The sequence below is a fragment of the Oncorhynchus gorbuscha genome, linkage group LG04 (genome assembly GCF_021184085.1).
Source record: "Oncorhynchus gorbuscha isolate QuinsamMale2020 ecotype Even-year linkage group LG04, OgorEven_v1.0, whole genome shotgun sequence".
Classification (NCBI taxonomy): Eukaryota; Metazoa; Chordata; class Actinopteri; order Salmoniformes; family Salmonidae; genus Oncorhynchus; species Oncorhynchus gorbuscha.
Window position 1 is genome coordinate 67,588,296 of NC_060176.1, and position 110,790 is coordinate 67,699,085.

At 42.0% G+C, this 110,790-nt stretch overlaps 3 protein-coding genes and 1 long non-coding RNA gene across 6 annotated transcripts; 3 read left to right on the forward strand and 1 right to left on the reverse strand.

The window, feature by feature from the left end:
• The first annotated feature begins 23,331 nt into the window (after positions 1-23,331).
• LOC124033396 (putative claudin-24) lies at positions 23,332-24,444 on the forward strand. Its single transcript, XM_046345420.1, has one exon. It carries the CDS (start codon positions 23,419-23,421, stop codon positions 24,241-24,243), a length of 825 nt encoding a protein of 274 aa, XP_046201376.1. The 5' UTR covers positions 23,332-23,418; the 3' UTR covers positions 24,244-24,444.
• Positions 24,445-28,170: 3,726 nt separating this feature from the next.
• Positions 28,171-63,734, forward strand: LOC124033397 (apoptosis-inducing factor 3-like). The gene is made up of 20 exons (XM_046345421.1): positions 28,171-28,575; positions 40,926-41,149; positions 45,623-45,842; positions 51,583-51,692; positions 53,291-53,400; positions 53,508-53,552; positions 53,651-53,744; positions 54,390-54,502; positions 55,028-55,114; positions 55,386-55,477; positions 55,609-55,739; positions 55,957-56,072; positions 56,929-57,000; positions 57,497-57,560; positions 57,964-58,040; positions 58,333-58,450; positions 58,604-58,702; positions 59,198-59,273; positions 59,483-59,587; positions 61,317-63,734. The coding sequence occupies exons 2-20, from the start codon at positions 41,119-41,121 to the stop codon at positions 61,354-61,356; spliced, it is 1,800 nt and encodes a 599-aa protein (XP_046201377.1). The 5' UTR covers positions 28,171-28,575; positions 40,926-41,118; the 3' UTR covers positions 61,357-63,734.
• A 10,480-nt stretch (positions 63,735-74,214) lies between these two features.
• LOC124033398 lies at positions 74,215-79,472 on the reverse strand. 2 transcript variants are annotated; one of them, XR_006838377.1, is made up of 4 exons: positions 79,304-79,472; positions 78,851-79,010; positions 75,903-76,308; positions 74,215-75,683 (listed from the first exon to the last, which is right to left on the reverse strand). It is a non-coding gene; the product is annotated as an uncharacterized LOC124033398 (long non-coding RNA). The 2 variants fall into 2 exon arrangements; XR_006838376.1 differs by having other exon boundaries at positions 74,215-76,308.
• Positions 79,473-92,466: 12,994 nt separating this feature from the next.
• On the forward strand, positions 92,467-101,208 carry LOC124033399 (solute carrier family 2, facilitated glucose transporter member 11-like). Of its 2 annotated transcripts, none has more exons than XM_046345425.1 (12): positions 92,467-92,606; positions 93,550-93,648; positions 94,392-94,552; positions 94,859-94,983; positions 95,145-95,274; positions 95,387-95,535; positions 96,106-96,293; positions 96,867-96,977; positions 99,650-99,751; positions 100,032-100,107; positions 100,362-100,489; positions 100,726-101,208. In XM_046345425.1, the coding sequence occupies exons 1-12, from the start codon at positions 92,568-92,570 to the stop codon at positions 100,921-100,923; spliced, it is 1,506 nt and encodes a 501-aa protein (XP_046201381.1). In that variant the 5' UTR covers positions 92,467-92,567; the 3' UTR covers positions 100,924-101,208. The 2 variants fall into 2 exon arrangements, with proteins under 2 accessions (XP_046201381.1, XP_046201380.1); XM_046345424.1 differs by having other exon boundaries at positions 92,531-93,061.
• The last annotated feature ends 9,582 nt before the right edge of the window (positions 101,209-110,790 follow it).

Sequence of the window (110,790 nt, forward strand, 5' to 3'; positions counted from 1 at the left end):
AGGAGGAGTGTGGTTGGCAAGGGAAATAAGTGTGGGTAATAAGTAACTAAAAGACATACAACATTATTGTAGATAGAAGAGTATAGAATAAGATGAAAGGTAGAAATATAGGATGTTTTTTCCTTGTTCTTTATTTTCTTCATTTATTTAAAGGTTTTGGGCTACTATCCCATCGCGTGTGATTTGTCTTGCTTCTTGTTTTGTGATTTGTCTTGCTTCTTGTTTTGTGAATTGTCTTGCTTCTTGTTTTGTGAATTGTCTTGCTTCTTGTTTTGTGAATTGTCTTGCTTCTTGTTTTGTGATTTGTCTTGCTTCTTGTTTTGTGATTTGTCTTGCTTCTTGTTTTGTGATTTGTCTTGCTTCTTTTCTTCTTCTTCTGGCTTTCCATGTGTTGAGTTTAAGGCTGAGTGTTTAGATCTGAGCCTGGGTCCGGGAAGGGGTCAGGTGGGGGCTTGGATAGGAACCCTGTTTTGGGTAAGGGGTACCGGGGTTTGGGTACGGACTCGATTTAGGGTAACTAAGGGGTATAGTTGTGTAGTTTTATTTTAGGACAGGTGTCCAGTAGGGTGGAGAGAGGAGTGTCCTTGTAATGAATGCTTCTTCAATTGTTTTCTTTAGTGATAGGTTATATTTTGCTTTGGAAATGTATTGTTTTCCTAACAGGTCCAGGCATTCAGTGATGGTTTTCATGCCAGAGATATCATGGAGGTAGGTAACAGTTAAGTTGCTTTGGAGGTGGTAGACTGCTCTTATTGCGGTGTTCTGCATGACTTGTAGTTTGTTTGTTTTTAAAGTTTGGCTGATGACATTATCCAGGCTGGGGAGGAGTACTCGAAAACAGCCTGATGTAGCTCCGGTACACTTTCAGTAATGTAGTTGGAACTGCTCCGGTACTCCTCCCACACAGGGCTTTTAGATGTTTTATTCATTTTCTTTCTGTTTTGAGGTTTTGAATGTGTATTATCCATTTCATATCTTGCTGGAATATCACCCCCAGGAACTTAGCATTTTCGTCTGTCTTTAGGTTTAGTCTTTAAAGGTGTTTAAACAGTATAATTGATCAATACACCATCATAACAGGTAATTTAATGCTTAAAAAAAAAAGGATGAACAAGATATTTGGCTACAGACGTGCTATTTCTTACCGAAATCTACTGCTTTGGTCCAAAAACCAATTTTGAGAAATTACTTCAACACATACTGGAGGAGTTAGTGGGTAAACTAACAAGTGGCTAGCTATGTTTGAAGCGGCGTGCATGACCAGAATGACACATCAATGAACCACCAAAAGCACACCCCATTTCTGTTAGAAAATTTAGAAAAAGGTGTTGGACAGTTTTTTTGTGCGAATAGTAGACCTAGTCCAGGTAGCAGATATAGTAGTCCAGGTAGCAGATAATGGACACTAAGGGTGGGTTGCACCAACATGGATGAACTCTTAAACTGGGTTAAATCAAGGTTTATCTGTTAATCTTGTTGCACCAAATGTTAAACCTAGTTTAAAATTAATCCTAGTTATATGAAATCCTTCCTCTAATCGAAGATTAGTTTTCACTTTAAACTTAGATTAATTTTCTGCCTGTTGCTCAATGAATTAAAAAATATATGTAAACTAAGCTTGGAGTTTAATTCTAAACTGCCACTTGAGATGGTTTAAAATGGCAGCATATCTACTGTGGAGAGACCAAAACGAGTTCCTCTGTCACGTCGGTAGAAAGGGTCGGGAGACAGGCGCAGGAATGCGTAATAGTTTTTTTTTATTATACCCAAATTGCAGCATGCGGTGTAAAGGCAAGGGGACGAAGACCAAACAAACACTATACAAAACACAGGGTAGAAACCCAAACAAAAGAGCGAGGAGTACCTCCAATAAATAACACAAGCGCACAATGATTAACACACGGGATGAAACCCGTAATCATCTGCGCAATCCACAATGGCACGAAAGCCAAAACACACAGCACAGGTACTCACACAAACCAACGGACATTGTAACAATAACCGACCGGACACTGGTAAACCAAGGACCCACTTATACAATTACTAATAACCGGGAATAGGAGCCAGGTATGCATAATGAATTTTATGATAATTAACATATTATTAGTAGGCTGTTGGGGCGGCAGGGTAGCCTAGTGGTTAGAGCGTTGGACTAGTAACCGGAAGGTTGCAAGTTCAAATCCCCAAGCTGACAAGGTACAAATCTGTCTTTCTGCCCCTGAACAGGCAGTTAACCCACTGTTCCTAGGCCGTCATTGAAAATAAGAATTTGTTCTTAACTGACTTGCCTAGTAAAATAAAGGTAAAATAAAAAATAAAATAAAAAATTAGTAGGCTATTTACGTGCCCATTTTGTACAACAATTGAATTGGGGCTTATGATATGCCCATCCTTGGTAGAAGTATGATGTTATGTAAGTTTTAACATGCATTATAGTCATTGATATTTACCAGTTATTTATGCTAGCTAAATATTTGTGGGTCAAGTTGTCTGTCGTCATCATAGGGGTTATGGAGAGGGGCAAACTATTGGGGAATCATCTCACATATCTTTTGGGTGATAGGATCCCCTTGGACAGAGGCCCCCCTCTGATTTGGGTCCCTCTTCTCTTTAATCCGTGTCGATCCATTACATTTGTTGCATAAAATGGCCCAGGCAGTCGTGTTGTCTGTCTTTGTATCCTCCAGTACGTTACTAAATTCCTCCATCTGCTCCGACAAGAGTTTTTTTTTCCATAAGAGTATGAATGCTATGCTAGCTAGCTTGGTTTATAAACTAGCTAGCTACAGTTGCTAACGTTAGCTAACAAATTTGTTTTCTCTCTAGTACTGGCAAATAACACATTTTAATTTCAAATCATCCAATTTAATTGTTGCATCTTGTTGTGTTGTTGTCCTCCGGTGGCTAGCTAGCTAGTTAAAATGGTCCCTTTCCTAAATTAGCCATTGTTGGAGATAGGGATTTGGATTTGTGGATTTACTTAATTCTCCGTACTATCCAATGATTATAACGGCGATTATGATCCAACCATAAAAGGATGGAAGTTCAATATGTAGCTAGCTGTAGTAGGCTAATGTTAACTACCTGGCCTGGCGCATTGTTGCCCATGAAAGTAAGTTAGGCTAGCGAGCAAGCATTTTAGCCAGGTAGCCTAGGACAACAACAACTAAAAGCATGTACTATATGACAGAGTCTAAGCATAGATGATTTGATGATGTTGAAATGGTGCTGGAATAATGGAGGCAGACCCTGTTTTCTTTGCGACTCGCAGTAACTCTCTGTGGTTCTAAATTAATTAATTTAGTAGTCCAAAAATGTCAGAAACATTAACTTGCTTGACCATGCTGTAGGCCAAGTAACTGTTTGCTACATGCAATATGCTTTGTGGACTTCACTGGACAGAGGTTGCGCTCCTGTTTTGTGATGAAACAAAGGTGTGGTTTACTTTATTCTACCAGTTTGTCTATATATCATGGTGGCAAGGTATATGAACTAACAGGTTATAGAGCAAACAACACAATTATCACAACACATACTGTAGTTTGTAATATTTTTTCTGGCTTGGCTTCCCCAGTGATTTTACCCAATACTGATGAGAATTATAGTTATTGCATTCTACCCATGTTGCCTTTCGGGTACTACCTGAGACATGAAACAGATAGGTGGGAGGGTATACAGGCTGTTGCCAATTTATTAATGCGCAATTTGCCTAAATGGGTAATGGAAACACTTCAACCACAACATTTTTATTCATCATTAGTTTTTGGCGAAAAATAAATAAATATTGGTGTGACGTCGTTACTTCCAGCTGTATACTGTTATTTAGGGTAGCTCTCATTGTTTTGTTTTACTGCAGAGCCCCTAGTCCCACTCAATCAGCCTCGGTTTGCTCCCTTGCCTCCCTTGCAACTGGCCCAAGACCCCCCCCCCCGCTTCTTCTTCACCCAAATCCAGACAGCTGACGTCCTGAAAGAGCTGCAGAATCTGGATCGCTACAGATCAGCTGGGCTAGACAATCTGGACCCTCTCCTAAAATTATCCGCCACCATTGTCGCAACCCGTTACATTCCTAAATATTGGAAAGCCGCCTCGGTCATCCCCCTCTTCAAAGGGGGAGACACTCGACCCAAACTGTGACAGACCTATATCCATTCTGCCCTGCCTTTCTAAAGTATTCGAATGCCAAGTGAACAAACAGATCACTGACCATCTTGAATCCCACTGTACCTTCTCCGCTATGCAACCCGGTTTCTGAGCTGGTTACGGGTGCACCTCATCCACGCTCAAGGTCCTAAACAATACCATAACCACCATCGATAAAAAACAGTACTGTGCAGCTGTATTCATCTACCTGGCCAAGGCTATCGACTCTGTCAATCACCGTATTCTTATCGGCAGACTCAACAGCTTTGGTTTCTCTAATGACTGCCTCGCCTGGTTTACTAACTTCTTCTCAGATAGAGTTAAGTATGTGAAATCGAAGGGCCTGTTGTCCGGACCTCTGGCAGTCTCTATGGGAATGCCACAGGGTTCAATTCTCGAGCTGACTCTTTTCTCTGTATATATCAATGATGTCGCGGCTGGAGATTCTTCGATCCACCTCTATGCAGACGACAACATTCTGTATCCATCTGGCCCTTCTTTGGACACTGTGTTAACAAACTTCCAAACAAGCTTCAATGCCATACAACACTCCTTACGTGGCCTCCAACTACTCCTAAACGCTAGTAAAACTAAATGTATGCTCTTCAACCGATTGCTGCCCGCACCCACCCGCCCGCCTAGCATCACTACTCTGGAGGGTTCTGACTTAGAATATGTGGACAACTACCAATGCCTAGGGGTCTGGCTAGCCTGTAAACTCTCCTCCCAGACTCATATTAAGCATCTCCAATCCAAAATTAAATCTAGAATTGGCTTCCATGCTGCCAAACATACCCTCGTAAAACTGACTATCCTGACGATCTTTGACTTCCGCGATGTCATTTACAAAATAGCCTCCAACGCTCTACTCAGCAAATTGGATGCAGCCTAACACAGTGCCATCCGTTTAGTCACCAAAACCCCATATACTACCCACCATTGCGACCTGTATGCTCTCATTGGCTGGTCCTCACTACATATTCATTGCCGTACCCACTTGCTCCAGGTCATCTATAAGTCTTTGCTAGGTAAAGCTCCGCCTTATCTCAGATCACTGGTCACCATAGCAACACTCACCTGTAGCAAACGCTCCAGCAGGTATATCTCACTGGTCATCCCCAAAGCCAACACCTCTTTGGCCGCCTTTCCTTCCAGTTCTCTGCTGCCAATGACTGGAACAAATTACAAAAATTACTGAAGTTGGAGAGTTCCTCACTTAACTTCAAGCATCGGCTGTCGGAGCAGCTTACCGATCGCTGCAGCTGTACACAGCCCATCTGTAAATAGCCCATCCAACCAACTATCTACCTCATCCACATATTTTTTTTCCTTTTTTTTCTGCTCTTTTGCACACCAGTATTTTTGCTTGCACATCCTCATCTGCACATCTATAAACTCCAGTGTCAATTGCTAAATTGTAATTATTTTTCCACTATGGTCTATTTATTGCCTTACCTCCTTGCTTCATTTGCACACACTGTATATAGATTTTCTATTGTGTTTTTGACTGTACGTTTGTTTATCCCATGTGTAAATCTGCGTTGTTGTTTTTGTCACACTGCTTTGCTTTGTCTTGGCCAGGTCGCAGTTGTAAATGAGAATTTAACCAGGCCTACCTGGTTAAATAAAGGTGAAAAAATAAATGCAGTGTGATACATCTCCTTCGCATAGAGTTGATCAGGCTGTTGATTGTGGCCTATGCAACGTTGTCCCACTTCTCTTCAATGGCTGTGGGAAGTTGCTGTATATTGGTGGGAACTGGAACATGCTGTCGTACACATTGATCCAGAGCATCCCAAACATGCTCAATGGGTGACATATGTCTGGTGAGTATGCAGGCCATGAAAGAACAGGGACATTTTCAGCTTCCAGGAATTGTGACAGATCCTTGTGACAAAGGGCCTTGCATTATCATACTGGAACATGAGCTTGTCATGACTGTCCATGAGAATCCAAATAGGTCAGATCATGTTTGCAATTAATAACTTCAATCAGACCCCATTTCACCCATAGAGGGTGGAGAAAAGAACTAGTGGGGATTGACACTCACGTCCTGTTGTAAATCAAGGGAGAAGATCCAGGCCTGTGCTCTCCAACTTGTCTCAAAATACCTTTTTGCCGCTGAAACTCTTAACACATTCAAAAGTGAATACTGGAACAATATTTCTAACGTAGAACGTGGGGAATCGTCAGAGGCGATTTATAGAACACTGTCATATCATATCATTCAAAATGTTATAAAGGATATACTGTAACTTGGAGAGTATACCCACTACATGGATGAAGTTTCCATACTATGGGTTGTGCATGTAATATAGACAATTATGAGTGTTTTTGTTAAGAAAGGGATGTGATTTGAGAAGTTACAAGATATATTTTTTCCCCATAACTTTGCACAGTGAGTAATCACCGCCCCAGAGTGAGGTCAGGGAGAGTGCCAGCCTTCCGGAACCACTCCATTCTTGCGAAAGGCATAAATGATGGGTTGAACCAGAAAAAACGTAAAGCGCCAGCTACACGTTTAAAATGGTTTGAACTTTGAATCACCGCCCGGTAAAATCACCTCCAGGACAATCACTGTTATGGCTGATTAGCTGTCCTAAGTAAAGTATATGTACGAAAGCAAATTTAAGTAAGACCATCCTGTTACTCTGCTCAAACAATAATATCACACGACTTTCATCACCCCGTTGGGAAACGATCGATACAGCTGGCTAGCCTATCTTCAAATCAAATCAAATATTATTTGTCACATACACATGGTTAGCAGATGTTAATGGGAGTGTAGCGAAATGCTTGTGCTTCTAGTCCCAAAAATGCAGTAATAACCAACGAGTAACCTAACCTAACAATTTCACAACAACTACCTTAGACACACAAGTGTAAAGGAATGAAGAATATGTACAAATGTTCAAAAAAGCATCTACAAGAGCGAATGGAAGGAAAATCAACTCTGTAATTCTGTTCAGGACTACACGACATGTCACCGGATACTGGACAACTACGAAGAAGGACAACAGTAGAAAAGTTGTTGGAAACATTTCGGACAATCAGACTTACAAGCGTGCCATGAAAAGGCCCACCCCCTTTCCAAGGCTGCCTCGTTGACCAAGAGATCCCTGGGGAACCAAACCATTTCACGTAAAAACATCAATGATTTATTGCTCAAACCAGGAGGCGGTTCGAGTGTAAGATGTTGCAAAAGAACATGGCTGACGTTTTACATTCTCCCAACCAATTGTGCTATTTATTTTTGTGTAACTTATTTATGACCGGAAAGAACTTCTGGACATCAGAACAGCGATTACTCACCTCTCCTTTAACGAGTTCGAGGAGAAGGATATACTGCTTTCACTGGAACAGGCCCAGATCCCCGCCTTTTGCGTGAAGAAAAGACGCAGGAAAAGGGGCCGCAGCCTTCTGAGAATCCTCTAAGCGAGTGTGTAAACTCCCACTGACACTCGTTCTTCTCCCTAAAATGCAATCATTGGAAAATAAAATTGATGACCTACGATTCAGAATATCCTACCAACGGGACATTAAAAAATTTAGTAACTTATGTTTCACCGAGACATGGTTGAATGACGATACGGACAATATAGAGCTAGCAGGATTTTCCATGCACTGGCAGAACAGACACTACCTCTGGTAGAACGAGGGGTGGGGGTGTGTGTCTATTTGTCAATAACAGCTGGTGCGCAGTGTCTAATGTTAAAGAAGTTTCGAGGTATTGTTCGCCTGAGGTAGAGTACCTTATGATAAGCTGTAGACCACACTATCTACCAAGAGAGTTAAATATATAATAATAATAATATATGCCATTTAGCAGACGCTTTTATCCAAAGCGACTTACAGTCATGTGTGCATACATTCTACGTATGGGTGGTCCCGGGAATCGAACCCACTACCCTGGCGTTACAAGCGCCATGCTCTACCAACTGAGCTACAGAAGGACCACAGTTGTCATCTATATTATTTGTAGCCGTCTATTTACCACCACTGAACGAAGCTTGCACTAAGACCGCTCTCAACCAACTCTATAAGGCCATACGCAAAGAAGAAAATGCTCACCCAGAAAAGGCGCTCCTAGTGGCCGGGGACTTTAATGCAGGAAAACTTAAATCAGTTTTACCAAATTTTTACCAGCATGTCACATGTGCAACCAGGGGGGAAAAAATCCTAGACCACCTTTACTCCACACACAGAGATGCATACAAAACTCTCCCCCGCCCTCCATTTGGCAAATCTGACCATAATTCTATCCTCCTGATTCCTACTTACAAGCAAAAACTAAAGCAGGAAGTATCAGTGACTTGCTCAATACGGAAGTGGTCAGATAACGGGGATGGTACACTACAGGACTGTTTTGCTAGCACAGACTGGAATATGTTTCGGGATTCATCCAATGGCATTGAGGAGTACAACACCTCAGTCATTTTCTTCATCAATATGTGCATCGACGACGTCGTCCCCACACGTCCTGACAGGCAGCATCCACATCGAGCTAAAGGCCAGAGCTGCCGCTTTCAAGGACCAGGAGACTAATCTGGACGCTTATAAGAAATCCCGCTATGCCCTCAGAAGATCAAACAAGCAAATTTTCAATACAGTATTAAGATTGAATACTACTCCACCAGCTCTGACACACATCGGATGTGGCAGGGCTTGAAAACTATTACGGACTACAAAGGGAAACCCAGACGCGAGCTGCCCAGTGATGTGAGCCTACCAGACAAGCTAAATGCCTTTTATGCTCGCTTCGAGGCAAGCAACACTGAAGTAGGCCCGAGACCACCAGCTGATCTGGATGACTATGTTATAACGCTCTCTGTAGCCATTGTTAACAAAACCATTAAACAGGTCAACTTTCACAAATCTGCTGGGCCTCAAAGAATGCGCAGACCAACTGTCAAGTGTCTTCACTGACATTTTCAACCTCTCCCCGGCCGAGTCTGTAATACCTACATGTTTCAAGCAGACCACCATGGTCCTTGTGCTCAAGGAAGCAAAGGTAAACTGACTAAATGATTACCGCCCCGTAGCACTCGGTAGCCATGAAGTGCTTTGAAAGGCTATTCATGGCTCACATCAACAGCATCCTCCCGGACACCCTAGACCCACTCCAACTCGCATACCTCCCCAAAAGATCGTCAAGGGCTTATATAGTGGAGGGAGAAGGGCGTGTTTCACAGTCTACAGCCCATGTCTCTTCACAGGGCCGGGCCACTGATTGAGCAGAGCCCTAAACTTATGAAAACCCAAATCTCTCATTTGGAAGCTAAAATTACATTTCATCTCTTCACCAATAATTTTATATTCAAACATTTAAATTGAACAACAGTTCCATGTGAATCCGATAACTACAATGTGCAGACTTTCCACTGTAGAGTTTATGTCATCTTATCATTGATGAGAATGTCTCAGATGAGAACCGAACTGACATCATATTCATTAAGTACGACTGCATATGTTCAATTGGTCAGATTACCAGAATATAGTTCATTTCCCCCCACCTTCTGATGTTCCCAGAATATCTATGTTAACCAAGGGGTTTTCAAATTTCACATCAGTCGGGTAGAGAGAGGAAAAAGGGGGGAAGAGGTATTTATGACTGTCATAAACCTACCTAAACCAACGTCATGACACTTGCCTAGTTAAATAACTGAAATAAAAATACGTCTCAAAAAGTCTCATGGACTGTAGACCTACATTGAACACCACACATTGGCTGCTATGGTAGGCTGAATGATATAACAGCTATTTCCATGTTAGAATGTTATTGGATGCATTTTCTCCATTGTTTTTGATGGTAGGCCACTCTGGTAGGCCTACATTATGACCAAATAGCCACAGTAGTCTACTTGGCCACTGTTAAAACTTCAACTTAAAGCGGGTACAGCCTCAGTGCTCACAGTAAACGTATGTTGGAAGTTTTAACAACATTCAAGTTTGCGCTCAGTGCCGAAAAAAAATAGAGGGAACATTGTCGCCACCTATCATTGGCTATTATCAATGCATGTTTACTGTTTTGGGTGAATGACTATTTAGAGCTTAAATACATATTTATCCTTACATCATTACAATCAAATTATATAGGCCTACATGTGATCCAAATTATATTATTTATAACAAAAATAAATGAAATATCCTACTTGTGACAATATAGCTAATGTATTTATCTAGATGTTACTGTAATGTTGTGGCCCATGTTATAGTCTACAATTAGTCTTGTCTGTAATATTGTTGCCACCAAACAAAAACAAATTTGTTGATTGTCTAAGTGTGAAAACAAATGTATACATATTGTAGGCTACACATGAGTTATTGAAAGGAACTTCTACACTGGCAATTTTAGAGGCTTAATCTGTGTCCGAGAAACCGGCCCTTAAACCTCAACAGGATCGGAAGGTCCCCCACAGGACGGTTGAGCTAACGTAGGGTAATGCGATTAGCATGAGGTTTTAAGTAACAAGAACATTTCCCAGGACATGCAGAGGGCTGCTGCTTTTGTGGAGCAATGGGTAACGATGCTTCGAGGGTGATTGTTGTCTATGTGTGCAGAGGGTCCCTGGTTCGATCCCAGTTAGGGGCGAGGAGAGGGACAGAAGCAATACTTAAATTCTAGTTAATCTAACTGCACTGTCCAATTTACAGTATATATTACAGTGAAAGAATATCATGCTATTGTTGGAGGAGAGTGCACAGTTACGAACTTGAGAAGTTATTAATAAACCAATTAGGCACATTTGGGATGTCTTGATTCAAAATTTGGAACAGAAATGCAACGGTTCATTGGATCGGTCTAAAACTTTGCACATACACTGTTGCCATCTAGTGGCCAAAATCTAAATTGCGCCTGGCTGAAATAATTAATTATGTCCTTTCTCTTGTATTTCAAAGATGATGGTACAAAATAAATTAAATAAAATAAGCATTGGTTTGTTCTTTGTATTATCTTTTACCAGATCTAAAGTGTTATATTTTCCTACATTCATTTCACATTTCCACAAACATCAAAATGTTTCCTTTCAAATGGTATCAAGAATATGCATATCCTTGCTTCAGGTCCTGAGCTACAGGCAGTTAGATTTGGGTGTGTCATTTTAGGTGAAAATTGAAAAAAAAACAGGGCGGATCCTTGAGCAAGTACTGTGAGTACATGGGAAAATAGCTACAAATGCACAGGAAAGCAAATGCTGATGTCATTTCTGTTGTTGAGGTGTGTCTTAGATTGAACAGAGCGGTGAGATCCCTCCCTCCTGCTGCAACTCCCCGTAGCCCTGTGCAGGGGCAAGGTGTTTGTGTTCTCCGGCCAGAGTGGTGCCAAGATCACCAACAACCTCTTCCAGTTAAAGTTCAAGGGACACATGTAAGTCAGAGCATACCAAGTAAGCCAGAGAAGACTGAAGGTTTATATAGCTTTGAGAAGACTGAAGGTATATATAGCCTTAAGGAGACTGAAGGTTTACATCGCTATAAGAAGATTAAAGGCTTAAATAGCCTTAAGAAGACAAAGTTTATATAGCCTTAATGTGGATGCTACCATGATTACAGATAATCATGAATGAATCGTGAATAATGATAAGTAAGAAAGTTACAGTGCTAGCAAAACAGTCCTGTAGCTTAGCATTTGCTTCATCTGACCACTTTTTTAATGGCAGTGTCACTGGTGCTTCCTGCTTTAGTTTTTGCTTGTAAGCAGGAATCAGGAATTATGGTCAGACTTGCCAAATGGAGGGCGAGGGAGAGCTTTGTATGAGTAAAGGTGGTCTAGAGTTTTTTCCCCTCTGGTTGCACATTTAACATGCTGGTAGAAATGAGGTAAAATAGATTTAAGTCCCTGGCCCTTAGGAGAGCCACCCCTGGATCAGCATTTTCCTGTTTGCTTATTGCCGTATACAGCTCATTGGGTGCGGTAACTAGTGTGGTCTACAGCTTATCATGAGATACTCTACCCCAGGTGAGCAAAACCTCGAGACTTCCTTAGATTTCGTGCACCATCTGTTGTTTACAACAATACATGGACCGCCATCATTAGTCTTACCAGAGGCTGCTGTTCTATCCTGACGAAAAAGCGTAAAGCCCACCAGCTGTATGTTATTCATGTCATCTTTCAGCCACAACTCTGTGAAACAGTTACAGTTTTTAATGTCCCATTGGTAGCATATACAGTCTCCAGATCTCAACCCCATAGAAAATCTTTGGAGGGAGTTGAAAGTCTGTGTTGCCCAGCAACAGCCCCAAAACATAACTGCTCTAGAGGAGATCTGCATGGAGGAATGGGCCAAAATACCAGCAACAGTGTGTGAAAACCTTGTGAATACTTACAGAAAACGTTTGACCTCTGTCATTGCCAACAAAGGGTATATAACAAAGTATTGAGAAACTTTTGTTATTGACCAAATACTTATTTTCCACCATAATTTGCAAATAAATTCATTAAAAATCCTTCAATGTGATTTTCTGGATTTTCTTTTCTCATTTTGTCTGTCATAGTTGAAGTGTACCTATGATTAAAATTACAGGCCTCTCATCTTTAAGTGGGAGAACTTGCACAATTGGTGGCTGACTAAATCCTTTTTTGCCCCACTGTATATGTGCTCGTAGTTCGTCTGTTTTATTATCCAATGATTGTACATTGGTTAATAGGACCGATGGTATAGGCCCATTACACACTCGCCTTCAGGTGAACATCTCCACCGGTGAGATGGTGCCCAGCATGCAGGCCTTTGAGTCCATGCTCTGATACATGTACTATGGGATGTTAACATGCCTCCGGAAGTATATCTGTATCCTTCCCGCTCAGCCAATACGTGGCTAGTATCTTCCACATCATCCATTTGTGTACAATACAACAGGACACTGTTTTTAACATACATTTCGTGAAAAATATGAATTCCTATCACTTGGCAAAACTGACATTTGTATGCAATGAATTAATTAAGCCCTTGACTCTTGATAACAGCTACCTGTTCGCAGCACCATATTGCTACAGTTTCCTGAACAACAGACTACAGGCCTACTGCAAGCAGAACCTAGAGATGAATGTGATGGTGGAGAACATCCTCCAGGTATTCTACACCTACCGTTAATATCCTGTTAGTGTGTCATTGAACATGTGTGCATCACTCGTCCTCCTTCAGTTCCATGTCCTTCATTTGATCCTTCCTTTCAGATCCTAGAGGCAGTGGACAAAACTCAGACCTGGGACATGAAGAAGCACTGAATGCACATCCTCATCCGCCAGTTAATCAAGGTGGGTGGGCTACTGGTGTCTGGAGCCATGGGGAGGTTTTGCCCCCCACTCCACAGCTAAGCTAAACCCCTGAGGGCAAACTCTATGGGGGAAGCCTCTACACCAGTAGTTCCCAACCGGGGGTACTAGGAGGTACGTGGCCTATCCACAGGGGGAACTTGAGAAGACTCATGAGACCATAGGCTTACTGGTAAAATGTAAATGAGGGGATACTTCTAGGGCACAGCTTGGTGGTACAGTAACCAAAAATGTTTGGGAACCACTGCTCTACACAGCGGTTAGAGAAGAGACAGTTTACAGCCAAGCATGCAGTAATATATGCCATCTAGCAGTAACAGGAACTTATCCTTCACTGTTGTCCACTCTCCTTACAGTGCCATGTGGGAGTATCTTTTGTCTTAACAAACCAAGGAAAATACTACGAGATGGGCTCCTACATCTAGGACCAGGGTGTTGACCTACTCTCTCTACCGAAGCCCTCTGTGTCTGCTCCCTTCCTCATGAGTCATTCCATTACACCAGTGAAGGTTGCTAAAAGGAGAAATGTGGAGGATGGGTTCTCTCCACCAGCCACCACTGGTTAGGGTTAAGTTAGGGTTAAGGCTCTCAAGTGGCACAGCGGTCTAAAACACTGCATCTCAGTGCTAGAGGTGTTACTACAGACCCTGGTAAGAAACTGGGATGTATATCACAACCGGCTGGGATCAGGAGTCCCATAGGGCGGTGCACAATTGGCCCAGCGTCATCTGGGTTAGGGGAGGGTTTGGCCTAGTTAAATAAAGTTTAAATTAAAAATGCAAAAATAATTTACTGTGGACCTTACATAACATTTCCTCAACCTTGTCCCAAATGTCCCTTTTTGCCGATGCTGGGTTACTTTGGATCCGCTCTCTAAATGAATCATGTTTGAATGACCTGCGAGAAGAATACTGAACATTATACAATTATCACCTGAATGTGTACATCTGGGCCAGTTTTGAGAATGCTGATATTGTGCTAGCATGAAGTAACCTCCCCTCATCCTTGTTCAGTTAGCATGGTTTATAAGTATTCTTTTCATTATTTATTCCCTCATATATTAATTTTATAATTTCATAAATGGTATATAAAAAACCCTGGATCATCGTTAAATGTTGATTCTCCTGCATAGTAAAGCTACATACTGCAGGGTTACCCAACTGGCGGCCCATGGTTGTTTTTCTTTGGCCTCCAAGTTTTCTGAGCAAAAACGTTATATACAGTGCATTCGGATAGTATTCAGGCCCCTTGACTTTTTCCACATTTTGTTACAATACAGCCTTATTCTAAAATGTATTAAATAGTTTTTTCCCCCTCATAAATCTTCACACAATACCGCATAATGACAAAGCAAAAACAGGATTTTTGAAATGTTAAAAAAACTGAAATATCACATTTACATAAGTATTCCGATCTTTTACTCAATACTTTGTTGAAGCACCTTTGGTAGCGATTACAGCATCAAGTCTCCTTGGGTATAATGCAACAAGCTTGGCACAACTGTATTTGGGGAGTTTCTCCCATTATTCTCTGCAGATCCTCTCAAGCTCTGTCAGGTTGGATGAGTGTCGCTAACAAATATCCCCACAGCATGATGCTGCCACCACCTTGCTTCAGCGTAGGGATGGTGTCAGGTTTCCTACAGATGGGACGCTTTGAATTCAGGCCATCAGACCAGAGAATCTTGTTTCTCATGGTTAGAAAGTCCTTTACTTGCCTTTTTAGGAATCTCCAAGTGGGCTGTCATGTGCCTTTTACTGAGGAGTGGCTTCTGTCCACTCTACCATAAAGGCCTGATTGGTGGAGTGCTGCTGAGATGGTTGTACTTCTGGAAGGTTCTCCCATCTCCACAGAGAAACTATGGAGGTCTGTCAGAGTGACCATCAGGTTCTTAGTCAAATCAAATTGATTTTATATAGCCCTTCGTACATCAGCTGATATCTCAAAGTGCTGTACAGAAACCCAGCCTAAAACCCCAAACAGCAAGCAATGCAGGTGTAGAAGCACGGTGGCTAGGAAAAACTCCCTATAAAGGCCAAAACCTAGGAAGAAACATAGAGAGGAACCAGGCTATGTGGGGTGGCCAGTCCTCTTCTGGCTGTGCCGGGTGTAGATTATAACAGAACATGGCCAAGATGTTCAAATGTTCATAAATGACCAGCATGGTCGAATAATAATAAGGCAGAACAGTTTAAACTGGAGCAGCAGCACGGTCAGGTGGACTGGGGACAGCAAGGAGTCATCATACCTTTGTCTGTACATTATACCTTGATGCTATTTTATCGACCCCAGAAACCTCCTTTTACTCTCTGTTCCAGACGTTATAGACGACCAATTCTTATTGCTTTTAGCCATACCCTTATTCTTCTCCTCCTATGTTCCTCTGGCGATGTAGAGGTGAATCCAGGCCCTGCAATGCCTAGCTCCACTCCTATTCCCCAGGCGCTCTCTTTTGATGACTTCTGTAACCGTAATAGCCTTGGTTTCATGCATGTTAACATTAGAAGCCTCCTCCCTAAGTTTGTTCTATTCACTGCTTTAGCACACTCTGCCAACCCGGATGTTCTAGCTGTGTCTGAATCCTGGCTTAGGAAGACCACCAAAAATTCTGAAATTTTAATTCCAAATTACAACATTTTCAGACAAGATAGAACTGCCAAAGGGGGCGGTGTTGCAATCTACTGCAAAGATAGCCTGCAGAGTTCTGTCCTACTATCCAGGTCTGTACCCAAACAATTTGAACTTCTACTTCTAAAAATCCACCTCTCTAAAAACAAGTCTCTCACCGTTGCCGCCTGCTATAGACCACCCTCTGCCCCCAGCTGTGCTCTGGACACCATATGTGAACTGATTGCCCCCCATCTATCTTCAGAGCTCGTGCTGCTAGGCGACCTAAACTGGAACATGCTTAACACCCCAGCCATCCTACAATCTAAACTTGATGCCCTCAATCTCACTCAAATTATCAATGAACCTACCAGGTACCCCCCCAAAGCCTTAAACACGGGCACCCTCATAGATATCATTTACATTTACATTTAAGTCATTTAGCAGACGCTCTTATCCAGAGCGATTTACAAATCATCCTAACCAACTTCCCCTCTAAATACACCTCTGCTGTCTTCAACCAAGATCTCAGCGATCACTGCCTCTTTGCCTGCATCCGTAATGGGTCAGCGGTCAAACGACCTCCACTCATCACTGTAAAACGCTCCCTGAAACACTTCAGCGAGCAGGCCTTTCTAATCGACCTGGCCGGGGTATCCTGGAAGGATATTGATCTCATCCCGTCAGTAGAGGATGCCTGGATATTTTTTTTAAATGCCTTCCTAACCATCTTAAATAAACATGCCCCATTCAAGAAATTTAGAACCAGGAACAGATATAGCCCTTGGTTCTGCCCAGACTTGACTGCCCTTAACCAACACAAAAACATCCTATGGCGTTCTGCATTAGCATCGAACAGCCCCCGTGATATGCAGCTGTTCAGGGAAGCTAGAAACCGTTATACACAGGCAGTTAGAAAAGCCAAGGCTAGCTTTTTCAAGCAGAAATTTGCTTCCTGCAACACTAACTCAAAAAAGTTCTGGGACACTAAAGTCCATGGAGAATAAGAACACCTCCTCCCAGCTGCCCACTGCACTGAAGATAGGAAACACTGTCACCACTGATAAATCCACCATAATTGAGAATTTCAATAAGCATTTTTCTACGGCTGGCCATGCTTTCCACCTGGCTACTCCTACCCCGGTCAACAGCACTGCACCCCCAACAGCAACTCGCCCAAGCCTTCCCCATTTCTCCTTCTCCCAAATCAATTCTGGTGATGTTCTGAAAGAGCTGAAAAATCTGGACCCCTACAAATCAGCCGGGCTAGACAATCTGGACCCTTTCTTTCTAAAATTATCTGCCGAAATTGTTGCCACCCCTATTACTAGCCTGTTCAACCTCTCTTTCGTGTCGTCTGAGATTCCCAAAGATTGGAAAGCAGCTGCGGTCATCCCCCTCTTCAAAGGGGGGGACACTCTTGACCCAAACTGCTACAGACCTATATCTATCCTACCATGCCTTTCTAAGGTCTTCGAAAGCCAAGTCAACAAACAGATTACCGACCATTTCGAATCTAACCATACCTTCTCTGCTATGCAATCTGGTTTCAGAGCTGGTCATGGGTGCACCTCAGCCACGCTCAAGGTCCTAAACGATATCTTAACCGCCATCGATAAGAAACATTACTGTGCAGCCGTATTCATTGATCTGGCCAAGGCTGTTGATTCTGTCAACCACCACATCCTCATAGGCAGACTCGACAGCCTTGGTTTCTCAAATGATTGCCTCGCCTGGTTCACCAACTACTTCTCTGATAGAGTTCAGTGTGTCAAATCGGAGGGTCTGCTGTCCGGACCTCTGGCAGTCTCTATGGGGGTGCCACAGGGTTAAATTCTTGGACCGACTCTCTTCTCTGTATACATCAATGAGGTCGCTCTTGCTGCTGGTGAGTCCCTGATCCACCTCTACGCAGACGACACCATTCTGTATACTTCCGGCCCTTCTTTGGACACTGTGTTAACAACCCTCCAGGCAAGCTTCAATGCCATACAACTCTCCTTCCGTGGCCTCCAATTGCTCTTAAATACAAGTAAAACTAAATCCATGCTCTTCAACCGATCGCTACCTGCACCTACCCGCCTGTCCAACATCACTACTCTGGACGGCTCTGACTTAGAATACGTGGACAACTACAAATACTTAGGTGTCTGGTTAGACTGTAAACTCTCCTTCCAGACCCATATCAAACATCTCCAATCCAAAGTTAAATCTAGAATTGGCTTCCTATTTCGCAACAAAGCATCCTTCACTCATGCTGCCAAACATACCCTTGTAAAACTGACCATCCTACCAATCCACGACTTTGGCGATGTCATTTACAAAATAGCCTCCAATACCCTACTCAACAAATTGGATGCAGTCTATCACAGTGCAATCCGTTTTGTCACCAAAGCCCCATATACTACCCACCATTGCGACCTGTACGCTCTCGTTGGCTGGCCCTCGCTTCATACTCGTCGCCAAACCCACTGGCTCCATGTCATCTACAAGACCCTGCTAGGTAAAGTCCCCCCTTATCTCAGCTCGCTGGTCACCATAGCATCTCCCACCTGTAGCACACGCTCCAGCAGGTATATCTCTCTGGTCACCCCCAAAACCAATTCTTTCTTTGGCCGCCTCTCCTTCCAGTTCTCTGCTGCCAGTGACTGGAACGAACTGCAAAAATCTCTGAAACTGGAAACACTCATCTCCCTCACTAGCTTTAAGCACCAACTGTCAGAGCATCTTACAGATTACTGCACCTGTACATAGTCCACCTATAATTTAGCCCAAACAACTACCTCTTTCCCAACTGTATTGAATTTATTTATTTATTTTGCTCCTTTGCACCCCATTATTTTTATGTCTACTTTGCACATTCTTCCATTGCAAAACTACCATTCCAGTGTTTTACTTGCTATATTGTATATACTTTGCCACCATGGCCTTTTTTGCCTTTACCTCCCTTCTCACCTCATTTGCTCACATTGTATATAGACTTGTTTATACTGTATTATTGACTGTATGTTTGTTTTACTCCATGTCTAACTCTGTGTCGTTGTATCTGTCGAACTGCTTTGCTTTATCTTGGCCAGGTCGCAATTGTAAATGAGAACTTGTTCTCAACTTGCCTACCTGGTTAAATAAAGGTGAAATAAATAAAAAAAATCATGTCAGGTAGTCCTGGGGCATGGTCCTAGGGCTCAGGTCCTCCGAGAGAGAGAAAGAAGGAGAGAATTAGAGAACGCACACTTAGATTCACACAGGACACCGAATAGGACAGGAGAAGTACTCCAGATATAACAAACTGACCCTAGCCCCCCGACACAAACTACTGCAGCATAAATACTGGAGGCTGAGACAGGAGGGGTCAGGAGACACTGTGGCCCCATCCGAGGACACTCCCGGACAGGGCCAAACAGGAAGGATATAACCCCACCCACTTTGCCAAAGCACAGCCCCCACACCACTAGAGGGATATCTTCAACCACCAACTTACCATTCTGAGACAAGGCGTATAGCCCACAAAGATCTCCGCCACGGCACAACCCAGACAGGATGACCACATCAGTGAATCAACCCACTCAAGTGACGCACCCCTTCCAGGGACGGCATCTTAGTCACCTCCCTGACCAAGGCCCTTCTCCCCCGATTGCTCAGTTTGGCCGGGCAACCAGCTCTAGGAAATGTCTTGGTGGTTCCAAACATTTTCCATTTTAGAATGATGGAGGCTATTGTGTTCTTGGGGACCTTCAATTCAGCAGACATTTTTTGGAACCCTTCCCCAGGTCTGTGCCTCGACACAACCCCATCTCTGAGCTCTACAGACAATTCCTTCGACTTCATGGTTTGATTTTGGCTCTGACATGCACCGTCAACTGTGCGACCTTATATAGACAGGTGTGTGCCTTTCCAAATCATGTCCAATCAATTGAATTTACGACAGGTGGACTCCAATCAAGTTGTTGAAACAGCTCAAGGATGATCAATGGAAACAGAATGCACCTGAGCTCAATTTCCTGTCTCATAGCAAAGGGTCTGAATACTCATGTAATACTCATTTCTGTTTTATTTTTAATAAATTATTCTAAAATTGAATTTCCTTATCAATCTACACATGATACCCCAAAATGACAAAGTGAAAACAAGTTTTTTTAAAGTTTAGTAAAGGCTGTAATGTAACAAAATGTGGTAAAAGTAAATGGGTCTGAATACTTTCTCAATGCACCTTGTAAATATATATGTATTTTATTTTTATTATTATTATTATTGAACATAAAAGACTGTAAAAACACCAGGAATTAATTGAAGAAATCTGTTTCTCAAGTTTTCCCATGCATAATAGAGAGACATGTATACAAATGTCTACAAATGATTTGTAGTTATGATCCGGCCCCCCGACTATCCTCTCAAGAACAAATTGTCCCATCGCTGAATCTAGTTGATGATCCCTGACATACTGTATGCATTATATATGTGTGACATAGAAGAACTCTTTATAGTTGTACTATATTTAAGCCATAATGCACAACGGGGTGTGGTTTATGGCCAATATACAAAGGCTAATGGCTTTTCTTAAGCACAGCACAATGCGGAGTGTCTGTATACAGCCCTTGGCCTTGGTATATTGGCCATATACCACAAGCCCCCTGAGGTGCCTTATTGCTATTATACATTGGTTACCAATGTAATTACAGCAGTAAAAGAAATGTTTTGTCATACCCATGGTATACGGTCTGATATACCACGGATGTCAGTGAATCAGAATTCAGGGATCAAACAACCCAGTTTATAATACAAAATGTGTTTCAAGAAGAATTGAAGACGTGGTCATTATTCTGAGGGAATAATTCATTCCTTAGCAACTAAATCAATAATTCTTTCCTTAGCAACTAAATCAAACAGGATGGGAAATGTATCACCAAAGTATTTGCTCCTCTCTGCTGATCTATTATAAAATGAAGACATTTGGAAATTTTTAACATCACAGCATATAATCAATATAATTTAATTCTGAATGGTTTCAGATGAGCTATGGAATGTCTAGTACTGGGGAGGTGTTTGTTTAAGCTTGGGAAAACCAGGTTTGGTTTAATATTGGTGTTTGACACAGGATCTATATTGGAAAATTCTCTGATTAGCCAGCTGCCCTACAGTTGGCAGGAATATGAACCTGCTCAAATACTCTGTTTTGTGTTTTGCTATGATGACATGCTACTGAGTCAAATGTTTCTCACATTGACTCCATCAAAGCCTTAATAAATGACATATGGGCTCCCGAGTGGCGTAGCAATTTAAATCACAACCGGCTGTAATTGGGATTCCCATAGGGCAGGTCACAATTGGCCCAGCGTCGTCCGGGTTTGGTCGGTGTGTAGGCTGTCATTGTAAATAAGAATTTGTTCTTAATTGACTTGCCTAGTTAAATAAAGATTAAATAAATAAAAATACAAATGTGAAATTCATCACTTAGTCTATGTACTTACACGCCATCCTGTCACCCAATATAGGTTGGCTGTCACGTTCTGACCTTTATTTCCTGTGTTTTGTATTTAGTTAGTATGGTCAGGGCGTGAGTTGGGTGGGCAGTCTATGTTTGTTTTTCTAGGTTTTGGGAATTTCTATGTTTCGGCCTAGTATGGTTCTCAATCAGAGGCAGGTGTCATTAGTTGTCTCTGATTGAGAATCATACTTAGGTAGCCTGGGTTTCACTGTGTGTTGGTGGGTGAGTGTTCCTATCTCTGTGATTGCACCAGATAGGACTGCTTTGAGTTTTCACATTTATTGTTTTTTTGTAGTCAGTTGTTCATGTGTACCTTAACGTATTAATAAGAACCATGGACAATTACCACGCCGCGTATTGGTCCTCTGATCCGTTTCGCCTCTCCTCTTCGGAAGAAGAGGAGGAAATTCATTACATTGGCTTTGTGTAAATTGTTGTTTTGCTGAAAACTGTCACAGGGATTGTTATCAATGTCATTTTGCAAATTGCAAAGAGGTGATTGCTTATAGAAAAGGCTTCCAAAACCACATTAAGCAACACTCTGAAGGTAACCCACTTTTTAAAGAAGAAAAACATCCTGATACAGTTTGATTGACTACCAGGTCTCTCTTTCTCCTGCTGTGCTTTGTCCACCCGTCCCTTACCTGAAACATAATAGTAGAAAAGAGACTGAGTGACCTGATTACAGCACAATGGATCTCATTCTCTCTGACACACCGTCTTCCAGTAGTGTGCAACCGACACTGCCTTCAGTCGTTGGGCTGCAGCAAGCTGGCATTAGAAACGTGAAAGTATTTTACTTTTTCAAATTCAGCAGATGATGTTGAATCAGTGGACCACTTGAAGGAAATGGAGCACATGTCAGCTGCTGTACCAGCAGGTGGCCAGGGGGAAACAAAGCTGAAGGAGAAGTCCAAGTCTACGCAGGTTAATCCTTGACCTTTGTCTCTACAAATTAGCAGTTTCAGGTTCCACTGATATGTGAGAGATAAGCTTTCAATAGAGGGGGCGAAATCCTTCCATTTAAGCAAGTTTATCAGACCTTATACCTTATAGGTTTTTCCTTTTTAATATTTATTTATTACATACTGAATGATTAATTAAAGATATTTTGATATTTCTGTTTACCGGTAGTCAAGTTTACCATTCATTTTGGATTGTCAGCGTATAGCTGGGTCTACAAAACAGATTACCTGGGATGTGTACAAAATTCAAATGTTCACGTCTGAAAACAATTGATAAACTTTGATTTTGCAGTGGAATGTTGACTCCTTTCATCTGATTCGATTTGATTTTATGTAACATTTAAAAGAAGATGTTTTCCCTGAAGTGAACAAATCAAAGACTGGGCTGAATGGCCAGATAGGATTTAATGTTCCCTGCCAGCTACAAACCCAGACCTCAATGAATACCTCACCAAGTGTTGGGGTCTTTTGTATGTAGTATTGCTTTGAGCACTATTTCTAGTCTTCACACTTGAGACATCAACTGACAAATCAACTGATTTTCTATAGTTTTCTTTAGAAAATAAAATAAAATAAAATACTCACATGAAGAGCTAATCTCATAAACTCTTATCAGTAACATCAGCACATGGTTTCACTTGAAATAATTAGCCGTGGCCAATCAAAGAGTCCATAGAATCGGGCCACTGGACACCCTTGGGAGAGTTTTTGGCCCTTCCTCTTTGTGTTTGTTCCCCCATGACCAACTTGCTCATGTTTCTCTGTTACCACACTCAGTCCCAGGATCCCACTAGACATATCTGGTTTACATATCTGGTTTCATCTCAAAACAGAGCCCATTGTTCCCTACAATGATATTTAACACTACAACAAAACAATATGTCTTTTGTAATGCCTCAGGACCTGGGATTATCTCCCAGTTATGCATTCTATTATAAAGCTGGATGAGGCAGGCTGGCTGGGTCGGTCCAAGTGCTACCACAGGAGAGGGGGACGGGCTTCCCAGTCACTCACTAGCTGTTCTTCAGCCAGGACAGAGAGAGGGACAGAGAAAGAAGCAGAAAGAGTGCGAGGAGTGTAAGCAACGACGACTGACACTGAAGATGGTGCTCCTGACTGCCAAAATCATGGAGAGGACTGCGCTCTTTGTGATATTCGGGGGTCTGGTCACTACTCTGGTCACCACCTTCATTCCCCTGTGGAAGACCTTGAACTCAGAGCTGAACGAAGTGGAGAACTGGTACTCAGGCCTGTGGCACATCTGCATATTTGCCGAGGAGGTTGGGATGCAATGTAAAGCCTTTGAATCCCTCATGGCCCTGCCCATGGACTTGCTGGCTTCCCGGGTGCTCATGCTGGTGTCTGTGGGTACTGGGGCCCTAGCCGTGGTGGTGGCCTTCCCGGGCCTGGAGGGGGTGGAACTGGGCTCTGGGAGGCAGCAAGGATTAAAGAGGGGCCTCCTCATTGTCAGTGGGGTGCTGTCCTGGGTGTCGGGGCTCACAACACTGGCCCCCGTCTCCCTGGTGGCCTACGTGACCCTGGTGGAGTTCTGGGACGAGAACCTGCCTGACGTCGTTCCACGCTGGGAGTATGGCGAGGCCATGTTCTCCGGCTGGTTTGCGGGTCTCTTCCTGGTCATTGGAGGCTCTCTTTTCTTTGTGGCTGTGTGCATGGCGGATCATGACAGGCAGCAGCGAGTGGCCAGCCTCCCAAACACCCCCCAGGAAAAGCCAAGGAGTCAGTACTACTTAAAGACAGAGGTTTTATAATCTCATTTTCACTTAATGAATGGTGGTAGCTTAGAATGCCTAGTTTGAAGGAGAATGATAAAGTTGAAATCAGACTGCGACTGCCTGGGTTTATTTTGAAATATGAAAGGTCACATTTGTAATGTTTGAAAGATATATATTTGTATATTTCAATATTGTTGAACATGGATAAACTGCTGTATTTCCGATATAAAAGTGCAATGAAAACCTTTTTGTCTGTATCTTGTTTGCAGCCTCTCTTTTATTAATTACATGAGACTCTGGTCATTGTAATTTGAGTGCCTACTTTGTTCCTGCACAGTATGTCTTGTCTCTTGATATGCATCAAGGTGGATGGTGGTCTCTGTCGCACTGTGAAGGTATTCCTACTGGTGAAGATAATACAATTCCTTTCAATTATGAATTGTATGTTAAGAGAAAAGAAAAGATCACTGATTTTCCACAATCACTAAAGCTCGTAAAGGGATAGTTTGCCACAATATGCCATGATATAAGTGGAGCTACTTGTTTTGTAATGCCAACTCTGCAGTTGTTTCCCCTAGTGGAGCTCAGGGGGCAATTTTAAAGGATGAGTTCTGTTTTTTACAATTCGATGTTAGATGGTAACTCATCCTGGAAGTAGTCTTTGGGTCAGGGAAAACTGTAAGCCATTGTTTGGTTTTCTTTACAGCCACTGTAAACGTAGCCATTGCTAGTTAAAAACCAATGAGAGTGGTAGGGGCATGCAGTACCTTTGTAATGTGTTTTGTTGCCATATCACCTTGAAATAACATCACGCTAAATCATTTAGTTGATTTGAGTTGATTTGGCCATAAACATTTTAATAGGTACGCATGTCTTTACCACTCTCAGTGATTTTCGCTATCAGTGTCTAAATTTAGCTGAAGTTTGTAAACCAAACCATGGATTACAGTTTGTCTGTGCCCAAAGACTGCTTTCAGGGTAAGGGACAATCTATTGTTATGTGTTGTAAAATCCCCTTTAAAGGTAAAGCTCAAAATATTTCAACTTCATCATCTCCACACCCCAACATCAACATACAGAGCCTTCAGAAAGTATTCACACCTCTTAAATTGAGATTTGTTGGTTGCTGGCCTACAAATACAGATTCAATCACAAAGACAAGGGAGGATATCCAATGCCTCGCAAAGAAGGTAGATGGGTAAAAAAATAGAGACATTGAGCAGAATTAGTGGAATGGTATCAAATAAATCCAACACATGGTTGATGCCATTCCATTTGCTCCGTTCCAGACATTATTATGAGCCGTCCTCCCCTCAGCAGCCTCCACTGGTGAGAGAGAGATGCATTTCAAAGCCCCGCCTCTTCTGAGATCTGAGAACTTAATGCCTGAGATCTTAATGCACATTTTGGCTCAGGGATGCTACTGTATGTTGTACAAGGAGTGAGACCCAAATAGACGTTTGTTTGATGAAAGACTGTAGCCTGCTGTAAATGTAAAAGGGAGACAGCCAAACAATCACATGTATCACCAATAAGAGTAAGATCAAATGAGTCACTCTCTGTGCCAATGTCAGTGAAATCAGATATTTAGTATTTACACAGTGTAGTATTGCCCAGAGAGTAGTAAAGGGGTTAAGCCTACACTTAAAGCATCTGACATTAACATTTGGAGATCATAGCACATAAATGAGGCACCCATGTGGCACACTCTTTTAATCAGGGTTTTTGGAGTGCGTGTGCGTGGCTGGCTGTCCCTGGGGCATGTGGGGATTGGACTACTACTGTAATTAAATTCAACTGAGTGATATATCAGTGATGTCATGTTGTGGTGACCCTCCCCCTGCCCTTGGAGAGAGACGATAAGTATCTTGCCGCCCTTATAGTAACAATAACACAGACACACATGTATACAAACACATTTCACATTTCACACACACACACACACACACACACACACACACACACACACACACACACACACACACACACACACACACACACACACACACACACACACACACACACACACACACACACACACACACACACACACACACAGTGGTGCTGTTCTTTCACTGTGTGACCAGCAGAGGGTCTTGTGAGCAGAGCAGCAAGACAAGCGAGCTCAAATTATGCTTTTTTGCATTGGTTGAGCATTACAGCCAAAGCAAAACATTTCATTTGCAATGCTATGGTTCAGGTTTCTCCTTTGGGTCCGTAGGAATTGTAAGAACTAATGTCAATATGGCAAATTGCATATTATGCCACTTCAGTGGAGGCTGCTGAGGGGAGGACAGCTCATAATAATGGTTGATGTATTTGATACCTTTCCATTTATTCCACTCCAGCCATTACCACGAGCTCGTTCTCCCCAAATAAGATGCCACCAGCCTCCTGTGCTTCACTTATTCCAAATTCTTCAGAAAACATTTTCATGTCATGAAATACACAATCTATTCCCTGAAATAGATACATCTAGGTTGTTCGTGTAATTGCTCTAACATTTGGGCATGGTATTAAGCAATTAAACAAGTACAATTTTCTAGATGTGTATTTAATTGTATTTGGGTATCTTCCCATTCTAAATAATTCTTATAACATAGGTATTTTAATAGACTTCTTTTTTCTATTGATCTATATATGAAAAACTTTCTAGCATTCAAAAGAATAGATAAATATCTCTAAATCCACAAAACATGTCACCACAACTCATCACTACTGGTAGATTTTCTTTCCCCTAGTACTTTAAACAATGCATAAAGATACAGTTTTGCTGTTTAAAGGACTTAGGTTGTATCAGTGATAAACAGTTCAATATAAACAAAACCATGTCTGATGTGGAACTATTTGTCATTTACATGTATGTTTCATGGTTGTGAAGCTGAGGGACCGCAATTCAAGAATGACCCATCTATATCTTGGTGCAGTATTACCATAAAATCAATTCCTTTCCAGTGAATATGATATGATGTACTGTATGGCCATTGTCAGAAGTTACAGAGGGGATTTGACAGTCAATAATAATTTAATCCACACCAGAGCAACCAGCACACTTATGCCCCATCCCCCAAATAAATGAAGTCAAGGACATCTTATCAGTCCTGTTCCCATTCCATCCACCAAACAAAGGGGATATATTGAATTTTTACCAATGTAGATAGACACCCAGCTGTCTAGATTTAGTATTGGAAGTCATAATCCTGTCATCTTCTGGTTGTAAACAGTTTTTCTATTGGTAGAGACATCAGACAACAGATCACAACCAGGTCAAGATATATTTTACCCTAACATCTTAGAAATATGTCATATTTTGGTTATTAACTGGTCAGATAACCAGGTTACAATCTGTTCAACCATTACAACCAGTTCTTCTGGTCACTTCCTTTAACAGCCAATATACAGCTGGACCATAATGTTGCTTAAGAACGTCCTTGCAATTAGTTTTGCCCACTAGGCAGTCAAGCCAGCCAGTAGTCAGTAAAATAGACATTTACAGTAGGCAGACAATCCTCCACACAAACAGGCAAGCAGGCATACAGTAGAGCACACATGCATGCATTAAGCAGGCAAGCAAGCAGGCAGACAATCAAAGAAAGCCGGCAGTCCAGGCAGTACAGGGGGGCTCGCAGCCAATCTTTGATCAGATTGAACTGGCCAGTGGCCTTTGGCATCTGAAGGAAAGGCTGAAAGGATCTGACCAGGAGGGGGACTGTGTGTGTGTGTGTGTGTGTGTGTGTGTGTGTGTGTGTGTGTGTGTGTGTGTGTGTGTGTGTGTGTGTGTGTGTGTGTGTGTGTGTGTGTGTGTGTGTGTGTGTGTGTGTGTGTGTGTGTGTGTGTGTGTGTGTGTGTGTGTGTGTGTGTGTGTGAGAAAGAGTGAGCGAGGGAGTAGCGAGGGGAGGAGAGTGGTGGAGTGGAGTTGAGAGAGAGATGGAGGGAGGAGAGCCGAGCACTGTGAGAATTCCTGCTGTGTTAGCATCCACCCAGCAACTCTGTCAATACTGCATACAGCTAAGAAACAGGCAGAGGCCCCTGGTGCTGCATTTGCCGGCTCCGTCAGTGAGAGAGAGCAGCTTCCACAATCCCCCCAATCCGTGTGCTGCTCAAGAGGTTTTTCCCAGGGATAACACACCCACCAGAACCCCGGCCGCTACTGCTGCGTCGGAGGGAGAGGAAGAGACAAGAGGAGAGCTGAACAGTAGATACAGAGTGGGAATACTCTAGAAGAGAGAGACGATCCTGGGGGAGGGACAGGATTCTTGGAAGACTGGGTGTGATAGTATTCTAACTTGCTCCACAGGAAAGGCTGAACACTGGGGCGTTTGACAGACAAGCACTCAGCGGTGCACCTGCTCCACACTAGCTTGTTGGGTAAGACCCTTTTCCTCTTTTACAGTCAGTAGGCCAAGGGCTGATTTTAAGATTGTGCTTGTTTCTGCTGATATGATATCTTAATGTGATGCTCAGTATATCATTAGACTTTACTACTTTCTGTGGTCTGTATCTGGTACAGCACTACGGCCATTCAGCATTATAGAGCCAAGGAAGTAACTCAGTTCTGGGAGCAATGTGGTGCAGTATTATACTGTCACGATGTTCGTAATAATGAGTGGACCAAAGCGCAGCGTGATCTGGGTTCCACATCTTTTATTTCTATGTGAAACTCAAAGCAAAACAATAAATGAACAAATGAAACGTGAAGAAAATGCAGTGCTCACATGCACCACACAAAAACAATATCCCATAACCCACAGGTGGAAAAAATGCTACCTAAGTAGGATCCCCAATTAGAGACAACGATAACCACCTGCCTCTAATTGGGAATCATACAAATCACCAACATAGAAAATATAAACTAGAACAAAAACCCCTAGTCACGCCCTGACCTACTCTACCATAGAGAATACAGGTTTTCTATGGTCAGGAAGTGACATATGCTCAATACTCTGACAAACAGTACACCAATGGACACAAGGCACTTCTCAAACAAGCAAATTCTTACACAGTGGCAAATGTACAGTAAATTACAGTAATCAAAATAAACAGCCATATTAGGTAGAGGAGGTAATTGAGAGATTTTCTGACCTCAAAACAATGACTGGTCCACTAAGGGAGATTGCTCCTATACATTTGTGTATGAGTTGTGATATAATTTATTTGTTTAGCTTTGTGTGTGTGTGTGTGTGTGTGTGTGTGTGTGTGTGTGTGTGTGTGTGTGTGTGTGTGTGTGTGTGTGTGTGTGTGTGTGTGTGTGTGTGTGTGTGTGTGTGTGTGTGTGTGTGTGTGTGTGTGTGTGTGTGTGTGTGTGTGTGTGTGTGTGTGTGTACGCACGCGTGCGCACTCCTGGGAAATGGGTTGTTTTATTCGTTATTTCTGACCATGGAAACATTGGTCCCCTGCAGGAGTGGACATCCCTCTGTAAAAGGCTATTCTGGTTTTCCATGACCTCACAATTCCCTTTGCCTAATTGGGAGGCAAACGCTGAAAGCAGCACCAAAACGCCCTGACACTACATCTCGATAGCGCCAAAGCCTGCTATTCACGGTAACATTTCTTTAATTCTCCATTATTTGTCATATATCTGTTAACTTCAAATGTCCTAATCAGGCTCTATGTTTCATTTCAGTAAATTCAGATCATGTTTCATGTTTGGAGTGGCATTACATGGTTAACACAACTAATTGTAGGTCGCTAGAACTTGTGTGGTATCACGTGGTATCCCTGCCTTATCCCATCAAGTGTACGAATGGTTAGCCTCTGAATTCCACAACAAGTTCAACGACCAGGGGTCTCTTCACAACCAGGGGTTTGTTCACAGTCCCCAAGTCCAGAACAGACTCCTGGTAACACACAGTACTACACGGAGCCATGACTTCATGGAACTCTATTCCACATCAAGTAACTCATGCAAGCAGTAAAATCAGATTTTAAAACAGATAGAACTACACTATATGGAACAACGCTGACTGTAAAGAGACACACACACAGGCACCCACACACGTGCATAGTCACACACACACACATGCACTCTACAAACACGTACATTTTAATATTGTTGTATGGTGGTATTATACACTGAATCTATAAAACATTAGGAACACCTTCATAATATTGAGTTGCACCCCTTTTTGCCCTCAGAACAGCCCCAATTAGATGGGGGCATGGACTCTGCAAGTTGCCGAAAGTGTTCCACAGGGATGCTGGCCCATGTTGACTCCAATGCCTCCCACAGTTGTGTCAAGTTCTTGATACACACAGGAAACTGTTGTGTTTGAAAAAAAACAGCAGCGTTGCAGTTCTTGACACACTCAAACCAGTGCGCCTGGCACCTACTACCATACCCGATTCAAAGGCACTTCAATTTTTTGACTTGCCCATTCATCCTCTGAATGGCACACAAACACAATCCATATCTCAATTATTTCAAGGCTTAAAAATCCTTCTTTAACCTGTCTCCTCCCCTTCATCTACCTTTACTGAAGTTGATTAAACAGGTGACATCAATAAGGGATCATAGCTTTCACCTGGATCCACCTGGTCAGGTAATGTCATGGAGAGAGCAGTGTTCCTAATGTTTTGAACACTCTGTGTACATTTGTGTTGTAGATATGTAGTGGTGTAATGATGTTTCATGATGTACTGTTTTATTTTTTTAAATTGTGTGTATTTTGTGATGTGCTTTAATGTGTCTGGACCCCAGGAAGAGTAACTGCTGCCAAGGTAACAGTTACTCTTCCTGGGATCCGTAATAAATACAAATACAAAATAACCTACCTGACCATGGTAAAAACACATTTCAGACATCAAACATTACATTCCAGAGTTAATGACTTTCACCACCTATTGCATGGAAAGTTCACTGTCTATTAGCCACAGTAGCTACATGGAACTTTGTTCGTCTTGGTCATATACAGCTCTGGAAGAAATGAAGAGACCACTGCAAAATGATTGGTTTCTCTGGTTTTACTCTTTATAGGTATGTGTTTAAAAATGTTGCTTTATTCTATAAACTACTGACAACATTTCTCCCAAATTCCAAATAAAAATATTGACATTTAGAGCATTTATTTGCAGAAAATGACAACTGGTCAAAATACCAAAAATATGCTTTGTTGTCAGACCTAAAATAATGCAAAGAAAATAAGTTCATATTCATTTTTAAACAACACAATACTGATGTTTTAACTTAGGAAGAGTTCAGAAATCAATATTTGGTGGAATAACCCTGATTTTCAATCACAGCTTTCATGCGTCTTGGCATGCTCTCCACCAGTTTTCTTCCAGGACAACCTTGTACGTGGCTTGATTCATGCGTCCTTCACAAAAATGAATCTGCCCGATTCCAGCCTTGCTGAAGCACCCCCAGATCTTCACCGATCTTCCACCAAATGTCACAGTGGGTGCAAGACACTGTGGCTTGTAGGCCTCCCCAGGTCTTGCACCCACTGTGAGATTTGGTGGAGGATCGGTGATGATCTGGGGTTTCTTCAGCAAGGCTGAAATTTGTCTTTGTGAAGGATGCATGAATACATTTTACAGTGAAGAAACAACATTTAAAAAACAATGTTATATTTTGATCTTACCTTACATGTACCTTATGGACAAACAAACGTAAACAAGCAAGCAAGTACAAGACAAACGGGGGATGCACTTAGTCACAATGTATGATGATTGTTTCACATGTTTCTAGAGCCTAGTATTGGGGAATTTATAATACATTCACAGTGTAAAACTGGTAGCCTCTGGAAATAATCAAAAAAAGTAATATAAAGTAACTGTCCAGTGTTTCCAGATTTCTATGAAATAGGACCTATATTTAACAACAATATGAGTTCAATAGTTTTCCTTCCAAAGAAATTGTAATTAAGTATGTTAAAAAGCATATTTTCTGTCTTGGAATGATGTGAGCATACCCCAACCACAGACTGGTGTGGGTGTATACCGGTCATTAAAAAGATTCAAGTGAGTAGACTGGCTCAGCCAATGAGTCAACATGACATCATGTTCTATTAGGAAATAGCAAGCATGTTTTAAATGTTCTGTTTGAGATGCAAGTTTGAGGTGGGATGTTTTTCCACATTTTCTTTCAAATACAAATATAGGATGAGTTAACAAAACTTCTTTCCACCCCTTAACAATTCAAACAATTGTTATTATTTCATCAGCTTTCCAGGGCTTGTTTTTATAGCAATTAAAGCTGAACAACAAGCTAAGTATTTGATCAGCATTGCAGGTTTTACAAGATAACAATAACATTCAAAATGAGGTTAACTCCACAGGCTTGATTAGGCTCAGGACAAACATGGTAAATGCAGCTGTTAAATGTCTCGGACGAAAAGGTTTTTGTTCAAGCGGTGGTTAACACAATCTTGGGACGATCAAGTTTATCTTGTAATTCACAAATCTGCAGTAATGGGGGATAGTTGTTGTGCTACTTTGTCTGGTGGGGTGTTACTTTGTCCTCGGTCCTTATCAGCCGTGGATGTAATCGAGCGGCCTGATTTACCTGCGGAACAGGTGTTAGGTGCATGAGATGTTAAATAACCAACTGAGATGTTAGTTAAGCAATAAGGCAAGATGGGTGTGATATATGGCCAATATACCATGGCAAAGGGCTGTTCTTAAGCACGACGCACGGCGGAGCCCTTAGCGATACAGCCCTTAGCCGTGGTATATTGGCCATATACCACAAACTCCCGAGGTGCCTTATTGCTATTATAAACTGGTTACCAACGTAATTAGAGCAGGAAAAATAAATGTTTTGTCATACCCATGGTATATGGTCTGCTATACCACGGCTTACAACCAATCAGCATTCAAGTCGCAAACCACCCAGTTTATAAATGTAAATAACCAGTTACCTATGCTCGAGGGACAAATGATCATGTTGATTCATGTACAGCATAGAGAAACCACATGCTTACAGACAGAAAACATACACTCTTGCATAGCATTACTGGTGAAGATCTGACCGCATCTACTTTCAAGGTTTACCAGATTACGGTGAAAATGGAACCCTAATGGTTGCTTGAGCCACATGCTTAAGGAACCACAATCATTTCTGATACATATTTACTGAAACTACTGGCCCATGATATCACTGAATGCCTGAGGCAGTGAGGAGTTTGTTAGCGTGTTGTTGTCTCTGTAGGGATAAGGGTCATCTACTGCCTGGCCTGAAGTTTCTGTTTGTGTATTGTCACACCCTGATCTGTTTCACCTGTCTTTGTGATTGTCTCCACCCCCCTCCAGGTGTCACCCATCTGCCCCATTATCCCCTGTGCACAGTGCCTTGCAAAAGTATTCATCTCCCTTGGCGTTTTTGTTGCATTACAACCTGTAATTTAAATGGATTTTTATTTGGATTTCATGTTATGGACATACACAAAGTAGTCCAAACTGGTGAAGGGAAAAACAGAAAGTGGTGTGTGCATATGTATTCACCCCCTTTGCTATGAAGCCCCTAAATAAGATCTGGTGCAACCAATTACCTTCAGAAGTCACATAATTAGTTAAATAAAGTCCACCTGTGTGCAATCTAAGTGTCACATGAAAGGCCCTAGAGTCTGCAAAACCACTAAGCAATGGGCACCACCAAGCAAGCGGCACCATGAAGACCAAGGAGCGCTTCAAACATGTCAGGGACAAAGTTGTGGAGAAGTACAGATTAGGGTTGGGTTATAAAAAAATATCAGAGACTTTGAACATCCCATGGAGCACCATTAAATCCATTATAAATAAATGGAAAGAATATGGCACCACAACAAACCTGCCAAGAGAGGGCTGCCCACCAAACTCACGGACCAGGCAAGGAGGGCATTAATCAGAGATGCACAAAGAGACCAAAGATACCCCTGAAGGAGCTGCAAAGCTCCACAGTGGAGATTGGAGTATCTATCCATAGGACTACTTTAAGCCATACACTCCCCAGAGCTGGGCTTTATGGAAGAGTGACCAGAAAAAAGCCATTGCTTAAAGAAAAAAATAAGCAAACACGTTTGGTGTTTGCCAAAAGGCATGTGGGAGACTCCCCAAACATATGGAAGAAGGTACTCTGGTCAGATGAGACTCAAATTTAGCTTTTTGGCCAACAAAGAAAACACTATGTCTGGTGCAAACCCAACACCTCTCATCACCCCAAGAACATCATCCCCACAGTGAAGCATGGTGGTGGCAGCATCATGTTGAGGGGATGTTTATCATCGGCAAGATCTGGGAAACTGGTCAGAATTGAAGGAATGATGGATGGTGCTAAATACAGGGAAATTCTTGAGGGAAACCTGCTTCAGTCTTCCAGAGATTTGAGACTGGGTCAGAGGTTCACCTTCCAACAGGACAATGACCCTAAGCATACTGCTAAAGCAACACTCAAGTGGTTTAAGGGGAAACATTTGAATGTCTTGGAATGGCCTAGTCAAAGCCCAGACCTCAATCCAATTGAGAATCTGTGGTATGACTTAAAGATTGCTGTACACCAGCGGAACCCATCCAACTTGAAGGAGCTGGAGCAGTTTGGCCTCGAAGAATGGGCAAAACTCAGAGTGGCTAGATGTGCCAAGCTTAACATACCCCAAGAGACTTGCAGCTGTAATTGCTGCAAAAGGTGTCTCTACAACGTATTGACATTGGGGGAGTGAACAGTTATGCACACTCAAGTTCTTTTCTTTTTTGTCTTATTTCTTGTTTGTTCCACAATAAGACATATTTTGCATCTTCAACGTGGTAGGCATGCTGTGCAAATCAAATGATACAAACCCCCCAAAAATCTATTTTAATTCCAGGTTGTAAGGCAACAAAATAGGAAAAATGCCAAGGGGGTGAATACTTTCGCAAGCCACTGTATTTATACCTGTGTTCTCTGTTTGTCTGTTGCCAGTTTGTCTTGTTTGTCAAGCCAACCAGCGTTTTTGTGTCAGCTCCTGCTTTTCCCCAGTCTCTCTTTTTTTGTCCTCCTGGTTTTGACCATTGCCAGTCCTGACCCTGTACCCACCCGCCTGACCACTCTGCCTACCATCCTGTACCTTTTCCACACCTCTGGGTTACAGACCTCTGCTTGACCTGACCCTGAGCCTGCCTGCCTGCTGTCCTGTACCTTTGCCCCACCTCTGGGTTACCGACCTCTGCCTGACCTGACCCTGAGCCTGCCTGCTGTCCTGTACCTTCGCCTCTGTTGCTGTAATAAACATTGTTACTTCGACACGGTCTGCATCTGGGTCTTACCTTGATACCTGACAGTGTATCAGTAGTCTGTTTAGAAACACAGTGTGTTTACCTGGGCTGTTCAAAGAAAAGTAAAGACCCTTTTCTGAGTGATTGATGTGGCTAACGATAGACAGCTGCCTCTGATTGAGAACCACACCCGGCCAAACACAAAGAAATAGAAAACATAGAAATAAAGAAACTAGAATGCCCAACCTAGTCACACCCTGGCCTAACCAAAATAGAGAATAAAAAGCCTCTCTATGGCCAGGGCGTGACACTATCGGAATTGATTCTGATCCTCAGAATTTAACATTGGTTTCACACAGATCCATTCTTGGGGTGGGTGTGTGGGGGGAAACTACCTAAGGGTTGTGCCACAATGGCTAATTCCCTGCTACATTCCAGTAAAACGTATTACATTTGTGGAGAAAAGTGAGTGAAACTGACAGCTTGTTTGCAGGAAGGATTATTAGCACTGCTTGGGGACAGGCCCAACGGTGAGCGAATGGAATCTGCGTCATATGTTGAGGACCAAATCTGCTTAACCTGACTTTGGGTTAGTACAAAATACAAAACGTTCATTCAATTTTAATTTGTATTGTAAATATTGATATGAGAAGATAGAGTGCACTTCCGTCTTCATGAAGTGTTTAAACCTTCATAGGTTTCTTCATAGGGAAACATCCTTCTCATGACAAAATGGCATTTTGAAATGTGTTTGTTGTTGTCGAGCCATTGAGATTGGTGAAGCTATAAAATGAGTGTAGAAAATAATTAGTGGTTGCCATGACATTTTCACAGTTCGTGTAGAGAAAAAACAGATACCCACATTCTGCCCAAAAGCACTAGGCTATCCCAGTTATTTAGCTTGCTCCGGTTCTATATTACCTTTAAAAAGATGACTAAAGTGACTCTTGATAATTCCATGCTGCAAAACTTTAAACTTCTTGAATGTTTTTGTGATCCTTTTGAATTGATTTTATTGTGAAGTCTATACACTCATATACTTTCAATGTAGCAGTATGACAACGATGACATGACACAGACATTTCTTACTGTGTGAAATGTTTCATGATTCAAAAGAGAGATCTTTCCATGTCTCACTTGGTCTCTGGAACTTTAATCACTTCTCCATTCAAAAGTGCAAGCTTTTTTCTTTTTTTTTACTTCAAGGACATTAAGATGTGCTCTGAATATCAAGTACTTTCTTTAGTGCACCCCGAAGTGTGGCTTGCTATTGCTAACGAATCCCACTGCATTGTGTGATATACCTGTCATCCAGTGAATGCTTGTTTCTCTAGTACTGCTCTCATATTCATATCAACAGCTGTATTGCAACAGTGGGTTGAAATATCACAAGCTCTGGCAGGGGTGTGTGGGCATGTGTGGCAGCAAAACAAAAGTGGTTTTGAAACTCATGGGGCCTCTGCCTACATTCAAAACACAATGACGTGAAAGTTAAAGGTGCAAAGGCTGTTAATGGTTAACAACACTTACAGGGCCTTCAGAAAGTATTCATACCTCTTTACTTATTACACATTTTGTTATTTGCTTTGCCACATTTTTTGCAGTATTACTTTAGTGACTTGTTAGGAAGGATGTCTGTATCTTTGTAGTGACTTGGTGTATTGATACACCATCCAAAGTGTAATTAATAACTTCACCATGATCAAAGGAATATTCAATGTCTGCTTTTTTATTTTTACCCATCTACCATCTACAGTTGAAGACAGAAGTTTACATACACTTAGTTTGGATTCCTTACAACTTGTTTTTCAACCACGCCACAAATTTCTTGTTAACAAACTGTAGTTTTGGCAAGTCGGTTAGGACATCTACTTTGTGCATTACACAAGTCATTTTTCCAACAATTGTTTACAGACAGATTATTTCACTTATAATTCATTGCATCACAATTCCAGTGGGTCAGAAGTTAACATACACTAAGTTGACTGTGCCTTTAAACAGCTTGGAAAATTCCAGAAAATTATGTCATGGCTTTAGAAGCTTCTGACAGGCTAATTGACAAAATTTGAGTCAATTGGAGGTGTACCTGTGGATGTATTTCAAGGCCTACCTTCAAACTCAGTGCCTCTTTGCTTGACACCATGGGAAAATGAAAAGAAATCAGCCAAGACCTCAGAAAAAAATTCCACAAGTCTGGTTCATCCTTGGGAGCAATTTCCAAACGCCTGAAGGTACCACATTCATCTGTACAAACAATAGTACACACGTATAAACACCATGGGACCACGCAGCTGTCATACCGATCAGGAAGGAGACACGTTCTGTCTCCTAGAGATGAACTTACTTCGGTGCGAAAAGTGCAAATCAATCCCAGAACAACAGCAAAGGACTTGCCCAGAACAACAGCAAAGATGCTGGAGGAAACAGGTACAAAAGTATCTATATCCACAGTAAAACGAGTCCTATGTCAACATAACCTGATAGGCCTCTCAGCAAGGAAGAAGCCACTGCTCCAAAACCACCATTAAAAAGCCAGACTATGGTTTGCAACTGCACATGGGGACAAAGATTGTACCTTTTGGAGAATTGTCATCTGGTTGGATTAAACAAAAATTGAGCTGTTTGGCCATAATGACCATCGTTATGTTTGGAGGAAAAAGGGGAGGCTTTCAACCCGAAGAACACCATCCCAACCATGAAGCACGGGGGTGGCAGCATCATGTTGTGGGGGTGCTTTGCTGTAGAAGGGACTGGTGCACTTCACAAAATAGATGGCATCATGAGAAAGGAAAATTATGTGGATATATTGACGCAACATCTCAAGACATCAGTCAGGAAGTTAAAGCTTGGTTGCAAATGGGTCTTACAAATAGACAATGACCCCAAGCATACTTCCAAAGTTGTGGCAAAATGGCTTAAGGACAACAAAGTCAAGGTATTGGAGTGGCCATCACAAAGCCCTGACCTCAATCCTATAGAAAATTTGTTGGCAGAACTGAAAAAGCATGTGCGAGCAATGAGGCCTACAAACCTGACTCAGTTACACCAGCTCTGTCAGGAGGAATGGGCTAAAATTCATCCAATTTATTGTGGGAAGCTTGTGGAAGGCTACCTTAAATGTTTGACCCAAGTTAAACAATTTAAAGGCAATTCTACCAATTACTTATTGAGTGGAGGTAAACTTCTGACCCACTGGGAATGTGATGAAAGACATAAAAGCTGAAATTAATCATTCTCTCTATTATTCTAACATTTCACATTCTTAAAATAAAGTGGTGATCCTAACTGACCTAAGACATGGAATATTTACAAGGATTAAATGTCAGGAATGGTGACAAAATGAGTTTAAATTTAATTGGCTAAGGTGTATGTAAACTTCCGACTTCAACTGTATATCTTTGCGAGGCATTGGAAAACTTCCCTGGTCTTTGTGGTTCTATCCACGTTTGAAATTCACTGCTCGACTGAGGGACCTTACAGATAATTGTATATGTAGGCTACAGAGATGAGGTAGTCATTAAAAACCACTATTATTGCACACAGGATGAGTCAATGCAACTTATTATGTAACTTGTTAAGCCCATGTTTTACTCCTGAACTTATTTAAGCTTGCAATAACAAAGGGTTAAATACTTATTGACTCAAGACATTTCAGCTTTTCATATTTAATTCATTTGTAAAAATGTCTAAAAACATAATTCCACTTTTACATTATGCGGTATCGTGTGTAGGCCAGTGACACAAAATCTTAACTTAATCAATTTTAAATTCAGGCTGTAACAACAAAATGTGGAAGAAGTCAAGGGATGTGAATACTTTCTGAAGGCACAGTATGTATGTAACATTAAGTAACAATGTATGTCGGAAATGTTATCAATTAACATGATTAACACTATTACCTTCTCTTCAAGGGCATTTGGACACACACACACACACACACACACACACACACACACACACACACACACACACACACACACACACACACACACACACACACACACACACACACACACACACACACACACACACACACACACACACACACACACACACACTCATTAGATTCATAGTAGAGAGACAGTAAGTATTGGGGAGGAGTGAACTACATGTAGTTCAACTAGTAATTTAACTGCATTTTGAAGTAGCTTGGTGGTAGTTGAACTCAATTCAAATCTAGGTAGTGTTTTCAGTAGTTAATTACTTTTTTGCCATGTAGTGGTGTAGCTAACTATTAGAAATACACACTACTTTTTTGGCTAAAATAAAATATGAGTGAAGTAGGCAAGAATTTACTTTCTTTTTCAGCATTAGACCTGCATAATTCTCACTTGAAATATAATTTTAGTTTTTAATAGGCTAAATTACACATTATGTTAACATCTGACTACAGAGTGATCTGGTCATGCAATTGTAGTCTATGACATTTCTGATTCAGATATGATAATTGTTTAGTTCAGTAAACAATAATTTCTTAAAGTTAGTAACTGTAGCTTAACTTCTTCCAGTGTGAAGTAATTGGTAGCTTTGTAAACTGTATTTTCAAAGTAGGTTCCCCAACACTGAAGACAAGTGTAGAAAACAAGGGACAACCTTTTCTCAGCCTTACATTGTTACCAAGTGTTGCTGGAGGGCAGAGCACACAGGAATAGTACTAGAAGCTGCTTAGTTCTATACCACCTCAAAGAACCAAGTTAGGGCCTTGACGGACAATTACACACCCTCTCCTTTTCAAATGGCAGTTGAAAATGCCATTGAGAGCACTGTGGATGGTGCTGTGAATGCTAATGGTTGTTAATGAGTGCTAGGCTAGCCCTTTAACTACCACAGTGGCCTTTCCAGGACTTTGTCCATGTTTCTCAGCATCATGACTGGCATCATGAATGCATAGTAGTTCATTGAACCATTTCTAAGCCATGGTTGATATAAGTGGCTAATCTTCACGTGATATTATCTCAATTTCTTCGGAAAATTATGAAAATATAAAGTTTTCCTAATGTTGATATCAACTATTTGGTATCCTTAGGCAAACTCACAAACTGTATGTATTTCAATGACTAAAAGGGATAGTGGTTCACAAATGCAAACACACCACACACACACCACTTTATACAGAGGAACTCTAAAAAACACAAGTAGTCATGTGAGAAACTTTTAGAACTGTGTAGTCAGCCTGGTCTCATAGAATAGACGTAAAATTTAGCTAACTTTAGCCACCTAGCCACCGACAACAATTGGAATTCCTAACATATCATAGGTTTGGCAAATTTGTAACATATTGTACAAATTGGAATGTATTACTTATTGTATGAAGTGCAATTTGTAACATATCATATGAAATGGAAGATGGACATCCACAAATGAATGCATACATTATGAAACGTAACATATCATACTAATTTACATTTACTATGTTGAGTCTACCCCTGAGTCCTGGTTGGTGTAGTAGTGCTGTTTGATGGTTGGGCTTTTGTAATCTCCCAATTTCTCCCTCGACCAGCCTCCACTGGGCTTTTCAGCCACTCAGCTTTGTTCACTCTTCCTTCTCCCAGGTGGTGATGTGGGAGAGCTGATGTCTACAATGGCTGACCTGGATCTGCACCTGCACATACTGATACCCCCGTTTCAACACTGTCGTGGTTACCTCCCGACCCAGCAGCCCAACCCCAGGATCTGACCTCGTCTCTTCCTCACCTCCCCTGGGCTTCCTCCAGCCAGGCCTCCTGGATCTACCTTGGGCCCATAATGGGAGGATGCCTCTCCAAAAGCAAGCCAGGTGAACACTATCTCCACCAACCCACTGTTCTCCTTCCCTCCGTCCTACCCCCGTCCTCCTCATCTCCGTCCTACCCCCGTTCTCCTACTCTCTATCCTACCCCCGTTCTCCTCCTCTCTGTCCTACCCCCCCCCCCGTTCTCCTCCTTTCCGTCCTACCTCGGTTCTCCTTCCCTCCATCCTAGCCTCTGTTCTTCTTCTCTCCGTCCTACACCCCTGTTCTTCTTCTCTCCGTCCTACCCCCCCGTTCTCCTTCCCTCCGTCCTACACCCGTTCTCCGTCCCTCCGTCCTACCCCCGTTCTCCTTCTCTCCGTCCTACCCTCTGTTCTCCTTCCCTCCATCCTACCCTCTGTTCTCCTTCCCTCCGTCCTGCTCCCGTTCTCCTTCCCTCTGTCCTACCTTCTGTTCTCCTTCCCTCCATCCTACCCTCTGCTCTCCTTCCCTCCATCCTGCCCATGTTCTCCTTCCCTCCGTTCAACCCCGTTCTCATCCTCTCCATCCTACCCCCATTCTCCTTCCCTCTATCCCACCCTCTGTTTTCCTTCCCTCTGTCCTACCCCGTTCTCCTTCTCTCCGTCCTACCCCCGTCCTCCTCCTCTTCGTCCTACCCCCCGTTCTCCTCCTCTCCATCCTACCCCCCTTTCTCCTTCCCTCCATCCTACCCCCGTTCTCCTTCCCTCCGTCCTACCCCCATTCTCCTTCCCTCAGTCCTAGCCCCGTTCTCCTTCCCTCCGTCCTACCCGCGTTCTCCTTCCCTCCGTCCTATCCCCGTTCTCCTCTTCTCTGTCCTACCCCCCGTTCTCCTTCCCTCCATCCTACCCCCATTCTCCTTCCCTCAGTCCTATCCCCCATTCTCCTTCCCTCCGTCCTACCCTCTGTTCTCCTTCCCTTCGTCCTACCCTCTGTTCTCCTTCCCTCTGTCCTACCTTCTGTTCTCCTTCCCTCCATCCTACCCTCTGCTCTCCTTCCCTCCATCCTGCCCCCGTTCTCCTTCCCTCCGTCCAACCCCGTTCTCATCCTCTCCATCCTACCCCCATTCTCCTTCCCTCTATCCCACCCTCTGTTTTCCTTCCCTCTGTCCTACCCCGTTCTCCTTCTCTCCGTCCTACCCGCGTTCTCCTTCCCTCCGTCCTATCCCCGTTCTCCTCTTCTCTGTCCTACCCCCCCGTTCTCCTTCCCTCCGTCCTACCCCCATTCTCCTTCCCTCAGTCCTATCCCCCATTCTCCTTCCCTCCGTCCTACCCTCTGTTCTCCTTCCCTTCGTCCTACCCTCTGTTCTCCTTCCCTCTGTCCTACCCCCATTCTTCTCCTCTCCGTCCTACCCCCGTCCTCCTTCCCTCTGTCCTACCCTCTGTTCTCCTTCCCTCCGTCCTACTTCCTGTTCTCCTTCTGTCTGTCCTACCCCTTTCCAAATCCTGGAATAATTGGCATTTGTTCGCCAGCTATACAGTATATAGGTCATACAAACCCCTCTCCTGACTGCCTTTGTAGCATGGCGATTTGTGAAGGAGGAATTTTAATGCTCTCAATGGCATTGCCTTCAAGAGGATTACATAGTCAAATTTGAGTTTTAAACGTATGGCACAACGTATAACTGTTTCAAAGCAAACATATCACTGTTGCAATGCAGTCAGCTTGTTGAAGGCTGTGGTAGGTCCTGTAATCAAGCACATTACGTTTTTTATATCTTTGCTTGCTCCTAAAGCTTTGACTTAATAGTGCTTTAGCTCTTATGGAGAGCGGTTTAAAAAACCAAAACAAATTAAACATAATTTTCACAAAAACAACCACTGCAATACCACACTGGCAGCTAGTATGAATAAAGTGGAGGAGATAGGGAGCTTGTCTCCAGTTCTATAGGGGCGACTTTAGAGGGTGCTGCGATGGAACAGAGGCCCCTCACTGTAAAATGTCTAATTGGTCTTTAAGAAACAAGTGGGACCCTGAACGGAACCTTGGACACAGCAGGGATGAGCACCAATATAGTTTAGAAACTAAACCAGACAAAAACTTTTACACAATGTTAGATAAATACACGTTTTTAATGTAGAATACAATATCACACCATCATTACTGTGTAAGTATTCCTGTAAGTACAATGTAAAAAGTATTGTAATTACTTAAACTGTACCTAGCGCTAAGTTAAGGGTTAGGGCTAGGGAAAATCCAGAGAAAATTGAAATCATAAAGCAATTACATGAAGATGATACTGAACATTTCTGAAAAGTGTGGGCTTAGTCAAAACATTGATGCACACTGTGAGTTTCTGCAGTCAGTGAAAAGCAGATTGGTACCTAATTTGACAAATACATTTGACATGATCCCTACAGGTGTGTTAGTGGCAGCTGACTACTCAATTTGATCCAATAAAATAGTTTAGCAACATAGAGTCAAGTAAACCCAACATAGTTTCTAAGACTAGGAATATTATAAAGGCATCAGTGCCCACTCAAAGGGATTAAGCACATGATGCCTCTGAATGGAAAAACAGAAGGGAGAAAAGAACTGGGAATGAGTGTGTGAGAGAGGGGATGAAGTGATAACATATGACAAAGTGAGAGAATGCAGCAGGAGTATCTCTTCCTTACTTGACAAGTATGTTTCTCCTGAGGTGTACAATTCACTCAGTTTTGCTGTCAATAAATCATATTGCTCTTTGGTGCATTGGACAATCTCAGTGGAGAGATTGATCCCTTAACTAGGCAGGAATAATCCAAAAACAAAGAAGCTTGCATTTCTAGAAGAAATGGTGCTATATAGAACCACAAATCAGCTTTGTTTTTCAGCAGTGTGTATGAATGTAAAATTACACTTTGTACATGTAATATACAGTACAAAAGTAAGAGCAACTACACATTGTGGACAAAGAAGTAATAGGTTTTTAGGACCGCGTCATCTCACATAGTTTACAAGTCATTGACAAATAAACCCCTGTCCAGGAGAAGGTGAGGTGAACCAAAATATACACTTTATGCTTTTTTAATGATAATTTATAAAAACAAAATGCTCATGTACATGAATGGGTGGTGCTGCTTACTTTAGATTCAATGAATTAACAAATTATTGAATTAATTCATTACTGTGCAATTATCATGCATTTGATATATACAGTGAGCTCCAAAAGTATTGTGACAGTGACACATGTTTTGTTGTTTTGGCTCTTTACTCCAGCACTTTGAATTTGAGATTATACAATGGCTAGGAAGTTAAAGTGCAGACTGTAAGGTTTAATTTGAGGGTATTTCCTTCCATATTCGGTGAACCGTTTCGAAATTACATACATTTTTGTACATAGTCCCCCCATTTTAGGGGACCGAAAGTATTGGGCCAAATTCAGTTATGTGTATTAAAGTAGTCAAAAGTTTAGTATTTGGTCCCCTAAAACAGGGAGACTAGAGCCAAAACAACAACAAATGTGTCACTGTCCCAATACTTGGAGCTCACTATACATCAATCAACATTCTGACTTCAGCATGGAGCATATGGTTGAGTAAGCTATCAATTTATGGATTCAGAATTGCCCCGGTCAGTGGATGTGATTTTATGATCTGAGAATCAAAAGAAAAGAGAATATCGAAATTTAAAATATCCCTATATCAAATCTAATACACAATGTGTATTCTCTTACATAAGGTCCTCGTTGAAGATCCCATATGAGTCTGGGGATGGATGCCTCTCCCCCTTTTCTCTCCTGTGATTGCAGTCACTCTCATGATTTTCCATTGATTTTAATTAAGACTCGCTCAGCAGGTCAAAATTCCAGCCAGATTATCGTGTAGGAACTGGAGGGTCAGCACATTTCTACTGCCGAAGAGATAAATCTGGCTGCAGTGAAAACGGGTTGCACAACCACCTCTTCAAATGCAGAAATACAAACACCAGAGGCAACTTATCAGATGTCATCAAATGCCTCAGGGCGCCTCACAACAAATAAACCCAAACATCCACTTAGGCCTGTCCTTGTGTATGTGTGTTATTTCAGCAAATATCAAATGCATGGTGTAGTGATCCTAAATATATGCTATAAAGCTCTCAAGATTGCCACAGTAAATTTGCCCCATGTTTTTTTTTATCTCATAAAGTATTTTCATGGTCATGTCAGTTCCATTCGATGCAGAACTCTTCTCCGTGGGGAGTCTGTCGCTGAGCGCTGCAATCAAAGGAAACATTTACATGAGTATCAGTGGCTGCTGAAGACTTAAAGTTGAGGAGGATGATGGGTAAAAGTTGTGAACTAAAAACAAGGGAATACATTATTTTTTTTTAAATGTAAGTGACTGGGCAAACATCAGCCTGAAAAGGGTGTTGTTTTCCTCGTGGTCTGTGATCTGTATTCTGCATTTTTGCTAAAGGTCTGTGGTCTGTGTTCTGCAGTATTGCTACTGGTCTGTGGTCTGTGTTCTGCAGTATTGCTACTGGTCTGTGGTCTGTGTCCTGCAGTTTTGCTAATGGTCTGTGGTCTGTGTCCTGCAGTTGAGGTGAAGGTGGAGCTAACCCTTCTGGGCAAAGAAAAGGATCCAGGTGTGAAGTCCGCCAATGGAAAGGCAAGCCCCTTTTCTGACTGCAGACCCAACGGAGCACTGGAACACTGCTCCGATGAGGACTCCGCCGCTGCCGCCCCCCTCAGGCTCTACAAACCCCGTGATTACCTGGAGGCCTCCGTGTGTCATGTCAAGGACCTGGAAAATGGACAGTAAGGCCAAACAAAAGACAATGTACAGTGCATTCGGAAAGTATTCACACTCGTTGACTTTTTCCACATTTTGTTACGTTGCAGCTTTATTCTAAAATTGATCAAAATGTTTTTCCTTATCAATCTACAAACAATACCCCATAATGCAAATGTGAAAACAGGTTTTTAGATTACATTTTTAAAAGTATTAAAAATGAACAAAAATACCTTATTTACATAAGTATTCAGACCCTTTGCTATGAGACTTGAAATTGAGCTCATCCAGTTTTGGTGGATCCAGTTTCCATTGATCATCCTTGAGATGTTTCTACAACATGATTGGAGTCCACCAGTGGTAAATTCAATTGATTGGACATGATTTGGAAAGGGGCGCACCTGTCTATACAGTGGGGCAAAAAGGTATTTAGTCAGCCAACAATTGTGCAAGTTCTCCCACTTAAAAAGATGAGAGAGGCCTGTAATTTTCAACATTGGTACACTTCAACTATGACTGACAAAATTAGAAAAAGAATTCCAGAAAATCACATTGTAGGATTTGTTATGAATTATATTTGCAAATTATGGTGGAAAATAAGTATTTGGTCACCTACAAACAAGCAAGATTTCTGGCTCTCACAGACCTGTAACTTCTTCTTTAAGAGGCTCCTCTGTCCTCCACTCGTTATCTGTATTAATGGCACCTGTTTGAACTTGTTATCAGTATAAAAGACACCTGTCCACAACCTCAAACAGTCAAACTCCAAACTCCACTATGGCCAAGACCAAAGAGCTGTCAAAGGACACCAGAAACAACATTTTAGACCTGCGCCAGGCTGGGAAGACTGAATCTGCAATAGGTAAGCAGCTTGGTTTGAAGAAATCAACTGTGGGAGCAGTTATTAGGAAATGGAAGACATACAAGACCACTGATAATCTCCCTCGATCTGGGGCTCCACGCAAGATCTCACCACGTGGGCTCAAAATGATCACAAGAACGGTGAGCAAAAATCCCAGAACCACACGGGGGGGACCTAGTGAATGACCTGCAAAGAGCTGGGACCAAAGTAACAAAGCCTACCATCAGTAACACACTGCTGAGTTGCATCCAAAGAACACCATACCTACTGTGAAGCATGGGGGTGGAAACATCATGCTTTGGGGCTGTTTTTCTGCAAAGGGACCAGGACGACTGATCCGTGTAAAGGAAAGAATGAATGGGGCCATGTATTTCGAGATTTTGAGTGAAAACCTATTTCCATCAGCAAGGGCATTGAAGATGAAACGTGGCTGGGTCTTTCAGCATGACAATGATCCTAAACACACCGCCCGGGCAACGAATGAGTGGCTTCATAAGAAGCATTTCAAGGTCCTGGAGTGGCCTAGCCAGTCTCCAGATCTCAACCCCATAGAAAATCTTTGGAGGGAGTTGAAAGTCCGTGTTTCCCAGCAACAGCCCCAAAACATCACTGCTCTAGAGGAGATATGCATGGAGGAATGGGCCAAAATACCAGCAACAGTGTGTGAAAACCTTGTGAAGACTTACAGAAAACGTTTGACCTCTGTCACTGCCAACAAAGGGTATATAACAAAGTATTGAGATAAACTTTTGTTATTGACCAAATACTTATTTTCCACCATAATTTGCTAATAAATTCATTAAAAATCCTACAATGTGATTTTCTGGATTTCTTTTCTCATTTTGTCTGTCATAGTTGAAGTGTACCTATGATGAAAATTACAGGTCTCTCTCATCTTTTTAAGTGGGAGAACATGCACAATTGGTGGCTGACTAAATACTTTTTTCCCCACTGTATACTGTAAGGTCCCATAGTTGACAGTTCATGTCAGAGCAAAAATCAAGCAATGAGGTTGAAGGAATTGTCCATAGAGCTGTTGCGCCTTCTTCACCACACTGTGGTGGGGTGGTAAAACCTTGGATCATTGTTACTCTAACTTCCGCGACGCATATAAGGCCCTGCCCCACCCCCCTTTCGGAAAAGCTGACCACGACTCCATTTTGTTGATCCCTGCCTACAGACAGAAACTTAAACAAGAGGCTCCCACGCTGAGGTCTGCCCAACGCTGGTCCGACCAAGCTGACTCCACACTCCAAGACTGCTTCCATCACGTGGACTGAGACATGTTTCGTATTGCGTCAGATAAGAATATTGACGAATACGCTGATTCGGTGTGCGAGTTCATAAGAACGTGCGTTGAAGATGTCGTTCCCATAGCAAGGATTAAAACATTCCCTAACCAGAAACTGTGGATTGATGGCAGCATTCGCGTGAAACTGAAAGCGCGAACCACTGCTTTTAATCAGGGTAAGGTGTCTGGTAACATGACCGAATACAAACAGTGCAGCTATTCCCTCCGCAAGGCTATCAAACAAGCTAAGCGTCAGTACAGAGACAAAGTAGAATCTCAATTCAACGGCTCAGACACAAGAGGCATGTGGCAGGGTCTACAGTCAATCACGGACTACAAGAAGAAACCCAGCCCAGTCACGGACCAGGATGTCTTGCTCCCAGGCAGACTAAATAACTTTTTTTCCCGCTTTGAGGACAATACAGTGCCACTGACACGGCCTGCAACTAAAACATGTGGTCGCTCCTTCACTGCAGCAGAGGTGAGTAAGACATTTAAACGTGTTAACCCTCGCAAGGCTGCAGGCCCAGACGGCATCCCCAGCCGCGCCCTCAGAGCATGCGCAGACCAGCTGGCCGGTGTGTTTACGGACATATTCAATCAATCCCTATACCAGTCTGCTGTTCCCACATGCTTCAAGAGGGCCACCATTGTTCCTGTTCCCAAGAAAGCTAAGGTAACTGAGCTAAACGACTACCGCCCTGTAGCACTCACTTCCGTCATCATGAAGTGCTTTGAGAGACTAGTCAAGGACCATAACACCTCCACCCTACCTGACACCCTAGACCCACTCCAATTTGCTTACCGCCCAAATAGGTCCACAGACGATGCAATCTCAACCACACTGCACACTGCCCTAACCCATCTGGACAAGAGGAATACCTATGTGAGAATGCTGTTCATCGACTACAGTTCGGCATTCAACACCATAGTACCCTCCAAGCTCGTCATCAAGCTCGAGACCCTGGGTCTCGACCCCGCCCTGTGCAACTGGGTACTGGACTTCCTGACGGGCCACCCCCAGGTGGTGAGGGTAGGCAACAACATCTCCTCCCCGCTGATCCTCAACACGGGGGCCCCACAAGGGTGCGTTCTGAGCCCTCTCCTGTACTCCCTGTTCATCCACGACTGCGTGGCCACGCACGCCTCCAACTCAATCATCAAGTTTGCGGACGACACAACAGTGGTAGGCTTGATTACCAACAACGACGAGACGGCCTACAGGGAGGAGGTGAGGGCCCTCGGAGTGTGGTGTCAGGAAAATAACCTCACACTCAACGTCAACAAAACTAAGGAGATGATTGTGGACTTCAGGAAACAGCAGAGGGAACACCCCCCTATCCACATCGATGGAACAGTAGTGAAGAGGGTAGCAAGTTTTAAGTTCCTCGGCATACACATCACAGACAAACTGAATTGGTCCACTCACACAGACAGCATCGTGAAGAAGGCGCAGCAGCGCCTCTTCAACCTCAGGAGGCTGAAGAAATTTGGCTTGTCACCAAAAGCACTCTTAAACTTCTACAGATACACAATCGAGAGCATCCTGGCGGGCTGTATCACCGCCTGGTACGGCAACTGCTCCGCCCTCAACCGTAAGGCTCTCCAGAGGGTAGTGAGGTCTGCACAACGCATCACCGGGGGCAAACTACCTGCCCTCCAGGACACCTACACCACCCGAAGTTACAGGAAGGCCATAAAGATCATCAAGGACATCAACCACCCGAGCCACTGCCTGTTCACCCCGCTATCATCCAGAAGGCGAGGTCAGTACAGGTGCATCAAAGCTGGGACCGAGAGACTGAAAAACAGCTTCTATCTCAAGGCCATCAGACTGTTAAACAGCCACCATTAACATTGAGTGGCTGCTGCCAACACACTGATATTGACACTGACTCAACTCCAGCCACTTTAATAATGGGAATTGATGGGAAATGATGTAAATATATCACTAGCCACTTTAAACAATGCTAACTTATATAATGTTACTTACCCTACATTATTACTCTCATATGCATACGTATATACTGTACTCTATATCATGTATGTTCATGTATCACTAGCCACTTTAACTATGCCACTTTGTTTATATTAATCTCATATGTATATACTGTACTCGATACCATCTACTGTATCTTGCCTATGCTGCCCTGTACCATCACTCATTCATATATCCTTATGTACATATTCTTTATCCCCTTACACTGTGTATACGACAGTAGTTTTGGAATTGTTAGTTAGATTACTTGTTGGTTATTACTGCATTGTCGGAACTAGAAGCACAAGCATTTTGCTACACTCGCATTAACATCTGTTAACCATGTGTATGTGACAAATAAAATTTGATTTGATTTGATGATTTGATTTGTCTGTGTGGGTGGACCATTTCAGTTTGTCTGTGATGTGTACGCCGAGGAACTTAAAACTTTCCACCTTCTCCACTGCTGTCCTGTCGACATGGATAGAAGGGTGCTCCCTCTGCTATTTCCTGAAGTCCACGATCATCTCCTTTGTTTTGTTGACGTTGAGTGAGAGGTTGTTTTCTTAACACCACACTCCGAGTGCCCTCACCTCCTCTCTTTAGGCTGTCTCGTCATTGTTGGTAATCAAGCTCACTACTGTTGTGTCATCTGCAAACTTGATGATTGAGTTGGAGGTGTGCATGGCCACGCAGTCATGGGTGAACAGGGAGTATAGGAGGGGGATGAGTACGCACCCTTGTGGGGCCCCAGTGTTGAGGGTCAACAAAGTGGAGATGTTGTTTACTACCTTCACCACCTGGGGGCGGCCCGTCAGAAAGTCCAAGACCCAATTGCACAGGGCAGGGTTGGGACCCAGTGACTCCAGCTTAATGATGAGCTTGGAGGGTACTATGGTGTTGAATGCTGAGCTGTAGTTAATGAACAGCATTATTACATAGGTATTCCTCTTGTCCAGATGGGATAGTGCAGTGTGATAGCTATTGCATCGTCTGTGGACCTGTTGGGGTGGTATGCACAATGAAGTGGGTCTTGGGTGGCCGGTAAGGAGGTGGTGATATGATCCTTGACTAGTCTCTCAAAGCACTTCACAATGACAGAAGTGAGTGCTACGGGACGGGGCGGTAGGCATTTAGTTAAGTTATCTGAGAGAGACCTGACAATAGCTGGAGAGACCTGAAAATGGCTGTGCAGCGACCCTCCCCATCCAACCTGACAGAGTTTGAGAGGATCTGTAGAGAAAAACAAGAGAAACTCCCCAAATACAAGTGTGCTAAGCTTGTAGCGTCATACCCAAAAAGACTCGAGGCTGTAATCTCTGCCAAAGGAGTTTTAAGAAAGTTCTGAGTAAAGTGTCTGAATTTACTTATGTAAAATTTGCAACAATTTCAAACACCTGTTTTTGTTTTGTCATCAAGGGATATTGTGGATTAATTCAAACAAACAATTTAATAAATTTTGGAATAAGGCAGTAACGTAACAAAATGTGAAAAAAGTCAAGGGGTCTGAATACTGAAATTTGTACGTCTGGAACCTGTCATTATTTCCCCTTGCCTCACAGTTTTTGTCCCTTCCTGTGTGTGTGCGTGCGTTCGTGTGTGTGTGCGTCTTTGTGTGCACTTATTCCTGTTTAGGATGAGAGAGGTTGATTTGGGAAGTGGCAGAGCGCTGCTCATTAAAGAACATGGAGAGTTTTCTGCAATGGGGCACAAGTGCCCGCATTATGGGGCACCACTGGTCAAAGGTGAGTCCCGTTCTGCATTGTTTTCTTTTTTGTGGAATATTGGTATGAAAATTCATATTTTTGCTGTCTTATCAAGTTCTGAGATGAATTGGTGAGTGATACAGTGGGATGTACAGTACCAGTCAAAAGTTTGGACACACCTACTCATTCAAGGGTTTTACTATAGTTTTCTATTTTCTATTGTATGTAGCATAATAGTGAAGACATCAAAACTATGAAATAACACATATGGAATCATGTAGTAACCAAGAAAAGTGTTAAACAAATCCAAATATATTTTAGATTTTAGATTTTTCAAAGTAGCCTCCCTTTGCCTTGATGACAACTTTGCACACTCTTGGCATTCTCTCAACCAGCTTCATCTGGAATGCTTTTCCAACAGTCATGAAGGAGTTCCCACATATGCTGAGCACATGCTAGCTGCTATTCCTTCACTCTGCAGTCCAACTCATCCAAAACCATCTCAACTGGGTTGAGGTCAGGTGATTGTGAAGGTCAGGTCATCTGATGCAGCAATCCATCACTTTCCTTCATGGTCAAATAGCCCTTACACAACCTGGAGGTGTGTTGGGTCATTGTCCTGTTCAAAAACAAATAATAGTTCCACTAAGCACAAACCAGATGGGATGGAGTATAGCTGCAGAATGCTGTGGTAGCCATGCTGGTTAAATGTGCCTTGAATTCTAATTAAATCACATACAGTGTCACCAGCAAAGTAAACCCACACCATCACACCTCCTCCATGCGTCACGGTGGGAACCACACATGCAGAGTTCATCTACTCACCTACTCATCATCTGACAAAGACACAGTGTTTGGAACCAAAAATCTCAAATTCGGACTCATCAGACCAAAGGACAGATTTCCACCGGTCTAATGTCCTTTGCTCATGTTTCTTGGCTTGAACACTGTGAAGCATTTATTTGAGCTGCAATTTCTGAGGCTGGTAACTCTGAAGAAACGTATCCTCTGCAGCAGAGGTAACTCTGGGTCTTTCTTTCCTGTGGCGGTCTTCATGAGCCAGTTTCATGATTGGCTCGATGGTTTTTGCGACCGCACTTGAAGAAACCTTTAAAGTTCTTCGCATTTTCCAGGTTGACTGAAAATGTGACTGAACTTCATGTCTTAAAGTAATGATGGACTGTCGTTTCTCTTTGCTTATTTGAGATCTTTTTGCCATAATATGGACTTGGTCTTTTACCAAATAGGGCTATCTTCTGTATACCAACCCTACCTTGTCACGACACAACTGATTGGCTCAAATGCATTAAGAAGGAAAGAAATTCCACAAATTAATTTTTAACACGGTACCTGTTAATTGAAATGGATTCCAGGTGACTACCTCATGAAGCTGGTTGAGAGAATGGCAAGATTGTGCAAAGCTGACATCAAGACCAAAGGGTCATAAATATAATATATATTTTGATTTGTTTAACACTTTTTTTGTTATTTCATGATTCCTTACGTGTTATTTCATATTATTGATGTCTTCACTATTATTCTACAATGTAGAAAATAGTAAAAAATAAAGAAAAATCCTTGAATGACTAGGTGTGTCAAAACATTTGACTGGTACTGTATATCGTTGTGTGTTGCAGGTATCTTGTCCAAAGGCCACGTGCGTTGCCCCTGGCATGGAGCTTGTTTCAACATCGTTACAGGAGACATTGAGGAATTTCCTGGGCTTGACAGCCTGCCCACCTTCCAGGTGACCTTCCTCGTTCGGTTCGCAATGCCATTCACATTCCCTGCCTTCACATTCTCTCTAAGCATCGTCAAAACCGTGTACACATCGCTCATGTCTGTTTGCTTCAGGTCCGAGTTGAAAAGGACAAAGTGATAATTCGTGCTAACAAACAGGTAAAGACAGTCTGGGACTATTTAGAATAGATCATTGTGCTAAATCAACTGATCCCCCTTTGATGACCTGTGACCTGGCAAACATTTCTTTCTTCCAGGATCTTCAGTCACAGAAGAGGTCAAAAGCAATGGCCCGATGTTCAGCAGTTAACTCCAGCACTGGCTTTAGCCAGGTCCTTATCGTTGGATCAGGTGAGTTGGCCGTTGAGCATCTCCTTACACTCACACACTCAGGAATGGAAATTAAGCTAGCCCGCTAGCCCGTGGTTAGTAGTTTTCAGACCGGGCTAGAATAAAATGTGTTCAACTTGCTCGCCACAGACATTTTGCCTTTTCAAATATCGCATGACACAAATTTTCAACCCGGCTAGTAAAAAATTTCAGTCTACTAGCCTGGCTGGCCAGTGCCCAAAACACTTAAGTTCCATTCCTGCACGCACTGCTGTTAAATAGAAGTCTGTTTGTTTATGTTCAAACTATCGACTAGGAATTGAACCATACAGTATATTTTCAGTTCAGTATAGGTCCTGAGTATTCCAATAAAAGGATAGATGACAGCAGCTCCCAAGAACTATTGCAGCAACACGGATGTTAGTTCATAGTGTATTTGTACTACAGTACACGTTTCAACTGTATGCTCTTAGTTGTAACATGCTCAAAGTGTTTTGTTTGTGTTCACAACGCTCTAACAGTGTCTGGTATGCCGAACTCAATCCACGCTCCAATTCACTACTATTGTTTCACTCAATAGTTATGGTAAAGGGGGCTTGGATTCAGTTCGGATAGCAAGGATCTAAGATCCTATATAGACATTAAACAAGTGTCTTGTGTCTCCAGGTCCAGCAGGGCTGGTGTGCGCTGAGACATTGCGACAGGAAGGCTTCACTGATCGCATTGTCATGTGCACCATGGACAAACACCCACCCTATGACAGGCCTAAACTGAGTAAGGTTTGTACAGAGATCCAGAGCATACCACAGAGATGGTAAAAGGAATATCTCCATAAGGACTTAGTGACCATGAGGGTTCTTTAAGTTGACTATTCTTCTGGATACAAACAGTGTTGAAATTGCTGATGAAGGACTACCAGTTATGCCCTACTGTATTTCGTAGCAGATTGAAAACTCTTCCCAGACATTTCATGCTCCAAAATACTTCCCATTGTGTTATTGCTAGTATTATTAACCCAACTTGAACCCATCTTTAGTCTGTAATCTTGGGAAAATATTTGTCCCAGCCAATGTAGAAATTTGGCCATGATATCTATGAGAAAATGGTTTGCTGACCTTGAGTTTCAAATTGTGATCTTGTTGAAAATGAAACCGAAAAAATGTATGTTGCATTAGCATCGTAAAAGTGGCATTTCTTCACTGAATGTCACCAATAACATTTCAACTTAACAAACCTCACCACATAATCTTCAACCTATGGCGTACTGTGCTGTGGTGTGGTGTAACTAACCATCTCCCCCTCAGTCCTTAGAGAGCACAGCAGAGCAGCTCCGGCTACGCTCAATAGACTTCCTCCAAGCCCACGACATCGAGTTGCTCACGGAGAAGGAAGTAAGACCTGAAACACTGATTATATTGGCTAAGTTTGAATCCACATCTGGGCTGTGTTCAGTGGGCAGTTTTCAAACAGATTGAAACAGGGAGTTGCTACCTGGTCGAACTTCTTCCCAGAAGATTTCAGTTTTTTCCGTTGCAAACTTTTTTTAGTGTGCCCTACTGAACACGACACTGGTCTCAGAGCGGCAATGAAGTGGTATGGATTCCCTTGGTGACACCCTGGCCCTATGTTCTCTTTCTAACTGGGATGTTTGGATGTCAATAGGCTGTGGCAGTGGACGTCAAGACGAGGGCTGTGACTTTTCAAGACGACTCTAGGATGGAATACAGGAAGCTTTTCATTGCCACAGGAAGCAAGTGAGGAGTAACCGTAAATTGTCTTTGGTTGAATGCAATTAAATGGAATTCAATTATCTTCTTGTTGATATGACCAGTTCTGACTCATTGTTCTGTAGACACTGATATACCCATATTTTGTCTATTGTAAGACCCAAGCTGATGAACTACAAAGGCCAGGACGTTAGGAATGTGTTTCACCTCCGAACCCCTGAAGATGCTAACAGCGTAGCGAGGCTGGCCAACAACAAGAATGCTGTGATTGTGGGAACATCATTTGTTGGTGAGAGAGATGACAGGCATGCAGTAGATAAAACAGTCACATATTCCTTTTTTGAAGGAATGTTGATCTATAAGCCTTAAAGGGTTGAGGAAGACTACATTAAGTTGTACTTTGTTGAACAGTTGTTTGGAACCTTTGTTTTGATAGTGCTACTGTAATTGTAGCACATCTATCTGTAAATGTGTGCATGTGTAATCTTCTGTATTCTCTGCATTAGGTATGGAGGTGGCTGCTGCTCTCGCCGACAAGGCCCACTCTGTCTCCATCATTGGGATAGAAGCAATCCCTTTCCGGAAAGCTCTGGGGGAGAAAGTAGGGAAAGCCATAATGAAGGTAGGGACCCACCCTGAGAAATCAGGCTCTGTGTCAGCCCTACTACCTCTAGAACAGCTTAATCTGCATTTCTACTCAGAGAAACGTATAATTTAAATGTGAATCATTTTCATTGGGCTCAATTCACCAGGCGCCACAAGGGAATATTTGGAGTATATTCTTATCGGTGCTCATGCACTTATTTAGACAATCAGATAGATATTGTCCACGAGTCCTGTTTTTGCAGCGGAGATTATACTCTGTGTGTGTGTGTGTGTGTGTGTGTGTGTGTGTGTGTGTGTGTGTGTGTGTGTGTGTGTGTGTGTGTGTGTGTGTGTGTGTGTGTGTGTGTGTGTGTGGTCTCAGCATGATAGGGTCTCAGCATAGTAACACTGCATGTTCCCTGCTGTTAAGATAAGGCAGAGGGAGACTGTCGATACAGTCATACCTTGTAATGCATAATGTGTTTATAATCCATTATTAGGAAAGTATTCATAAGAAGCGTTACTGCCTACCCGCCAATTAACCATCGGCATTAATAGCAGTAACATAATAACATATGGGAGATTTTTTTTAAATAAGTATATTTGTAGCTGAACACAATTTAGGCTAAACTTAACAAAAAGCTCAACTTTTTGAGAAGTAGTTTTCACCTTTGAACCTTAACCCAGTGCTATCTCTCTCTCTCTCTCTCTCTCTCTCTCTCTTTATCTCTCTCTCTCTCTCTCTCTCTCTCTCTCTCTCTCTCTCTCTCTCTCTCTCTCTCTCTCTCTCTCTCTCTCTCTCTCTCTCTCTCTCTCTCTCTCTCTTTCTCTCTCTCACCGTGTCTGCCTGTCTGTCTGCCTGCGTCTGCCTGTTTGTCTGACTGACTTTTCAGCTGTTTGAGACGAACAGGGTGAAGTTCTACATGTTGAACGAGGTATCGGAGATGCTTGGCCATGATGGACAGGTATTCCGAAAGTGAGAGAAACAGCATAACATGCACAGATGGCTCTCTCCTTCCTTCTCTCTGCTGGCCAGTCAAGCCCACTTTTAGGCTTCGCCCAGATTCTCTACCATGCACACTTCCGTTATTGATTTCACCATGGTGGATACTCCCTCTGAGAATGATTACACAAATCCATGATGGGAAGTGTGCAACGATACAATTGGGGAGAAGGGTGGAGAATGGGGATGCAGCCATTGAATACTGATGAATGGGTGTGACTGACCCCGATGCACCACAGTGTGCCAACAAAAAGAAAGGACAAGCAGCCAAGATTACTACCAATTACAGCCTCCATTTGGAGTGTGGCTCAGTAAAAAAGACTTGACAATACTGGTTTTGCAAAAAATATCTGAACTTTGTAGTCAGGAACGGAAGTAGTAGAACTGAGGGTTATCTATTGGTAAGATAATGTGTGTTGCCTCACTGTTTTTGTCAATGTTGTTTTTATGTTCCACAGTTGAAAGAGGTGGTTCTGAAGAGTGGGAAAGTACTAAGGGCGGACGTGTGTGTCATTGGCACAGGTGAGGCAGCCAGCTCAGAGACACAAATGCTCGTTCAGCAATAGCCTCCACTTTAGCAAACTCACTCCTATCAGTGGTGGTGCAGGAGTGTAGTAGAGTTGATCCAACTAACACTCAGTCAATCAAATCAATCAAATGTATTTATAAAGCCCATTTTACATCAGCCAATGTCACAAAGTGCTGTACAGAAACCCAGCCTAAAACCCCAAACAGCAAGCAATGCAGATGTAGAAGCACGATGGCTAGAAAAATCTTTCTAGAAAGGCAGGAACCTAGGAAGAAACCTAGAGAGGAACCAGGCTATGAGGGGTGGCCAGTCCTCTTCTGGCTTACAATAGCCATTGTTACTCTGCTTCCCGGTGGTGAATTAACGGTGGACTCTATCTATGTGGGACTCCTGCAGGGTCAGGCCCAGCCACTGGCTTCCTGAAACAGAGTGGAGTTCACATGGATTCCAAGGGTTTTGTCCCCGTCAACAAGGTAGAAACTACAACACACGGCACTGTATGCACAACAATTATAATAACACACAAATACTTTGAATGTACTCATTTAATTTCAAATGCAATCAGTTCATAGAAACGATTCATTTCAGTGCCACTCTATTGCAGTGTTACTGTGTTATTTGCAGAGCTAGAGACCTGAGTTTTTCCTGACAGGGAAAATTGCAGTTATCCTCTAATTTGTCAGGTGGCTTGTCCACAAGTAAGAGATCCTCCTGATTTCCACATTGGCTCCTGTATATTCTTCTGGATTACCCTCTATCCCTCAGACAATGCAGACCAACGTTGATGGTGTCTTTGCCGGAGGAGACATTGTGACGTTTCCTTTTCCGGGGCGGAGCAATAAGAAGGTGAACATCCCACACTGGCAAATGGCCCATGTGCACGGTAAGGGTTAATTTTTAAGGGCTAAGTATTACAGAGTAATGTGTTAAAGTGTGAGTTTTTCCCTAAGGTGTCAAACACTCAGCTGCATGTCTGGGGCTGGATTTGCAGTATATTGGTTTTATGGGACCATTTCTGTTTGTTTGGGATTGACAGGGAGAGCAGCAGCACTTGGCATGATGGGAAGACCCACTGAGATCAAAACAGTGCCCTATTTCTGGTCGGCCATGTTTGGGAAAAGCCTACGCTATGCAGGTAAACAAAGCCTCACTCCACAAGTAATATAATTGAATACCGGTAGGGTCATTTAGCAGATTATATCCGAAGCACATGGCAGAACTGTCAAAATGGACAGTGACACATCCATTCATTATATGTGGCCTGTGCATGTATCCAAACCTCCACCATGGGGTTGCCAGCACCATGCACAGTCTATTCCACTGAAACATTGGAAACTTTTTCACACACAAGTTATACATGTTTTGTTTATGTACTGTGTGAATTGTTTGGGAAGTAATCTTAAAATAGTGAGTTGGTAAGACTACTACCAAAATTGCTCTCCTCCAAATGTCTCTGTTGAGAATGTAGCTCCGGTACTGCCACCTAGCTGTGAAGTCAGACACTGAGGGTTTTCAGTCATCATAGGATTCAGAAGTATGCCATCATAATGGGTGTTGTGGTGGTGCTGTGATGGTGTGTTTACTCTTTTTACAGACCTACTTAAGAAAGTGCTTTTATTCTATTACCAAGGTTACGGGGATGGCTTTGATGACGTCATCATCCAAGGAGACGTGGACGAGCTGAAGTTTGTGGCATTTTATACCAGGTATGTGTCCAATAACAATTGTGGATATCTACTAAGATGCATTCAGCCATCGGCTCATGTTGTTTTGTAAAGTAAATCCTCTGTTTTGTTTTTGTCATGTTTTGTTTGTTCTTATATAATCCAGGAGTGTTTATCCTTACAACAGACTAAACTCTAGTAATCCTAGAGTTTTCCCTAAAAGTTATTTGGTTAATCTCTCCTACCTATAGGGGTGAGGAGGTGGTTGCCGTGGCCAGCATGAACTATGACCCCATTGTTTCCCGTGTGGCAGAGGTCTTAAGGTCTGGAAAGATGATTAGAAAGCGAGATGTGGAGTAAGTGCATGTCTATTGGTCTTCAGTTGGGTCTGGGTGACAATGAGGTTATGCTCTTTACATTTTCCGAGGCTCACTATGAGCAAACACTGACCTCTATAAATGTTAACACATGATAAGTGATAACAGTGATAGACTTAAGTAGAAGAGGGTTCACAAGGAAAGTTTTATGTATTTACATTTTTTAAATTTCATTAGTCCACTGTTGATACAACGCATGTCAGCAATCAAGTTTTCAAAATATAGGACTTTCAAAAAGCAAATTGTCACTTGCCACATCATCATGATGATATGTTTTTTGTGGATTTTTCCTTTAAGATACAGTACTGTAATGCTTTACTGTAAACCAGGGGTGTCAAACTAGTTCCATGGAGGGCCTAGTCTCAGGTTAGCAGGTTTTAGTTTTTTGCTTTCAATGCAGCCCTAGACAACCAGGTGTGGGGAGTACCTTACTAATTAGTGACCTTAATTCATAAATCAAGTACAAGGAAGGAGCGAAAACCCGTAGACAATCGTCCCTCCGTGGAATGAGTTTGACATCTGTGCTGTAAACAATATCTTACTTTCTCTAATGTAGATCCTTCATTTTTAATTGTCCATTCACACAATGAAGGCTGTTAACCCGACATGATCATATACCACAAACCCCTGAGGTGCCTTATTGCTATTATAAACTGGTTACCAATGTAATTAGAGCAGTAAAAATAAATGTTTTGTCATACCCGTGGTATAGTCTGATCGATGACCTGGAGCCAGACCTACTGGCTCCAGGTCATCTATAATTCTTTGCTAGGAAAAGCTCAGCCTTATCTCAGCTCACTGGTCACGATAACAACACCCACCCGTAGCACGCACTCCAGCAGGTAAATCTCACTGGTCACGATAACAACACCCACCCGTAGCACGCGCTCCAGCAGGTAAATCTCACTGGTCACAATAACAACACCCACCCGTAGCACGCGCTCCAGCAGGTAAATCTCACTGGTCATCCCCAAAGCCAACACCTCCTTTGGACGCCATTCCTTCCAGTTCTCTGCTGCCAATGACTGGAAAGAATTGCAAAAATCGCTGAATCTGGAGACTTATATTTCCCTCACTAACTTTAAACATCGGCTATCTGAGCAGCTAACCGATCGCTGCAGCTGTACATAGTCCATCTGTAAATAGCCCACCCAATCTACCTTCCTCATACCTATATTGTTTTTATTTACTTATCTGCTCTTTTGCACACCAGTATTTCTACTTGCACATCACCATCTGCTCATCTATCACTCCAGTGTTAATTTTCTAAATTGTAACTACTTTGCTACTACGGCCTATTTATTGCCTTACCTCCTCAAGCCATTTGCACACACTGTATATATCATTTTTTTCTATTGTACGCTTGTTTATTCCATGTGTAACTCTGTGTTGTTGTTTGTGTCACACTGCTTTGCTTTATCTTGGCCAGGTTGCAGTTGTAAATGAGAACTTGTTCTCAACTAGCTTACCTGGTTAAATAAAGGGGAAATATTTTTTTATATATAAATAAATAAATATATATATACTACGGCTGTCAGCCAATCAGCATTCAGGTCTCGAACCACCCGGTTTAGTTCACTTCCAGTTTTACACTTTTGTTTTCTGTTGTTCAGAGCCTGTACTACATTATCCACATAATTATTGTCTAAACTGCATAATATGCACTCTGAGTGATGTTTTTTGTTGGTTCGTTTCCTCCGCATTGCAGGACAGGGGACATGTCTTGGTTGATAGACAAAGGGTCGTAGTGAGCGAGCCTCCACATCTCAGGCTCTCCGTGCATCTGGGGTCTGTTGGACACTAACTATGGACACTTGTGGTGCTGGTGAGATGCTGTGCCATACTGTAGACATACAGCAGAAGACCCATGTCTGGGACTGTTGGAGTTGCTCCCCTGGAATCGAGACTGAGACGGTTCTACAGTGAACCTCCACGGTGATAGGCTGTACATACAGTATTCTTACCAAAAGCATAAACCATATATGGTGTTAACATGCTCTAATGCCATAATGGAAGATCTGTGTCCTAATGCTACTTCACAGTGAAGCAATCCTGGATGCAGTCTCTGTGCTTCTGCATTATGTATCTACCTGTACACTTTTTTATAAGGGGCCAGATAGGGGTATTGAATTTTTTGTACATTTTTTTGTATATAGTTATAATTCTCAATACACTGTAAACAAAACCGTTTGAAATGGTAGTTTTCTAAGGTTGAGATGAAACTAATCTGGTTAAGTATGATCATGTGGGCTAAAACAGGCAATGTACAGTATATCTGGTAATTGACATAATAGGATTTCTAATAGATTGTTCAGCCCCAACTCATAGAAGCAAAGACATTGTTACCTATAAAAGCCACATAAAAACAATGCTTAGATTTGTCAGCTTTGCATTTTGACCCTTAACAGCACAATGTTTGCCTCAAAGCCGTGCAAACAGCCTGGTCTTATAGACTAGACATAACATAGTATGTGTAAATCTGGGATATTCAAATTAGTATGATATGTTATGTACGTTAAGTATAACGCGTTTAGCATTTTAGCAACTTTACAAGTACTTACTACTTTTTAGCTACTTTGCATGTTAGCTAACCCTTCCCCTAACCTTAACCACTTAACATAACACCCAACCCTAACCTTAACCCTAGCTAACGTTAGACACCCAGCTAACATTAACATTAGCCACCTAGCCACCTAGCTAATGTTAACAATAACTAATTGGAATTCGTAACATATCATGCATTTTGAAAAATTTGTAGCATATTGTACAAACTGCAATTCGTAACATATTGCATGAATTGCAATTCATAACATATCATAGAAATTGTAATTTGACATCCACAAATTAATACATACCATACGAAACGTAACATATCATACTAATTGGAGTGTCACGGATTTACATGTACTATGCTACCCCTGAGTCCAGTGTGATGCAACGTATCATAACAAGATGAACTACAAACAATCCATAGTTGTCTCTTTCCCCACCTGACGCATAAATGCACGGACACACACACACACACACACACACAGACACAGACACAGACACAGACACAGACACAGACACAGACACACACACACACACACACACACACACACACACACACACACACACACACACACACACACACACACACACACACACACACACACACACACACACACACACACACACACACACACACAAACATGAAATCCTCACAAGATGCTCACAAATCACTCCTTTAAGGATGACAATGTACCTCTATTTATTGGTGGCTCGTAGATTGCATAAATGAGAAATTGAAATGTACTTTAATCTATGTTCATGCTTGCGCAATAGAATAACATGTCTGCTTTCTAAAAGGTAAATTACTGTTGTTCTTTTAGATATGGTCATGTCATAGTTGCTGAAGGCTATTTTTGGTAGTTGTCACCTATGAATGCTCTTTGTTACTAACTCAGGGAACTGAGGTTTGAGGCCTGGTCACATTGGGATTGGTCCCATTGCAAACACATTCATTTGTTTCTTTTATTTTCTTACCATATGTTAGTTCTCTGTATTTGAAGAGGTCTTGTTTTCAGAACTTGTTAATAATTCCCTTACATGTGTAGAGGAGAAAGCATTTCCATCTCTATTTTGGCATGTTGAAGATTCCAAAATATTTAAGCCCAGAGGTTTTAAAAACATATTCTTCATACAGGGAAGATTAGAATGGTATTTTTATTAATAGAAACTTTGAAATAAAAGTCTTCAACTATTTTTTTCTATACTACTCTGCATGTTTTGGAATTAAAGCTATATGTGCAGTGGGGTCCATAATTATTGGCACCAGTTTTTAATAATCTAGCACTCTCTCCTTGCGAGGATAATGACTCTGAGCCTTTTTCTAAAATGTTTTATGAGATTGGAGAACATGTTTGGAGTGAGCTAAGACCATTCCTCCATACATAATCTTTCCAGATCCTTGATATCCTTTGCCTGCGCTTATGGACTGTCCTCTTCAATTCAAAACACAGGTTTTCAATGGGGTTCAAGTCCGGAGACTGAGATAGCCATTGGAAAATGTTTATTTTGTAGTCAATTAACCATTTATTTCTGGATGTTGATTCGTGCTTGGAGTCATTGTCTTGCTGGAAGATCCACTTGGGGCCAAGTTTCAGCCTCCTGGCAGAAGCAACCAGGTTTTTGGCTAAAATGCCCTGGTACTTGGTAGTTCATGATGCCGTTGAGTAGAACTAGGAATTTCCAGAGACCTCGTGATACGATATTATAACATTCCTTAGGTGCCGATACCATATGTATTGTGCTTCTCATGATTATATATGTATTGCGATTAGATACTCTGATTTTATTGCGATTCGATGTTCCAATCATATTGCTCGCCATCAGTTTTGATTAGTCATAGAAATAAAAGTGCTGAAAACAAATTGTCTCCCTATTTAAAAGAAGATGGAGGACAAGCTATGGATGAAAAATACTGGAGTTTTGGCAAAGGTACAACCAACAAGCGCAAAAATATTATTGCAATATTTAAAAAACAATATGACACAATAAATTGTCAAATTATTAATAATATGTAACTATCAATTTTTTCTCCCATAACTACCGTTGACCTTAACAAAGGCCCCAGGACCAGTTGAAGCAAAATAGCCCCATAACAGCAAAGATCTACCACCATATATTACTGTAACGGCTTTCTTCCGCTGAAGGAGAGGAGGACCAAAATGCAGCGTGGTTAGTGTTCAACATCTTTAATATTGAGGATAAACGAGAACATTACAAAATACGAAACAAAAAAAAGACAAAAAAGTGAAAACCGAAACTGTCCTATCTGGTGCAATGACACAAAGACAGAAGACAATCACCCACAAAATACCCAAAGAACATGGCTGCCTAAATATGGTTCCCAATCAGAGACAACGACAGACAGCTGCCTCTAATTGAGAACCAATCTAGGCAACCATAGACATACAAAACTACCTAGAAAGGAAACAGCCCTATAAACATACAAAACCCCTAGACCAGACAAAACACATAAATCCCGCATGTCACACCCTGACCTAACCAAAATAATAAAGAAAAAAAAAGTTAACTAAGGCCAGGGCGTGACAGTACCCCCCCCCCCCCCCCCCCCAAAGGTGTGGACTCCTGGCCGCACACCTAAATCCATAGGGGTGGGCGTCTGTCCACGGTGGCGGCTCTGGCGCGGGACGTGGACCCCACTCCACCATAGTCTTTGTCCGCTTTAGTCTCTTCCTAAGAACGGCGACCCTCGCCGCCGACCTAGGATTGGCAACCCTACTAAAGGGCCCCACTCCACTAAACAAACTCCTCGGACTGAGGGGCAGCTCCGGACTGAGGGGCAGACCAGGACTGAGGGGTAGCCCAGGACTGAGGCGTATGAATGGTGGCTCTGGCAGATCCTGGCTGAATGGCGGCTCTGGCTGATCCTGGCTGAATGGCGGCTCTGGCTGATCCTGGCTGAATGGCGGCTCTGGCTGATCCTGGCTGAATGGCGGCTCTGGAGAATCCTGGCTGACTGGCGGCTCTGGAGGATCCTGGCTGACAGGCGGCTCTGGAAGATCCTGGCTGACTGGCGGCTCTGGAGGATCCTGGCTGACTGGCGGATCCTTGCAGACTGGCGGCTCCTTGCAGACTGGCGGCTCAGGACAGGCGGGAGACTCTGGCGGCTCAGGACAGGCGGGAGACTCTGGCGGCTCTGGACAGGCGGGAGACTGTTTTCTCTTAACATAGTTCATGTATCTACATCTTACGATCGTAACCTATGGAATATTACTTCAGGACATGGTCCTGGTATCTCTATAATACCTCAGGATTTGATTCTGGAAACGCTTTCATCAGGACTTGTCCTGGTATCTCTAACACGCATGACCTGTTCGTAGAACAGGATTTTTTAGAAGTTAACTTTCACCAATTCAAGGTTGTATTTTAAAAAATCAACCTCACCCTTAACTCCTATGTTCGGAATGGCGTATCCAGTCACTGAATGAATGGCATCTCTAACACGCATGACCAGTTCCTAGAACAGGATTTTTTAGAAGTTAACTTTCACCATTTCGAGGTTGTGTTTAAGAAAATCAGTCTCACCCTTAACTCCTATGTTCGGAATGGCGTACAGTGCTTCCTCCTTTAAAAGTTGTGTAATACTGTGGCACACCTTGCGGGCTACCGCAGCATTCTGTGGCACTTTATTTAATTGTCAGCTATTTTTTTCTGTTAATTCAAGTTAGTGCTTGTTTGACCACCAGAGAGCATCTTTGAGAAGCATTTGATAATCAATCAATCAAATGTATTTATAAAGCCCTTCTTACATCAGCTGATGTCACAAAGTGATGTACAGAAACCCAGCCTAAAACCCGAAACAGCAAGCAATGTAGATGTAGAAGCATGGTGGCTAGAAAAACTCCCTAGAAAGGCCGGAACCTAGAGAGGAACCAGGCTATGAGATGTGGCCAGTCCTCTTCTGGCTGTACCGGGTGGAGATTATAACAGAACATGGCCAAGATGTTCAAATGTTCATAGATTTTTTTTTAAACTCTGGGTTTCCGTTAGGATGGAACAGAAAATATGGCACTGTACAACGTGACGGTCGGCAGTACAGTACTGGGCTATTTAACAAAAGAATCCCTGTGTTGTGTGGACTGGACGGGAGACCGGGGTTCAATTCCCCAAAGGGGAGGAAGGAGTAGGCTGTCCTTGTGAATAAGAATTTGTTCTTAACTGATTCCATATATGTTCTACAATGTAGAAAATAGTAAAATAAATACAAATCCTGGAATGAGTAGGTGTGTCCAAACTTTTGACTGATAAGTGCTTAATTAATTTGATTAATATTATGGTGTTTCTATTCCATGAAAAACGAAAAACCCTCTGGGTAAATTCAGACTGTTTCGCTCTTGGAGCGCACACTGGACGTTTGGGCAGAAGAGTAGGGTTGATTTGAGCGTTCTGGCCTTACAACGGCAGTCAAGCAACCAAGCTAACGTTGGCTGGCTTGCTAGCTACTTTCAGACACAAATGAGACCACTCTGACCATTTTACTCACTAGCCAGAGCAAATTTATGAAAGCACCCGAATGTCCATTGAGAACACACAACGACTATACCATTTACCTAAGCTAAGAATGATGGGAATAATCAAGTCAATAAACATTGGGTAGTTAGATAACACATAGCTAATATACTGTCACGGGTGATGTATAACTACTAATGTTAGGTGGAGAGCTAACATACCGGTACATACTGCTGTAATGATATGCTATGTGGTTCGTGAGGACAGCGTAGCTAACAATGTCATGTTTTGTCATATATTGTCTTGTCATTATGCTTTCCCTTCTGTTCGTTTCCCCCTGCTGGTCTTATTAGGTTCGTTCCCTTTTTCTATCCCTCTCTCTCCCCCTCCCTCTCTCTCTTCTCTCTATCGTTCCGTTCCTGCTCCCAGCTGTTCCTATTCCCCTAATCAATCATTTAGTCTTCCCACACCTGTTCCCGATCTTTTTCCCTGATTAGAGTCCCTATTTCTCTCCTTGTTTTCCGTTCCTGCCCTGTCGGATCCTTATCTATTGTTCACCGTGCTGTGTTTGTGTATCGCCCAGTCGTGTCGTGTTTCCCTCAGATGCTGCGTGGTGAGCAGGTGTCTGAGTCTGCTAGGTTCAAGTGCCTTCCCGAGGCAACCTGCTGTTCAAGATCGAGTCTCCAGTCTGTTCTCGTCTTTACGAGTAGTCCGTGCTGTGTTTGTGTATCGCCCAGTCATGTCGTGTTTCCCTCAGATGCTGCGTGGTGAGCAGGTGTCTGAGTCTGCTAGGTTCAAGTGCCTTCCCGAGGCAACCTGCTGTTCAAGATCGAGTCTCCAGTCGATTCTCGTCATTACGAGTGGAAGTTGTGTTTTTTGATTGTATTTTACTTTACTGGATTAAAGACTCTGTTTTCGCCAAGTCGCTTTTGGGTCCTCATTCACCTGCATAACAGAAGGATCCGACCAAGAATGGACCCAGCGACTATGGATTCTCTCTACTCTACTCTCGAGTTCCAGGGAGCGATGCTCGGCAGACACGAGCAGGAATTGTCTGCTGCTCGGCATGCCGTTGAGACCCTGGCCGCTCAGGTCTCCGACCTCTCAAGACAGTATCAGAGTCTTCGTCTCGTGTCACCAGCTACTTCCGGTTCTTCCGAGCCTCCGGAACCTAGGGTTAATAACCCACCTTGTTATTCTGGGCAGCCCACTGAGTGCCGCTCCTTTCTCACCCAGTGTGATATCGTGTTCTCTCTCCAACCCAACACATACTCAAGAGAGAGAGCTCGGATTGCCTACGTCATATCACTCCTTACTGGTCGGGCTCGGCAGTGGGGCACAGCTATCTGGGAGGCAAGCGCTGAGTGTACTAACAATTATCTGAACTTTAAAGAGGAGATGATAAGGGTTTTTGATCGCTCAGTTTTTGGGAAAGAAGCTTCCTGGTCCCTGTCTTCCCTATGTCAAGGTAATCGATCCATAACGGATTACTCAATAGAGTTTCGCACTCTTGCTGCCTCCAGTAACTGGAACGAGCAGGCGTTGCTCGCTCGTTTTCTGGAGGGACTCCACGCTAAGGTTAAGGATGAGATTCTCTCTCGGGAGGTTCCATCCAGCGTGGATTCTTTGATTGAACTCGCTATTCGCATTGAACGACGGGTAGATCTTCGTCACCGAGCTCATAGAAGAGAGCTCGCGTTAACTGTGTCTCCCCTCTCTCCGACACTACCGTCTTTCCCCACTGACTCAGGTGTTGAGCCCATGCAGCTGGGGGTATTCGCATCTCGACTAAGGAGAGGGAACGGAGAATCACCAACCGCCTCTGTCTCTATTGCGGTTCCGCTGGTCATTTTGTCATTTCATGTCCAGTTAAAGGCCAGAGCTCATCAGTAAGCGGAGGGCGACTGATAAGCGCTACTAGACGGTCCTCTCCGTCAAGTACATGTACTACTTTACCGGTCCATCTACGCTGGACCGGATCGGCAGCATCCTGCAGTGCATTAATAGACTCTGGGGCAGAGGGCTGTTTTATGGACGAAGCCTGGGCGCGGGAACATGACATTCCTCTCAGACAGTTAGGGAGCCCACGGTCATGTTTGCCTTGGATGGTAGTCCTCTCCCCAGTATATTATGTGAAACACTACCTTTAACCCTCACTGTATCTGGTAACCATAGTGAGACCATTTCTTTTTTGATTTTTTGTTCACCTTTTACACCTGTTGTTTTGGGTCATCCCTGGCTAGTGTGTCATAATCCTTCTTTTGATTGGTCTAGTGGTTCTGTCCTTTCCTGGAGCGTTTCTTGTCATGTGAAGTGTTTAATGTCTGCTATTTCTCCTGTTTGTTCTGTCCCCTCTTCTCAGGAGGAACCTGGTGATTTGACAGGAGTGCCGGAGGAATATCATGGTCTGCGCACGGTCTTCAGTCGGTCCAGAACCAACTCCCTTCCTCCTCACCGGTCGTATGATTGTTGTTCTGATCTCTTTAAGAAGCGTTTTGCATCCGCTCCTATCCTTGTTGCACCTGACGTCACTAAACAGTTTATTGTTGAGGTTGACGCGTCGGGGGTGGGCGTGGGAGCCATTCTGTCCCAGCGCTCCGATACTGACGATGGGGTCCACCCTTGTGCATATTTTTCTGCTTCTGCTCCTGGTCTTGCTGGGTCTCAGTCTGTTCCCTGCCATCGCATCTCTCCTGTTCTTGTTCCTGCCCTTGCTGTGTCTCAGTCTGTCCCTAGTTGTTACTCTCCTGGCCTGTTTGGTCCTGTTTGCTCTAAAGTTTTCAGTTCTCTACCCGTGTCTCATTTTTTTTTTTTAGAGTAGTACCCTAGTTTCCCTTTTTTTTCGTTTTTCCGTTACGGTCCTGAGGAGAGGAGTTGGGTTCTTTCTCGGGACGTGCTGGACCGTTTGATCTATGATTTCCTCCGTTGCCTCCAGTGTTCCTCCTCGAGAGCGCCAGGAGGCGCTCGGTGAGTGGGGGGGTACTGTCATGTTTTGTCATATATTGTCTTGTCATTATGCTTTCCCTTCTGTTCGTTTCCCCCTGCTGGTCTTATTAGGTTCGTTCCCTTTTTCTATCCCTCTCTCTCCCCCTCCCTCTCTCTCTTCTCTCTATCGTTCCATTCCTGCTCCCAGCTGTTCCTATTCCCCTAATCAATCATTTAGTCTTCCCACACCTGTTCCCGATCTTTTTCCCTGATTAGAGTCCCTATTTCTCTCCTTGTTTTCCGTTCCTGCCCTGTCGGATCCTTATCTATTGTTCACCGTGCTGTGTTTGTGTATCGCCCAGTCGTGTCGTGTTTCCCTCAGATGCTGCGTGGTGAGCAGGTGTCTGAGTCTGCTAGGTTCAAGTGCCTTCCCGAGGCAACCTGCTGTTCAAGATCGAGTCTCCAGTCTGTTCTCGTCTTTACGAGTAGTTCGTGCTGTGTTTGTGTATCGCCCAGTCGTGTCGTGTTTCCCTCAGATGCTGCGTGGTGAGCAGGTGTCTGAGTCTGCTAGGTTCAAGTGCCTTCCCGAGGCAACCTGCTGTTCAAGATCGAGTCTCCAGTCGATTCTCGTCATTACGAGTGGAAGTTGTGTTTTTTGATTGTATTTTACTTTACTGGATTAAAGACTCTGTTTTCGCCAAGTCGCTTTTGGGTCCTCATTCACCTGCATAACAAACAAATTGTCAGCCAGCATAACGTGTAAGGTAACTTATTTGAAAAGTCATTACTTTATTACATTGAGTAGCAAGCTACCACAAGGATGCGCTCTATTGATTTATCAGTTTGTTTTGTGCACAGTCGATAGTACACTGCACTTCAGGCAAGAAGGTTGAGGGTTCAAAACCTGCTCCCTGCTTGTTTCATTTGAAGTCGTGCACAATTATCAGTTTGTTATTTGGTTTATATTTCCCATTCATTGTCAGTTAGAGACACAGTAGTGCATTGGGACCCAAAAGTATAATCAGTACTCTAACTCCCCCTTGGTCGTTAGGGCAAATCTGGTCTGTGATAGGACGGAGGGTTTTCACACCTAGCTCGGCTATTAGACTATTCTTTAGTAAAGGTTGAATAGTCTATTGTTCAGCTATTAGCCCCCCCTTCCCAACTTTATTTTCAATCAAAAATAACTGTTCTGTAAGCAAAAACGAGGCTTCAAAGTAAAAACATTTTTTGCAATCAAATATTTTGAAATAGAGCGCAAAACTTTATGCATTTTATTCCCCCAAAATATTTCGAGAACAAAAAATATATTTGAAAACAAAACTCCAATTTAATTTCGCTATAAACCACCCTCCATTTTGGCCATTTTTTTGAGTGTCATTTTGATTACAACCAATACTGTTCAGCCTTTCTTTCCGACACAAAGGAAGTCATAGTGGAAACCTACAAAGGACTGTGTGATGATGGCATCTCAGGTAAAGCAGCACTGGGTGTTCTTCCGTCCAACTTCTACATAGCTAGTAGTTAGCTCCTACGATTCAGTGTCGGTTCATAACATTCTTCTATATTACATACATACATACATACATACATACATACATACATACATACATACATACATACATACATACATACATACATACATACATACATACATACATACATACATACATACATACATACATACATACATACATACATACATACATACATACATACATACATACATACATACATACCGTAGAATGATAAATCATGCAATTATTATTTTTAAGCTAACCCAAAACATTTAGCTACAAACGCATGTTCTCGCCATTTTCATTTGAATTCATATAACTTTCTTTCATGGCAACTCATAAGTAGGCCATGTCCTATTTGTTTCATAGTCAATATACAATCATATTTCATGACAGTGTAACGGTTAGCTTTTTTTTTACAGAAGGATGAAAGAACACAATATATCTGTCAGGGAATACTATTCTGATGTGTCAGATGAAGAATTAGACCAGACAGTCAGGGACATTAAGGCAAGAATGTCTCATGTGGGCTTTAGAATTGTCAAAGGAAGTCTCCAATCAATGGGCCATCGTGTACTATGATGAAGAGTTAGGGCGTCTCTGCAGCATGTAGATGGTGCATGTATCATTGCCAGAATGATCCAGCTTCGTAGCATTGCTTGGCAAAAATACTTTGTTCCTGCTCCCACTTGTATGCATATTGCATATTTCCCATCAACTAATGAACAACCACAATACCAGTCTGGTGTTAAGCTTTCTGTGCTTGTATTGACGTATCCTGACAATGACATCTGCTGCTTTAAATTGGACGGTCATTTCTCAGTTATTGTTTTCATATATTTTCTTTACTTTCAGAGTGCGATCAAGGGGTCGAAAATTTAGATATTGCCAGATGTATGTTCACTGTCCGAGGAACAGGCCGTGGAAGATTTATTGCTGGCAAAAGTGTCCATAACCAGAGATAATTAAACTGTTCTGTGTTATTTTTCTCTCTTCCTCTCTGCCTGTCTTGTTGTACATGGAACCTGTCTCACATGCATTCATTTAAAAACCCTTAATATGTCATCTGCTAATTTTAAGATTTACACCACATAAACACTCAGCCATTTTCACTGGACTATCAAGCCCATGTTGCTGCCAGATTTATCTTTTGAGAATTACAGATTCAGCAGGTAGAGGACCTGCTTTATCAGGAGGATATTCTGGAATCTGGAAACACTGACAATGGGGTCATTGTTCCTGACATCCCATGCCCCCTGTCTACTGAGAATCTTGCTGTGCTGCAACGTCAAGTGAGCCCTACAGTACCACTGACATCTTTTGGTCAGGACATATACATGCATGCTCTTCGATTAGTAATGAGTCTCCATCTTTTTTAGGTGCTGTCCTCCTACACTATGTAGGGTATTGTTTTATCCCCAGTGCAACTCTTGATAATGGCAAACATTTGTATTTTTTGGAGGAGGGTGAAAGGATAGCAGGCCCAGCTGTCAAAGTGAGAGACTAGGCTATTCTAGAGAGAGCAGGTACTTTTGTGTAGTCTAGTTCTTGTGAGGTTTTCTGTCCTCGGATACAGAGAGCTGTGAAAGCCTGTCTGCAGAGAGCTGTGAAAGCCTGTCTGCATATGAAGAGGTCAATGAGGAGCAGCTGTTCTCAGTCCTGGTCCTGGGGACTCAAAGGGGTGTGTAACAGTATAATTTTAAACCGTCCCCTCACCCATACCCGGCGCGAACCAGGGACCTTCTGCACACATCAACAACAGTCACCCACGAAGCGTCGTTACCCATCGCTCCACAAAAGCCACGGCCCTTGCAGAGCAAGGGGAACCACTACTTCAAGGTCTCAGCCAGTGACGTAACCGATTGAAACGCTATTTAGCGCACACCGCTAACTAAGCTAGCCGTTTCACATCCGTTACACCCTTTTGACCTTCCTCCTTTTTCCGCAGCAACCAGTAATCCGGGTCAACAGCATCAATGTAACAGTATAATTTTAAACCGTCCCCTCGCCCATACCCGGGCGCGAACCAGGGACCTTCTGCACACATCAACAACAGTCACCCACGAAGCGTCGTTACCCATCGCTCCACAAAAGCCACGGCCCTTGCAGAGCAAGGGGAACCACTACTTCAAGGTCTCAGAGCAAGTGACGTAACCGATTGAAACGCTATTTAGCGCGCACCGCTAACTAAGCTAGCCGTTTCACATCCGTTACAGGTGCACATTTGAGTTTTTGCCGATTCATTTTTGTATATAGCTGATTCAAATGATCAAGTCCTAATCAAGCTTCAAGTGATATTTTTATATTAAATTGTGACGCTATCCTTGATATGATCCTGCTATTTTCACATGCATCTATCTATCCAATGTTATCACTATTTGTTATAAGGGATATTATACTTATATTATTAAAGAGATGCTTTACATCTCTTTAATACAGATAGAGATGTAGTAGTCCCAGAGTTAATGATCCAAGGTCAGTTTTGCATTTCACCTCCTGATGATTATGATGACTGACCGTGTTAAAATAAAAAAAAGCTTAATCATGCTCTCTCTATATCCATCTGTCTCTCGTCTGCAGGTATGTTTTGATGTGAGAGAGGAAGCCAGTCCCGTCAATGCCACCTCACCCGCTCTTAAGATAACCTTCGGGCCGACTGGGAGCCCAAGGCTGGTTAGGAGACACCGCAAGAGACACTATGTAATTGTGATGAACTGAGAGAATATTAGGGTAGCACTGTGATTCATTAATCATATGCTGTCTTCCCTGCTCCTGTTTTACCTCTTTTGTTTCCTGTCTTCTACACCTCTCTCCCCACCTCCTCTTTCTTACCCTTTTTTATAATGCACATCATATGTGCATTGAAGTATAGCTTGAACTTGTATTTAAAATATTACAATTATTATATTTATAATGCATGTATTATGTATTTATAACACCTAGATAATGAACTTTCACTAAAGCTATTCACATTCTCCACTGGTTGAAATGAGGTATCTCATTGGAATACTACACCTATCCTGTGTCATCAGATTAATGCAGATGAAGGGAGTTAGATATGAATAGGTGTATTTCTGTATATATGAATTACAAATCAGCCTTTACTTAAATCACGTTTATTCTCTATTGCATAGCTACAATGGGTAATCATTGATGCCCCAGGTGCAGGAGTGGTAAACACTGTTGAAGTGTATAATTGTAGTACATACATGCAGACACAGCATCATTCAATGAATGGAGTTTGATACACCTGGTATTGGATATGACTGAAAAAGAATGTCTCACAGAGATTCATACCTGAACTGCACCTTTAATTGCCAAGGAAGAGTACATGATCAGTGAATATATTCAATGTACAGGCTACAATGTTGGGATCTCATGCGTGGTAATAACTACAGTACATGTATATAGGACTTGCATCCTTGGCACAATAAACTTATTATATTCAACACAATCCATAGGCTTCATTAATGCCATTCAGACTTGAAGTTGATGCAACAACTATGATAGCTGAGGTTCATAGATTGGTATGAATATTAGTTCAGAACCTAACATTTTAGGGTCCATACACAGATCGGCTACATACTGTAGCTAGCTACACATCCATAGGCATACAGTTGTTCTAATCCTCCACTACACAATAAGCAAGTAATGGTGACTAACCCCATTCCGTACAGATTTGAGCAACCACGACATTCAAATGAGGCTGCAATGAAAACTAATGGGACTGCAGCAACTGTATTGACATCAAAATCTGGGGTGTGAACTACGTTTCTATTCATGCGTTGATTGACATGGTAATGGATCAATAGTATTGGAGTGAAAGTTGAAAAAACGGACCACTCCGACGCTGTACTTTAAATTGTGTCGTGTCATGACGTAACGTACAGCACACGTAAACCAACTAATTCTGTGTCTTACAGCCTCTCTCCACCAGGTGTAGCGCTTATCTCACCTCTTAAAAATAAGAAAGGGACAGGGTAAGGGGGATAACATTAGTCATTTTTTGCGTCATAACTGCAAGCCATCATGACTCTCAAAAGCCGCTGTTAACTTTAGCGCTGCCCTAAAAACCCCATTCAAATTCGACACAAACCTACAAATAGGTATGGAATAACAAGTTATATAAACTCTTCACAGTGTTTTCTTTTCATTTTAGAGGTGATAAGGTGATAAGTTGGACAGGTGAAAAAAGATGTTTCCCCTTTCACTATCACGCAGTAGGTTTCACTTCCCCACCTGCCATTTTTAAAAAGACCAGACGGAGCTCATTGCCTTCTTGAATCATGCAGAGATGGGCATCATGAAGGTCTCATCATTGGTTTGTTAAAGATGGGATAAATTGTGCTTTACAATGGTATTGATATTACAGTTGATCTGGAAGTATTACATTTTTGGGGCGCTAAAATAAGGTCAATTGCACGGACCAGTGCGATGTACAAAAGTGTGTTAGTTACCGTTAAATAGTTAGCTAGCTATGTTACTTCCGCTGCATTGCACGGCAAGGCAAGCTTACACATTTGTACATTCAATTTGCAGTAAATGCTTTAGCTAGCTAGATTCTTTCCACTGTGTCTCATGATGACAGCCTGGTTTGCGGGTTTTCTCAGGAGTCCCTAAAACATTAAACAACACGAATTAGAATGTCATACTCATGTCATAACACCAGCTAACTATCTGGCTAATGTTAGCTAGTTAGGTAACTTGCTAAATAGCGATTTTTGTAAATTAACTTTATGACAAAAAAATATGCACAATCGTTTGTCTCTACATTAACTAAAATATTCCTCTCAATTGTACATTTTTTGCTTGACTCGTTATGATGTTACAATTACTTAAATTTGCTTCCCCCGTAATGTTATGTTAGCCTTCTTTGCTGAAGAAAGTCACCAGGGACGGGTAGCTCGCGTCAAATTCGTAATTGAAACCACTCTATATGATTGGTCATATAAAAACCTTGGGACCCAAATGCATAATGAGTGCTGTAACTCCCCCTTGTGGTGGTCTGGAGCAATGACGCCATGAGGATGGGTACCTCTAAATCCCGTGGTATAAATTCGCAACTTTTAAAGGAGGAACCACTGTATCCACTCACTGACGCTCCCTGCCAGTCGGAGGCAGGTCCCTTTATGCTGCGCTTAATCTGAATGTGCCCCTGTGCGCAGTTAACCTCGGTCTCCTCAGGAACGATCAGTAAGCGGAGTTAGCGTCCCATCCTCGTCGCCAATTGTTGTGGTAATTCTAACCAAAAGGAAGAGAGGTTGCAGATTCTTTCAAACAACACATTATTATAATATCTGTAAAAATTGAGCAGTTAACTATGCACTTCAACAGTTGGGCAGTTAAGACCCAACGAACAGTGTCGGTTCTCAGCATTTATATAGAAGTACACTCTTATTGTATACGTGCCAGTCAGCAGATAGTGTGTAAAAGGCAATTAGATGTCTTTGCAGATTTAAGATAGCATGAGGTTGATAGCCAAAGGGCTCAACCGTCTAACTGTATCCACAACAGAAAACACTATCATGTGCTCCTTTCTGCAAGTTTCCATACATGTGACTTCCTGTAGATAGTAAACCCACGGGATGTCACATGCTGCGGTCGCAACCAAATGGCTCTTAGCTGTAAGCCCAGTCTTATGACTAAGCCACACAAGAAAGCCTGTAATTACTTAGCCACTATTGGCCTATTTATTGCCTTACCTCCTTACTTAATTAACACACACTGTATACAGATGTTTCTATTGTGTTATTGACTGTACGTTTGTTTATCCCATGTGTAACTCTGTGTTGTTGTTTTTGTCGCACTGCTTTGCTTTATCTTGGCTAGGTTGCAGTTGTGAATGAGAACTTGTTCTCAACTGGCCTACCTGGTGAAATAAAAAAATATTAACATATAGCAATGGACAATTCTCTAGGTAAAAAGAGCATAGCATGTCTAATTAAACAGTATAGTATGTAATGAATATTACATTTCCACCACACCTCAAAGCAGGTGTTTGGAGGATATATTGGCATGGTTTGCCGGCCAATATAATAACAACACCCGTGCAAATATATCCTCCAAATATTGGCTTTGGAGAATATATTTATTATATCTTAAAATGTAATACCACCCAGTTCTGAACCAACTACACTGATCAAAAAAATAAAGGGAGCACTAAAATAACACATCCTAGATCTGAATGAATGAAATATTCTTATTAAATACTTTTTTCTTTAGATAGTTGAATGTGCTGACAAAAAAATCAAACAAAAATGATCAATGGAAATCTAATTTATCAACCCATGGAGGTCTGGATTTGGAGTTACACTCAAAATTAAAGTGCAAAACCACACTACAGGCTGATCCAACTTTGATGTAATGTCCTTAAAACAAGTCAAAATGAGGCTCAGTAGTGTGTGTGGCCTCCACGTGCCTGTATGACCTCCCTACAATGCCTGGGCATGCTCCTGATGAGGTGGCGGATGGTCTCCTGAGGGATCTCCTCCCAGACCTGGACTAAAGTATCCGCCAACTCCTGGACAGTCTGGTGGATGGAGCGAGACATGATGTCCCAGATGTGCTAAATTGGATTCAGGTCTGGGGAACGGGCGGGCCAGTCCATAGCATCAATGCGTTCCTCTTGCAGGAACTGCTGACACACTCCAGCCATATGAGATTTAGCATTGTCTTGCATTAGGAGGAACCCAGGGCCAACCGCACCAGCATATGATCTCACAAGGGGTCTGAGGATCTCATCTCGGTACCTAATGGCAGTCAGGCTACCTCTGGCGAGCACATGGAGGGCTGTGCGGCCCCCCAAAGAAATGCCACCCCACACCATGACTGACCCACCGCCAAACCGGTCATGCTGGAGGATGTTGTAGGCAGCAGAACGTTCTCCACGGCGTCCCCAGATTCTGTCATGTCTGTCACATGTGCTCAGTGTGAACCTGCTTTCATCTGTAAAGAGCACAGGGCGCCAGTGGCGAATTTGCCAATCTTCGTGTTCTCTAGCAAATGCCAAACGTCCTGCACGGTGTTGGGATGTAAGCACAACACCCACCTGTGGACGTCGGGCCCTCATACCACCCTCATGGAGTTTGTTTCTGACCATTTGAGCAGACACATACACATTTGTGGCCTGCTGGAGGTCTCTGGGCTCTGGCAGTGCTCCTCCTGCTCCTCCTGCACAAAGGCGGAGGTAGCGGTCCTGCTGTTGGGTTGTTGCCCTCCTACGGCCTCCTCCAAATCTCCTGATGTACTGGCCTGTCTCCTGGTAGCGCCTCCATGCTCTGGACACTACGCTGACAGACACAGCAAACCTTCTTGCCACAGCTCGCATTGATGTGCCATCCTGGATGAGCTGCACTGCCTGAGCCAGTGTGCGTCTCATGCTACCACTAGAGTGAAAGCACCGCCAGCATTCAAAAGTGACCAAAACATCAGCCAGGAAGCATAGGAACTGAGAAGTGGTCTGTGGTCACTACCTGCAGAACCACTCCTTTATTGGGGGTGTCTTGCTAATTGCCTATAATTTCCACCTGTTGTCTATTCCATTTGCACAACAGCATGTGAAATTTATTGTCAATCAGTGTTGCTTCCTAAGTGGACAGTCTGATTTCACAGAAGTGTGATTGACTTGGAGTTACATTGTGTTGTTTAAGTGTTCCCTTTATTTTTTGGAGCAGTGTAGCATAAACACATTTTTTTTTACAGACATCGATCCAGTCACTGCATGGACAGCAGAGGGATCTAGAGATCTAGATACAGGTTTAACGAACATCAAAGAGTAACTGACCTGTCTGTCCAGCTCCCTCCCGGCTTCGACTGCCTTGCTGAGGTAGAATCGCAGATTGTCCGCAATCTTATCGCTAAGTTTCTTCATGATGTTGAGCGTGCGCTAGCACAGCGCCTGGCCCATGGGGTCAAAGAACACAAAACCAGGTCTGCCTGCTCCCCTGAAGAGACACGTAAAGATAAGAAGCAGTCCAAGGTAGAGTGATTTTCTAAAAGATGAAGAGTTATTCCAAAAGGCATCCTCTTTGTTACCCCCCACACACCCACCCACCCACAGACCCACCCACCCACCCACCCACAGACCCACCCACCAACATACCAGAATGATTACACAAGGTGATGCAGTCCTACCTATGTGATGTGATCAGGGTGTGTGTGTTTGCGCATGCGTGCATGCGTGCATTTACTGTATGTGAAGCCACACCAGAGAAGGGGGCGAGTCATGGAATCATACCAAATGAGGTGATAGCGCAGTTGACATCAAAGGGAGGCCTGTCCCGGTTCAACAGGCCCGCGATGTCCGCGAACGTCACCATGTTGAATTTCTTCTGTTTGAGGGTGGAGATCTCAGCAGACAGGTAGTCCGTAACATCGACAACACACGCCAACTGGGTCAGCTGGCCCCAATTCGCTCCCTACCCCTCCCCCTAGGACCTAACCCTTTAACGTTAGCAGATCTGTAGTATATGGATAGGTATAAGCAGTGTAGTGGTGGAGCTTCCACCATATTGCTTCCACCTTACAGATCTGCAAACATTAGCGGGTTAGAGTCCAAGAGGAAGGGGTGAATTGGGATTGGCTGTGTGCATACATACAGAACTGGATTCTGGACTAAAGGGTTGCCCTTCTGGAGAATGTGTAGGTGATAAATAAGAAGTGGAGTCCCGCTGAAGGCTGTCAGCTCCAATGTCTGTTTTATTTGTTACCCATAAAGCCGCAGTGCGGTCAATACTTGGAAACTCGAGGATGTGGCCCTAGTCTGCGAGAATGCAAGAACTGTCCAAACAAAACCGTTAAACTAAATGATTTTGCATATTCCTGCAGTAACAATTATGATTAATCGTTTGTAAACTACTTCAATAACCCTCTGTTTTGATCCAGTGCTAGTAGTACACATTGTTTGACCCACTCCTCAGGCACAAACATGTCCTCATCGATCAACCCTCAATTTGACTCTGGGATCCCCATTAGTTGACGGCATAACATCAGCTAATCTTCCTGGGGTCCAACACAGAACTAAAAAGACCTTACAAACAATTGCAATTGTCATTAAGACATTATAAACATTTAACAATTAGACATTACATATAATTAAAATACCTGACAGGTAATACATTATACATTCAGTAGATGCTCTCTAGTCTCTGTCCAGTAATATGGTCGATCACATTAGATGTACTTTTATTGTATTCTTGAAGGTGGATTTACTTTTGGCCTGAAAAATGTGAGTTGGTAAAGAATTCCATTCAGTGATTGCTCTGTATAAAACTGTAGATTTGTCCTTGACCTGAGGGGTATCAGGGGCCCTGAATTAGATTGAATCATGTCTTAACATCCCCATCTGCAGAGTTCTGTAGTCATAGTTACCCACAACAGCTCTTCAACTGGCAGCTTTACGGCGGGGAGGGAGACATAAAGCTAGCCAGTGAAGAACGACTGTGAAGCAACGCACAGCGGGGGTAACATGACTCCACATACACACACACATATGCATACACATCAAATGTAGCTATGACAGACCCTCCCCATCCAGGCAAACCCCTTCCCTCAGTATCAGAACAGGATGGATGAATGTTGAGAGACACATACCTACCCTCCTCCTCCCCCATTGGGTTGTCACAGCCTTGTGCTGCAAGTGCACATCAGCATTCCCAACATTCTCCTGCATCAACATGCCTGCTCTTTGCTCGCTCTTCTAATGCATCAATCTCCCCAGCGGCTCGAGACGAGACGTCTCCATAGATTTCCACCAACAGGACTGGTCTCCATTCACAACCCAACCAAGACTCACGGGCAAGGTCCCTTCAACGACACAAACGAGCTGCATGTCAAACACAGTTACCGAGTTTGAGCTCCTGTTACTGCACTCCGGTAGGGTCCAGTTACAAGACATTAAGGATCCAGCGCAGACACCTGTGTCTGCCCCTATAGGGGCTGACAGACAAGAGACAACTTGTGCTACTTGTCATTATATAAGAAACTCTCAAAATAGACAATCAGATAGATTGGGTACAGACATGTTACTTTAATAGATGACTTCATTGTAAGCAGCCTTAACAAGCCTGAAAAGGTAAAGAAAGAGACATTCTATTCTGGCCCTGCTAGCGCTGGGCTGGCCGCGTCAGACAGAGGGTTACATACCCACCATATCCAGTGCACCAGGAAAAGGCCAAAGGCTGCAAAAATGCAGCATCACCCAAGACTGCTAGACAAAGCGGCCCTGAGGGGCAGCACAGGACAGGGGCTGCATGTATCAAGCATCTCGAAGTAGGAGCTCTGATTTAGGATCAGTTTTGCCTTTTTAGATCACAATGAATCAGATTACGTGGACAGGTGTAGCTGATCGTAGTTTGATACATATGGCCCCAGAGTAATGTAGTATAAGTATACACAACCAGAGTTGGACCAAACCGATGGCTGTCAAAACAAATAACGTCTTGACAGGAGTTTGATTAAATACTGGTGTACCAACACTCTGTGGAAATGATACTAGGCATATTGTTTTATAAAACACCTGTTCCACAGGAGTGAGTACACATTTTCTGTTCTGACAACTGCTCAATCACCCTTCACTGCTAGGTGTACTGAATAGTGGCAAGCAAATAGAGAAACGCATCATAAACAACAGTATAAACCAGAAAACAAAAGCCAATAGTCTCACAAAAGATGAAGAAGGATATCAAACAGCGTTTCGATGAGTCATCCTCCAGTGCCTAATAACATCTCAACATGTCTTTGGAGAGGCGTTGGTGTTGGGTGTGGTGTGGAGATAAATGGCTACTGTATCCAGGACAGATCCATGATGATTCTCCGGCGGCAGCGGCTGAAGGTGCCTTGGCTGCTCCATCTCTAATGGCCGTGACATTGCTCAGCCGCTCCTCCTCCTGTCCTCCCGACTCCACCGCACTGCCGTCAATGGGGTGTGTGACTCACAGCTCCGTACAGTACAGTGTGCACTCTGCACCCGGTGAACCCTCTCTCTCTCAGTCTCTCTCTGTACTACACATCTCACTGTCAATGTGGCACCACACTGCACAGCCCTCCCCTGGCCCGAGGCACCTTGGGCTTACCCACCCAGAACATATCTACATTGTGATTACCACATACCTAGTAGCCACCATACTGGAGCTCCAGCCTACTGCAGTGTCACATACCGTATGTCATAACGGCCACCATGCTATTGGTGTGTATGCATGTGTGCTGTTGTAATGTTGAGGATCTGATTCATTCTGCTGCAAACACATCATCTAGCTAACTTCTAAGTGTCATATCCTAAGATGATAGCAGTACTTGTTGTGAAACAATATATACGTAGTGTTCTTTGTCCTTATCTGATGGTCCTGTGTAATGCCCAGTTCACCTTCATCTCATAAATACAGAAAAGAGATTGAAAGGCAAGCACACAGAGTCTGTAGGACAGATGACGTGGTAAATTCCCTGATATACTCAGAGGACACGTCCCAGATGGCATCCTGTTCCTTAGTGCAATACTTTAAAGAAGCAACCAGAGACTATGCTGACTCAAAATTGAGCATTAGCATCAAGACGAACAACCTATAACCTCATGCACCTATCAGACAAACACATGCTATAGAGAGAAACAATTAACAGTAGGTTACTGTGGTCATCTTTGGTTCTTCAATAAGAAATCAATGCATTCCAAGTAGATTTGATGTAATGTTCTGATACTGTGGACAAAGTCACTTGGGACAGATTTACAATTTTAAGCCTCCACACCAGTGAGCAGTTTACCACCAAATGGTATTTATTCAAGTGTGAATTTTAAACGTGTATGTTTTAAACCTCCCTTACCAAAACAGGTGGAAACTTAACAGGTGAAAACTTAGCAGACACTGTGGTGGTTCTGAGGTAAATAAATTCCCATAAGAATGTTTTATTTATTTTTTATTTGATTTATTTATGTCACCTTTATTTAACCAGGTAGGCTAGTTGAGAACAAGTTCTCATTTACAACTGCGACCTGGCCAAGATAAAGCATAGCAGTGTGAAAAGACAACAACACAGAGTTACACATGGAGTAAACAATAAACAAGTCAATAACACAGTAGAAAAAAAGAGTCTATATACATTGTGTGCAAAAGGCATGAGGAGGTAGGCAAATAATTAAAATTTTGCAGATTAACACTGGAGTGATAAAATGTCAGATGGTCATGTGCAGGTAGAGATATTGGTGTGCAAAAGAGCAGAAAAGTAAATAAATAAAAACAGTATGGGGATGAGGTAGGTATATTGGGTGGGCTATTTACCGATGGACTATGTACAGCTGCAGCGATCGGTTAGCTGCTCAGATAGCAGATGTTTAAAGTTGGTGTGGAAGATAAGTCTCCAACTTCAGCGATTTTTGCAATTCGTTCCAGTCACAGGCATCAGAGAACTGGAAGGAAAGGCGGCCAAATGAGGTGTTGGCTTTATGGATGATCAGTGAGATACACCTGCTGGAGCGCGTGCTACGGGTGGGTGTTGCCATCGTGACCAGTGAACTGAGATAAGGCGGAGCTTTACCTAGCATGGACTTGTAGATGACCTGGAGTCAGTGGGTCTGGCAACGAATATGTAGCGAGGGCCAGCCGACTAGAGCATACAGGTCGCAGTGGTGGGTGGTATAAGGTGCTTTAGTAACAAAACGGATGGCACTGTGATAAACTGCATCCAGTTTGCTGAGTAGAGTGTTGGAAGCTATTTTGTAGATGACATCGCTGAAGTTGAGGATCGGTAGGATAGTCAGTTTTACTAGGGTAAGTTTGGCGGCGTGAGTGAAGGAGGCTTTGTTGCGGAATAGAAAGCCGACTCTAGATTTGATTTTAGATTGGAGATGTTTGATATGAGTCTGGAAGGAGAGTTTACAGTCTAGCCAGACACCTAGGTACTTATAGACAGGAGCACACAGAAGTGTCATTAAGTTACAGGTGGGCAGACTTTCCTGCCACTGTGAAAACGACAATGGGTGTCAAAAATAGGAATTCAGCATAAACAGTGAAATATAGGCCCAGTATAAAGCTGTGGAAATTAGATGGCAATCAATCTTACTTAATCTTACTATGGCTTCCCGGGTGGTGCAGTGGTCTAAGGCACTGCATCGCAGTGCTAGCTGTGCCACCAGAGATTCTGGGTTCGAGCTCAGGCTCTGTCGCAGCCGGCCGCGACCGGGAGGCCCATGGGGCGGTGCCCAATTGGCCCAGCGTCGTCCAGGTTAGGGAGGGTTTGGCCGGCAGGGATATCCTTGTCTCATCGTGGACTAGCGACTCCTGTGGCGGGCTGGGCGCAGTGCACGCCAGGTGTACGGTGTTTCCTCCGACACATTGGTACGGCTGGCTTCCGGGTTGGAGGTGCATTGTGTCAAGAAGCACAATGCACAGAGATTCTAGGTTGGGTTGGGTTGTGTTTCGGAGGACGCATGGTCTCTTGACCTTCACCTCTCCCGAGTCCATATGAGAGTTGTAGCTATGAGACAAGACTGTAACTACTACCAATTGGATACTATGAAATTGGTGAGAAAAAGGGCAAAAATAAATCAAATAAATCTTACTATGTTATTACTCTCGCAAGAGAAAAATATAAATTGTGCCACAAAAAGACTGGAACTCCAGAAAGAATTTCAAGCCACAGGGGAGGACCGACCTTTAAACTCCAGGAGTGGTCGGAAATGGGGGTAGAGATGGAGCGTAGCATTTCCCTGTGGAAGATAAAAAAAGATGGTGGGAGAAGTGGTAGGAACAGACAGACAGTGTCTAGGTACGTGTGGACTTGTTGTCAGAAAGATGTCTTCCTCCTTCTGTAGCCAGGCGAGGAAACACTCTTGATCTCAATGACAGGGGCTTTTCTGTGGCTCGCACATGGCTTTAAGCCCTTCCTGTACAGTACTGACAGTGGTGATAAATAATCCTTCACTATAATTATATTATTCATCTTCATTTCTTTCACAATAGTAGGGGAGGGATAGAAATAAGCTTATTCCGAGCCTAATCATACTGCAGTTACACCTCTCTCTCTCTTCTCTGTGCGCTCTTGCTCTCCCCTCTCTCTATGTGCTCTCCCTCTTCCCCCCTCTCTCTATTTCTCTCTGTGCAGCCTAGCTCCTCTGAGGAAGGAGCAGCATGCAGAGCGAGCTATCACCACTGTCAGTACTGTACAGGCATGCAGGCATCACTTCAGCGAGTAAAAAAAAGTGGCCTCTCATCGCATTGTCTTGTACAACTATATGGAGTACAAATAATGTAGAGTAATATCAATATCAGCAAATCCCACAACATTGGTTGTGTAGATCCAGCTATATGCCTCAATTCCAAATGAGTGGAAAATATGTGAAAGTGTGATGTTCCTTTAATAACGTCATAGTACCAAAGCTGTCAAGAAGATTTCCTGAACATGTACCAGTGGTTACTAACAACGGGCTACATTGATCATAGCAATGGCAATAGCAATCATTATTATAAACAAGGTTTATTATTATTATGCTATTATGTTATTATGCTATTCAATCACCACTGGGTGAATACAAAAACAGTTTTTCATAGCATGGTTCAAATTCAAAAGTGCTTTGAGAGACATTCAGAGCAGTGGTAGCGTGGTGCTATAAACGTACCATCAGTGATTCTCTTTTTCAGCTGTTTGTGATCAATTTAAATCCCTGTGTTTTGATGGCAACGCCTATTTTCTGAATATGTTCTTCCACATACCTGAAATGGCAGCGCTTGAAATTGGGTCAACAATGTACTCCAAATTGACATAAAATTCATCATCGGTGAAATCACATCAAACTTGCTAATATGAACGAATATTGATTTCAAATGTATAGGTGACCATACCATGACAGTGTCAGACAAATAAAACGTGCAACAAAACAGAATCTTTCAATGTCATCCTGTATGTATTAAACACAAATACATGTATATTCTTAGGTAATTCATACCCTCAATGATTTGCTTGATGCATTACCATTAGGAAATGTCTCAGATAATCACCTGATTGTTAGGCCACAATGTCAAGGCTAAAATCTTGTTGCACCTCCAATCCCTGTCCCTGCATTGTCATTTGTTGATTTATTTCCATCCATCCTTCCTTAATTTTTGTCTCACACCCGACTCAGCTCTTGACTGTGGCCTAGCCTGCTCTGTTATTTGTTATTTGACCAATTAATAATGGGGCTCTTTCCAGCAGTGGTACCCCATTATCATCACGATGATCTTTTTCCATAGAAGAAGAAACCGGAGACCCAGGCGGCTCACTATCTTCACCAGTCCTGAACACACAAATACAGTGCCTATGGAAAGTATTCAGACCCTTTGACTTTTTCCACATGTTGTTACGTTACAGCCTTATTCTCAAATGTATTACACCATCATGCTTCACCATAGGGATTGTGGTCAGGTTTCCTCCAGACGTGATGCTTGGCATTCAGGCCAAGAAGCAACGTTTGAAATATGTTATACCCTCTTGTGGCTTTGAGACAGTGACTCTTATCACATCGTTTACCACTGTAAAATACCCTACCCCTGGGATGAATTTCAGTGTTTGGGGAGAGTGACATAATATCACTGGATAGTGACAGAAAACGCTTGTTGATCTGAGTAGAATATTCAAGCAAGTGCAACACTTTGACGTAAGCAGAAATGTTCAAATGAATGGCTACTTTGTTGCACAGCAGATCATGGCCCGTGGAATGTTGTCCCACTCCTCTTCAATGGTCATGCAAAATTGTTGGATATTGGCAGGAACTGGAACATGCTGTTGTACACATCAATCCAGAGCATCCCAATCATGTTCAATGGTTGACATGTCTGGTGAGTATGCAGGCCATGGAATAACTGGGACATTTTCAGATTCCAGGAATTGTGTCCAGATCCTTGCGACATGGCACAGTGCATTATAATGCTGAAACATGAGGTGATGGTGGCGGAACGACAATGTACCTCAGGATCTTGACACGGTATCTCTGTGCATTCAAATTGCCATCGATAAAATGCAATTGTGGTCATTGTCTGTAGCTTATGCCTGCACATGCCATAACCCCACGCCAACATGGGTCACTCTGTTCATAACATTGACATCAGCAAACGGCTCACCCACACAACGCCATCTGTGAAACTGATTTATCCATGAAGAGCACACTTTTCCAGCGTGCCAGTGGCCATTGAAGGTGAGCATTTGCCCAATGAAGTCAGTTACGTCGCCAAACTGCAGTCAGGTCATGACCCTGGTGAGGACAACGAGCACACAAATGAGCTTCTCTGAGATAGTTTGACAGTTTGTGTAGAAATTCTTCGGTTGTGCTAACCCCCAGTTTCATCAGCTATCCGGGTGGCTGGTCTCAGATGATCCCGCAGGTGAAGAAGCTGGATGTAGAGGTCCTGGGCTGGCATGGTTACACGTGGTCTGCGGTTATGAAGCTGGTTGGATGTACTGCCAAAATCTCTAAAACAATGTTCAGAGGCAGCTAATGGTAGAGAAATTAATATTCAATTTTCTGGCAACAGCTCTGGTGGACATTCCTGTAGTCAGCATGCCAAGTACACGCTTCCTCAAAACTTGAGGCATCTGTGGCATTGTGTTGTGTTGTAAAACTGTACATTTTAGAGTGGTCTTTTCAGTGGCAACCTGTCATTCGGGGCAAATCATTGAGTTATTAAACATGGTCTCTTTTTTGCTTTCTTGAGTAAGGCAGATCCAAAATTCAGGTGTTTCAGCCTAGCTCAGTGCTTTCTGTGGTGGTGGTGGGGCAGCCAGCGGAAAATACGGAGCACTGGGATTGATAATGTTCTCTAGTTGCACCGTGTATGGCTCAGTGTTCTGTCACTCATGGGGACAACTACGCCACCGCAAAATCTATGGGGAGAGCTCAAAAATTCAAGCCCCTTGGTTGCTGCCAAAGAGTTACATTAGAAGTACCCATCCAACAAGGCTCAAAGTCATTGGCCACAGATAAAATTATCACGTTATGTCTACAGTTGTATTGATTGGACTGATCATGTCAACACCATCTTAGCTAGCAAACTAGCTAATGAATCAAGTTAACAATGTACTCGCAAATCCTTTTCAATTATTGTCATATGAAGAGAAATTATAGATAAAATGTATCGTGCTCATTGGCCATTGGACATAAACATTACACAACAAGTTGAAAATCAGAAATGTAACAATAAGTGGTTTAGAAGGAATCAATGGCTGGGAACTCTGAAAAAAATGAGCTCCCACTGGAAAAATACATTTTGAACAGTCATCCAAATCAGAATTCTAAATCGTGTACATGTGCATCTTTCAAGAGCTCCGACCTAAAGTGTACTAATGTCATGATCTGGCCTTGTTTTTTTCAGAGTTTCAACTTGTCTTGAAAGCACCATCAATCCAGAAAATGGCAGAATTTGATGGCAAAGTTGGGTGACAAAATTTAGCCACAAAGAACCGAAGGATTTTCCTGTTCAAGTGAGTACAGCACAACAATGTGAGTCCAAAAATGTATTGTATGCTGAGGCATACATTATGGAATATGTCAGGGAGATATGTATACTGTAGCTAAGAAAGCAATACTAAGTGCATGTTGGGTAGTAAGCTGTTAAAAGCCCATGTGCCTCACCCTAATAATTTAGCCAACTGTTCTGACTTGGTGGTGCACATATAGCCTATAGCCAGTTTTAGATAAATGTCATCAATGAATATTGTCTGCTTATATACCCCCTTTATCCTACAGTTCTGACTTGGTGTACAGGGAGCATACTGTAAGAATGGCCCATGTTCTGAATTCTGTCACTACATTTCAAAAGTGCTGAACAAATAGTTATATTGACTACATCCATCCTAGCTCATTAATGTCTTAATCAAAATTATGGATTTCCTCTTATCCGCTCGTCGTCCCATTATGCCATAGTTTGTACATCTCAATTGTCAGTAGAAACCCCATTTGTTTAAGCAAGTCAGCCATATCAGCTATGTTTTTTAAAAGGCAGCAAATGAGGCTGAATGAACTATTTCGCTGCCAGACAAAGCTCCACTGATAGCCATGTGTAGAGGTGGTAAGATGTTGGGACTGCTGTTGGGACAGCTTTATGTAGGCCCTAACAGTTTGTGGGCAGCGTTTGTCATCATTATAGTGCAATTAGTGCAATTGTTTAGCGTTGTGTTGTGTAGTGGCTTTGCTGGCATGCATCTAAAATAAATTGGGGGAGTTTGCCCCACCAAGATTTACATGCTAAAATCACCACTGGTGTTACTGTCAATCTAATGCATTCGAACAACTGATCTGCAATTGTGATAGAGCTTTGATAACTTTCACTAATGGCCATTAATAATTGCATAATAACACAAGGCTACAACAACAATAAACTGAAGTTATAAGCTTTTTGTGGGGCGGCAGGAAGCCTAGTGTTTAGAGCTTTGGGCCAGTAACCGATAGGCTGCTAGATCGAATCCCCGAGCTGACAAGGTAAAAATCTGTCGTTCTACCCCGGAACAAGGCAGTTAACCCACTGGTCCTAGGCCATCATTGTAAATAAGAATTTGTTCTTAACTGACTTAACTAGTTGAATAAAAAATATTTATTAAACCCGTTTGCCAGCTCCAGGTTATACAATTGGCACAAATTAACTTGCAAATTAGCTCCAGTGATATTGTCATTTCAACATATTTATTGTATCAAATGGTAGCCTACAGTAGCCTACAATGGCATATAAATGAATAGGCTAATTGATGGCTAACAGAGGCAAATGTATCATTCTTCACATTTAATGTCAGTTTCATTGAGGACTTTTCCCTTTAAAAATAACCACTTCCATTTCAAACGTCCACTCGCGCAGTCCCCGACACCCAAGAACTGAGCATGCATAAAACAGTTCTCACTTGATTCAGAACAAATTCTTATTTACAATTACGGCTTACCGTCTGTTTTTATTTATTTATTTTTTATATTTTTTTTAAATTAACAACATATCAATACATAAAGCACATGAGGGAACACAAGCATACATAGATTACAAACAATGGACAATCGAGCTTGGGGGTACAATATCACATTACAATAACACAAGGACCTTAAAGGACATGCATATACTTACAATTCTAACAGCTTTTTTGTTAGTAGAGCATTTAACTGTCTTAAAATACAGTTCAATTTATTTTTGTAGGGTACAAAAATGTGGTTTACTGTTTGTAAATTTACATTTGTGTATATGAAATTTGGCCAAAAGAATAATGAAATTAATTACATAAAAATGATTCCGCTTATTTCTATTGTATGTAAAGAATCCAAACAGTACATCTCTCCACAATAGTGTAAAATCTTCATAAATGTGTTCAATTATAAACCTACTGATGTCTTGCCACAGTTTTCTTACATGCATACAATGCCAAAAAAGATGCACAACTGTTTCTGGGTGGTCATTACAAAAGGAGCAATTTGAGTTGATGTTTTCCTTAAACTTCTTCATATAGTGGTTGGCAGGATAATATTTATGAATAATTTTAAAGGAAACTTCCTTAATTATGTTAACAAGTAGGTATGTGTGTGGCAACATCCAAACTTTTTCCCAATAGATATTATCAATAAATCCATTCCAATAAGGCATGACACAAGGTATAAATACAACATCCTGCTGAAACAAGGATCGTATCGCTCTGTTGTTGAATGGACCAAAAGAGAAACAAATCTTTCCTACTGAGGAGTCAACAGGGTCAATAGAAGGTAGGTTCTGAGGGTCAGGTCTTGGCATGTTCCTGAATAACATAGCAACACCTGAGGGAATGGCATCTAAAACAATTGCAAAATCTTTAGGTGTTACAGGGACCTTGTAAAGTGATAAGAATTCTTTATAACTGAGTAAAAGACCCTCTGCATTTACCAGTTGGCTCACCAATAGGATATTATTTCTGAACCAATATTCTAAAAACAGAGAGGTATTTTTATACAATATATCCCGATTATTCCATATATAATATCTGTGTGGAGAAAAATTGTGTTTATAAATTAAGGACCATGACAAGAAAACCTGCCGATGAAAAGCAGAGGCTTACCGTCAATTAGGAACAAATTCTTATTTACAATGACGACCTACCCTGGCCAAACCCGGACGACGCTGGGCCAATTGGCATATGCTCCTACAAACCAATGAGGAGATGGAAGAGGCGGGACTTGCAGCGCATCATGTGTCAAAAATAGAATCAAGTTATATTTTAGCGCCTGGCTACGCAAACGCGCGTTGACCACACGAGCAGTTTGAATGAAACGCAAGCGATGTGGTCAGCATGAGGAAACTAATGTCCGTGGGCGTGGAATAGAGTTTGGCTGGTGCAAGGAGTCTGGATTACCAGGCAAATGTCTGACAGTAGTACCTAAAACAGTCAGTATAGTATGAAGATAAGCAGAAACTGCTTCTTCAATAAAAATCCCCGATCACGCTGGTAGGCGATGTCATGTTGTCTAGCTAAACTCAAGATATAATGGAGTCTCGCGCCGAAATGCATATGTTGCATAGTTGTTTTTGACTAAAAACAAAACATGTTCAGCCACATAAAGGTTTGGCTCGAAACTAGGCTGTGCCTTTAGATTTCGAGAAAATTAAAAACTGAGGAAAAAATGTTTTGCTTATCTCATTGACTTCTCTAACCCCAAACCTCGGCCTGGTAATCGTGGAATGCTTCGCAAGCATTCCCGGAAGTCTTGCGATGTTGCATGTCTGGGTTTAGAAACTCAAGTAGAACTGTTTACAGTATTTATTTATTAGGCTATACATCAAATAATCTAAGTAACTTAATGCAAGGGTCTCTTTTGTCTATAAATTGGGTAAGAATTTATAGACATTTTGACCTTCCAAGTCTAATGTTTGTGTAAACATGCAAGGTTATTGTAGGATAGAATCAAATGTATCTAGTCCCCATAGGCTCAATATGCTAGTCAATACTGAATAAATATGTTTCAGTTTTTTCCCATTGTGAAAATGTATTTAGAAATAGAAAGGATTGATATTATAGCCAAAACATGTAGAGCCTATCTGGCAACAGTTAAAGGATCATACTGTAGACCAAGAAGAGGCTTATGAGCTTTGTTGGTCACTTGACTTCACAAACAATGAGGTCTTTATGATCAAAGAGGGAAATTGCCTCACTAATGAAAATGGGTGAAATCCCATATTTCCATATTATATTCTACCGCTTATTATTATTATTATTTTTTGTACATGTACATCAAAATAATGGATAGTCAACCTCAGTGGAGAGTGCAATTTCTTAACTTGTTTCACATCAGCTTGAGGTGAATGTACTGCATAGGCCTACTGGTAGCACAGAGTAAAATAATGTTGATGTGTGCTGTCAAACGCCCTAGTGATAATTATACAGCATAGGCTACAATGGAGTCACACATTAGAAATGCTGTGTGCCCTTGGCTGTTACCAGGCCATAAAGAGCCTAGGTTTTTTAATCCATAAGTAGTTTGCAGTTGCCTAACTTTCATTAATGGTGCCTATTGAATGTTCTGGCTCAATTAACCAAACATGGATAGTAATGAAGAGTCTGCAGAATTAAAGAAAAGGGTAGGCATAACAGATTTTCTTTATTTATTGATATAATGACAAATAAAAAAAATAGCCTGTTTGATGATGATATCCACACAGAATGGATTATCTGTAACCGGTGTGTGAGAGAGGAATGCCTTTCACACAGTCATAATCAATGGTTGCTGTGTAAAGAGTGCAGAATTAACTTAGACTGTAATTCGATGTTATGCTCAGACGATGGGACACTGATTAAAACAGCTGATCAATTGTATTATAATCAGTATATTTACTGCGCATCAACCACATTCTCAAACGGCACTCTGCTTAAGGATGAGTACGTTAGAGCAAACTTTGCACTTGTAAGATAAATGCATTTTGCTTGACAGCAAAATCTATAGATTAAACAAAGTACAGGACTCAAAATGACTAAAAGAGATACGGAATATCAACCTCTGCTTGAAGGTATCACGGAAACAAAACAGAAAATTAAGGTATGTATAATAATATAATAACAATGTGTTATTACTATATTAGTAATAATAATGACAACAGTAATAACACAGTAATCACAATTTATTATAAATACTACTATTATGATTACTATTATTATTATTACAATTGCTTGTAATGACAGTTTACACATGAATTATAGGTTACATAAATGTATTATAATGCATATCAACTAAGTCCACTGTTTTAAGTGTCCTTCATCTGCAAATGGGGCCTGAAATTATTCTTAACTTATTTAAAGAAACCTATAGTTTACTTCATTGTCTACACTTGGCTATTGTAATTAATAACCTTAGCTAAAATACAGTTGATCTGTACTTGTGCCTCATTTGAACTTCTGAAACCTATCTAATAGTAAAATATGATAATGATTAGGCTGCTCTTGATGAATGTTGAAGAGTACTACTGCACAGATTCTGTACATATTATGGAATGCTAATCCACCAATTATGTGTGTTATTGGTTTCAGTGTCCTAACACATCCCTTCTACTGGCAATTTGTGCAGCTTGCATCGGAGGAACCTTTCAATATGGTTATAATATTTCTATCATCAATTCCCCCACCAAGGTAAGACATTATTGTCAATATTTGTCTACTTAAATTGACTATACGTATATAGCTAAAGAGGAGAGGTTTAGTTGTTATTGAACTGATGAGATGATGATGAGGACATTGGATAATAATTTGTATTTTTCCCTCATTGAACCACGCCTGTGTGTTCAGAAAACAGTCACAGTCACATGCAACCCTGGAGACTATATTCCATTTCAATCTTAGGTCACACTACAAGGGAATCTTGACTAATCATTTAACACTAACAAGAATACTCTTTTGAGTAATTAAAAAAAACAAATTCTACCATTTAATTTCAGTAGCCTTGTGTAACTGTTGTGTAACTGTTGTGTGGTTGGTACATTTCTCACACACATTCAGGGGCACAGATGTAGGATTTTAATTTGATCTATATGTTCACAACAAAACAATCCTGCATTAACAGGATTTAAACATTTAGTGCATAATGTTGCTTCATCGGTGGTTATGCTATTAGCTGCATTGCCAAAAGTAGGTTACATGAAAAGTACAATAGTATTAATATAACTGTAGGTTTTCAATTAATTTATGTAAATCACAAAGCTCATCAGCATTGTCTGCGGTGCAGGAAGATTCTCAGCAACAAAAGAGTGATCAAATTAAGATCTTACAACTGTATAATAATACTAAAATAATGCAAATTATGATTACATTTCAGCTGTGAGCAATGCATTCTCTTTTCAAGGCAGTATTGAGTAAGGGATGCCTTCTTTGTCCAGTCTGTGCAGAATTTCATCAACCAAACCTGGCTGGAGCGCTATGAAGAGAACATCTCAGAGCAATACCTCACTCTACTGTGGTCCAGCATCGTGTCCATTTTCACAATAGGTGGATTTATTGGCGCGACTATTGGTGGAACACTGGCTATTAAATTTGGGAGGTATAGAGAAGTGTTTTGTTAATAGTGGCTACTGGCTATAATTCCCATTTGTATATTTGTGTCAGTCTCCAATTTTACTCATAGGCTATTATTACTATTTTAGCAATATCCATTTGACTGTATGTATTTTTTCTATCCGAACAAGGCACTTTCAATAAATGTTGTATTAATGGCAAATATTCTCTATACCCTGGTGCAGATAGCTTGTCTGTTGAAACATTGGATATTAGGTTATTCAATTATTGCATCTGAGCGCCTAGAGTGTGCGGCTCTCCTTTCATTTTTCAAATATTCTCTGTGTCACAGAAAAGGGACACTGATGATGAACAATGCATTTGCCTTACTGGCTGCTCTGTTGATGGGCCTGAGCTATCCCACTGGATTATTTGAACTGCTCATAATTGGACGATTTTTCACAGGAGTAAATGCGGGTAAATATGTCAGTTAGTTAGTCAAGTGAAGTGTTGACATCAGCAGTTTGCAGTCTTTATTTCTAAGATGAGTGTGTTGAAAAATATAGATGTATTGAAGGTTCTGTCTTGCTTGTAAGTCAATGTGCCGCAATTTGTTCTAACAATCTGCTGATTTGCAGGCATTGGCATTTGCGTTCAGCCACTGTATCTGGGGGAAATCGCTCCAAGGGCACTTCGTGGCGCCATGGCGATGGGGACCTCTATTTTCATCACTGGGGGCATCCTTACTGGACAGGTGATTGGGCTTAAGTAAGTTAAGATCATCCTGGACTAAAGCCTACCTCGCAGAGTACTTTGAAATGAAGACTGTGTATAATGTCTTGTCTGCGTTCCCACACTAAATGTGTCTATGATCCTGCAGTGAGCTCCTGGGTAAAGAAGAGTACTGGCCCATCCTACTCTCCACCACCTGTATCCCAGCGTTCCTGCAGCTCCTCATACTACCCTGGTTCCCAGAGAGCCCTCGCTACCTGCTAATCGACAGAGGGGATGACGTTGGATGTGGAACCGGTATGTTTCAATCACATGTAAAAATCCCTCTCACAAAGAACTGACAACTTGTCTTAAAACAACATTAATCGTGCTTTACACTATTTTGACAGAAAAAAAGTTGTTTCAGTGACAAATCAGGAAAGAACAAAGTGTGCAAACCTATATCGTAACCTACAATCATTGATCTAAAAAAAAAGAGAGCTGAGCTGCGTCACTCTCAGTCCCTGAACATTGATTTGACATGGTGCACATAGTGGAAGCTTTGGAGAGGGTGATCATTCCACCTTTATCTCAGATCAGAAGGGTCGGAACTCTGAAACATCAATTGTAGAAATATTTCAGAGATATACCGGGTCAAGCATATGACTGCAGTACATACAAAAAGAGAAGGTTACACTGCAAGGCAATGTCTCTCTAGTGACACAATCTTTGATTCTTAAAGAAATATTACTGTGTATCCCACTGTGTCTGATTTGATTGGCTGGGTGAATGAGTGGATTCCTATTTGTTATGAGTGTGAGGGATAACAAATTAACCGTGGAGGGGAGAGGGACCATGTGAGCTGTGTCTTGTGTTCCTTGTGGACAGCGATGAAGCAACTCCACGGCACAGATAACTTTGACCGCGAGTGGGAGGACATGGAGAGGGAGAGGATCAGTGCTATGGGGATCAAACCCAAAAAGCCCTGGGAGCTGTTCATGGACCGCAGCCTCCGCTGGCAAGTTCTCACCATCATCCTGATCAATGCCGCCCAGCAGCTCAACGGCATCAACGCTGTACGTCAGCAGCAGACCAATTCACCACATGACCCTATGAGCCCTCAGGGCTGCAATGTTTCTCAGTATAAACTCAAGTCAGCTGAGATGAGAAGATGTTGGTTTAAATGTACAATATTCCATTCAGTTAGAACCCTTTTGGGTTTCATGTAGAACCCTTTCCACAGAGGGTTCTAGATGGAACCCCAAAAAGTTCTACCTAGTACCAAAATTTATACTACAAAGGGTTCTCCTATGAGAACCATTTTAGGTTCTAGCACTTTTTTTCCCTAAGAGTGTATGTATGCCCTGTATAGTCTATATACTCTATAACAACTTGCATGTCCTGGAGGCTATATGAACTTAACGCGAGAGTTTTACATGGAACCCAAAATGATTCTATCTGGAACCAAAAAGGGTCCTAACTGGAACCGAAAAGGGTTCTCTTATGGAGACAGCCGAAGAACCCTTTTTGAAAGCTTATTTTTGTCAGAGTGTACGTTATGGTATACACTTTACACTATAGGGTATAGTATGAAGCCCCTGTGTTTAATTAGTTTTCTATAACTCTCTCTCTTTCTCTCACTCTTGAAGATTTATTTCTATACAGATTACGTGTTTGAGGAGGCTGGAATTCCAGAGGTTAACATACCCTACGTAACTGTGGGCACAGGAGCCTGTGAATGCCTCACTGCCCTTACCTGTGTAAGTGTCAACTATTGCTCAGAGTACAGATACTTTATATCCAAGTATTTTTAGAAGCATGCATGGAGTATATTGTAGAGCTTTTGTCACGCAACCCCATGCCTCTTTTCCACATTACTGATCACAAATTGCATCATACTATGGTGGTATTCCCACAATATTGTTCTCATAGAACATATTTATTCTATGATTTACAGTTCCTTGCAAAAGTATTCATACTCCTTGGATTTCTTCACATTATATTGTGTTACAAAGTCGGATTCAAATGGATTTCATTGTAATTTTCTGTCAACAATCCACACAAAATACTATTTTTATTGTATTTTTTAAAGTAATAGAAATTAAATAACAAAAATATGGTCGTTACTTTACTACTCAGCTCCCTGAGTCAATACATGTTAAAAACACATTTGGCAGCGATCTGGATTGTGCAACATTTCCCCATTATTCTTTTCATAATTATTCAAGCCCTGTCAAGATGTTGGGGATCATGGCTAGAAAGCAATTTTCAAGTCTTGCCATAGATTTTCAAGCAGATTTAAGTCAAAACTGTAACTTGGCTACTCAGGAACATTAACTGTCTTCTTAATAAGCTACTCTAGTGTATATTTGGCCTTTTGTTGGAGGTTATTGTCCTGCTGAAAGGTGAATTCCTCTCCCAGTGTCTGGTATAAAGCAGACGGAAGCAGGTCTTCCTCCAGGATTTTGCCTGTGCTTAGCAGCATCCCATTTCTTTTTATCCTGACAAACTCCCCAGTATTTGCCAAGCATACCCATACCATGATGCAGTCACCAACATGCTTGAAAATAATTAGGTAGTTACTCAGGGATGTGTTGTGTTGGATTTGCCCCAAACATAAGGCTTTGAATTTAGGCCAAAAAGTTTATTCCTTTTCCATGTTTTTTTTTGCAGTATTACTTTAGTGATTTGTTGCATACAGGATGCTTGTTTTTTAAAATGTTTTGTAGGCTGTATATTTGTATTCAACTTTTCACTCTGTCATTTAAGTCATTATTGTAGCGTCAGTGCAATGTCGTTGATCAACCCTCAGTTTTCTCCCATCACAGCCACTGAACTCTGTCACTGTTTTAAAATCACAAATGGCCTCATGGTAACATCACTGAGAAGTTTAATTCCTGTCCTGCAGCTCAGTTCAGAAGGACGACTGTATCTTTGATGTGTCTGGGTGGTTTTATACATAATCCACAGCATAATCATTAATTTGACCATGTTTAAAGAGATATTCAATGTCTGATATGTTATTGTTACCATCTATCAATCACTTCCCTTCTCAATGAGGCTTTCGAAAAGCTCCCTAGTCTTTGTAGTTAAATCTGTGTTTGAAATTCAAATGAAGTCGATTTGTCCTTAGAGCTCTGAGATAGGATTGGGTCAAGGCACAGATCTGGGGATGGGCACCGAAAAAAATGTCTGCAGCATTCTTAAATGGAAGAACTTTGGAACCACCAAGACTCTTCCTAGAGCTGGCCGCCGGGCCAAACTGAGCAATCGGCGGAGAACGGCCTTGGTCAGGGAGGTGACTAAGAACCTGATAGTTACTCTGACAGAGCTCCAGAGTTCCTCTGTGGAGAGGAACCTTCCAGAAGGACAACCATCTCTGCAGCACTCCACCAATCAGTCCTTTATGGTAGAGTGTACAGACGGAAGCCACTCCTCAGTAAAAGGCATATGACAGCCCACTTGGAGTTTGCCAAAAGGCACCTAAAGGAATCTCAGACCATGATATACAAGATTCTTTGGTCTGATGAAACCAAGATTGAACTCTTTGGCCTGAATGCCAAGCGTCACGTCTGGAGGAAACCAGGCACCGCTAATCACCTGGCCAATACCATCCCTACGGTGAAGCATGGTGGTGTCAGCATCATGCTGTGGGGATGTTTGTTTTTCAGCGGAAGGGACTGGGAGACTAGTCAGGATCAAGGTAAAGATGAACAAAGCAAAGTACAGAGAGTTCCTTGAAAACATGCTCCAGAGCTCTCAGGACCTTAGACTGTGGCGAAGGTTCACCTTCCGGCAGGACAATTTCCTAGTAAGCACACAGCCAAGAAAATGCCAGAGTGGCTTTGGGACAAGTCTCTGAATATCCTTGAGTGGCTCAGCCAGAGCCCGGACTTGAACCCGATTGAATATCTCTGGAGATACCTGAAAATAGCTGTGCAGCGACGCTCCCCATTCAATCTGACAGAGTTTGAGAAGAATGGGAGAAGCTCCCCAAATACAGGTGTGCCTAGCTTGTAGCGTCATACCCAAGTAGACTTGAGGCAGTCATCTCTGCCAAATAATCTTCAACAAAGTACTGAGTAGAGTGTCTGAATACTTATGTAAATGTGATATTTCAGGTTTTTTATTTTATTTTTATACATTTGCAAAATGTCTGTTTTTGCTTTGTCGTTATGGGGTATTGTTTGTAGATTTATGAGGAGTAAAATAGCACTTGAATCAATTTTAGAACAAGGCTATAACGTAACAAAATGTGGAAAAAGTGAAGGTGTCTGAATACTTTCCGAATGCACTGTATTTAATGAAGATACCAGTGGTGTGATATTAGTTATGACTGGAAACGTGTTAATTAGGTTTTTCAACTAAGAAGATCATATATTTCTCCACGGCTTGTCTGCTGGTATGTCATGTGAGATGCTGTGTCTTTCAGGGCATGCTGATCGAATCTCTGGGACGAAAAGTGCTTATCATTGGAGGGTACACCCTTATGGCTTTCTGGTGTATTTGCTTCACTCTGACCCTCACCTTCCAAGTAAAGCATCTTTGATTAAACAATTCCATTTTGTGTGAATGTTTTAATCAGAAAAAAGATAAATGTATTGCACTTATGCATTATTAAATGTGACTTGCTAGTTTCTGTAACGTCAACAATAGTATGTTTCTATACCCTTGTGTGTTACCATAAGATAAATTATATAAAATAAATTACGTTGGTGTTGCCAACCCTGAATGTGGCTTGGGTGGCCACTTTGGGAACACTAGTTTGTTTATGATTTTATTGATTTTATTGTGTGTTCTTTCCTTGAACACAGGGAGCAGGCCCATGGATACCTTATCTTAGTATGGGATGTGTCTTTGCTTTCATACTGAGCTTTGGCATGGGACCAGGTAACCTACAGAACTTACGTATAACTAATCTATGCCAGTATGGTGTGATCTCGCAGCAATATTATTTATCATCTGATTATAAATCAATTTAAAACTAACACTTTAGCTCAAGTTTTAGGTCAATTCAGGAAGCACACTGAAATTCAAATTATTTTCAATGCTTTTCAATTAAAATTAGTTTTAGTTTTTGGATTGACTGGAATTGAAATGGAATTGACCCCAACCCTGCTATACCTTCACTTTGTCCTTTGCAGGTGGTGTGACAAACATCTTGATCACAGAGTTATTCACACAAACCACACGGCCTGCTGCGTACATGATCGGAGGGTCCGTGAACTGGCTCAGCTTCTTCTTCATTGGCATGGCGTTTCCATTTATTGTGGTAGGTTCCAACTGTTTCGTGATACTTAACCTTTAAAATAAGGTGGTTACTGTTAGGTTATACGTATTGATATCAATTTGTAAGTCGCTCTGGATAAGAGCGTCTGCTAAATGACTTAAATGTAAATGTAAATCAGATTAGTTTTATATAAGTACCGTTGACTGATATGGAATTAGGATATGGTTGTTTTGAGAGCTGGCTTTAGATGGATTTGTTCTGCTCTTCTACTCCCACAGACTAAGTTGCAACAGTATTGTTTCCTGGTGTTCTTGGTTGTTTGTGTCTTGGTGGCTGTATACATATTCCTGGTAGTCCCCGAGACGAAGAACAAAACCTTCCTGGAGATCCAAACAGAGTTCCAGTCTGGAGAAAAGAGGAAGGCTTCCAAAGCTGACCACAGCCCAAGTACAACGTTGTTGTCAACCCCTCTGTGAAACACAGCTTCCAGTGTTTGCTGCAAATGTGTACCACACTAGGAATATCTCCCTGTCATATGGATTTTTTTAAAGTTCCAGAATGTTCATTCTTTGTCAGGGATCGTGATTTTGAAGAGTAGACATTATGATAACTGGAACACAGGAAACAACATATACTGGTCATTTGGTATTAGCTGCTCAGGATTAATTTATAAGAATTTTACTGGAAAATTATTTGACATTTGATCTATATCTGTATCTGCAAACATCTGCCAATTAACCTTTTGAATGAATAAAATACATTTTGAGATGACTATCTTCCAAGTCTGTATTTCCAATCAAATCTGTCCACAACATGTCAGTCTCCTAAATTAACACATGGAGAGAGGCTTACAAGTTTGCAGCCCACTTCAAATGTGAAGCAATCTATGAATTCATGGATTTAACTGGACCATACCATACTCCCACCCAAATAATCTCCAAACAAACTAGGACTCAGTTCAATGTTTTTGTGCTTACACACTTACAGCATCATATTTTAGTGTAGTCATAATGTGTTGTTACTTTACTTACTTTTTAGTTACTCAACGTTTAATTTGAGGTTGGATTACCGAGATTAAAATCAACAGAATCACAGCCACATGGCCAGGCCAGGGCATGTGATAATGAGGCTGTCTAGAAACTGAACAAAGGAATGAACATGGTCAATAGGACAAAAAATGCCATTGCAGCATTATAATATAATACAAGTGGTAATATTGAAATATAATAAAGAAATTAGCTAATGACAAAGTGAAAAAAATGTTTTTAGAAATGTTTGCAAATATCTTATTTACATAAGTATACACACCCCGGAGTCAATACATTGTTGAAGCACCTTTGGCAGCGATTGCAGCTGTGAGTCTTTCTGGGTAAGTCTAAGTAGTTTTCCACATCGGGATTGTGCAACATTTCCCCACTATTCTTTAAAAAATTCTTAAAGATCTGTCAAATTGGTTGTTGATCATTGCTAAGACAAAAATTTGCAGGTCTTGCCATAGATGTTCAAGTAGATTTACGTCAGAACTGTCTGCCTTCTTGGTAAGCAACTTGTGTAGATTTGGCCTTGTGTTTTAGGTCAGCGGTTCCCAAACTGTGGGGCGAGGGGGAGAGCTCCAACTGGCACACTCAGTCCAGTTTTCAACTTACTAATAGAATGTAATAACAATATAATGCACAAGGTACAATTGAGAAATTGGTTAGTGCAAACCTGCAAATTATTTTGCAAAACTGTTTGAACAGTTTGTGTCATGAACAGTGCTTGTGCCCATAGAAATAGATGTGGCATGCGCACAAGGGGAGCGCGTGATGTTCCCCAATGCTGGAAGGGGGGCCTGACTGAAAATGTTTACGAACCCCTGTTTTAGGTTATTGTCCTGCTGAAAGGTGAATTCATCTCCCAGTGTCTGGTGGAAAGCAGAATGAACCAAGTTTCCCTCTAGGATTTTGCGGTTAATTTTTTTATCATAAAAAAAACTCTCCAGTTCTTGATGATTACAAGCATACCCATAACATGGTATTCGGTAATGTGTTTTATTGGATTTGCCACAAATATAACACTTTGTATTCAGGACAAAAAGTGAATTGCTTTGCCACATTTTTGCAGTATTACTTTAGTGCCTTGTTGCAAACAGAATGCATGTTTTGGAATATTTATATTCTGTACAGGCTTCCTTCTTTTCACTCTGTCAATTAGGTTAGTATTGTGGAGTAACTACAACGTTGTTGATCTATCCTCAGTTTTCTCCTATCACAGCCATTAAGCATCCTTCTCTCATGCTACCAAACATACCCTCGTAAAACTGACTATCCTACCGATCCTCGACTTCTGTGATATAATTTACAAAATAGCCTCCAACACTCTACTCAGCAAATTGGATGTAGTTTATCACAATGCCATCCGTTTTATCACCAAAGCCCCATATACTATCCACCACTGCGACCTGTATGCTCTCGTTGACTGGCCCTCGCTACATATTTGTCGCCAAACACACTGGCTCCAGGTCATCTATAAGTCTTTGCTAGGTAAAGCCCCGCCTTATCTCAGCTCACTGGTCACCATAGCAGCACACACCCATAGCACGCGCGCCAGCAGGTATATTTCACTGGTCATCCCCAAAGCCATGTCCTCCTTCTCCCTCCTTTCCTTCCAGTTATCTGCTGCCAATGACTGGAACGAATTGCAAAAATCACTGAAGCCGGAGTCTTATATCTCCCTCACTAACTTTAAGCATCAGCTGTCAGAGCTGCTTACCGATCATTGCACCTGTACACAGCCCATCTGTAAATAGCACACGCAACTACCTCATCCCCATATTGTTATTTATTTCTTTGCTCCTTTGCACCCCAGTATCTCTACTTGCTGTTTCATCTTCTGCATATCTATCACTCCAGTGTTTAATTGATAAATTGTCATTATTTCGCCACTATGGCCTATTTATTGCCTTACCTCCCTAATCTTACTACATTTGCACACACTGTATATAGATTTTTCTATTGTGTTATTGACAGTACGTTTGTTTATCCCATGTGTAACTTTGTTTTGTTTGTGTCGCACTGCCTTTGCTTTATCTTGGCCAGGTCGCAGTTGTAAATGAGAACTTGTTCTCAACTGGCCTACCTGGTTAAATAAAGGTTAAAAAAATAAAATCACTGTAACTGTTTTAAAGTCCCCATTGGCCTCATTGTGAAATCTCTGAGCGGTTTCCTTCCTCTCCGGCAACTGAGTTCAGAAGGAGGACTGCATCTTTGATGCGTCAGGGTGGTTTAATACATCATCCACAGCATAATTATTGACTTGACCATGCTTTAAGATATATTTCATGTCTGATTCTTTGAGGCTTTTAAAATGTTCCCTGGTCTTTGTAGTAGAATGTGCTTGAAATTCAATACTTGACTAAGGGATAGATGTATGTATGGGGGACAGAGGAAGGGGTAGTCATCATGTCAACCCCTATTATTTCACACAGAGTGAGTCCATATAACTTATGTGATTTGTTAAGACAAATTTTACTTCTGATCTAATTTAGGCTTGCCTAAATAAAGGTGGTGAATACTTACGCAATTACTATATTTGAGTTATTTAAAGATGCAATATGCAGGAATCTCTCCGCTATTTCCTGGTTGCTAAAATTCAAATAGTTCACCTAAGTTCAATTTATGTGACAAAACAAGCAATGTATAGTGTAGAGAATCATTTTACCATCTAAACCGATGCAAAATATATTTTCAATAACCAAAAATAGAGTATCTTCAGCTGTTTGAAGCTGGTGTACAAAACCGAAAGTAAAAGATGCAAAAACTTAAAAAGAGGAAGCATAGAAATAGCGCATGTAGAACATATCTACTGCTTCTTAGACTTGCTTTTGATGAGAATGACATTTCTATAACTCACATTTCTATGTGAATTTGGTCAGGTGGCCCAAAACGTTACACATTACAGCTTTAATTTTTATTAATTTGTAAACATTTGTAGAGTATTTTGTGCAAATCAATTACAATCAATTCTATTTCAATCCCCCTTTGTAATGCAACAAAATGTGAAAAAAGTTCAAGGTGGTGTAGACTTTTTATAGGAAGTGTATATTGTGAAAGTACAGATACTCAAACTTTGTTTGACACCACACTCCACAAAGCAAGTCCTGCTGGCTCTAGTTTTATCTTATCTTGATTATTGCCCAATCATATGGTCAGGTGCCGCAAAGGACCTAGAAAAACTGCAGCTGGCCCAGAACAGAGCATCACGTTTCACTATTCACTGCAATCAGAGGGCTAATACCAGTACAATTATTATTATTTTTTAAACCTTTATTTAACTAGGCAGGTCAGTTAATTAAGAACAAATTTTGTTTTCAATGATGGCCTAGGAACAGTGGGTTAACTGCCTTGTTCAGGGGGTTTACCTTGTCGGCTCGGGGATTCGAACTTGCAACCTTTCGGTTACAAGTCCAACACTCTAACCACTATGCATGCCAGTCTCTCTTTGCTAAAAGTAGAGGAGAGACTGACTGCATCACTTCTTGTTTTTCTAAGAAACGTTAATGTGTTGAAAATTCCAAATTGGTTGCATAGTCAATTTACACACAACACTGATTTACCCCATCAGACACCAGAAAACCTGATTTTTAAAAAACAGATAAAGCAACACCTCATGGCACAACGCATCTTCCCTACTTGACCTAGATATTTTGTGTATGTACTGATATGTAGGCTGTGTGAGACGTTTTAAATGGATCAAATCCAATTTTTTAGTGGTCACATACACATGGTTAGCAGATGTTATTGTGAGTGTAGCGAAATGCTTGTAGATAATTACACCGCTCAAAAAAATAAAGGGAACACTTAAACAACACAATGTAACTCCAAGTCAATCACACTTCTGTGAAATCAAACTGTCCACTGAGGAAGCAACACTGTTTGACAATAAATTTCACATGCTGTTGTGCAAATGGAATAGACAACAGGTGGAAATTATAGGCAATTAGCAAGACACCTCCAATAAAGGAGTGGTTCTGCAGGTGGTGACCACAGACCACTTCTCAGTTCCTATGCTTCCTGGCTGATGTTTTGGTCACTTTTGAATGCTGGCGGTGCTTTCACTCTAGTGGTAGCATGAGACTGAGTCTACAACCCACACAAGTGGCTCAGGTTGTGCAGCTCATCCAGGATGGCACATCAATGCGAGCTGTGGCAAGAAGGTTTGCTGTGTCTGTCAGCGTAGTGTCCAGAGCATGGAGGCGCTACCAGGAGACAGGCCAGTACATCAGGAGACGTGGAGGAGGCCGTAGGAGGGCAACAACCCAGCAGCAGGACTGCTACCTCCGCCTTTGTGCAAGGAGGAGCACTGCCAGAGCCCTGCAAAACGACCTCCAGCAGGCCACAAATGTGAATGTGTCTGCTCAAACGGTCAGCAACAGACTCCATGAGGGTGGTATGAGGGCCCGACGTCCACAGGTGGGGGTTGTGCTTACAGCCCAACACCGTGCAGGACGTTTGGCATTTGCCAGAGAACACCAAGATTGGCAAATTCGCCACTGGCGCCCTGTGCTCTTCACAGATGAAAGCAGTTTCACACTGAGCACATGTGACAGACGTGACAGAATCTGGAGACGCCGTGGAGAACGTTCTGCTGCCTGCAACATCCTCCAGCATGACTGGTTTGGCGGTGGGTCAGTCATGGTGTGGGGTGGCATTTCTTTGGGGGGCCGCACAGTCCTCCATGTACTCACCAGAAGTAGCCTGACTGCCATTAGGTACCGAGATGAGATCCTCAGACCCCTTGTGAGACCATATGCTAGTGCGGGTGGCCCTGGGTTCCTCCTAATGCAAGACAATGCTAGACCTCATGTGGCTAGAGTGTGTCAGCAGTTCCTGCAAGAGGAAGGCATTGATGCTATGGACTGGCCCACCCGTTCCCCAGACCTGAATCCAATTTAGCACATCTGGGACATCATGTCTCGCTCCAACCACCAACGCCACGTTGCACCACAGACTGTCCAGGAGTTGGCGGATGCTTTAGTCCAGGTCTGGTAGGAGATCCCTCAGGAGACCATCCACCACCTCATCAGGAGCATGCCCAGGCGTTGTAGGGAGGTCATAGAGGCACGTGGAGGCCACACACACTACTGAGCCTCATTTTGACTTGTTTTAAGGACATTACATCAAAGTTGGATCAGCCTGTAGTGTGGTTTTCCACTTTAATTTTGAGTGCGACTCCAAATCCAAATAACCTCCAAACGAGCTTCAATGCCATACAACACTCCTTCCGTGGCCTCCAACTGCTCTTAAACGGTAGTAAAACCAAATGCATGCTTTTCAACCGTTCGCTGCCTGCACCCGCACGCCCGAATAGCATCACCACCCTGGATGGTTCCGACCTAGAATATGTGGACATCTATAAGTACAGTGCCTTGCGAAAGTATTCGGCCCCCTTGAACTTTGCGACCTTTTGCCACATTTCAGGCTTTAAAAAAAATAAAGATATAAAACTGTATTTTTTTGGAATGGGAAAAAGGAATGGGAAAAAATGTCAGTCTCTCGATGTGCAAAACTGATAGAGACATACCCCAAGCGACTTACAGCTGTAATCGCAGCAAAAGGTGGCGCTACAAAGTATTAACATAAGGGGGCTGAATAATTTTGCACGCCCAATTTTTCAGTTTTTGATTTGTTAAAAAAGTTTGAAATATCCAATAAATGTCGTTCCACTTCATGATTGTGTCCCACTTGTTGTTGATTCTTCACAAAAAATACAGTTTTATATCTTTATGTTTGAAGCCTGAAATGTGGCAAACGGTCGCAAAGTTCAAGGGGGCCGAATACTTTCGCAAGGCATTGTACCTTGGTGTCTGGCTAGACTGTAAACTCTCCTTCCATGCTCATATCAAACATCTCCAATCTAAAATCAAATCTAGAGTCGGCTTTCTATTCCGCAACAAAGCCTCCTTCACTAACGCCGCCAAACTTACCCTAGTAAAACTGACTATCCTACCGATCCTCAACTTTGGCGATGTCATCTACAAAATAGCTTCCAACACTCTACTCAGCAAACTGGATGCAGTTCCAGGTCTCTGCTGCCTGTGACTGGAACAAATTGCAAAAATCGCTGAAGTTGGAGACTTTTATCTCCCTCACCAACTTCAAACATCTGCTATCTGAGCAGCTAACCGATCGCTGCAGCTGTACATAGTCTATCGGTAAATAACCCACCCAATTTTACCTACCTCATCCCCATACTGTTTTTATTTATTTACTTTTCTGCTCTTTTGCACACCAATATCTCTACCTGTACATGACCATCTGATCATTTATCACTTCAGTGTTAATCTGCAAAATTGTAATTATTCACCTACCTCCTCATGCCTTTTGCACACAATGTATATAGACTCTCTTTTTTTCTACTGTGTTATTGACTTGTTAATTGTTTACTCCATGTGTAACTCTGTGTTGTCTGTTCACACTGCTATGCTTTATCTTGGCCAGGTCGTAGTTGCAAATGAGAACTTGTTCTTAACTAGCCTACCTGGTTAAATAAAGGTGAAATAAAAATACAAATAAAATAAAATCCAGACCTCCATGGGTTGATACATTTGATTGATACTTTGAAAACTGAGCATAACCTGCAAATATTAACTTAGAAATGAGATGTAAAGCATTCTAACAAAGATTGTATAGCTAATTGTTCTGTCCTACTAACAAGTACTTTTTTATAAAATCTAAAAGGATCATGGGCAATCTGCTGCCAGTGTTGCCAATTTAGCAACTTTGTCGCTATATTTAGCGAGTATTCAGACCCCTCTAGCGACACATTTTCAAAAAGCATCTAGCAACAAATCTAGCAACTTTTTCTGGTGTTATTGGAGACTTTTGGAGACTGACATGAAAGCACGTATTGTTATCTTCTTATCCTTCTCACAGAGCAGCGGGTGCTGCCGTGGGCCCCACCCCAGTCCCAAAGCACTCACAGACGGCCCAGTCCTCGCACAGCAGTCCCTCCCAGCTGCAGTCAGAGTAGGAGATGTTCCCCCCCCTTCACGTCCAGACTGCAAATTAATCACGCATGCGGGAAGCTGCTGCTGGCTGATCCAGCCCTGGCTTACATTTAAAAAAAAACAATGAACCTGAATTAGGGCCAGACTAGATACCATAATTTTCTCACATTGACAGTTGTCTCTTTTCGGTCCATTTAGTTTGTTAATGTAGATTGTATACCAACATTGTTTTTAAATGTTATGGTTAAAAATGTTAATGTTTTACTGTGACTTGTTGTAGGCTCCTAAGTGGACCATAAGGTTAAAAACCAAACCAAATCAAGAAAACTCAACTAAAAAATAAATGTAAAAAACTAAGTAACTCCGCCAGAGTGTCTCTTTAGGTCACTTTTGCCGGTCCCAAGCCAGGAAGGATAAAGGAGGAGGGTTGGAATTATGACAAAAAAAAACAAGAATCGACAGTTAATTTGTAGTTCTAAACATATTTAGGGTGTTTTTTACTCACTTTTGGTCTCTCCCACGACATTACTCCTCTCTCCTACAGCATGCACATGGACAATTATGCAAATTAGGCGATGACGTCATTTTGTGACTTCTAACGACTTTTAGGAGAGCCAATAGCTCATCGGCAGGTTTTCTTGTCATGTTCCTTAATTTATAAACACAATTTTTCTCCACACAGATATTACATATGGAATAATCGGGATATATTGTATAAAAATACGTCTTTGTTTTTAGAATATTGGTTCCGAAATAATATCCTATTGGTGAGCCAACTGGTAAATGCAGAGGGTCTTTTACTCAGTTATAAGGAATTCTTATCACTTTATAAGGTTCCTGTAACACCTAAAGATTTTGCAATTGTTTTAGATGCCAAGTTTGGATGTTGCCACACACATACCTACTTGTTAACAAAATTAAGGATGTTTCCTTTAAAATTATTCATAAATATTATCCTGCCAACCACTATATGAAGAAGTTTAAGAAAAACATTTACTCAAATTGCTCCTTTTGTAATGACCACCCAGAAACAGTGTTGCATCTTTTTTTGGCATTGTATTCATGTAAGAAAACTGTGGCAAGACATCAGTAGATTTATAATTGAACACATTTATATAGATGTTACACCATTGTGGAGAGATGTACTGCTTGGATTCTTTACATGCGATAGAAATAAGCTGAAACATTTTTATGTAATTCATTTCATTTTCCTTTTGGCCAAATTTCATATACACAAATGTACATTTACAAACAAAAAACACATTTTCTTACCCTACAAAAATAAATGGAACTGTATTTTAAGACAATTAAATACTCTACTAACAAAAAAAACTGTTAGAATTATAAGTGTATGTATGTCCCTTAAGGTCCTTGTGTAATTATAATGTGATATTGTACTCCCTAGCTTGATTGTCCGTTGTATATAATCTATATATACTTGTGTTCCCTCGTGTACTTTCTGTATTGATTTGTTGTTAATAAAATACATTTAAAAAATGAAAGGACAGCCAATAGCTACTTTCCTTACTGAGGAGTTGGCAACACTGTCTGCTGCTAGTCCATCCATTGATTACGCCTTGCACGCACTGAGTATATGCTTGCACGCCTTTGTTTTGACTCACTTGGTGGTGGCTAAGTAGTTTACAGTACCTAGTATCTAGTTAAGAATACAAATACGTTTATAATGGCTGGTAGAAAGGCATTAGAAGTGTATTTAGATGTATTGTCACAACCATCAGGGGTCCCCAAACTTTTTCCTGTGAGGGCCACATAACTTTTCCCTTCTCTGATGGGGGGCCGGTGTCAGTTTGTAACAGAAAAAGTGTGACGATCGTAGGGGAGCTTAAAAAATGTATTGTTTTCCAGAAAGCCACACATAACCAAATAACCCTTTCCAGGTTCTTTACAGAAAAAAAGTCAGGAAACAAATAATAACACTATTAATGAAATAAATAATAACCCTCTCTGAGTTCTTCACAGAAAAAACAGGAAATAAATAATAACTAAATAACTCTCTCTGGGCTCTTCATAGAAAAAAAGCCATGGAACATTAACTTTCTGTCGTGCCATGCACAATCTTAACAGATAAAAGTTCAGCTCAGTTGTCAGAGCAGAATCTCTCTGACACATATGAGCAGTCTCTTAAAGTTCTTGTGTTCCTTCCTTACAATCCTTTTGTAGGTTCCAGTAGGCTTGTAGACACCGCTGTTTGCAGCTCTCTCTCATCAACTTCCCTGTGAAAACCACAAAAGAAGCAGGTTGAGAAACTGAACTAAGTGATACAGCACCTACACAGCACAATACATTTCACTACCAGTATGGTTGTAAAGATGGATTTTATCCCAGTAGATTTTAT

Excerpts from the sequence above, each read along its gene's own strand:
- LOC124033396 (XM_046345420.1), top strand. The coding sequence starts at position 23,419 with ATGAGGCAGGCTGGCTGGGTCGGTCCAAGTGCTACCACAGGAGAGGGG.
- LOC124033399 (XM_046345424.1), top strand. The coding sequence starts at position 92,993 with ATGACTAAAAGAGATACGGAATATCAACCTCTGCTTGAAGGTATCACG. Across the intron at positions 100,108-100,361 it reads GAGCTTTGGCATGGGACCAG|GTGGTGTGACAAACATCTTG; the intron begins GTAACCTACAGA and ends TGTCCTTTGCAG. Across the intron at positions 100,490-100,725 it reads TGGCGTTTCCATTTATTGTG|ACTAAGTTGCAACAGTATTG; the intron begins GTAGGTTCCAAC and ends CTACTCCCACAG.
- LOC124033397 (XM_046345421.1), top strand. The coding sequence starts at position 41,119 with ATGGGAGGATGCCTCTCCAAAAGCAAGCCAG. Across the intron at positions 53,401-53,507 it reads ACAGCCTGCCCACCTTCCAG|GTCCGAGTTGAAAAGGACAA; the intron begins GTGACCTTCCTC and ends TGTTTGCTTCAG. Across the intron at positions 55,115-55,385 it reads AGTTGCTCACGGAGAAGGAA|GCTGTGGCAGTGGACGTCAA; the intron begins GTAAGACCTGAA and ends GGATGTCAATAG.